Source organism: Barbus barbus, assembly GCF_936440315.1.
Source record: "Barbus barbus genome assembly, chromosome: 50".
NCBI lineage: Eukaryota > Metazoa > Chordata > Actinopteri > Cypriniformes > Cyprinidae > Barbus > Barbus barbus.
Genome location: NC_136728.1, coordinates 2,031,047 through 2,175,225, shown reverse-complemented (window position 1 = coordinate 2,175,225; position 144,179 = coordinate 2,031,047). Strand labels below are relative to the sequence as shown.

The 144,179-nt window shown below is 38.3% G+C and overlaps 14 protein-coding genes across 16 annotated transcripts in view; 7 read left to right on the top strand and 7 right to left on the bottom strand.

Annotated features, from left to right (window-relative positions):
* The window catches only part of LOC306868214 (vesicular glutamate transporter 2.2), a gene marked incomplete at both ends in the record, with an annotated part of 12,233 nt that extends 6,064 nt beyond the window's left edge, over nt 1–6,169 (bottom strand). The window contains 7 exons of the mRNA XM_079414294.1: nt 390–532; nt 624–710; nt 788–875; nt 2,390–2,504; nt 4,199–4,317; nt 4,519–4,774; nt 6,084–6,169. Of these exons, the coding sequence (XP_079270420.1) occupies nt 390–532; nt 624–710; nt 788–875; nt 2,390–2,504; nt 4,199–4,317; nt 4,519–4,774; nt 6,084–6,169 (894 nt within the window). The remainder of the gene's footprint in view (nt 1–389; nt 533–623; nt 711–787; nt 876–2,389; nt 2,505–4,198; nt 4,318–4,518; nt 4,775–6,083) is intronic.
* Nucleotides 6,170–12,369: 6,200 nt separating this feature from the next.
* Nucleotides 12,370–53,650, bottom strand: LOC306867940 (anoctamin-5-like). 3 transcript variants are annotated; one of them, XM_079413893.1, is made up of 21 exons: nt 53,421–53,630; nt 48,026–48,087; nt 45,882–46,013; nt 38,593–38,700; nt 37,121–37,189; nt 34,642–34,926; nt 34,410–34,520; nt 34,169–34,284; nt 31,956–32,090; nt 31,657–31,762; nt 31,477–31,537; nt 29,361–29,512; nt 27,117–27,191; nt 25,773–26,001; nt 25,091–25,260; nt 24,795–24,892; nt 20,805–20,935; nt 17,658–17,863; nt 16,484–16,686; nt 16,284–16,389; nt 12,370–14,665 (listed from the first exon to the last, which is right to left on the bottom strand). In XM_079413893.1, the coding sequence occupies exons 1-21, from the start codon at nt 53,485–53,487 to the stop codon at nt 14,429–14,431; spliced, it is 2,859 nt and encodes a 952-aa protein (XP_079270019.1). In that variant the 5' UTR covers nt 53,488–53,630; the 3' UTR covers nt 12,370–14,428. The 3 variants fall into 3 exon arrangements, with proteins under 3 accessions (XP_079270019.1, XP_079270020.1, XP_079270021.1); XM_079413894.1 differs by lacking the exon at nt 45,882–46,013 and having other exon boundaries at nt 53,421–53,650; XM_079413895.1 differs by lacking the exons at nt 45,882–46,013; nt 48,026–48,087; nt 53,421–53,630 and adding an exon at nt 42,002–42,124.
* Nucleotides 53,651–69,580: 15,930 nt separating this feature from the next.
* LOC306868586 (anoctamin-9-like) lies at nt 69,581–87,747 on the top strand. Its single transcript, XM_079414840.1, has 24 exons — nt 69,581–69,748; nt 71,049–71,123; nt 71,308–71,430; nt 71,897–72,039; nt 72,563–72,612; nt 72,711–72,778; nt 73,838–73,917; nt 74,027–74,161; nt 74,324–74,417; nt 76,302–76,362; nt 76,432–76,514; nt 77,462–77,566; nt 77,676–77,843; nt 78,038–78,074; nt 78,167–78,278; nt 78,422–78,479; nt 78,589–78,686; nt 79,845–80,041; nt 80,330–80,482; nt 82,185–82,332; nt 82,431–82,553; nt 86,336–86,429; nt 86,524–86,636; nt 86,773–87,747. The coding sequence occupies exons 1-24, from the start codon at nt 69,728–69,730 to the stop codon at nt 86,873–86,875; spliced, it is 2,442 nt and encodes an 813-aa protein (XP_079270966.1). The 5' UTR covers nt 69,581–69,727; the 3' UTR covers nt 86,876–87,747.
* A 4,798-nt stretch (nt 87,748–92,545) lies between these two features.
* LOC306867983 (histone H3.2-like) lies at nt 92,546–92,956 on the bottom strand (the record flags this gene model as incomplete). The annotated part of the gene is made up of 1 exon (XM_079413954.1): nt 92,546–92,956. One exon carries the CDS (start codon nt 92,954–92,956, stop codon nt 92,546–92,548), a length of 411 nt encoding a protein of 136 aa, XP_079270080.1.
* An 842-nt stretch (nt 92,957–93,798) lies between these two features.
* LOC306867977 (histone H2A-like) lies at nt 93,799–94,185 on the bottom strand (the record flags this gene model as incomplete). Its single annotated transcript, XM_079413947.1, has 1 exon — nt 93,799–94,185. One exon carries the CDS (start codon nt 94,183–94,185, stop codon nt 93,799–93,801), a length of 387 nt encoding a protein of 128 aa, XP_079270073.1.
* A 3,585-nt stretch (nt 94,186–97,770) lies between these two features.
* On the top strand, nt 97,771–98,153 carry LOC306868071 (histone H2B-like; the record flags this gene model as incomplete). The annotated part of the gene is made up of 1 exon (XM_079414064.1): nt 97,771–98,153. The coding sequence occupies one exon, from the start codon at nt 97,771–97,773 to the stop codon at nt 98,143–98,145; it is 375 nt and encodes a 124-aa protein (XP_079270190.1). The 3' UTR covers nt 98,146–98,153.
* Nucleotides 98,154–106,428: 8,275 nt separating this feature from the next.
* Nucleotides 106,429–107,067, top strand: LOC306868565 (histone H1-like; the record flags this gene model as incomplete). The annotated part of the gene is made up of 1 exon (XM_079414812.1): nt 106,429–107,067. The coding sequence occupies one exon, from the start codon at nt 106,429–106,431 to the stop codon at nt 107,065–107,067; it is 639 nt and encodes a 212-aa protein (XP_079270938.1).
* A 511-nt stretch (nt 107,068–107,578) lies between these two features.
* Nucleotides 107,579–107,965, top strand: LOC306868376 (histone H2A-like; the record flags this gene model as incomplete). Its single annotated transcript, XM_079414480.1, has 1 exon — nt 107,579–107,965. One exon carries the CDS (start codon nt 107,579–107,581, stop codon nt 107,963–107,965), a length of 387 nt encoding a protein of 128 aa, XP_079270606.1.
* Nucleotides 107,966–111,374: 3,409 nt separating this feature from the next.
* LOC306868073 (histone H3.2) lies at nt 111,375–111,785 on the top strand (the record flags this gene model as incomplete). Its single annotated transcript, XM_079414066.1, has 1 exon — nt 111,375–111,785. The coding sequence occupies one exon, from the start codon at nt 111,375–111,377 to the stop codon at nt 111,783–111,785; it is 411 nt and encodes a 136-aa protein (XP_079270192.1).
* Nucleotides 111,786–113,130: 1,345 nt separating this feature from the next.
* Nucleotides 113,131–113,442, top strand: LOC306868018 (histone H4; the record flags this gene model as incomplete). The annotated part of the gene is made up of 1 exon (XM_079413988.1): nt 113,131–113,442. One exon carries the CDS (start codon nt 113,131–113,133, stop codon nt 113,440–113,442), a length of 312 nt encoding a protein of 103 aa, XP_079270114.1.
* Nucleotides 113,443–120,787: 7,345 nt separating this feature from the next.
* On the bottom strand, nt 120,788–122,641 carry LOC306868017 (histone H4). Its single transcript, XM_079413987.1, has one exon. The coding sequence runs from the start codon at nt 122,605–122,607 to the stop codon at nt 122,296–122,298; it is 312 nt and encodes a 103-aa protein (XP_079270113.1). The 5' UTR covers nt 122,608–122,641; the 3' UTR covers nt 120,788–122,295.
* Nucleotides 122,642–123,981: 1,340 nt separating this feature from the next.
* LOC306868012 (histone H3.2) lies at nt 123,982–124,392 on the bottom strand (the record flags this gene model as incomplete). The annotated part of the gene is made up of 1 exon (XM_079413983.1): nt 123,982–124,392. One exon carries the CDS (start codon nt 124,390–124,392, stop codon nt 123,982–123,984), a length of 411 nt encoding a protein of 136 aa, XP_079270109.1.
* A 407-nt stretch (nt 124,393–124,799) lies between these two features.
* On the bottom strand, nt 124,800–125,186 carry LOC306868013 (histone H2A-like; the record flags this gene model as incomplete). The annotated part of the gene is made up of 1 exon (XM_079413984.1): nt 124,800–125,186. One exon carries the CDS (start codon nt 125,184–125,186, stop codon nt 124,800–124,802), a length of 387 nt encoding a protein of 128 aa, XP_079270110.1.
* Nucleotides 125,187–133,677: 8,491 nt separating this feature from the next.
* LOC306868015 (histone H2B-like) lies at nt 133,678–134,095 on the top strand (the record flags this gene model as incomplete). The annotated part of the gene is made up of 1 exon (XM_079413985.1): nt 133,678–134,095. The coding sequence occupies one exon, from the start codon at nt 133,678–133,680 to the stop codon at nt 134,050–134,052; it is 375 nt and encodes a 124-aa protein (XP_079270111.1). The 3' UTR covers nt 134,053–134,095.
* Nucleotides 134,096–144,179: the final 10,084 nt, after the last annotated feature.

Sequence of the window (144,179 nt, the reverse complement as noted above, 5' to 3'; positions counted from 1 at the left end):
TCAAATGAACAGAATTATAAATATCTTTACTATAACGTTTGATCGATGCAATGCATCCTTGCTGAGCATAATAAATTAAAATCTTTTCAAAAACGGCCTTAAGGCTAATCATTTTAATTTCCAGTGATACTGTCGACTTGACTGCACACTATTTGAACCAAACTGAGCTGGATGATGACATCCCTAAATGAATGATGACTTTAACTGAGTGTTTACTATTGTCCTTTAGCATCATCAGCACACTCTTTCCCTGTTTAATACTAAAGCTGCTCTGACACAATCTGTATTGTTAAAAGTGCTGTATAAATAAAGGTGACTTGACTAACACCCAGAAAACCCCACATGTGTTTTCATGGGACCTTCAGATGTGTCCACACTAGGGAACGTACCTCAGTCGCCCCCATTAGACTGGCACTTTCTCCAATACTCTCCTCTATGTAAGTCCTCTCTTCATCTGTAATGGTGGGATGATCTGCTGGGCTCTCATATGAAACCAGAATCCAAAACATGTACCAGACAATCCCAAAACAGCCTGCAGCCCAACGGAGAAAAAACAAGAACAGTCAAGAAATCAAACACCCAAAAAAGAAAAGTCTGTTATCATTTCCAGATCATAAGCCTACCATATATGTAGAAGACAGAAGACCAGCCTGAGTACTGCACTAATATCCCAGCCAACGGCATGGCCACCACAGCACCCGCGTATGAACCTGAAACACGGTGTTTTCACAGCTTTTATTCTGGGAATTCTGTGAGGTGGACTTTTAAAAAGGGAAATTGTATTTACCACAAAAAGAGGTGGTGGCTAAACGACTTCTCTCGAGGGGCGGAGCCCACTTGCTCCAGATCCCATGGCATGCTGGGTAGGTCACACCCTGGACACACACAGAAACATGTCAAACGGTCAGTAATTGCTTTTATTTGATTTGATATTTTTTGCACCCTGGAGCACACAAGCAGTCTTAAGTCGCTGGGGTATATTTGTATATTGCATGGATCAAAATGATTGATTTTTCTTTTATGCCAAAAATCATTATGATATTAAAGATCATGTTCCATGAAGATATTTAGTAAATTTATTACCGTACTAAATATATCAAAACTTCATTTTTGATTAGTAATATGCATAAAGACTTTATTTGGGCAACTTTAAAGGCGATTTTCTCAATATGTCGATTTTTTTGCTCCCTCAGATTCCAGATTTTTAAATAGTTGTATCTCAGACAAATATTGTCCGATCATAACAAACCATACATCAATGGAAAGCGTACTTATTCAGCTTTCAGATTATGTATAAAACTTAATTTTTTAAAAATGGACACTTAAGACTAGTTTTGTGGTCCAGGGTCACATATAACTATATTTGAATTTACATTTAGTATGTAATAAAATATTGAAAATCTTACATGAAATCCCTTACATGGGTCAAAACAGACAGCAGTCTAACCTTTAACAAATGAACACTAACACATACAATCAAAGAAGGATTAATGATCCATGCGGACTTGCACAAACACAGTCTGATCAGATCTGATTCACCACAAACACACTAATTAGCAGCTAATTGTCACACAATCAGTCACTGATAGAGAGCACATCCACAGAGCTAATGTCAATACACACAACACAAGCTACTGTGCTTAATATACAACCTCAAATGGCTTTTAAGTCATGTACAGTCGACACTCATTGTGAGCGATAGTACAGATGAGCAGCACACAAAGGCAGCAAGCAGCTGCTAAAACGCTTTCAGTGACTTTAGTTTGAATACAAGGGTTTCGTTTTCCATGATTTGTTTGTTGTCTTCTAATCTGTCTCTCCTGTGTTGTCAGTGTTTCTTGTGCTCATGTACAATCAGTGGGATAGCTAATACACCTGAACTTGATGTGATGGCCTGTTATATGTCTGTTTTTTATTTTTTTTCATTTATTTATGTGTTGTTGTTTTTTTGCATAAGAGGAGACAGATTGAGAAACTACACTGGCTGTAAGAAGTGTTGGGATTACTGTCAGACTTTCACAATCCTTCATCACTTGAATTAAGATTATAATAATTTCATTTTAAAGCACAGCCCCCGCAAAATCAGACTTTAGCACCTCTTTTTACGTTGAGAGGCTAAATACAGATTCTTCATACAGATACTTTCATAATCTATTGTTCCCTAGACTTTCACTGTAAGTTAATTATAAACACAGGTTTTGTGTAAGAGTTGAAATTACTGTCTATGCTATGAATGCTGTCAAACTAAACTTGCCCCGATGATAATATTCCAACATCTGGCTGCTCTGGTGGGGCTGAACCTAATATGATTAGTGTAAAACATCTGTTAAATGACTAATCAGCAAATGAATAAATGCTGTATGTAGTTAAAGAGAGGAGAGCGTCTCACTTCGACGAGGCCCTGCAGTATCCTGACGAAGATGACACAGCCGTAGTGTGCACGCGCAGCAGAGGGGATGAACATGTTGAGAGTCGACGTGAGCAGGATAGCAGCACCAAACACCCTGCAGATCAAAGGGTGCACAGAAAAAGATTTACTAATGGCTTCTAATGGTTTGAAATCATAGATTGGCCAGTTTAACTGGATCCGATCGGCAGCAACCTTACACTGACTGAAGGCACATCTGTAGAGCAGATGCAAAAAAACAACAAAAAAACCCTGAGCAAGAAATAAATGGCAACAGTGATAGTGAATAACATTAACTGAGTAGACAATAGTAGCCGAGGGCACCAGTGTCTAGTAGAGAAATCATTATATCAATACTGAAAGGCAGGAAAACACATATTTTGTTTATCGTTTGTGAGATCTAATTTGCATAGACTGCAGCCATCTGTTTTAATGTGTGAAATCTGAAATCAAATTCATCTCAACCTTCTCGAAGCTAAGATGTAAGAACAATGAAATGTAAAAACTACATTTAACAGGCACTCAGACAGACGTGGTCCTTTTATGTACAGTCTACTTTCTAAGTATTAAGTACAGCTTTCCTGTAGCTCAAATAGTAGAGCATGGTGCTAGCAACGCCAAGGTCATGGGTTCGATTCCCAGGGAAAGCAAGAGCTGTAAAATGTAAAAACTGTAACTTGAATGCAATGTAAGTCGCAAGCGTCTGCTAAATGCATAAATGTCTACTGTCTTTCCTATAGTATTTGCATTTACTATATTGCATAAGGCAATTATTCTGTCCTCTGTAGAGCTGCTTTACAGCCAAATTTGGATTCATCTCACATTTGAAGAAGTCTCCTGTTATTTTCCTGTTTTTTACCGTGAAGCTGCTTTCAAACAATCTGTATTGTATAAAGAACTATACAGGCGAAATGAAGGTTACTTAACAGAATACATCAAGCTACAATTTTGTTCAATATTGCACCATTTACAATATTTTAGAATGCAATTTACATAAGTTGATTCATTCATATATATATTTATACATAGTGCTGTCAAATGATTAATCGCATCCAAAATAAAAGTTTTTGTTTGCATAATGTGTGTGTTTTGGGTATATTTATTATGCATATATAAGTACACACGCATTCAGTATATATTTTGACAATATTTACATGCACATGTCTATATTAATATATTTATTTATTAATTAATTATATAATAATACAATTAATAATTTATATTATTAATACAGATATTTAATATATAAACATAACATATATTCTGAAATATATGCATGCATGTGTATGTATTTATATATATAGCCTACATAATAAATATACACAGTACACATACATATATGTAAACAAAAATTTTATTTTGGATGCGATTAATCGCGATTAATCGTTTGACAGCACTTTATATATATATATATATATATATATATATATATATATATATATATAACATTTTAGGTGTCAATGAATAATAATTTACTAGGTATCTAAAAATACGAGTCTATTTCAGTCAAAGGTGTTTTGTTGAATCAGGATGTGTCTCACAGTGAACACACAGAGCATGTGAGTCTGTCTGCTGGTTAATGAGGAAAGCGCGTCTGCTCTTCTGCATTCAGGGTTCATGGCAACCAAATAAAGCACAGAAAATACATGATTTACCCTTTAAAAAAGCATTTATACCGTTGCCAGATATAAACCACCGTGTAAAACAATATAAAACATAAATAAACAAATATTTGTTATAATTAGTAAGAAATTAAATGTAGCCTGGAGATCAATGCGCATTGTGGATTACCTGTTGGCAGCGAGTCGTGAGCATATATATCCTCCAGGGATCTGTGTCACTATATAGCCCCAGAAAAACGAGCCGTGGATCATTCCCACAGTCTCCGGGTCCCAGTTAAACTTTGCTTTCTTATGGAAAGAAAAAATGCGCACGGTTAATCCATCTATTCATTCATAAACATGCGTTAAACGCTTTGAAAGAAACACTTTGCATTCATTTTATTTGTATTTTGTGTAACAGTGAATGTCGGACTGTTATATAAATGACTGAGATGCTGAGATGCTCTGACTCTCAGGAGGCTCTCGAGGAGCTCTGGCCCTCACTCGCACCTCTGTGATGATGATCTTGCCGCCCCGGTGAATGGTGCTGTTATTGACCATGCCGACGATGGCGACTCCGAGGTTGCAGCGGATCCCGAACGAGATGCAGAAGCCGAGGCCGCTCATGATGGCGATGATATAGCGGCGCGGGAGCCCGAAACACGTGCAGTCGCACAGCGGCGCTTTCTTCTGCTGCAGCGGCGCGGGCCGCCCTTCCTCCGTCAGCTCGATCACCTCACCCGGTTTCTGCTTCTTCTCCATCACCCTAAGAGGACAAACCTCCTCAAACAAACCTCTCAAGGGCAGCAGCTCCTTTCTTTCTTTCTTTCTTTCTTTCTTTCTTTCTTTCTTTCTTTCTTTCTTTCTTTCTTTCTTTCTTTCTTTTCTGGAGCATTACAAATAACCAGAACATTTGACTATTCGATCATCACACAAAACACATCCCTGTATAGCGTTGACAAAAACAATATAAAGTTCGTAGAGCGTTGAATTTAATTGATTTAAGGCTACAAAAAAAAGAAGAAGAAAAAAGACGGAATAGATATAGATATAAGCGATATAATAGAAAACATTGAGTTTATGATTTATTTAATAATTAGGCTAAATTCCTCAATCATTCGGCAGAATTCTATTGTACATCTCTTTTCTGATCTATTTGGTCATGACTTGGCAAACTGAGTTATTTCAACCGCATTGCAGCATTTTTATCGAAACGCATTGCTATAGCTCATAGAAGCAGACGGAACATATCTTGGTTAAATAATATCTTTGTTTTCGTAAATAACGCATTTTTGTGGCTGCTTCAAGATATTATTATACAGATTAAAATGAAAAAAATCGAAATAAGATATTACACGAAACGAAAAATAAGAAATATAATTTTAAATGACGTTGTGGCTTATTATTAAGCGTTGTGCATCGGATCAAAGTGAAGATTTATTTATTTATTTATTAATTTTGTCTGTGATATAAACCATTCACTGTTCCTTCTGACTCCGAGCGTTTCATAATCTCTGGCCTAAATGCAATATACAAAAATGCACAAAACGCTGTTTTCATAACACACAACCAATTTAGACGATTTTGACAAGGTACACAATATATTCAAATCTGAAATCGGCTTGTGAGCTAAATCATTACAGTTTTTATTATTATTTTACTGTTCACAAATAAATACAAAAATATATCAATATCAATAATAGTAATAATAATTGAATTCAAGGGACTTGTTCTTAACTCTTCACGTCACGACTATCTTTTGATGAATTATTAATAGAGTCAGGAGCAGCATCCTCCGAGGAATTCTTTCATCTCTAGATCCATACACGATCTTTAACGCCTGTAGTCCTTTCTGTCGTATTTTCTCGAAACGAAAAATGTCGAAAAGAACGTGCTGCATCACAGATTGATGAATGGTTATGAATTATGTGATATATAGCCATCCTTTATGGAAGGAAGGGAAATCATTTGAACCTCAGTAGACATGTAGTCTAAATTGTACTTGGACATCAAGATAATAAACGAGTAATGTTAATGTTTTTTTGTCTAATTTATTGAATGAAAGGGTTTGATACCTGTGCATGTGTCCCAGGGTTTTCCCGGCCAGATTCCTCAGTCTTTCCTTACCGGGGGCCAGAACTCGTTCCTTCACCGTATCCATCTCCAAAAATATATATTCCACTCGATATTAATAAGAAATTTTAATTTGAATTGGCTGTAAGATATTTCAGCATATTCCTTGCGTGTGGAAACCTGAGCAGTATTTTTAGACCCAGTAAAAAATGCTGTTTTATTCCTCGCAGACGACCTATAAACCACCAAGATTATCAATCAGTTACAAGCTTGATTCACAGTCACTGAAATGTCCTTTGAAACTCCCTTTCCTTCGACTTCTGTAATTCTTCGGTTTTCCATTTTGCCGACCTATTTTCAACTATAAAAGAGAATATTCCACCAGAATTCACCTCCGAAAGCAGGAAAATGACAAAGAAACAGCGCGAAGAGGACTCTGGCGAGAGAGAAGGCGCGCGTCCGTCCAGCGAGTGATCTGCGCGCTCCACACCTGCGCGCTCCCCTCTTTCACTCATCAGCTGCTAAAATACATGTACTGACATCGAGCTATTAACAAAGAGCCACTGGCAAACATATGGATGAGTCATGTTATATTAGTATTCTTAGATGAGTGTTTTTTTTTACAACATACACACCTTCAAATAATCAGTTTTCACTGGCATCATGGGCGAGACTATAGAGTAGGATATCGGTGCGGGTCAAATATTTATTTATTTATTTTTTAATTTATTTATTTTTAATTTAATTTATTCAGGAATATTAATCGTAGAAGATCACACCGAATCCAGTTGGTTTAATAATTTAGGGCAGGGCAGTGGTTCTCAGACCTGCCCTCATGGAGTACCCCCAGCCCTGCACATTTGGTATGTGTCCCTCATCTATCACACCTGATTCAACTCATCAGTTCGTCAGTGGAGACCGCAAGACACTACAAATGGTGTCAGATATAGGGAGACATACAAAATGTGCAGTGCTGGCGTACTTCATGGAGAGCTTTGAGAACCACTGGGGTAGGGTATAAAAAAAAAGTGATTTGTAATAAGAATAATGACCACAAGCGGGCGCTCAAAGACAGGTCGACACGTACTGGAGGCAATGCCGTTTTTTTTTTTTTTTGCCAGGATCAGTTAAATTATTCATAAATATATAAACATTGCAATTCGTGCAAAAACGTCTTATGTCATTAAAAAAAAAAAAAAAAAAAAAAAAACATATATATATATATATTTGCAGACACAAACATTCACACAAAGTAAAAAAGATTATTTACCATATTTATTCAGTACATTTTTTTTTAGGCACACAAGCCACAATTTTACTTAATGTAGGTCAATATAAGATAAATTTTTGGCTTTTTACAACTTTATGTCACCACAAACAAAAACTAAATTAGTTTTAAATGGAAGTTTTACAATTTGTAAAACATTTTGTTAATCAATGTTTAGTTTACATATTACAGTCTTTCACAATTATTTTGTAATTTTTCAAAACTCTAGAAAAATAATTCTCATGATCAAAATGCACTTTTTCCAAATGCTTGGACATGACACACAAACCTAAGATCATTCGTTTATTGAACTAAAATCACTAGTTCTAAATAACGCAACATAACATCAAAGTATTGCTATTTCAAAATTCAGCTCACACATTACATCTTTATGTCTATTATATCTTGAGTGTCTATTCATTTCATTATAATGATCTAACTATTAATTAATACATCTGCTCAAATTGCTAAATAGCTGTTGCATTACTCTTGATGCATAGTTTTTATGGAAAATGGTGAAAAAAATACATGTTTAGATTATGGAAGTAACGCTGAGTATGAGGACTGAGCATGAATTCAAGTATGATCAGTTTCAATTGGTGACAAAATTATTGTAAAAAACGGTATAAGTATAGACATGAATGTTTACTTAAGACCCTAATGTTCATTGTGATTTTTTTTTTTTTTTTTTGAAGTATACAGCCAGTTTTATACACAACAACACTCATCAACTGATGTAAACTGACAAAATATTATTTATTGACTTTTTTGTACTTTTTCTTTAGGGAGTATTATTTGTGGATGAGTATTATTTGTGGATAAGCTGTATCAACAAATCAAAATCAGTGGCATAACCTACATGCAGGAAGCTATACTGTTGTTATGTGACAAGAAAATCATAAAACAAACCTTGTAACGCCTCATGTGTGTTACAGTCAAGTTTTTTAAAAATCTGAAGTTGTTCAGGTGAAACTCAGCAACTCAAAGAAAACTTCACACCACTTTCTTTAAACACTGATGAGCCACAATACATTAAAACAAATGAAGTGAATCACATGGCTTATTGATGCACATGGGGAGTAAAGACTAGCCCATCTGCTATGATCACACAGAAGAGCTACTGGAGCTCAAACTGCTAAAAAGCCTAAGGTAGTGGCTGACCGGTCGGAGAGACCACCTACCAAGTGGTGTTCCCTGATAGCAATGGCCTCTTTCAGTAGGATAAATTGTTCAGGAATGGTTTGAGGAACGTGCCTTGTCCTCCAAATCACAGAATTATCAATCTGACTGAATCTCGGTTACGTACATAACCCTCGTTCTCTGATGAATCTGTCGGTCACTACAAGTTATGTCGTGATGACATTAGGGGTCTATGGAAAACAGCAAAACCTGAACACCATCACAACCCTGTGGCACTACAAATGTTGACAAGCCGCAGCGTGTCAGACAAATTCTACACAAGGCCGTAATGTTCCCAATGCCCGAGAGCAAATTCGCTAACCTTGGTGCCTGCAGGGACCAAAGGTGTGTACATCGCTGCTGGAGATGGCCATGCTGCTGTTAAGTCCACAAAAATTTCTTAACAGAAGGGATTTCGACCTTCAGTGAAAGATTTGCTTCAGCTCTTTCCTATTTGTTGTTATCAGCTTGGCGGTAACAATGAGGAAGCGAACCTTCCGAGGGAAGGGTGCTACGGAGGCCATATCCTACCCATAGGGAGGTGTCATGTTGACACACTGATATGGACTGACCAAGGGGGCAGTACTACATATGGAATGGGTCTCTGAGCTAGGTCCTACCTGAGAGTAGGGATGGAACAACTGCCAGAAGAGACTGACAGAGCAAGCCTGTCAAGGGAAGGCACAAGTAGAAAAATACACACATGGGATTGCCCACAGGGAATCAAGCCATATGGACACTTAGCCCAGTAAAGGGACTGAACGGGACTCCGGGCATGCTAACACAAGTACTGGGCCTGCCATCAGATTGCTCCGAAAGTCTGACTGCCAGGGGTGCTGGAGGATGCTCACCCAGGGTTTGCCATCTGGGAAACTCACTGGGAGAGGAAAAAGGCGCTCGCATTCAAGTGTGAGGAGGAATGGCACAGAAAGCATGACACTGAGCAAAATCTTCCCGCAAATTACCTGTTACCCAACATACGGGAAGAAATAGGCTCAAAGAGGAGGCTGTAAAACCTTGCGAAAGTATTAGGTGTTGTGCAGCCCGCAGTTCTACAAATGTCTGCCAGAGAGGTGACATGTGCCAACGTATACGAGATGGCAACACTCCGGGTGGAGGGAGCTAGCTCTCACCCCCAGGGGGCACGGCTCGCCTTGTAACTGGTACGTCAAGGCAATGGCATTCACTATCCAGTGGGCCAACCTCTTCTTAGAGATAGCCTTCCCTTTCTGCTGACCTCCGTAGCAGACAAAGAGCTGCTCAGAGCTTCACAACTCTCTTAAGGGACACAGCAACGCCCAGGCTGGATCTGCTTCCTCAGAAGGCAGTGCTTGCAGGTTTACCACCTGATCTGTGAGAGGAGTGGTTTGAGAGTAGGATTTTTTGGGCACAATAAAGTAAGGGCTGTAAAACCCCTGCCTCATCTCGACTGGAGGGACAGGATCAATTACATCCTTCGCCAGCAGGACAGCAATTTTCTTGCACGTGTCTTGGACTGGCACCAAAGTCACTGACCCTGGGGGTGGGGGTCGCCTGGCAAACTGAATTGTGTAGCCAAGTCGAACTCTCCGTAGCGCATGCCACACCCCATGCGAGTGGCACCAAAGGGACAATCGACATACCTGCAGTGATGCAGCGGTGAGGAGTCATGCTGGATAGCCCAGAAGGCATCACGTTCTGGCTCATCATGGCAGAACTTGCAGGACTCATCATGGCAGAACGTTGCATCCCCTAGCTGTGATCTCTTGGCCAATGGCCATAGGGGGCGTCACGGGTGAGAGTGAGGAGGCAGCACATTGCTCAGTGTCAACTCACAAGCCTGGTAACCTGGAGGAAAAGGAAACTACTCTCTTTTTTTTAACAGAATGAAAGATTCTCTGCCCGGCCCTCCCTCTGGGGCAGGAATGGCGCTGTCCTCGCCATCTCCTGAGAAAGAGCAGCTTCCCACATCTCTGGGTTGCCGGTGTCAGGGCCACTTTGTTGCAGACTTAGGGGCTGGCTGGGACACAGGGGTGCTGCTCTCCTGTGAGAGGCTTGACGCGTCGGCCATGAGTTTGTCTCAGCAAAGAGTGGAGAAGCTCTGGAGGACACAGGAGGATGCCCACAGCGATGAGCAGACTGAGGCATGGCCCACGACGAAACGGTGGCAGCTGGAAGATCACATCAGGGCAAGATGTGCTGGATAGCCTCAGTCTGCTTCTGTACTGCCGAGAATTGCTGGGCAAAAGTCCTCGACAGTGTCGCTGAACAGGCCAGCCTGGGAGATGGGAGCATCAAGAAAGTGCACTTTGTTAACAACTCCCATAGAGCGAAGTCAGTTGCCGCGCGCAGCTCCTGCATCAACCTCGGGTCAGTACTATCCTCGTGCTTTTATTTTAGTGCTTTGGCTTGGTGGACCTGCAGGATCGCCATGGCATGCAGGGCAGAGGCGGCCTGGCCCGCAGCGAGAGCCACCAACAGTTTACAGGCTTTGGAAGGGAGACGAGGATTTCACGGCCTGCACTGAGAAAACAATCATCCAGCCACCAGGACTTCAGACTACACACCTCCAGCCCCACACTCACGGTTCCCCGGGCAAGCATGGTCGTCAACTGTGGGTCTGATTCGGCAGTGGCAACAACACCCGAGGGGGGCAGCCCCACTGAATTCTCATATTCGGATGACGGTAGCCCATCCCCCGATGCTGCTATTGACATCTGATCCTCAGGCAGTGCACTGAATGAAACACTGGGGCCACTGTGAAGTGGGCCAACAGAATCATCCGGGAGCAGCACAGAACAAGTGCTGCGGGATGAGTAAGAGGTCCGTGGGGACTGGCCCAGCAGACAGGCTCTTGCTGTAACCCTCAATCTCCCAGAACATTAGCTGGCAGTCTCGTGGCAGTGAAAGCAGAATGGGTAGTGACAGAGCAGTCTTGTACTTTCCTTTTAAGAAAGCAGAGATGTGCACGCAGTGTAGGACATGAGCCATCCACAAATGCGTCTTCAGCATGTTGGATGAACAGACACAAAAGACAACGCTTGTGGCCGTCATCTGAGGACAGGAAACGACCACAACCAAGAGGACATAGTTGGAGCAGTATCTTTAAAAAGACGTGAGCCGTCCATGATTTGCTGCTCTTTTAGTTGAAGCGTGGAGGGGAATCACTTGATTAACAGGGGCACTGCTGTTTGTACCGTAATGCCAACAGCATTACAGAACAGCCTCTTCTCTTTCCAGCTCTTAGAGAAGATTGACTTTGTGGAGATGAACCTCATTGACCCACTCAACTCCAAAGCAAAAATCTGAATGAGTGGATGCACCTGTCACCTTATATACCCGTATGCACAGGGAGTGGCTCAGCATGCAAAATCCACTAGTCAAACTTCATTGGCATTTTCTCTTCAAATCAGAGATGATTGGGGTTCCCAAGTAAACCCCTAATGTCATCACAACATAACACGTAGTGACCAACAAATAGCGAACTGTGGGATCTGCTGGACCAACAAACCTGATCCATAGAGGTCCAACTTGCAGGACTTTTTGGGTGTCAACGTTTGAAAGTTTTGGGTGCCAAGACCACAGGACACATTCAGAGGTCTTGTGGAGTTAATGATTCAATGAATCAGAGCTGTTCTAGCAGCATGAGGGAAACCTACACAATATTCGGAAGGTGGTTTTAATGCTGTGCCTGATCAATGTAGAAAGTGTCATAAATCACATGTGCAGTACTGACCCATCTGTCTTAAGAAGCAACTATGAAGCAAACATTATCATGTATTTGAAATATTACCTTCTCTCAAAACCCCTGAAATTGACATAGGAATCAAAGCAATGTCCACAACAATTAAACACGCGTGTCTCTGGTGTATTTAATAGTTTATTTGGTTGACAACAGTTTGAACAAACTGAGTACATTTCTGGTACTTTAGCAGTACAGTAAAACACACTTGGATCCATATCCACATCCAAAATAACCATGCATAAAAACAGGCACAAAATTAACTTAATTATAAAGAAAAACACAGATAAAGGTTAAGGCATAATCATTGATCATTTGATCACCCAGAACAGCTCTAGAACTAAAATGTCAAAAAGGACAGATGTTTTACTGATAAATGGCTTTTCTCCTCATAGCACAGCTTGCAGATTGTCAGCTACATAAACCAACAGTGAAATATTCAAACAACATACATTTCTTTATGAATAACACTTCTGATTACGAGAAACAGTGACTAATTTCTTCATATTTGAACCAGAGACTGAAAACCAAACGTTTACACAAAATATGCTTTCCAACTTAAATATTCAAGTTACAAATAACAGCAAACTCGTATGTTCTTTTCTTCATCATTAGAATTATATACATGTCACACTGCCAGCTGTTCATGGTCCTCATTATAACGTTTTGGTTTGAAGTTTGATTTGAAGTAGTCCAATGCCAAATGAATGATCAGACTGGCATATTAGAAATGAAATTTTGCAGATTCAAAGGGTTGCTAGTCACACTTCTTCCTTCAATAACACTGAGATAAATTACTCCTCATTAAGTGCTTTGTGCAAAACATAAACTGAACGTGACACTGGCATTCTGACCAGGACAACACAGTAAATCAATTGAAAAGGAAGCACAAATAAACACTCAGCATGGAGTTTGTATTTCGATAAAGGCACAAATATTAGCTTTGCCATTCAAATGACCAGAGCAACTTTTGCTTTAAGATATTGTTTCCTGTTCAGCAATGTAAAGCTTTAAAGTGTAGATTATCTTTAACTATGAGTGATAACTGCTTTATAAATAGTGCGAGTGAAGATTCAGTACCTCCATCACCCGAACAGCCCAGCAAGAGATCACTGCAAGAGTGTAGTTAGTGTGCATATTTATATACGCATCTACTCGTGTTTGGCATAGAATCTCATTTTTTGCATACAATTTCCAGAAAATAAAATAAATCTAGCATTATAGGATGCTTTAAAAATCAGTATCGGTGCTGCATCAAGCTATGAAATAATACTGCAAAATAACAGTGCCAATTTGTCTTAAATATTGTAGAATTTTGATCAAAAATAAAATACAGTAAATTTACTAAAAAAAGAAACACGCTAGTATGTAATTGAAAAAAATCTATTTTTCCTGAAAACCCTTTTTAGAATTTCTTTACACATGAATTCAGAACATACAGCAAATAGAAGCGTTTAATATTTGTGTGTCATTTTAAATAACAAAGGATCCATGCATACGTCTATGGTGTTAAGGCTTTTTATCTTTGGTAGCTTAAAGGCATTCTTAATAAAGTTTGTCACAGAGTACTTGCATTTTGACTCTGTGTGAAAGAGGTAAATCACACAAAACCTGAAACTTCCAGTTTATATTTCACCCAGTTTAGTTTTGAGCTGAAATCTAAGCTTGACGTTTTGACTGACATTTCAGCTGCCAGACTTTCACACAGTGTTTCATACAGATCATAAACAGCCTGTACTTATGTTTGTAGTGTCTTACAGACATCGGCAACACCAACAGAGAACAATAATATGGGAAGCGTGAGAAAATCCTAACTGTTCTTGAAGACTGCAAGTGTCATTCTGTATTGACTGAAATGGAGTAACAGCTCATGTGGCTTTAGGCAGATCTAAATACATTTAAATGTTATTATACTTCATATCTCTTCGACTATACAAACTTCCTTTATGTAGGCATATCTCAGAGGTCACATGACTGAAAATGAGTGCTCTGGGAAACATATCATGGTCGAGGAAAATCCCAAAAGAGAGGATGAGGTGTGAAAAGATTATCCAACATAAACTGTGAGATATTAGGAAGCAGTGGCGTGTGATTGTGTTAAAATAGCGAGGACTGGTTTGGGCTGACTGAATGCTTTCATGTGCTAGTGTCAAGGTCAGGAGAGGTCAGGCAGGCCGGTGTTAGGTCAGACAGTCTGATAACACCTCCATCTTCACTGGCGTGGCGGCTGTGGTGGGACACGTGCACTGCTCGATGTTCGGGCCGTTCTGGCTGAGCTGGATTTTGAGTTTTTCCAGCTCGTAGTTGTGCAGGTAATCCTGGATGAGGTAGCGCTCACGCTTTATACGGGATTTCACGTCTGACGGCACATCGGGGATCAACCACGCCACAAAGAACTTCACCACAAACACCACATGCTGGAGAGAAGAAGAGTATTAGGACAAGTGTAGTACTTATTTCAGCACTGATGACATAAATGTATCGGAGATCAAAGTGTGATAAACCGATACATTTACAGAATTAGTGTAACAATTAGTCAGGGTGTAACTTCTTTATCATATTGTTCTTACCATTTTAAATAGGTCGACCGATGTGTCAGTTTTGCTGATTAATCGGCATCGATAGTTGATTGCTGGATTTATCGGCTATCGGCAAAACTCTATAGGTTTCTTCCATTGCTGGAATGGCTGAGAAGGGTCTGCTGTTATTATATATTACGAGGCGGATATGAACACCATGTGCTGTTTGTTTTGACACGAGGCTGCGCGCTGACTTCAGACATGGGTTTAAATTCAGCCGACAGAAAATCCTGCTGCACCACATTTATATAGTTTTACATTAAATTACATTATATTTGACCCAAAACATTGTTAATGTACATAATGACTTCACTCTGGGCTGTACAATTGTGTATTGTGCATTTTCTCAGCAAAACGTTCGTCTTTCCGTGGCTCTAATAAACTCTGAACGCTTCATATAGACAGCTATAATATAGATTATGTTTCTCTTTCCGTTTGCTCTGGGGTTTTTAAACACTGAACTTCAAACTCATCTATGTCACATTGCTCATTCTTGAAGTAAACGTTTCCTGTTTGGTGATTAAATCAACTGCTTTAGACCGCCGCTCGAGCTGAACGCGACAGGTCTGGTGTTTGTGATATTTATATAAAATTTCAACATTTACTATTACAAATACAAATATTTTACATTCTAAAGTTTATTCTGTTAACATTAATTAAACTGAACTAACTGCACTTGTATTTCAATTCTTAAACGCAAAACTACTTTAAAACAACTACTTAAGTTAATATAAGATAATATATTAATGAAATAAAAGACCACTTAAGCGTACTTAACTATGACTGTTTCTATGTTTCTTAACATGAATACAATTTTGAAAAGATCACGTTGTAATGTCAAATTAATTGTTTTACAATTAATCCATTATTTTACAGATTTTTTTAAAAGATTTTTATTTTTGTCATATTTTCACTTTATTATCATAGGACAGTGTAGACCTGTCAGAAGTGACGTCGGAGAAGAGAGGGGGCGTGATTGAGAAAGTCCTAGAGCCAGGATTCGAACTTCGTAACCGCGCTATATGCTGGAGTGGTCCCATGAGGCTATTGATATTTTATCATGCTTTAAAGGGCACTTATTTTGCAATGTTTACTAATATCCTAAAGCATGTGTAAACTTTAATAATTTTAACTGTAGTGTATTTAATATTACATTTGAAGGAATCACATTCTAAATGTACTAAATTAAAACTGCATCATTTCAATTTCAAAATTTAAATGCATGGCAAAAACCATATTTCAAATTATGCAATTACATAAAGTATTTCAGCCCTACTTAAGAGGTTCAAGTTAAGTTAACTGCATAGATTTTAAATTTAAACTAAAATACATTTTCATTTTATAATACAAACTTATTTGAAAATGTATTAGAAATGCAAGTATGTATATTCTTTTAAAGCATGCTATAGTGTAGTTATTTTTGACACAGGAATGAAGAGAATTTAAGAGCTCATACCTCCATAATGATGATAAAGGCAAATTTGGCAGCGAGAATGTGCCAGAACTGCATGGTATGTTTGTACTGTTCCTCGTGTCCTGGAGGGTAGCGGTAGTCACGGTACCTATAGCATCCACACAGCATTCATGTTTATTACACATTTACCAGTGTCACAATAAATCAATTAAAAGATACAGTGCAAACAAACACAACAGTACCTGCAGGTGGTAATGTTGGAGCCATAAAACCAATCTGGGTTTTCCCCATCGTCTGGACGGTTATCCGGTCGGAACTGAGAGATGTTGAAGACTGAAAGGCTGTTGTTGATGTATCCTTCCATAGCGTCCCCAGCACTTGTTTGATGCGTGTACTTATGCACCAGCCGAGGGATCATGTCAGATGTGAATGAGACAATGAAAGCCTGAAATACAAATACATGACATTTAATGCTGTTATTTCTATTCAGTATTACCCATTTATAAGCAAATTATAGGCTATAAAGTGACAGTGACGTGACATGTGGCCAAGTATGGTGATATATATATAGTGGTAATAAAAATAGACTTAAGTGAACAATAGCTTTTAAGATTACTTAAATACATATATAATAGTAATGAAGCAATAATCAGTTCAAATGAAGGATTAAAAGCAAGTAATCATAAGGTTTTATTGAACAAAAACATTTAATTCAAATGTCCTCTTAATCTTTAATAGTTGGCCATGTCTTTAGGACAGAAATGCTACAGCCACTGTAATTACTTGAATAACCCAGAGTGACGGTTAAACTTTTATTTTGAAATCGCGACCAACAGTTAGCATCTTGAGAAAGGTACTGATGTATTCTTCTGGGTTTGCGTGGATTTATAAAAGATTTACCTTGCGAATATGAGGAGGAGATGGCACATTGTGTCCCCAGTCAAACATTATAATAAATCCAAACTCACAACAATATGCAGAGATGGAGTTTGAGACGCTCCACACATGTATATGATAACAGTTCCGAGCTGCTCTGAGACGCACGTACGTAAACCTGCGTCGCATATATTTAAAGGAATCAGTGTTTGTGAATCCACAATAGCATTATGCTTTTTAAATGCGTTTAATATATCATGCAGCCTTAGAAAATGGTCTAATGAAGCATTTGATGGATTCTCGTGCCACGTCCGGTATTTTGCGGATTACGACACAGGCAAAATGCAATCAAGGATTTTTTCAAATCGAGTACTCGATTGAATCGAGGAATTGTGACAGCCCTAGATGTACAGTAGGTGAACTAAAATTTCATATAAGCTGGTTCTTGTTAACAAATCAGTCCAAAAGACTCACTGAACTATCAGTTTGAATTGTTCAATTAACGTCGAAGTGGTTCCTGACTCATTACTACAGACTCACATTGGTGACCACTGAGAAAACGGCAATCATGTTGAGGATCTCATCCCATGCGCCGATGCCGTGCGCTTTGGCTGCCACGGGCCGACGGAACTGAGTGGTGAATTTCCAGGCGTCCACGCGCACTTCCAAGATATTATTCATCAGAGCCAGCAAAGGAGCCAGCGGGAAAGAGGCCACAAACAGGGTGATGAAGCCAAACTGGATAACTGCAAACAAAGACGAGATGAAATTAAATGTTTCTCCACATAAAGACCTAAAACAGCACCATCTGTGAGTAAGAGTTACTGCGGGATGAAAGTTAGTTCATAATAGAAGCTGATGGTGTATGGAGCCCCAGATATGGCATGCGGGAGGAAAAATATTTATATAGGAATTAAAGGGATAGTTCACCCAAAAATGAAAATTCTGTCATTTACTCATCCTCAAGTAGTTCCAAACCTGTATGAATGTGTTTGTTCTGCTGAACACAAAGGAAGATACTTTGAAGAAAGTTTGTAACCAGACTGTTTTGGGGCACCATTGACTTCCATAGTAGTTAAAAAAAAAATACTATGGAACTCAATGGTGCCCCAGAACTGCTCTGTTTCCCACATTCTTCAGCAGAACAAACACATTCATACAGGTTTGGAACTACTTGAGGGTGAGTAAATGATGACAGAATTTTCATTTTTGGGTGAACTATCCCTTTAAGAATTAGTTCCCATGACTTACTAATAGTCAGCATGTTTCACCAATTCATGTTACCTCTTTTTAGTGAATTCATGTGTATGTTTTACTAACTCCTGTCGGCAGATTCATTAACCCCGTCCTTGTTTTGCATAGTGAGAAAAGACTGCTATTGCTGCTGTTATGAAGAAAGTATGCCAGGAATGTAACAGGGATGCAGCCTATTATCAAAGAGGGTGCATTCGGATATTCCCAAATCATTCAACGAACAGAACGGATTACATTGTGTGCATTAGGTACTTCAAGGGGTCATCGGATGTCCATTTTCCACAAGTTGATATGATTCTTTACGGTCTTAATGAAACGTCTGTAACATAGTTTGGTTCAAATTTCTCAATGGTAGTGTAAAAAACACTTTTTTAAACCTGTCAAAAACAGCTCGTCAGAGCTTACTTTAGCCGCATTCACCGTAAAACTAGCACATTATTAGAAAAGGCCATTTGCAAAGATTCATTAAAAACCCTTACACTCATTTCTTCTGTAGATGAAGCTGGATCACGAATGATTCACGCAAACAGACACATTTAGGTAGATCAGGGGGCACATTCCCTTCAAAAACAAATGTTAATCCTCTGCATCTTCAGCGGCTCAGATGTCGGGAGTAACTGACGACTGCTATATTCATTTTTACATTCAACAACAAAACACCTCAATCGCTTAATCTGAGATATCTCGTCTTCCCCTGCACCGGAGTCGACACAATAGCGGACAGCTCTCAGCTCACTCAGGGCGGGTCGAAGGTAAGACAGTCGTCAATCAACTATCGTTGGAGGGGTCTGTACAGAACTACGTCATTCTGACAGGAGTCTCAGAACAGCCTGATTTGAGAAAGGGGATTTTAAAATAGGGATTTTAGAAGAAAAAACACTGGGTGGATTTTTATGATTATAGGATGGATGTGTACACACTTCCAACACACATTTATGTTCAAACAACTTGTAAAGTGAATTTTGCATCCAATGACCCCTTTATTGATTATCATCAATTTGATTTCACAGATACTATTTAAACTAAACTGAGCTAGACAATGACATCTCTGAATTCAATAATGAAATGCCTTTAACTGAAAATTGAGTGTTTGATCTTATTTTTATACATTACTGACACTCTATCCTCCAGTTTGATACTGTTAAGTGCTTTGACACAATCTGTATTGTTAAAAGCACTATATAAATAAAGGTGACTTGACTTAAAACAAGGTGACCAATTAGTAAGTCGTGGGAAATAATTGTAAATATACACATACATATATATATATATATATATATATATATATATATATATATATAATTTTTTTTTCTGCATGTCATGTCTGGGGCTGTGTGTTGGTGAGTTAAAGTTAATCAGTATTAGTTAAGCTACACTGAATATACTTACCTTTAAATGTACTTTTTATAAGGTAATTAGCAACACAAAGTTTTACAAGACTAACAACAAGAAAACAGGAAATATTTTTACCATTTACAAATGATAGTTGGGGTAGATTAAAGTTTGAACCAGGGCTTTCCATTGAGTTAATTTTTTAATTAAAATTTACATTTTTAATTGCACAGTATTTGCTGAGAAACGCCCTTAAATGAAAAATGAAAAAGGTTTGTACAATCAGCCATTTTTATTGCAAAATAATGAGCACTGACAGTGATCGGGACCCCAGCGCATGTTTCGACCTGAAATTATTAACGTTCTTGTAGAAACCACAAAAAGATCAAGTATGTGTCTGGCTACTGATCTCATCCACTTCCAGCTATTTTTAGCTATACAAAACAGCTCGTTTTGCTGCGTGATACTACAAATTGGTGTGTCTTACCATATTATTTTATAGTGCAAACTGTTTTATAGTTTATTGCACTTTATTTCCCTATGGCAGCTAATGAACCGGAAGTCTTGCACATTCACAGAAAATGGCTTTCTTCCACATTGAAAAATAAGGTGGACACTTTATGAATTGTTATATATCATGTAATATGTGACCCTGGACCACAAAAGCAGTCTTAAGTCGCTGGGGTATATTTGTAGCAATAGCCAACAATATATTGTATTGGTCAAAATGATCCATTTTTCTTTTATGCCAAAAATCATTAGGATATTAAGTAAAGATCATGTTCCATGAAGATATTTAGTGAACTTCCTACCGTAAATATATAAAAACGTAATTTTTGATTAGTATTATGCATTGCTAAGAACTTCATTTGAACAAATTTAAATATTTAAAATTTTTTGCATCCTCAGATTCCAGATTTTCAAATAGTTGTATCTCAGCCAAATATTGTCTTATTTATTCAGCTTTCAGATTATGTAGAAATCTCAATTTCGAAAAATCGACACTTATGACTGGTTTTGTGGTGCAAGGTCACATGTGTTATATGATAATGTAGTTAAACATTTCTCAGCACTGTTGTACTGTAGCTGCCGGATACTCACCCATCTCCAGGTACTCGTAGAAGAGGCCGAGCTGACTGAAGCTCTGCAGGTCATGGTCCTGCTCCCAGCGGCTGTACAGACTCTCCGGATGATTCCGGGCATTTCTGCTCACCCACCAGTTACGCAGCCAGCTACACACAGAGAAAGATATACAGTGCCCTCCATAAGTATTGGAACAGTAAAGACAAAATTGCTCTGTTGGCTGTGGAGTCAAGACATTTACAAATATGATTAAAAGATGAATATGAGACAAAACTACAGAATGTTACATTTTATTATTAGCCGTTTCAACACATACATGTTTTACCAAATAAAAAGAACAGCACTTTTAAAAGATTAAAAGCTATTATTTAGTTGCAGATCCCTTGCACACAATCACAGCAGTGAGTCTGTGACCCATAGACATCACCAGACTCTTGCTCTCATCCTTTGAAATACTTTTCCCAGCCTTTAATGCAGCCAATCCCAATTGTTGCTTGTTTTGGGGAGTTTCTGCCTTTCCTCTCCTCTTCAGCTGGTGAAATTCATGTTCAATCAGATTTAAATCTGGAGATTGACTTGGGCAATCTAACACTTTCCATTTCTTTGCTCTTATAAACTCCTTGACTGAACTGGCAGGGTGTTGTGGGTCATTGTCCTGATGCAATATGAAGCACTTCCCAATGAATCTGGTGGCATTTCCTTGAATATTGGTAGGCAAGATGGTTTTGTATCCTTCCAAATTCATTCTGCTACTGTCATCATACATTAAGTCATCAGTAAAGTTGAGAGGGCCTGTTCCAGAGACAGCCATGCATGCCCATGCCATGACACCACCTCCACCATGCTTTACAGATGAGGCTGTATGCTTGGGATCATTGCAGTTCCCTTTGTTTCTCCACATTAGTGCTTTCCCATCATTTAGATAAAGGTTCATCTTTGTCTCATCGGTCCATAAACACAGTTCCAAAACTCTTCTGGCTCACCTTTGTGCTTTTTTGCAAACTCTAATCTTGCCTTTCTATTTTTGGTGCTGGTCAGAGGTTTGCATCTTGCTGTGTAGCATCTGTAATTCTGTGGCAAAGTCTCCTGAGGACAGTAGATTGTCAGAGCATCACCCAGCTTTCTGGAAGTTGTTGGTGATTTTACAGACACGTCTTTTAGGATTCATTTTCACAGCTTTTATGGTTTGTCTGTCATCAACTACTGTTGTTTTCTCAGCCGATCAGGTAGTTGTTGGTTGCTGGTGTCGCTGGTGGTTTCCAAACTCTTGATTTCTCCATGCCCTTTGTTTTTGCTGGAGATCTAATTGACTTCCTCTTTTCTTTTAGCATCCAAATTGCTTGCTTTTCTCTCAAAGTCAGCTCCCTCATCCAGAGGGGGAAAGCCCAGGGGCCAAAGAGTAAAAGTCCTGCCATATTTTTGTTCCACCCATGAACTCAGCAGCTGATTTCACCAGAGGAGGAAACAAGTCATTCCTTTCAAGTCACAAGCAAGTCTCAAGTCATAACCCAAGTTCTCAAAGTGTTAAACATAATGAGATAATTAAGTGACTAATTAAATGATGATTGTGCATTAGTGATGAACACCTGCTGTTATTGAGAATTACAGAAGATCAGATGTTGATGTTTTGTTGGTTAAAATGGTGTCACCATCATGGAGATCAGTGTTTGCTTTAGTTGGGCTCTTGACCCCTGACTCCTGTGTTAGATCTCTCTGTAGCAATGAATGTGGTGTTGTAAAGCAGATAGATCAGTGCTCTACAGGGATCAGATAGTCGCCATGAGCTGGTTTGATTTGATCCAAAATAACTTGTTTCCTGGTGTTACGTCCAAAGACGTATATTTTTGTGATGGCTTCATGGTTCTGTGTTTTCTTCTGTAGTTGTGCATGTTTCCTGCTCTCCTCTGGCTCCTCCCACTCTGGCAGGTAGCCTGATTGCTCCCCCAGCTGCACCTACTTGCCACCTATAGGAGAGAAGCAGCATAAAAGCAGAGCACAGCTCTCAACAGATGAGAATCCTTCTCCAGAGCATGGTCTGTGTCCTGCCCAGTCCAATTGTTGAAGCTGTGGTGCATCCTTCGAGGACCTGTATGGTTGTAGATATTCTTTGGCTTAATGTTGTAATGGTGCAGTTGCTTGTTGAATGCTCCAGTCTAGTCTGTTATTTGGTTGTGACAGAGGACCTTTTTTTCCCCTTGTTTCACCTTTAAACTGTTAACCCTTTGTTCTACTTCAATTATCATTTTGGGAACTGTAGGAAGGTGGGTGCCATTTTATTTTATACACCCCTTTTTCTCCTGTTTTGTGGCCAGACAGGGAGTGAGCGTACTTTCTGTTGTTAATTTTCATTTCTTTGAGAGACTTCGTAAGGATTTAACTTGAATTAGACTAAACCTTTTGTTTGTTATTTTGGCATTGCCCCTTCTGAAGTCTTTAGTTCCCTCTCCATATTGTACTTTTGTTTCAAAGAAACCCGGCTATGCTTTGCTAGCCTCTAATAAACCTGTTAAAACTGAGATCTTGTTGTTGTGGTGCTGTGGCAGGGCCCGGACGAATGCTCTTCAAACATGTACTTTATGTTCTGGTAAGACAACCCCTAGACACTCGTAGGACGTAACACCTGGTTTCATTTAGGTTTTGCATAATCAATCCTGTGGCACTACAGCATGCAAGCAAAGTGTTTTTTTCTAATAGTTAGTGAAATAATTTTAAATCTATGTAACGCATATAAAAAGTTGAACTCCAGTACTTTTTAGACACACACAGACATCAAGAACCATCATATGAAAATCAACTAAATTATTAACTGTCACCACTGTTGAGGATCATATGATAAATGTTCATGTCTAAAAGCCTAATCCGAAAGGTTTTTTTTCTCTCTCTCTCAATATTGAAGAATTATAGTGACATTTTACTTAACAGGACTTTTTTTTTTTTCCTGTAATAATCAAATGTAGCTAATAAACCAAAGAAATACTAAAACCAGAGAGATTTAAACCAAGAATGTTCATTCATCAAAAGCATAAACTAATCTGCTACTTCAAGGTTTCATTGCACAAATATTTGCTGTGAAACAATATTGCAAATGCTTAGAAACAGATTTCTTTGAATTACTAAAAGGCTCAAGAGCCCAAATAGAACAAACACTGACCACAATTATGGTGGCAGGCAATGTTTTTTTTGTTTTCAGTTGATTTCATTCAAGGCTGTGGCTGAAGTCAGTTGTAGTTTTTGTGTTTCTCTTTTCTTCAGTGATGTTGATTGTTAACAGCAGGTGTTCATCACTAATGCTCAATCATCATTTAATTTGTCACTTAATTATCCCAAGTCTTCAAAGAGTTCAAGTTAATGATATATGACTTGAGACTTGCTTGTGACTTGGAAAGAATTACTTGGTTCCTCCTCTGGTGAAATCAGCTGCTGAGTTCATGAGTGGAACAAAAATATGGCAGGACTTTTACTTTCTGACCCCTGGACTTTCCACCTCTGCCCTCGTCTTCATCCTGGTTTGTGTGTGTCATCATCGAATGCAGGATTCAGAATACAGAAGTAATGGATATAACTGATACGACACATTCCCTGCTTTTAATATCTGAAGAATTAATGCAACAGGACACAGCTGATCACTTAGAAAGACCTGAGAGGCAACTGCTCCAATACTTATGCTCACATCAGATAGAGGGATGAAACTCTAAAAGTGCTGAACTTCTTAGCTGCTAAAACATCTGTGTGTTGAATCACCCAATAATAAAATGTGACATTCTGTAGTTTTATATTCATCTTTTAATCATATTTGTACATGTCTGGACTCCACAGCCAACAGAGCAATTTTGTCTTTACTGTTACAATACTTATGGAGGGCACTGTATAAAACAATACGTGGATCTGAATCATTCACTTTCTTGGTTAATCATCATCAAATAGACACTACATTCATTTTATACCCTGGTCATGCAACAGATTATGACAGCTATGAATGTGTGATTATGTCATGTGATGTGGACTTACGGGACGAGAGCTTCCTGTATGTTCCCCCACACCTGTTTACCCACCATCACGATCACTAACTGAGTGGTTAACTCGATCAAACAGCCGCCTGGCTCGCACTGGAAACAGTTATAATCAAACAATTAAACCGATCTACTAATAAGTATAATATTAAACGATAATATGCATCTTCATGAATGTATTTACTAAAACTTAAACTTAGAGATCCATTAGCAAATGCATGATGATTTAATAAATCAAATTATGTCACGAAAAAAAAAACCTATAAAACTTTAAAAACAGGATCTCAGGTCTACCTCTTCATTTCTCCACTTGCCGAACATGTAGGCATAGTCTCCAGGGTAACCGACAAATTTGCCCTTGAAAAAGGCGACGTAGAAGCAAGAGGAGTAGTAGTTGACAAACTGGAAGAGGAACATCTTCACCGTTAGCTTGTTCTCATACTCCACATGCGTTTTGGGAACCTCTGTGGACAGAAGAATAAAAATCACTGCCCAAAAATCTTTACATTAAAGGAAATACTTTATTAACTGAATATACGATTGTTAAGGCCATTGCACACTGCCCCCAAAACTTTCGTCTGTCATAAAAAAAAACGGATCAGGTTCGATTTTCTGCGTTTTCGCATCTGTAACAAGCATTTTGACAGGAAAGGATGACAAAACATACAAAAATTTCAGATTCGGTGTGTGTATGACCTTTACTCTTATTGTTTATTACAAGATACAGAACACACAATTAATTGACTGGAATAAATCAGAACGATCCGTTCGCAAATCACAAATTCAGCGCAAATTGGAAGGTCAAATAAATGCAATAAATAAAAAATAGTTTTAAAACAAAAAAAACAACAATAACCTAAAATATTTTTTAGTTACTGTATTTATTGAAACGTTACATTTTAAATGTTTTAAAGATTTTAGATGGGGAAAAAAAAAAAAGACTGGGAGTCCACATATACGCTTGCTAAAGACTCACCCATATCAGTGATCTTTATGGCTACACGCTCATACAGGAAGTTCAGAAACATGATGATGACAAAGTTGATGCAGGACGCAGTTACGGATGTGGCGAACTGCGGCGTGATGAGGCTTCCAACCACTTCCAGCTTACTGGTGGGGCTGTCCTTCATGATGCTGGCAAACGCCGCAAACACCGCCAGACGGTACGCAATCACACCGATTATACAGGCGATAATCAGAGAGATCTGGGTTTGGGAGTGAGAGAGGTACACGTCACATACACACAAAACTCACTCGCTGAAGTTACTATTACTACTCAATCCATTCAAAACTAGAGTTAAAAAAGAAAAACTCAATTATGAACATGCAGTGCTGACTAGGACATGTCAAAACACATTGTTCTACAGAAAAGATGTAACTTACTGATGTGTGATTGTGTGTCCATACAGTCCAGCGACTTCAATATTGAGTCTTACCCATATATGATGCAGTAACCCATCTGCTATACAGTACAGTGTTTGTATATATTAGCTCTGCTCCAAAACTATACGTCTGTCCAAATTCACATACTTTTACACTATTCTATGCCGGGTTTTTTAATGTATAGTGTTTACGTTAAATTCTCAAAAAGAAAAAGTGCATTTCAAAAGCCTGGAATATACACTTTACAAGAAAGAAAAATAAATATTTTAATCACTACCAATATAGGTAGCATCCTTGCTACAGGGGAACCTTTTAAAATCCTAATTTGGACCACTGCACAATGAAAGACAATCAATACAATATAATATATCATTTAATACTCAGCATTATATAAAAAGCACTGCTCACGCAAACTTTACAGGAGATTTGATTCACATTTGATATTAGCATGTTGCTAAGCTAACAACTCTAATGAGCATGAAAGTAAACAATCTACTGCTACATCCTTTTCTAGATACATTTAGTTATTAATAACATACTCATATTTGATGTCCTAAACTGTCGTATGCAAGCAGCTCACAAACCATTGGAACAGAGCTAATATATTCAGCGGGGTTCAAAAATCTGAGACCACAAGTCAAAATACTTCTGTATATATAAAAATAAATAACAGAATTTCTTGTATTTGGTGTGCCTCCTTTTTGCTTTAATGGCTAAAGCTAAACAGAACCTCAAGTTTGTCGTCTCGAACTTTTAGACCACACTGTATGTTTGTACATTGCTGGCATTATGTGCTAAAATAAAAAGGGGCTAATAACAATTTGAGAATTTATTCTTCACTATGTATTTGTTTGTGTGTGTGTGTGTGTGTGTGTGTGGTGTGTTTGTGTGTAATGATATTATTATACTAAAAGTAGCAGACGGTTTTGATGCTCACCCAGAAGAGGACGGTGGCCCCGGACAGTATTGAACGAGCACACTTGCTTTTTAGAGGTAAATAAGGCTCCATGTCCTACACAGCAAGCAAGCAAAGCAGGGATTATGAGCAACCACCACCACACACCTGGCACAGGAGCCCTAATCTAGCACGGTCCACACGGCTGTCTGCGAGGACTCTTCCTGTTCCTAATGAGTCGTTATTCATTTCAAATCACACTGCAAGCAGGCTGCTAATGCTACACACTCTCACACACACAGCAATCCAATCTACAGTATCGTCGTCCTGTGCCTGCCTTACCCACAAGACAACTGTGGCCCAGCACAGGATAAACCTGCCTGCTTTATCAGCTGGGGTCTGTTCTAGAACCCACTCCAGTTCCTACACAATACGAACAAAGCCAAACAAACACGCAGATTATCTAGTTTCTCGGTTGGTTGCTGGATAAACTAATCTTGACTACCGACCCAACCTCCATTTGTGACATGAAAACACCTAAAGAATATGTAGCTTCATATTCTGCCCCTTGCCTGTCAAATTATACTATTAGGACCTCAGAGTTTTACAAACATAATACACTCAAACCTAATATATGTGACCCTGGACCTCAAAACGGTCAAAAGGTTGTTAGCATTGTTAGCGATATTTCGCCGAAATACAACTATTTGAAAATCTGGAATCTGAGGGTGCAAAAAATAATCTAAATATTGAGAAAAATCTCCTTTAAAGTTGTCCAAATGAAGTTCTTAGCAAAGCATATTACTAATCAAAAATTAAGTTTTGATATATTTACAGTAGGAAATCTATCTTCATGGAACATGATCTTAATATCCTAATGATTTTTGGCATAAAATAACAAAAAAAAAATGTATAATTTTGACCCATACAATGTATTGTTGGCTATTGCTCCAAATATCCCTGTGCTATGACTGCTTTTGTACTCCAGGGTCACTTATATGGTTTGAAATCAGATTGAATATGACTTTTGGAAATGAACACTACAATGCAAAAATGATTTTCTTACTTAGCATTTTTGTCTTGTTTTCTAGTATTAGTAGTATCTACAAATTATTGCATCAATATGCATTTAAAAGTAAAATTTACTCAAGTAAAATGAGTTCCAGTATTATGTCTTTTCTGAAGAAATGACCAAAATTCTGTTAGTTTTTGCTTAAAACAAGCAAACGAGGTAAGAAAAATAATCTTAATTCAAAGGCTAAACAAGATTATTTTCCATGTTTCTGGCAATATTTGTGCTTGTTTTAAGCAAAAAAATTAATACAATTTTAATAATTTCTTCAGAAAACAATACATCAACTAATTTTTACTTGTCAAGTAAATGCATCTTGATACAAGAATTTTTTGAATTTATACTAGAAAAGAAAAATAGTAAGAAAACTTTTTTTTTGCAGTGTACAGATTTGTTCACACAGAATGCATCTTTGCATCTAAAAACAACGCTCAGGAATGTTTTTTTTTTAAAGCGCAGCGTATAATGCCTCTGCCATGTTTCTGTCAAATAAAAAGTTGCAATGGCAACTTGCTAGTTTAAAACAAAAACTTCAGCACGCCTCAGCAGTCTTCTGATTGGTCCACTACTTTGGAGCTGACATTGATGAGCGGCACTGCATGAGATGCAAGACATGAGCGCAATGGTCATACATTCATCTAGTGAAAAACAACGGAAAAGTAGCACACTGGAATGGAAAAACGCATTGTGTGTGAACGTCCCCTCACTCTTTCCCCATTTAATGGACTATTGTATGTGGCATTCACTATGTTCAGCTAATAAATACTGAACTTGCATCTTTCCAGATGCTTTCTTGAGGATGAAAAGCTTTATAAAACGGGAGCTGTGTACCAAGACCTTGTTATGTCCATCAATCACAGCCTTATCTTCATTTTGTCAAATTAAATATGCCATCTAAACTGACTAATGGGTCTAATATGAGCCAATCACCGCCCAGTCTATATAAACGTTTTCTGACTAGCCGGGTAATCTTTTTGACTTGCCTCACTTTAAATACTGTCTAGTCGAAAAGTAAGAAAAAATTAACATTTTAAAATCAGCTGAAGGAACAGTTAAAAATCAGCGAAGAATGGCTGCAATATAAGTTTAACAAACAGTTAAATATGTGAATGAAGAACCTAGCTCTATATGATCAAAACTATTATTTGCTTTACTGGTGAAAATACACACTGAAGAATCTCTGGGTCAAAAGGTCATTAGATATGAATGCATACTTGCGTGACGGGGTTGCGTCGGCGGTGGGTGCACTTGGTCTCGTATTCGGGCCTGAGCTGCAGCTGTTGCTGCTCTTCCTCCATGTCCACCAGATCCCACTCGTACTCCAGCCGAGCCTGCCGCCGCTTCCAGAACTCCAGGAACAGAGTCACTGACGGCGGAGAACAATTACAACAAACTCAAGCACTGTGTCTGTTTCCTGGCGGCACAGAGCGCTGCAAGGATGATACATGTATGTAGATTCTACCTAGATTCAGCATTTTAGCAATTCTGATCCCATCGTCCTCAAGTTAATGTTTTGTTTGTTAAATGTCTGTGTTTGACAAGCTCAATATATTTTCATGTTAATTCTACACCGTAAAATACATCAATAATACCCTCTTTTTTAAAGCGTTCACTTAAAAAGGCAGTGTCTGAATGAGTCTACAGAGGTTGTCAGTGGTCGTCACAGCTAACATACAAACAGCTAAACTCATTTCCTCACTAGTTACTGATTATTACTAACCATTCCAACTCAAACCTTCACAGACAAAAGTATTTTTAAATAAAGACTACAGAGATGTCTGAAGGTTATGGTCATTGAAGTCATGTGACTGCAGTTTGTTTATAGCCTTGTATTTAGGCTTCAAAATTAAAGTTGTGTTCATGTTGAACGAAACGTGTAAGAATCGTAAACTTTCGTTGGTCACAGAGCTTATTTTCTGCATATTTCAAAGTCTAATGTTTTGATCACTGCAGCTCTTTATCGAAATATGCCCCACTTTTGCATCATCTGCATATTACGATCGTTTATAAAATGTACTAAATATATGTATCATTTAAAAGATGTTTTTATGCAAGCAGATGTCACAATAGTCTAAATACAACACTTGCTGTAAATGACTGACTGACAACAGGAGTATTTTACTAAATGCTTACGAACAAGTTTCATATTTTACCATTAGGGGAGTCAGAGTAAAAGAAAATATTAAAGGGGTCATATGATGCGATTAAGTTTATTTCTTTTTGGAGTGTTACAAGCTGTTTGAGCATAGCTAAGATGCCTATAGTCTCAAACCCAAAGAGATTTTTTTATAAAACACCACCCAAATGTTTACGCAACGAAAGAGGGCAGAACTATTATTCTCGCTGTAGTGTTGCTGCTGCCGCCGGCTTCCAAAAGAGGACACAACTAGAAATCAGTGGTTAAGTTGTATTTACAACACTGTTCCAGAACAGTTCAACCCAAATATTAGAGTGTGTGCAGCGCATTTTACAGAGGACTGTTTCCTGAACCTGGGAGAGTAGCCTACAATGCCAGCTGTACACAAAGGCGGTTTCTATAAAGTGAGGCAATTCCAACTTTGCAAGAACAGTCTGGCTTTTCTGACTCTCAGCCTGCAAGTATATTTTCATATTTAATGAATTTGCCACTGACGATTCAAACGCTTTGAGCAGTGTAGGGTAGTGCTTGTTGTTTGTCGTTTCTCCGATCACAAACGCAGGCATGGTAATGTTTACACGGGGCGATGCAACGCGACGCGTAAAAAGACAGTATGTCATTATAATCAGTAATTATGTCCCCACTGGATGCAACAAATCCCTCATTTATAATTGGTTTTGTGTCATCGCGCCGGGACACGGCATCAAGATACAGTGAGGGGCGTAACATTTCCATCTCACGCTTGAGGTACTTGGCCAATCACAACGCACCGGACAGCTGGCCAATCAGAGCACACCTTGCTTCTCAGAAGGATGAGCTTTGTAAATATCGGCGTGTTTCAGAAAGGCGGGGCATAGGGGAGCAACAATAATGTACAGTATGTGGAAAATAATGTGTTTTTAGAACCACGAAAACACATTGCATTACACCAAATAATGTTCTTTTTATCAACATCATACGACCCCTTTAAATATTTACCAACTTTATGCAGCGTATGTGCCATTTTCATTATGATCATAACAATTAAAACTACATCCAAATATTAATACATTCACTTATATTATGGCTCTTTCCTATTTTCATTGGCTGATCAACTGACATAAAACTGTATAAGGTATGATAAGCAAAGAAGGTGTAGGCAGTGGTTTCATGTAACAAATGGGAACAACAGATACAATAGAGGCTCTACTCACCCCATATTCCCATGAATATCGCGAAAAACACCGTCGCTGTGTTGTCAAACAGATACGATTGCTAAAAGGCAATCAGATGAAGGTTTAACTTTACATGAATAAATACACAAAAGCATGCTCCATAAGTAAATGTGTAAATAAAAGATTTTGAATGAATAAGAGTTATTTTTTCCCACTCACCCATGAGGAGCTACAGGTTGTGCTGAGCTTCCAGTAGCCACATTTCTTGTCACAGAGAGGACACATGACAATCTGTCCACCAATGCTGTCATTACAGATCTCTTTACTGCACAAGACAACAAAGCGCTCTCAGAAACGGTTTCTGTGAACCCAGACTCAAAGTTGCTACACTTGACTTGTGTTGTAGGCCTCAAGCCTTACATGCCATTGCTTTCTGAAAAGCTAATACATTCTTAGCAGTGCCACAAGGGGCGCTATAACACTGTCTTCTCTGCTCAGTTTTCTTGTCTTATCCTCACCTCCAGACGTTTTCGTCGAAGCTGGCCACACCATAGATGAAACAGAGCAGACCAACAACTGCGGCATAGGACAGCATCTCTGTGTAGAAACCCAGCCAAGCGAAGTAGATGCCGATCTTCTCTCCATAGTACTTCCTGTGGTACAGGAAACTCATTCAAGGAAACGTCCATGTTCTTGCTCAGTGTCAGCAACACCTCACAGTCTCTAGATTTCATCCATTTAGTAATAATTTATTTAAAAAGGGACCTTGAGTTAATTTCTTGCATCAACCTATTTGCGTAATGATAAAAAAATGGCAGTGTTTTCAAAATGCTTTTAAGTTCCTTATACATCATTAGTAGTGCTGTCAAACGATTAATCGCATAGTGTTTACATAATAAAAATACACAGCACATTTATTATGTATATATAAAATACACACATGCATGTATACATTTCAGAAAAATATGCTGTTTATATATGAAATATATTTATTTATAAAATAAATTATATGAAATACAAATGTAAATATTTTCAAAATATATAATGTATGTGTGTATTATATATATATATATATATATATAAATAAATAAATAAATATACACAGAATACATATTTTGCAAACAAACTTTTATTTTGTTTGCGATTAATCGTTTGACAGCACTAATCATTAGACTAGATGTGATTTTGATGATTGATAGAAGCACTTTTAAAAAGTGCAATTATTTTGATAACTAACATACTAAAACACATGGGGGGAAACATGATTGCAATTTTACCTGCAGTCTGTTATTTGATAATGCTAATATATTTTAAATATGCTAAATTGCAACTCCATCATTAATTATAATGTGCAATTACAAACACATGACATACAAGTTTTAATAGACCAAAACTAACTCATGCAACTACCTTTGTGGAAAATGTATCTTCCAATGATAAATTTATCTAGCATGCCTTCTATTTTAGTATGAGACTGTTAAGAAAAACAGTGTTAATAAACTTAAAATTAAAAAAAAGTTTTAATTGCCAAGTTTTTAACTTCATTTTCACTTTTAATTCATTGCATTGCATTGCATACATTTCTGCAACCTATTATCACTGGATGAACAGCTTTAATGATCACTGGCCCATCTGTAGTACAACAAGCAGACAGTCCCACCCTCAAACTCACTCCATTGGTCAAATCAACTTATTAATGGTTAGTAGTTTAAGATGGGAGAGGATAACAATTTGGAATCTAATTGCTTATAAAGGCTGCTTAAAATATTATATAGATATATACACATATACACACATATATATATATATATATATATATATATATGAGAGAGAGAGAGAGAGAGAGCGCGAGAGAGCGCGAGAGAACGAGAACATTTTCAAGTGGCCTTTTATTGTGGCCAGCCTAAGGCACGCCTGTGCAATAATCATGCTATGCCACACCTGTGAGGTGGAGGGATTATATCGGCAGAGGAGAAGTGCTCACTAACACAGATTTACACAGATTTGTGAACAATATTTGAGAGAAATAGGCCTTTTGTGTACATAGAAAAAGTCTGAGTTCAGCTCATGAAAAATTGGGGCAAAAACAAACAAAAAAAGTTACGTTTATAATTTTGTTCAATATAAAATACATATATACACACACTAGGGGTTGAACGATTTTTTAAAGTCGACTTTTATGTGTTGAAAGTCGAGTTGAAGTCGACTAGTCGCTGATGACGTCATTAATGAACAAATAGCTCCTATAACAGCTTATTTTGATCAGTTCTTTCGTCTTTGGTTCATTATATTTCTCACAGATTTCTGCTCGTTCTAAATCAGATACAGATAAGTAGCACAGTAAAGATTACACTCGTATGAATGAATGCATTAGTTAGAATGATTGCGTGTGTGAATTAATTCTACCTGGCAGCGTCTCTCTACTATTAGTGAAGCTGTGGGAATCATTTATTAAGAAATATATGCTTGAACTGTTCAGTTTCTAAGCTATTTTATTGAGAAATCACAGAACAGTGTTGACAATACATTTCCGCACTGAATGATTCTGTGCGCGCGATCTGCGCGTGATGTATTGTACTGTCTGTAGCCTGTGTGTGTGTGTGTGTGTGTGTGTGTGTGTGAACATTTAAGACATTTTAGGGCAAATACAACATTATGATAAAGAATATTTTCTAAAGATTGAAAATGTCCATTTTTGTGTGCGTGTTTTTGAATGAAGGAATGGTCTCACCGTATGAGGTTGAGCGGCTGCTCCTTGTAAAAGCGGCTGAAACCAGCCCAGTGTTTATACAAGGAATAGCGTTCGCTGTCACAGTTAGCATCACGAGACCTGGTCCAGTACCTACACTACAGAAAACACACAATGCTATTGTTATTATCGTTCTTAAACCTTCTGAATCGTAAGTCTCTAGAGAAACATCTAATAGTCACTAGGTTTGTGCGCCACTGGATGCACTCGGTTAAAGACTCACGTCATGCAGGGGGAAGGCAGCTGCGTAGGTCCCGTTGTTCAGAAGCCTCTTGATGCCCTTCTTATCCTTGTCTTCTTTACTGTACCGACATCGGGAAAGGATGTAATATACCTACATGGAGAAGAAAATAAACCAAGCATTTGGTTACAGGGCAGTACAAGTTTGCTGCAGTGGAGGTAGATATATTTTAATATTTGTACACTATTCTTGGCATTTTGACTGGTTTTCTTACAATCCTGTTCCGTGTGGATGGAGGAAAGAAAGTGTCTTTATCCTCGATGAGGAAGAAGTCAGTCTTGCTCTTGTCAAAGGTGGCAGTGAAGTAGTCGGGCTCAGGTTGCATCACACGTTCGGGCAGACGGTAGGGCGTACAGAGCCAGCTCATGGGCACGGCTTTTTTATCTGGAATATCGTTGGTTTTAAAAGGCACTTTGATTTTCAGAACGTCTGCATATGTTGCCAGCACTTCCCAGGGAGCGTGGATCTTCAGGAAGTACGTCCTCCCATCTTCAGACTCCTGGAAAGATAACCGTGTGCAACTGGTGTTACTAATGCGGTTTCTAATACAGTTTCCTTTAAATGAACAGTAACAGGTAAACAAGAAAGAATGATGTTATACAGTGGTGTGAAAAAGTGTTCGCCCCCTTTCTGATTTTTAATTTTTTTGCATGTTTGTCACACTTTAATATTTAAATTTGTTTGATGATCTGAAACAAAGATAACACAAGTGAACACAACTTGCAGTTTTTAAATGAAGGGTTTTTTTTTTTATGAAGGGAAAACAAAATCCAAACACACATGGCCCCCCTGTTAAAACATAAGTGTGGTTTATCACACCTGAGTTCAGTTTCTCTAGCCACACTCAGGCCTGATTACTGCCACACCTGTTCACAATCAAGAAATCACTTAAATAGGACCTGCCTGACAAAGTGAAGTAGACCAAAAGATCCTCAAAAGCTACACATCATGTTGAGATCCAAAGAAATTCAGGAACAAATGAGAAAGAAAGTAATTGAGATCTATCAGTCTGGAAAAGGTTATAAAGCTATTTCTAAAGCTTTGGGACTCCAGTGAACCACAGTGAAAGCCATTATCCACAAATGGAGAAAACATGGAACAGTGGTGAACCTTCCCAGGAGTGGCCGGCCGACCAAAATTACCCCAAGAGCGCAGCGACGACTCATCCAAGAGGTCACAAAAGACCCCACAACAACATCTAAAGAACTGCAGGCCTCACTTGCCTCAGTTAAGGTCAGTGTTCATGACTCCACCATAAGAAAGAGACTGGGCAAAAATGGCCTGCATGGCAGAGCTCCAAGACGAAAACCGCTGCGGAGCAAAAAGAACAAAGACTCGTCTCAGTTTTGCCAGAAAACATCTTGATGATCCCCAAGACTTTTGGGAAAATACTCTGTGGACCGATGAGACAAAAGTTGAACTTTTTGGAAGGTGTGTGTCCCATTACATCTGGTGTAAAAGTAACACAGCATTTCAGAAAAAGAACGTCATACCAACAGTAAAATATGGTGGTGGTAGTGTGATGGTCTGGGGCTGTTTTGCTGCTTCAGGACCTGAAGACTTGCTGTGATAAATGAACCATGAATTCAGCTGTCTACCAAAAAATCCTGAAGGACAATGTCCGGCCATCTGTTGGTGACCTCAAGCTGAAGCGAACTTGGGTTCTGCAGCAGGACAATGATCCAAAACACACCAGCAAATCCACCTCTGAATGGCTGAAGAAAAACAAAATGAAGACTTTGGAGTGGCCTAGTCAAAGTCCTGACCTGAATCCTATTGAGATGCTGTGGCATGACCTTAAAAAGATGATTCATGCTCGAAAACCCTCCAATGTGGCTGAATTACAATAATCCTGCCAAGATGAGTGGACCAAACCTCCTCCACAGCGCTGTAACAGACTCATTGCAAGTTATCGCAAACGCTTGATTGCAGCTGTTGCTGCTAAGGGTGGCCCAACCAGTTATTAGGTTTAGGGGGCAAGCACTTTTTCACACAGGGACATGTGGGTTTGGATTTTGTTTTCCCTTCATAATAAACTTTATTCAAAACTGCATGTTGTGTTTACTTGTGTTATCTTTGATTAATATTTGAATTTGTTTGATGATCTGAAACATTAAAGTGTGACAAGCATGCAAAAAAAATCAGGAAGGGGGCCAACACTTTTTCACACCACTGTATATGTGACCCTAGACCACAAAAACCAAGTGTCCTTTAAACCCAGTTTAAGTGTCAATTTTTCGAAATTTAGACTTATCCATCATCTGAAAGCCGAATAAATAATCTTTCCATTGATGTATGGTTTGTTATGATAGGACAATATTTGTCTGAGATACAACTATTTGAAAATCTGGAATCTGAGGGTGCAAAAAAAAAAAAAAAAAAATCAAAATATTGAGAAAATCCCCTTTAAAGATGTCCAAATGAAGTCCTTAGCAATGTATATAACTAATCAAAAATTAAGTTTTGATATATTTATGGTAGGAAATTTACAAAATATATTCATGGAACATGACCTTTACTTAATATCCTAATGATTTTTGGCATAAAAGAAAAATAGACCCATACAATGCATTTTTGTCTATTGCTATAAATATACCCCAGTGACTTAAGACTGGTTTTGTGGTCCAGGGTCACATATCACATGTCCCGATGGGGTTTCTGGAGTCATTTGTGATGTCATATGTTTCACTCACAGATTTGTCCTCCGTCTCCAGCTCAAGTCCAGCTTTCTCCAAGTTAGCCTCAAACTCCTTCCTTCGATCCTACATGAAAGATTAGTAACACATCTGACTGATTTGTACTTCTGCTGCAGTGCATACTGTGCTCAGGACAAGAAGGGTTTATGGCAACCATTTATGACAGACAAACAGACTGTAAAGCATTTGGAGATCAATATTTGTGTCTGCAGAGCTGCATGTGTGTGTGACTTCCTGCCCTGGCACATGCTTTGTGAGTGACAAGAACGTGAAAATGCACACAGACTCTCACCTCTGAGACACACACACACACACACACACACTACACAGCAGTGTGAGACTTGTCAGGGCACAATGCCCATCTAGTGGCCAGGGTCAAAGGTGTTTTATCATGCTCTACTATTCAGTCTGCTCTTATTTTCACTCATTGTCTTACACTTTGCTGTTGTTTCGCTACAACTTTTGATCATGTGATACGCAATTGTCAACAACTGTGGTTTCTGTGTGCATTAAATGTGCGTTAAATATGCTTACATTGTTAAACGTGTAAAAGTGCCCTTCATGCTTCACATTTTAAAGTACTTTCAAAAAGTGCAATTTGTAATAATGTCAAATTAAAAGTTTTACTTTAAAGTACATTTACATATTTTGTTATGATTTAAAGCAGCACTTTTAAAAGGGCACTTATTTTGATGTGTTAGCGAACATACTGCAGCACAACAATTAATCGCATCCAAAATAACAGCTTTTGTTTACATAACATGTGTGTGTATTGTATTTATGTATATAAAAATACACAAACAGTAAAAAATATTTACGTTTTAACTTTTTTATTTTTAATATACACAGTACACACACACACACGCACATATTATGTAAACAAAAACCTTTATTTTGGATGTGATTAAGCGTTTGACAGGACTCATTTTAAATGTGCTAAATTGCAACTTTCATTAATTATAATGTGTAATTATGAATACATGACATACAAGTTTTAATAGACCAAATCTAACTCATGCAACAACATCAACTACCTTTGTGCAAAATTCACCACTGGAAGATAAACATATCTAGGATGCCTTCAGTTTTATGACAGCTAGTGTTATTATCAGCAGTGTGTGAAGGGATGAACAATCAGATCAACTTTCAACAGATCTATCCAGAGATTACACCACACAGCAACTCATGTGACCCGTGATAAGTTACATTTGCTCACAAGTTCTAACACAAGCGGCTGACTCCATGCAAATGTTCATTTCTAAGGGATAGGAAAAAAGCGTTTTGAATAATGGCTATTAGTCTATGAAAGTAATTTGTTTAGGCAAATTATTATTACTTTCTTCCAATTAGGCCAATCTCACAACTCACAGAAGGATGGCAAAAGTTATCATATGAATATAAACCTGTAAAATACAAATTGTTATCATATGAATATAAAATGATAAAACGTAACTGAATGGATGACACACCTGTTTCTTTTCTCCGTCCTTGTCGTCGATGTAAGACAGAACGAAATCTATCCTCCGCACGCCATCTCTGAAGTACACCGAGTCCTTACTCTGCTGCTGCTTATCCACCTGCACACACACACACACACACACACACACAATTTTGCACAAAGTCAAGCTTTTAAGCCAAGTGCTGAGGTTTCATAATGTTTTTTAACTCTTGAAAGTCTTGAAAAGGTAATAAAGCCAATTCATACATAAGATACCGTATAAAATATCATCACCTTAATGGATATTTGGAAACACAGCTGGATGCATGTTCAGACAGTGATCTTGTGTATGTTATGAGGGCTCATTCAGTATTAAACATGGCCGTCTTAATGCAGTTTCAACGTTTCAAACCAGTTCATAACAGTCTGTTGTCTAACATCCACAAAAACAATACAAGCATCCTGCCACACACACACACACTTGTTTTTGTGAATGGTGGGGACTCTCCAGTAGGCGTAATGTTTTTATGCTGTGCAAACCATATTTTCTATCGCCCTACACCAACCTTACAGGAAACGTTCTGCATTTTTACTTTCTCAAAAAAACTCATTCTGTATGATTTATAAGCCTTTTGAAATATGGGGACATTGGGAAATTTCCTCATAATTCACCTTCTCCTTGTAATACCCATGTCATTCCCCTGTCATTATACACATTTGTGTCCTCATGTCACAAAAACGCACCCCCCCCCATGCTTCATGCATGTATAGAACTTGAACAAATACTTCAGCACAAGCTGCATGTTAAAAGAAGCCAGACTTAGTGCGGTCACATTTACCGATGTTCAGCAATATTTTGTCATTTCAATTGAATTGCATGCAAATGAGAATTCTGCGTGGAAAAATTTGCAGCTTCTGCAATAGGTTTAAGTGGATGACGTAATTTTGACTTCTATATGAGCTGTGCTTCATGCATGGACATTTTTTACCTGTCAAATTCCCCTAATCTGACCGCACCTTTATTAAATTAATGAAGCATTTGTGTCTGAAGAGCTTTCAATGTCCAATAGAGGTTGTGCATTTACTAAGAACTAAACATATATTACTAGGTGTGAATAGACATATATAAAAAGAATAACTGTATTAGTGTCTACATCCACTGACAATAGCATTCTGTTTTGAGCTGCGGTTACTGCGTCTGTCGCTTTAAATGTCAGGTCCATTCTGATTGGCTGTCAATGTTTTTAGCAGCGATTTCTTTATTAAGATAATTTATATAAGATATTTTGAAGAATGTGGGTTGACATTGGAAATCTCTTATTTTGTGTTCCGCAGAAGAAAGAAACTCAGCCCCATTTACTGAACCACACATATACTTACTCTATATGTAAACACAGAAGTATCTGGCTATTACTACAGGTTTGGAACAACTTGAGGGTGAGGAAATAACAATATTATTTTTTTGGGTGAATGCAAATTTAAAACTAGCCCAAACCTGATTAAAAACTCTACATTTTTTACCTTTTTTTATTGAATGTATTTTTCCAATAGGAGGGATCTACTGACGTTAGTCCATAAACTACAGCCAAAATGTACATACTTTCACTAAACCTTGACAAATCAACCCTAATTTGAATCCTAGCTGTTGGCTCTTTCCAATCCCATTCCCCTCTTTCTCTCCCACTTTGCTTCCTGTTTAGTCTCCATTATACTGTGGCAAAAATGACATTTTTTTATGTGATGCTGAAGAATTGGGTTGAATCAGTGGTTCTCAAAGTGTGGGGCGCACAGCAGAAATATTCAATACCGTATCCAACGACTACCAAATTATCCCCAACATTAACAGTAATCGGGGAAAGCAATAACTATGCCCAGTAAGGTAGTCGCACACCGGACGAAAAGCACAGCGCTGAGTTTAGAACAACTCACAGGTATTGCTCCAAGTTCAACACAGCAGTCCAAAACAGTTCATAGACAAGAACACGTCAGGAATTAAAGTTTCGATGAGTTTGAAATACAGTGTTTGACAAAACAGATGCATGGCTATTATTAGCTCTCTAGGCTATATAAAGCGTTGCCTGCGAAATGTTTTGCTGAAATATGCATACACAAACTTCCAGCCTACAGGTTGAAGTCATTATGTACATTAACAATAATCTGGGACAAATATTGTGATATTATGGGAAACTATATGCGAGTAGCAGGATTTTAAACAGCGATCTAAGTGACCATGAACAGTCTTACATTTTACTTTGTTAAATTAAAGGTAGGCCTTCAAAGCAAACTGTTAGCTGAAATATCCACAACATTAAAAACTAGTGCGGTCAAATAATTAAATCGCAGCCAAAATAAGTTTTATTATTATTATATTACACCTATATATATATAGATGTGTACTGTGCATATGTATTGTGTATAAATTCACTCACACGAATGTATATTTTTATGATATAATTTATATGAATACACACATGTAAATATTTTCTAGATATATACTGTATGTGTGTCATATACACACACAATAAATATACACAATACACACACACTTATGTAAACAAAAACTTTTATTTTGGATGCGATTAATGGTTTGACAGCACTATTAAACACAAGACTGAAATAAGAGGGTGTGTAGTTCTGCTGTCATGCCCCCACCGATGTCAAAAGCAAATATACGCCCTTGACAGAGACAATAAATGATCAAAAAAAAGTTTGAGAACCACTGGCATCATGAAAAGACACAGCCTTCAACTCAAAACTGCCTTCCTCTTCTACAGTTCAAAGTAGTGAGTTATACAGTTTGCTGCCACCCAGTGTTCAGGACCGTCTGACTGGATCAGTAAACACACTCAGGAAAGCCTCTGCAGAGATGCACATATTTAACCCCAGACAAGAGTCTTGAACATCTTTCTTAAACCGTACGTTAATCACAGTCTACAGTCTGGGTGCATGACAGCACTGACCTCAGATCAGCCCTGAGAGAGACTAGCAACGACACTGGCCAAAGCTACACAAGCCGGAGCCAGGAAAATACGTCCAGGCCTGTCAGTCTGCAGCTGTTCACCAGCAGCTAAAAATAACTGATACACAATGCATAACAAACAAATGCAGCCGGTGGCCACAAAGCCAGCCCGGCGTGAAACACCTCTACATTCTCTCACGGCCACTTCCAGAGATGTGACCAAGCCAAACAACCTTCTCTGAGGCTTGACCGGCAAACACCGCTGATTTTCTTAGGCCTCTCCTACAAACAAAACCTCCAGATGACTACCAGCAGTCTACGGCTGGCGCTTCCCTGCTAAAGTAACACACACCAACATCCATTAGTAAATCCATAGTAATGTCAGGACCACTGAGTATCAAATTCCCCAGAGATTATTCCACAAACAGCAGACGGGAGATGGAAGGAACAGAGAGAAATGGAGATGAGAGGAAGACTTTACCTCCAATCCGTCTATCAAGTGCTGCATCTTTCAGGATTCTGGTAGTCTCCAGAGGCGGAGACCACCTCCCTTCCTCCAGCAGCCCAGCTAATCACACACACACACACACACACACACACACACGGTCTTTAACAGAGCGGATGGAGCGACACAGAGAGCAGGGGGCTCACAGAGAGGACTTCATCATCGTGCCAGCAGGGCGGGTGCAGTCCTGCTGATGTAAACTAGAGCTGGGCGATATATATTTATATATAATCATGCGCATCTCGTCAGTAAAGCCGGTTCCGTGATTAGCGGTAAATATCCATCAGCTGTTTTCAAATGGAGCGCATTTAATACACGGAGCCGTTCACTGACAAGATATCGCGTTCATTAGCGCTGATACATCACCTTCGATCATTAACGCGATATGTAGCTTGTCAGTGAACGGCTCCGTGTATTAAATGCGCTCCTTTAGAAAACAGCTGAAATGCTTTTACTTCCGCAATCATTCACTTATTGTGTTCTTTAAAACGAGACCAATCTTAGGTCTGTATTTCAAATCGTTCATGAACTTGAAGTTCAGTGCATTTTCACATCTATGTTCAAAAGGGGGGTCAGTTAAATCACGTTGAATTACTATTGTGTATAGTGTACTATATGAATACACATGCCCTGCCTTCTTTGTGGATGCAGGAGTGGTTGTTAGGGCGTTGCTATGTGGTTGCTAAGGTGTTTTGAGCAATGCAATACATTGTTTTGTGGTTACTATGCTAAAGAGCCCACCTTCAAAGCAATGTTATACCAAATGTAAATCTGGGGGATTCATTCTTTCTTTTTCCAATTTACATGATAGATTAAGTAAAACAGACAGAACAGTGAAATCTAGGCGGACAAACCTATTAAGCTGAGCTATGAAAGCTAAGCAATACAATTTTCCACAGTAATGCTATCTCTACTGTCATTTGCATGTGAAACATAAAACCCATTTACAGATCGTGACATCTCCAAAAGCACTAAAGCTCGGTATCGCAGTCACAGCAGCATGCAAATAATAAGGCCTGATCTCATTCACTCAGCCTTCCTCACATCTGTACTTTTCCAAGGTTTTTTTTTCTCCAAATCCTGGCATTATTTATGCACTTGCATTATGTTGTTCACAATCTGTATGAATTTCTTCCTGCCGTGGTGAAACAAATGATGACAGAAATGCATTATTTGGGTGAACTGCCCCTTTAAGAGCAACGTAGCCTGATATCTTTGTAATCAAATCTCACTGACACACACAGAAATACTCTTCTGCGCAAACATCTTCCAAATTAACATCCCGCTGTCTCTATATGACCTGGCAGAGCGGCTGCTGTTCTTTCACTACAGGTCTCTCCCTCTTTCATTTCCTGTAATTACAAGCTGGAGATGATACACATGAACATATGTTAGAAAGAGCAGGCAATAATAGCCATACACTTCAGTGTTTGCATATAGAGTAAGCATATGTGTGGTTCAGTAAATGGGCTGCACAGCCTTCATCCACAAAAAAACTGCATCTCCCACACAGATATATAATTATGTAACATGACACAATTAGAGACTCTGACTATAAAAAACACAGCTAATGAACATGATGATGCTTTTATGTTCATGCAGGGAAAGAAGCATGGTCTTTATTTAGACACTTGTGTTTCTCATGTGGCCACGAATCTTTCATGTTAAGGAAGTTTCACAAATCAAGGTAAAATAAACCAATTTAAGCTCTCAGCTATTTTCAATAATGGGAAAGAATATATTAAGATGCTTCAATATCAGACGGTTTGCTCTGACAACTCTTAATAGGTTAGCCTGATCAGACTTTGGGATAAAATCATGGGTTTAAAATGTTTAAAGGGGTCATGACATTGATTTTTTTTATATATATGTTCCTTGAGGTTTACTTATAATGTTAATAAAGTTTTTTTGCACAATAAATAAACAAACAAACAAAAAAATGAATAAATTCGGACCTCTCTGAAACAACCCGTTTTAAGGGACAGGTCCTTTAAGGCTTCTCAGGAATCAGCCACTGTTATGACTGGCTAACGTCACTGCATAGGAAACAGTATCAACACCTCCATGCTATTGCATGCAAGTAATTTGACAACATGATAAAAAAAAGGTCATTTCCAGATAAAGCATTGTGTATTCATTTACTTAGGGTTTGTGATGCAGCTGCAGTCAGATCTGGTACCACTTCATCTTTCAACAAATGATTCTTTGTGAACAAAAGATCAAGGCCAATCAGATTTCTCATGTCATGACCCTTTAATTTTACTAAAATCATAGCGCACTTCTTCCTCAAATCATAGTCATTGCATTCTTCTTAAAGCTACACAAATTCATGTATTCATGCCTGTAGCACAAATGACGCAGAACAACCTGAAGTGTAATACTTATGGTTAGTTATTTAAACAAGCCTCTAATCTTAAGTATTAGCAATAGCAATAGTAAACACCACTTCAACCCAATACATACAGATGGATAAAATGAGGTCCCACCCTAGTCACCTGTATTCATTTATCCCACATCATTTTTCACAGTCGTCAGTCACATTACAGAGACCAGTCGTGTTGCCATGCGTTTCATGTTGCCCATCATGACACAATAAAATCTTAAATGATCATATGCACGATGCACACTCAAAGCAAGCACACACACGGACACAGTTCAGCCCTCTTTACCGTGGCGTACCCTGGAGCGGTACTTCAGAAATAAAGCTCTCTTTCTCCAGATCTGTGGATGAATTGAGCAAGCTGTGAGGATAAAGACACGGCTATATACACACAACTGTCAAAGACAGGTCTATGGCATCTGCTCACACTACACAATAATCCGTCCAGGAGAAAGTCCATTTGATATTCAACTGTTACTAACTTATTTCAGAATGCTTTATTGTAATAATGAATCCAGATGAACTCTCTCTATATAAAAATAATAATCTTCTAAGCATGTTATCAGCAGCAATATAATGATATTACTACAGTTTCATGCATTAAGTTTCAAGGACACAGATTATCTTAGTTGCATGACACTTATGGTTTCACAAGTCATCAACAAAAGCAGCGGCGAGTGAACGCCCATCACTTTGAGCATCTAAAGTAACAGGACATGCAAACACTCTCGTGTGAGTAGAGAAAAACACGTTAATCATTGCAAAATCTGCAAGTCCACTTAAAATGTTACTAAAGGTTTCTTCTGGGTGAACTATTCCTAAGACTTCTATATGTAAATGGCATATGTAGTAAAATGTATGCTGAAAACATTTTTATTTAAACCTGCAGTCCGTACATTTTTTTAACCGGCTGAGTCTGGTTTCTCCCAAGGTTTTTTCTCCATTCTGTCACAGAGGGAGTTTTGGTTCCTTGCCGCTGTCGCCTCTGTCGCGCTCAGTTGGGGACACTTGATTTCTAGCGATTATCGTCAATTTGATTTAGCAGATACTATTTAAACTAAACTGAGCTAGTGACATCTCTGAACTCAATAATGAAATGCCTTTAACTGAAAATTGAGTGTTTAATCTTATTTTTATACATTACTGACACTCTATCCTCCAATGTGATACTGTTAAGTGCTTTGACACAATCTGTATTGTTAAAAGCAGTATATAATAAAGATGACTTGACCAACTCTCAGCTACGAGTGAAACGCGATCGAGGCCGCGGTCTAAAGTTCAGTTACCCTGTGAACAGCAGCCTTTGTTTCATGTTTCGTTGACACGGCACGGAAATTAGTTCTATTTCTGTAAAAAACGATTAGAGAGAACGGTTGAACACACTTACATTAAACTTGCACACTGACATCAGCATGCTATGGCCCCTTTAAGACACACTTCAAACTGACACACAACACAAACACACTCCCTTCTTACCCCTTTAAAGCTGGTGAGGTGCTGCTGTGGTTCAGTGTGTTCTCTCTCACACTGTTCACAAACAGTCACTGAAGAATGACTTGAGCAAACAGACACAGCGCTTGTGCATTCAGACACAACACTCAGCATGGACTACACAGAGAGTACAGAGACAGGGAGAAGAGAAATTGTGACAGTCACAGATGAGAACCAGGGTGTGCTTATCTTGATTCTGTGTGTTTTGATGTCATTACAACTGATGGGAGCCTAAGAAGGTTCAATCATAAAAATATAAAGGCCAAGAAAAGGCTTGAGATGGGTGTTGGAGTCGGAAAGATAACAAGCAATGTGAAATGAACTTCAGTCTTTCTTGTTGACATCAGCAAAACCCAAACCATTTCATCAGAGGAGGCTGAGAGGAATTTGAGAAGGGGCAACAGCTAACAGAATAGTTCGGCCAAAAATACTTATTTCTGCACCTTAATGTATTATTTTATTATCATTTCTGTGAAACACAAAGGGAGAAAGTTTGAAGAATGTTCACTCTGCTCTTTTCCATACAACGGAAGTGAATGTATAAACGTGAATGGTGGTTTTTTAACCTCCAAAAGGGGCAAAAAATTAGTCAATTCAACTCATATTCCAAGTCTTCTAAGATAACTTTAACATTTTGAACAATGACTGAGGCTTGGTGTTACGAGCACTTCCTCTGTCTGATTGCCTCTTTAAGACGAATCGCTTCTTGTATTCCCCAATTGTAAGTTGCTTTGGATAAAAGCGTCTGCCAAATGACTAAATGTAAATGTAAATAACTTTACAAGAAAAGTGATCAAAATTTAAATATTTATTCAGGTCGCTATGAAAATCCTCCGCTCTGCCGCAACTCTAAAATCCCCTTCAAGCATGCATGCATTCAAACTCAACAAGTCATGATCCGTTATGAGACCAGACGTGACTGGTAGGCTATCGTGTCATGCCAAGTCTGAATATGTGAAAGTATGAATGAGATTAGAGAGCAGTGGAAGAGGGGACTTTGTATGACATCAGTCATGCTCACTATGTATACTTTATTTTGCCATTCTGTCCTTTTCAGAGCCACAATCACTTTCAATCCCTGCAAAACAGCAGCATGACACATCATACGGTTCTGTGAAGTTTCACAGCACGTGGATGAGCAAACAAATGCTGATTTTTGGATGAACTAAACCATCTAAAGTAGATCTGAAAGAAAGTTTCTGAAAGCAAACTGTAAACCAAAACAATGATTAACACAACTGCAGGGACGATGGACGCTCTAACAGGTACACCTTATCTGTCATATGCAAATGAATGGGCATGCATGTGGAAAGCTGAGCTGATTTGAATGAATGTGTCATGATGGTACAGCAGTTGTCTTGACAAACTCAATCTGACCACCGAGCATCAATATGAGCTCATAAACTATATGTGGATATTTATGAAATTCCATGCACTGTTTGTCTGCCTGTGTCATGTGCATATAATGAACATAAACAGCTCTTTATTAGCGCATTGTCCTTTGGTAATACACACTTCGTTCACAGGACATATATAACAGCATTTCTTTGAAAGCCACTCTATTAAGTCACATTATGTCTGTTTATCTATTCATCTCAACAATGCTGGATTTTTTTTAATAATGCACAGACTTGTGTAATAAACACATAACCTGCTATATGACTCCGGCTTCTGCTTTCTATTGATTGGGATGTACAATAAAAGATTAGACTACAAGCAATGCCAGTGTGTTGTGGGTGGTTACCTGGGGCATTGCTTTGCTGTTGCTGAGGTTTTCTGGGTTTGGAGTTTTTAACATCTTAATGAGATGGTTACAGGAACATTTACCTGCTAAAAACACCAGCATTGCTGGTTGTGTTGTGTTTTTTTAAGCTGGTATTCCCAGCAGGCTTCTTAACCAGTGAGAGTTCCTTGCTGATTCAAGTTAAGACCATAAAGACCATGAAGGCTGACCAGATTATCTGGCGGTAAATAGCAACCACTAGCTAGACCTGCATGAAACCACCACTAACCGGCATAAATCAGCCATGGAAAGTCATACTGTGGTTGTGACGGTAGAGACTATATCAGCACTATCAAATTATTCAAGAAACTGAGGTACAGCAGGGTTGAATGTGTAAGAGTTTTACCTCTGCATTTTCAAGTTGAAGAATCTCCTTATCCGAACTGGTATGGAAGCCATTGTTTTCTTCTGGAACAGAAAAAATGACAATATATAGGGTGTTAACCGATATTCACTTGACTTCAGCAAAAACTCTTCCCTTTTCTAGTTGTGTTTTCAAAAACAAAAGAGCTGTTGTGAAATCAGTGTAAATTCCTTCTGATAAAACTAAGACAAAATGAACTGTTCCGCAGCCATTTGCCATTTTGTCACACTTTCGGGGATAAAATAAATCAGGTGACGGTCTCAGTGGTCCAAACAGACATGCTGACTTATCTCATACAACAAACCGCTGTTCCTCACACTAAACCAAATACATGTATCATCAAATGAACACGTAAGGAGCCAGATTTACTAAACAGGGTGAATTAGTGCAACAGCATCCCATAAAAGTGCCGATGGGAGCGGAAAGCTCTGCAGATGATCTACTGACAACGAGCAAATGAAAAAACCCAGATACAGCCAGATATTTTCCATAATGACCAACACATCTGAATAGTTTATTATTTTTGCTGTTATCATAGATTATTGTTTTATACTGCATCATAAGAGTTTAAGACCATATACAGAAGAGGATTAACCCAGTGGGAGCATCTTCAAGTGTTAGGAATTACAAAAGCTAATCCTTGAAGAAGCAATGCAAATCTTGATGCTTTGGTTATGTGTCCATTAAGCAAAAAAAGGTGTACTAATGTCTGTTGTTCACACCTAATAGTAAATACAGATGTCAGTATGTAGCCACACAGTCTGAAAACAGCTCTAAATACAGTTGCAATACTAGAAGATTTCTCTAAATTTACTGCAGGCCCAGCTCGTGTATAAGACGGGTTTCCTGTAAACCACGGTCAACTCCCTACAGTCTTGAACACCAGAGCTAATAACATGCTGGACTTTCTAAACAGAGACATCTGAGGAGATATTATAGCAGCATATTTGCTTTGCGTATGCAAAACCTACATGAACATTTTTCAGTATATCTTGAAACAGAGCAGTACATTGAACCTTTAGACAAAATAATAATACATGAGGCTTTTATTGCTCATATAGTAGTATATATTTATTTAATGCCATGTCAGCATCATAGGCTATTTGAACACAGAAGCAGTCTTAAGTCGCTGGGGTATATTTGTAGCAATAGCCAACAATACATTGTATGAGTCAAAATTATCGATTGTTCTTTTATGCCAAAAATCATTAGGATATTAAGTAAAGATCATGCTCCAATTAATATATTTTGTAAATTTTCTACTGTAAATATATCAAAAACTTATTTTTTGATTAGTAATATGCATTACTAAGAACTTCATTTGGACAACTTTAAAGGTGATTTTCTCAATATTTAGATGTTTTTGCACCCTCAGATTCCAGATTTTCAAATAGTTGTATCTCAGCCAAATATTTTCCTATCATAACTAACCATACATCAATGGAGAGATGATTTATTCAGCTTGATGTATAAATCTCAATATAAAAAAATGACCCTTATGACTGGTTTTGTGGTCCAGGGTCACATATGATAAAAATGTTAAACTTTTACTGGAAAAACAATTGTACTAAATACCTCTTTAAGTGAGTTCACTTCATAAAAGAGTTTTCTACACATATTAAAAGCTGGACAGTCCAGTAAAATATGTTTGATAGAAAGGGGAACCTTGCAAAACATGCATTGAGTAAGGTCTTCACCTTTAGAGTCAGTCTTGTATGACCTATGCAGTATCTGGTGAATACCACTTGATCAAATCTAGTTTTAAAAGAGATTACAAACCTGTTTGAAATTTCCAGATGCATTTCATATTATATAGTAGAATACGTACCTCAGGACAAACATTTTATTCAGAAGCATGAAGAGAAGTTTTACAATTATAATTAAAGGCCTTTAACTTGCTAAAATTATTACTATCAATCAGACAACCGAAGGCATGTAGAAGCTTTGATCATTTAAAGACCTAATTCGATGCGCAATACAGCAGACCTTATAATATTAATACTTTCATAACTTCCTTCACTGCTCAAATTAATCTCAAACACAAAAGACGTGATTCACTGAATAATACGAGAGTTGTGTCAGTAATCTTCTTTGTGTATCTCCTCAAGCCAGGATTCATTTAAAATGAAGCTGCCAATTAATATTTATTTGCAAGACAATAAAGATGACTTGCTTTTGATTGACATTCAGAATTGCATTACATCTACCCAAATTGACTTGCATAGTTTTGAAGGTATAGTGTTTTATGTTCTGAACTGAACCCAGGACCTTTGTTGCTAGCACCATGCTCTATTGTCTGAGCAACAGAAATCCTACATATCGTACTCTTTCTACGGATCCACCTTCCTACATTTGAACCAGCTGATCTTTTTCTCTTGACCGCTGCAACAAAACAAGTCACCTAAAGACAATTTTAGGTACAGCAGGATGTGAAACTGGAAGTGAGTATGCGTGCTGACAGAGGAAGCTATGAACACGAAGCACATGCGACACGTTTTGTGGTTAGCGCCAAAAAAACAGAAAAGAAAACATCCCAAAATTTTAAAATGGTTTTAACATTACACTGTAAACAAAAAAATGCTGTAGTTATTACAAAATAATTTTGTCAGCTGTGGTTGCCAGAATAATTTTGTAAAAAATACAGAAAAACTGTAAAATTTACAGTATAAAACTGTAATTTACAAACAAGGAAATTTGAATGTAAACCACTAAATTCAACAACACTGCTATTAAAATCTGTTTTGTACCTTTAGCATACTGACAACCACCATAATAATGCAGGTGGTAAAAGAGAAAGCCCATCACAGGTAGCTTCGCCACAAGCAGAAGTATATACTAATATACAGAAGGTGCATACATGCAAACACTAAACACCATCATGGTAACACACATTATTTATGTGTATTATTGATTGATTATTTAAATAAAATACTTTCAAATGTGGAGTGTCATGCAGGGAATTCTGGGAATATCAGTTTACAGCTTTTGACTGTAAAATATACATTGATTTTAGGGCTGGGCGATATTGCCTGAAAAAAAAACGATTTAAATCGATTTTTTTCCCCCTACTTAAAATCAGTCTGCAGATGACAAAGAAATTGTTCAAAACAAGTTCTAGCTTTACCGAGTGTCTATTTACACTAAGTGCAAATATCCCGCCTTGTTGGCAAAGGCTATTTACACTAACTCTGCCCACCAATGTGCGATTGAGTTAGTCAACAAAAAGACGCCCATATAGCGTCAATTTCAGGGTTGTAGATGGTAAGGCGTAGTATTAAGTAAATAAAATGTATTTATATAGCACCTTTCACAGACAAGGAGTCACAAAGTGCTTTACAACACTACCAGTAAAACAAATATTCAGTATTCAGAAAGGCACAGGAAACAAATAGCGATTGCTAACGGTTGCCTGTTACATTACCAGTGTTTCCCACAGACTTGGACTTTATTTGTGGCTGCATGTATGCAAATTAATTATCTGCCAGCAGGAGGCGCTTGTAGAGCAGGAGAAATAGCGGTTTCCCCGGTAACGCTGCACACAAATTAGCTCTGCTCACAAACGCTGCTTTATCAGACATTATACAAGATGAAATTAAAATGACATCCAAAATTTTCTGAAGACAGTCGGTTTCCTTCAGAAATGCAGATATAAAGACACCCGCACCGTGATTCGATTCTGAAACATGCAGCGCTTGCTTATTCAACGAAGTCAAAACTTTTTGAAAAAATAATAATAATCTATTTGTGGCGGTCAGTTTTGATATTGTGGCAGGCCGCCACAAATAAATCAATGTATGGGAAACACTGCATTACAGAACATAAAATTTCACTTAGCCTACCACATAGAGTAAGGAGAGCTGACCGATGACGATGGCGAATGATTTGCAGATCATGAGCACCATGACAAACATCTAATCTTGTAAAATGTGTGGCAAGTAAGCTACTGGCGCTCCATAGTAAAAACAGAGTACGTGCGATCGCCAATCGTGAAACTAAAAAGCCATCAAAAGCAGTTTCAATGCCATGCATAATAGCGGCTCCATGATGCCCGCAATTATGATCACCTAATGATATAACTGCGAGAGAAAGTATTGATATTTATCTCCTATCTCGTATTTATTGGAGTTCTGTAGTACACGTCTTTTTTTTTTTTTTTTAGAAAAAATGATTTTCATTCAAACAAGTCGACATAAACTACATATTAGAGTTAATCGATAAAATCAATTTTTACTGTAAAATTACATGAAATGTCTGGTTAGGTCTTTTACAGTTTTTCCTGTATATAGTACAGGAACTTACTGTTAACCTATTAACAGTTTTTTTCTTTTCAGTAGCGTTTTTACCAAATTGTACAGTTAAAATCACACTTATTTTTTACAGTGTCGTTACAAAAGTTCTTTTGAGCGGAAAGCTTTCACGGGTCAAATGGCAGTGCATGTTAACTAACGTGGAAAGCATAAAAGTAGCAGCAGAGATAATAGAGTTGCACCGTTGGAGAAGACAAGCTGAAGTCAGCTACATTCAGACGGGTCTGACAGGCTGGGATATTCATATCGTGCCTTGATTCATATTTCTAGTCATATTTGGATTCACTATCAATCATACTATGATTTTTTACACACTTGATCTGTTCAAAGTCATTATCAAGCTACTGTTTAAAATCTATTATACATCAGTGTTTTAAGCGTATAGGTCTGCTGCCCACAGACCAGCTTCAGAGGAGTGTAGAGTAATTCAGAGTCTTCCCTGACGCTGCAATGAGTCAAAACAACTGCTTTGGCTTTGACAGAGTGAAGGGAAAGGACATGACCATTTTAAAGCAAACTTCAAATCAAGGATTTTAAAGGGGAAGTTGATAAGTATCTCAGTCTACAACAGCTGTGTAAGAGAGTTTATCTCTGTACATCTGTCCACTGTGTTACAACTCATATATTATTAATTAATGATGAATCTTCATACTATAACAGAGTCATTTTTATATCAACGTGTAGCCTATATTTTCTTTCTGTTTACAGGAAGAACAGTGCTAGAAACATATTTTGAAGTTCTTTGTGTACATGTATTATATTCCACTAACTGTAATGCAATGCAAACGTAAGAAACTAATACAGTACTAGTTTAAAACTATTACTATTCAGAAATTCTAGCGTCACATAAAAATAAAGTAAATTGTCGCATCGTAAGTCGTGTCCACTTCGGACGCAACGGATGTGCGCATTTGTCAAATATTCTTCAGGCCATTAACTCTTGAAAGACAACGTGAATAAGAGAAATGACAAACAAAAGTGGTGCTAACTTTTGAATGAAACACAAAGCTGAGCATTAGTGCGTATTTTTAAGACACTAGCCATGTGTGAAGCGCGTAAAGGCGTGTTACCTCCTCCGGACCAAGCAGTTCGGTCCATTTCTATAAGCGTCTCATCACTCGACTTTCCACGATTCATTCTAATCAAGTATATTAAAGTGAGCTATATTAAATGTGAATTTGTTGTTTTTGTAGCTCTCCCACGCCCCGTGATCCGTCTCTGCCCTGCCCGTTCAGCGGATCAGATTTGCCCACTCGGGTTTGTCTTGGGTCTCCGCCGGAGAAATTACGATCCCTACTATGGCTATGAGAATAACTCCTCATTAATATGTAGGAGCAGGAACTTCACTATTGGACGGCTAAACAAGCAACGTCACCGGGATCTATTTAATATTCATGAGCCTTCACGTGTTTGGATTCCGCTGCGCTCTCTCTCGCTTTAAAGGGGAGTGATATAAAATGACCGCAATTTTGTCGGCAAACTACAGAGAGATGCCCATAATTCTTAACCTTCTCTTAATTTCACTTAAGATTGAACAACAGCTTAACATAAGTAACTGCTTTAGCCTTTTTAAAATCGTTTTATTATCTTATGGTGCATTTGTGGAAATTAATTTATGGTGAGTTTATGGAAATTCACAAGAATATTACAATAGGCCTACATGTGTTAAATTTTAAAAGCTCAAAAGCTGACAGCAATGTAAAAATACAATAACGAGTTGCGTAGCTCAAATATATATATACACACACTATACATTAACATTTATTCATTTAGCTGACGCTTTTATCCAAAGCGACTTACAATTGCTATATATGTCAGAGGTCGCACGCCTCTGGAGCAACTAGGGGGTTAAGTGTCTTGCTCAGGGACACATTGGTGTCTCACAGTGGATTCGAACCTGGGTCTCTCACACCAAAGGCATGTGTCTTATCCACTGCGCCATCACCACCCACTATATTGCCAAAAGTATTGGCACCCCCTTCTAATGAACATGTTTGACTACTTTAGTAATTTCTATGAGTACAAATCTTAATGTTTAAGCATATAATGATATTCTAGGGAATTGTGTGCTTCTAATTTTATAGCAACAGTTTGGACAGGACCCTTTTCTATTCTAACATGACAGTGTCTCTGTGTATAAGACACGGCTCAAAAAGACATGATTGATTGAGTCAGTGTGGAAGAACTTGACTGGTCTGCAGAAAGACAAGTCCTGATCCCAGCTGAACTCCTCTGGTGTGACTTTATATGCAGACCTTGAGCCAAAAACTCATCACCAAACACCAATGACTTGTACATGAGGGTACTGTTATTTTAGACACGTCCAAAACTGTTGCAACAGAGATGGAAATACAGTTTTTAAATACATAAATGATGTTTCCATCTTTGTTGCCACAGATTTGTTAGTGCCTTCTTAAAGAAGGGGGTGTCAACACTTCTGTCCTTATAGTGTCTATACAAGTCATTGGTGTTTGGTGATGAGTTTTTGGCTCAAGGTCTGCATTTAAAGTCTTATGTAGATTAGGTAATCTGCAACTATGCAACTGTATGGTTTCTAGTTAGCCTATTTATATGAAAAACAGCAGTCTACATAGATTTATAATAAATGCACAAACGCTAGCCTATAGCTTAATCACAAATATACTGTAATTACATTCCATTACTCCTTTAATACATTTAATACACGTCTACATTAATATAATAAATTTGATATAAATACCCCACATTTCTGTCACAATAGCATGGTGCAGTTAGTGTTACTACAGTAAATCCATGGTAAAGGATGGCGATTTGTAGATTGAAAAGCCTTCTGACTGTATCGTTGCACACAGTATTTTTCTTCTGCTGTTTGTCAGCACTGTTTTATCTGGATTTAAACTGGTTTATACCAGTTGACTGATGTCGACTGATAGTTTATACCAGTCATTTGTGTTCTTCGCTGAATTCCAGCGCTTCTCAGTGGATGGACTATTGGCACTATTGCCATCATATACAGCAAAGTTCCTTGCAGTGCACGTTCTGGAGGCTCTTCATGAAGGAATTCAGCTGTTTAAGATGAGACGACGATAAGCGCCGTCTTCCTGCCCTTTCAATGACTGAAAAATAAGAATGTGTTGATAGTCTCTGACATTACAGAACTGCTAAACAACAAAAATACAATCCCCCCCTCCCCCCTAAAAAAATCACAAAATTGCATAATAAAGCATTTTTCTAACAATCATTTACTCAAAATTAACTGAACAAAAGTATGATAACAGAAAATGTGCAGGGGTCATTAACAAAGTTGTCAGTGGATTTTAGACATACGTTAAATGACTTGTTTATCAGCTGGCTTTTGTTGCACAATGACTAGCCGACATATCAGTTAATCATCTGAATGTCATAAAAATTACACTCTCACACACACAGCTTTTCAGGAGAAAATGCTGTTACTGAAGCCGCTTGCTAAGAATCCTCCACATCTGTTGGTTTGTTCCAGCCCCACCAGGAGCCCGTGTAGCCCAATATAGACTCTTCTGGCCTGGGCCACCCCCACAGCCCTTCACTCTAGCAATTACACATGCACTTCTGTCCGGGTGTGGCAGTGGGACAGAAACATAGCTGCCTATTTCCCAAACCTTAACTTCTACAATCTGGGATTCATCATTCGTCAGCCGTATGTGAAGGTGGCAGCCGCATGTGTTTTTATACATAAAAACACATATTTGAAGAATATTAATATCATAAACAGTAAGAACCTGAAGTTTATGAAATAAAGAAAATCCACTAAAAATGATAAAACTTGATTTCATTATATTTAACGATAATTTGTTTAAATTAAACCAATTTGCATAAGCAAGTAAACCATTATTTGCATGGTTAATTAATGAATTAAAATTTGAGCGAGAGAGAACTAAGGTTGTATCATCCGCAAACATTACTGGAGTAAGAATATTTGAAACATTTGACAGGTCATTTATATAAATAAGAAATACTAACGGTCCAAGTATTGACCCCTGAGGAACCCCACAGAGTAGACTTGCTTTGCTAGAATAGCAACCCTTATAACAAACAAACTGTCTTCTATTAAAAATATAATTCATCAACCATTTATATGTAAAATTATGAAAACAATATTTATACAATTTATCCAATAAAATATAATGATTAACTGTATCAAAAGCTTTTGACAAGTCTAAAAAAATACTACAAGTAAATTCTTGATATTCCAGTGCAAGGGTAGCCTTGTCAATGAGGTGAAGCAAAGCCGTATGAGTGTTTTTTTCGGAATCCATATTGATGCTTATAAAGAATAGAATTTGAGTCCAAGTGAGAAAGAATCCGCTTATATACTATTTTTTCTAAAGTTTTTGAGAAACATGGCAAAATAGATATAGGTCTATAGTTGTTAAAACATTGTGGATCATCTGCTTTAAACAAAGGAATAATTTGAGCTATTTTTAAATCATCTGGTACAATGCCTGTTTTCAAAGAAAGAGAAAAAATGTGAACACGTGGCTGCAATATTGAACATTTCCCCTGTTTGACAAGAAATACAGAAATATTATCATGACCAGCTGAAGATAATTTTAATTCATCAATAATTTCACTTATTTCCTGAATTGCAGGTGGCTTAGAAATAGAGATAATAGGAAAGTTTCCTGATATATAGTCCAGGGGTACACCAATAGGGATATTATTAGCTAATTTATGACCAACATTGACAAAATATTCATACAATTTTTGAGCTATGTCAAATGGATCATTAAAATAATTTTTTCCATCCACAAAGTCTGAAGGTAATTCCGAGTTGGTCTTTTCTCTTTGCAGCAACTGATTTATTGCTTTGGATTGTGGATTTAATATCATTTGAACATTTCTTACATTTTTCACCAAAGCATGTCTTTTTTGCTGATCTAATAGAATGGTTATATTTATTTCTGTAAGATTTATAAACACCATAGGTTTTCAAATATATTTTCTATAGAGTTTGTTCTTTGTCTTCAACATTTTCCGTAAACTAACTGTGAACCAAGACTTATTAAGGTCCTGACTGAATTTCTTTTGATAGTTTAACCCTAATTTCAAAATAGTGAAACATAGGAAAATGATCAGACAAGTCTGAACATAACACACCAGATTTAATTCCTTGACTTAGAGAATTTGTTCAAATGTTATCAATTAAAGTTGCTGAATTTTCTTTATCTCTTGTAGGTTTACGAATAAGAGGAAAATAATAACTAGAGTAAATAATATTTAGGAAATCTGCTGTAGGGGTATCAAATTTCAGTCATGGCTGTAAAGTTCTTTATGATGTTTGTGAATTTGTTGATGTATATGTCTCTGATTGGTTTAAATTGGTAGGAAGTGTGTCTCTGTCTGGATCTCTCCTGTCTCACAGTGAACACACACTCTTTGCTCTCTGGGTAACCAGCTCTTTCTGTGTCTGCCGGTCTCGATGGCTAGTCTGTGCTCGCTGAGCCTGTACTTGCTCAGGATCTGTCTCTGCTTTGTGTCTTTCACACTCTGGAGATATTCATATTTTAATTTTATAGTTCGATAGAGTTGTAATTTACTTTGTGTTTTGGTCTCTTGATCCCAATGTTCCAGATATATATGTTTAGATTGTTTGATAATTAGATTTATTTTGATGTTTGGGTGAGAAGCAGTGCTGGTCTGAGACTGGTTAGTGTTAGTAGAGTTAGTCAGGTTAGTAAGTCTCAGAACCAGACTCATTTCAGGGTTCAGTTCTTGGGTTTGTAGTGCTTTAAAATGTAGCGATTCTCTGGGACTTGATTTTAGATGCATCCAGAATTTGAGCGATCTTTTTTGTATATTTATAATCAATGGGAATCGGCCTAATTCTGCCCTACATGCATTATTGGGTATTCTCCTTTGTAATTTTAGGATCATTTTGCATAATTCTGTGTGTAGGGCTTCTGTTGGATGCCTGTCCTCTGATCACTGAGTGGACCCCAAACCTCAGTGCTATGGGCAGAATTACACTATTAAAGATTTTACACCAAATTGGAAGCGGTATTTCAATATTTTGGAATTTTCTCTTGATTGCGTATCGAGCTCTTGGAGCTTTATCTTTGAGAGCATTCACTGCCGTACTGAACCTCCCCGATGCAGTGATGATCAGGCCGAGGTAAGTGTACTGCATCGTGTGTTCTAGACTGAACTGGTATCTGTGTTCCTGGCTTTTTCTGAAAGACCATAATGTTGGTCTTTTTGAGGTTTACTGCCAGGACCCAGTGCAATTCACATTGCACATTTGTTGCTTCAATACATTGATTTAATGATGTCATAAACTTTACCCCCTACACCACTTTGTAAAAGTTTGTAATATAATCCATCGTGCCAAATTGAATCAAATGCTTTTTTTTAAATCGACAAAGCATGCAAATATTTTTCCGTGTTTAGTCTGTTGTCCGTGTTTATTGATTAGGGTGTGTAGGGTGTAAATGTGGTCAGTAGTTCTATAATTAGGAAGAAAGCCAATCTGGCTAGGACTCAGGACACTGTGTTCGTTAAGCAAGTTTACAGTTTAAAATACTGCTAAATAACTTCCCCAGATTACTGCTCACACAAATGCCTCTGAAATTATTAGGGTCTCCACTCTTGTGAATAGGGGTAATAAGTCCCTGGCTCCAGATGTCAGGAGAACAGCCTGAACTAATACAAGGTTGAATAATTTGAGCACAGCTGTCTGAAGCTCAGGTGTGCTGTGTTTCAGCATTTCACCCAGAATGCTGTCAGGGCCACAAGATTTCTTATATTTTTGGCTTTTGAGTTTTTTCATCAGTTCTTCATGTGTAATTGGGAAGTCAGAGGGTTTTGATTATTTTTAATTATGTTTTCATAAGTTTGTAGACTTTGTAATGAGTTGTTTTGGAGGGATTTCTTTATATACATTTTCTAAATGTTTTGTCTGAACGTTTCCGTCTTGTATTGGTAGGTCTTGTGGTTTTGTTGTGCTCAGATTATTCCTCATATCCCAGAACTGATTATGATTTATTGAATGTTCTATTTCTTGTAAACTTTTGGTCAGATGGTGTTTCTTGTTTGCTCTGATTGTGTCTTTGTATTGTTTTAATCTTGAACAGTATTCAGTTCTTATGTCAGCGTTGTTTGGTTCTTTATGTTTCAGATTTGATCATTTTCTAAGTTGTTTTCTTAATGTTTTGCAGTCTGAGTCAAACCATTTTTCATCTTTTGATGTATTTTTACTATTTTGTTTACTTTTTCAACAGTTTTACAAGCAGTTTTTTTATATATGTAATTTATTTCATTTATAGCCAAAGTAACACCATCTTTAGTTGTTTCAAATTTTTTGTTAATAAATGTAATTAGATTTTTCATTTCTTCAGAATTGAGGGCTTGAATAAATTTGCCTGTGCTGTCTGAAGCCCATCTGTATCCTGGTTGGATTTGATACATTTTACATGTTTCGGGTATGTTTTGTGTTAGTGAGTGATGTTTTTTAATATAAATGTTCATTTGGTTATTGTCAGTCTGTGTCTGGTGTTTCCCTGCCTCTCGTGTCCATATTTGGCCTTCCTGTTCCTGTCCTCGTTCCATGTTCATTAGTTGATTAGTCCCTAGCCCTGTGTTTAATTGCCCTGCACCTGTTTCCGTTCTTCCCTGTTGATTTCCCAGTGTTCTTTAGCCCTGTGTCTCCCTGTCTCGTCAATTCCCCAAGCTCCTCGTTCCGTGTGTCTGGACTTTAAATAAAGCTCCGTATTGGGAATCTCTGTGTCTCCTCGCTCCTTGCTCCAGTACAGCGTGACAGTTATGGTCAGAAAGTGGAGTTTGTTGTTTGACAGTGAATGCACTGAAGGAGGAGGGGTCCATGTCAGTGATGGTATAATCAACTACTCTAGCTCCAAGACCTGAACAACCTCCCTAAAGAGTCCCCTCTGATCCTGCCATTAAGTATGTACAGGCCTGAGGCTCGGCACATTACCCCCTGGCTTTATTAGCACCCCTCCCTTAACAATATCATCTCCGCTATAATATATCACCCTTGACCCCTCCCAAGCATCTATAACATATTACACCTACGTCTCGCTGCACTATATAACTATGCACCCCAGTCGCCTATGTTTTGCTTTTCAAACTCTGTGTTGTTTTTTGTTTTATTGCGTATTTTGTTGTAAATGCCTATAGGTTTGTTTAGTGTTACTATGTCTTACTGTTCTGTATTTGATGTTTAGCATTCATTCATACATGCATATCAGTATAGAAATATTAGCTCAACATGCAACCCAAATTCATAACCTGGAACATCCGTGGCGTTAGCTCTCAGATTAAAAAAAATTAAGTTTTCAACTATTTGGATAATCTACAGGCAGATATATGTTTACTACAAGAAACACACCTTCCAGACTCAAAACTAAATACCCTAAGATCAGCACAATTCACTCATTTTCAGCCACTTATAATTCAAAACAAAGAGGAGTATGCATCTTGATAAGCAAAAAAATCAAATTTGTCCATAATACAACTATTTCAGACCCCGAAGGACGCTTAATTATCATAAACATATCAATTAACAATAACCCGGTAACAATTGCCAACATTTACGGCCCAAATTTAGACAACCCTTCCTTTTTTCACACTTTTTTTCCCTCTATTTCAAATTTCTCCAATTGCCAATTATAGGAGGCGATTTTAACACCATAATTGACCCATCACTTGACAGATCCACAAGAAATAAACGACACTGGCAATCCACTGACACAATTGTACAGTTCATGAGAGATTTTGGCCTTGGCGATGGTTGGAGACTGCAGCATCCAACTGACAGGGAATACACATATTACTCACCGGTTCATCATAGCTACTCCCGCATCGACTTTTTCCTTCTAGTAACTCGATCATACCAAGTATCTCTGAATACAAGATCCACCCCATCAGCATCAGTGACCACGCTCCAGTAACACTCATATGGAATCCAACTAATTTACGTAAACACACGGCGCTTTAACATATCTCTCCTTAAAGATCCAGAGTTTGACAGTTATCTTAAAAGAGAGTGGTCATCCTTCCTAGAGATAAAGGACTCTCCAAATTCGTCGGCCTCATTGCTTTGGGAAACAAGTAAAGCAGTACTACGAGGTAAAATCATATCATTCTCCGTCCATAAAAAGAAAATAGAAAAACAAGAAGAAAACAAACTAGAAGAAAAAATTTAAAAACTTGAAATATTACATGCAAATAACCCAACAGATGCAATTTATAATGAACTAAGAAAACACAAATTCCTGCTCGAAATCATCAATAAAAGAACTCAATTTCTAATTCATAGACTCCGTCAGGAAAACTACCACCACAGTAACAAATCCAGTAAATATTTAGCCAATCAAATTAAAAGAAACAAAAAAAGTAACAATTGCAACTATTAATAAAGCACCAGGACCCGATGGCTTCCCTGCTGAGTTCTATAAACACTTTTGGTCCATTTTATCTCCATTATTCATCAGAGCAATAACAGAAATAAAAGAAAACTCAAGATTACCAGTGCACATGAACACAGCCACTATTTCACTCATTCCCAAATCTAATAAAGATCCGGTAGTCAAACTACCGTCCTATTTCTCTCATCAACGTAGACATGAACATAATCAGTAAAGTTCTTGCACATAGAATTGAAAACATTATCCCATGTATAATTCACCCAGACCGGCTTCATCAAACAGGCATCCAACAACATACGCAGATTATACGATTTAATCCATTATTCATCACTACAACAGGAAAACACCATTATAGTCACTTTAGATGCAGAAAAAGCTTTCAACAGCCAACTGGAACTTTTTATTCACCACATTAAATAAATTTGGCTTTGGGGAGTCATTTATTCATTGGATCAAGATTTTATACACAATCTTTAGACTCCATCATCACCCGATTCTACTGGAAAAATAAACCACCACGGATAAAACTAAGCACTTTACAAAAACCAAAATCTTTAGGAGGCTTAGAAGCCCCACATTTTTACCATTACTCACTAGCAAACCAACTTCAATACATTTATAAATGGACCCACCCCACTCAGTCAGACATCATATGGTTAGATATAGAACAATCACTCTGCGAAAACTTACGAATATCAGATATCCCATTTATCAGTCAGTCCATTAAACACCACCCATGCTTCAAAGCCTTGACAATAGCTTCGGCTCTGACAGCCTGGTGGAAATATCTCCAAATCACAAACACCAATCAGGTTCCATCTAACCTCACCCCGCTCTGGAACAACCCTGGCTTTACAAGCAATAAAAAATCACTCAATTTCCATAAATGGGCAGAAAAGGGTATCACACACATTAATCACATCTTTCAGTCTAACAACCTGGTTTCATTTTCCTACTTAGTCCAGGAGTACGGTATCGAGAGCAATCAATTCTTGAATTATTTACAGCTCAAATCAGCCGTTTCATCTAAAATCAACACCAGAACCTTCAATCCTCACCTTCCTTCCGCAGTAGCAGATTTAGTTAATATATCCTCCCCGAAAAAATTACTTTCCAAAATATATAAAATTAGAACTAATTCAAATAAAACCATAACTTTACCAACAATCAAATGGGAAAAAGACCTTTCTATTGCTCCCGATGCCGATTTCTGGACTCAAATCTGTACAAATATTTATTCCATGACTAAAAATGCCAACCTTCAGCTAATACAGTATAAAACTCTTCACAGAACACACTATACTGGGGAAAGGCTGTCTAAAATGGGATCCACATCAGAAACTTGCTCGCACTGCTCACAAAATTGTCCGGACACATATATCCACGCCACATGGCATTGCCCACCCATTAAACGCTTTTGGAAAGATGCCACTGAATCCCTATCTTGCCTCCTGGGCTGCCGCATCCCATTATCCCCATTACTCTGTCTACTGGGTGATTTATCAACTCTCAATCAGGAAATAACAAACAAAAGGACACTCCTTGTAGCTTTAGCCATCGCCAAGAAAACTATCTTCTTGAACTGGAAATCCCGAAACACTGTTCACATATCACACTGGAAAAATCTGCTCACAGAATACATCTCCCTAGAATATTTCTCACCTCCTTACAATACTTCAGAACCACAACACTCCAGATCAGACCTCTTCCAACTCTTACAAATGTGACACGCTGATTCTGATTATTTATTTACCCGCATATTATTATACATATTTATACAAGGTTTTAGTAATACTACGAGTATTTTCATTACTACTATTATTTTTATTATTATTATTAATATCTTAGAAACATTGAGCTGTTGATGGAATGATGTTTTGTATGAGGACGGTAACGCTTTAATGAAGATCATAACACTAAATATACTTAAAATATATAAATATAACTAAATCAGATTTGCCCCCAACATATACCATACGTTTTTAATGCACCGCATGCTGATTTTAATGCACCACACCCCTTCTTTTAATGCACCACCTCAGCTTAGACATATATACAGAGTTATCTCATCGTGAATGGGAGGAGAGAAGGAGGAAAAAAAAAAAAAAATATATATATATATATATATATATAAAAAAAAAAAAAAAAAAAAATACACTGACACAGAAGTTAGAATAGGTGTGGTATGTGTTGGGTATATGCCATTATTACATTATTGTTACTATTGTTACTATTATTATTACTTTTATCTCTATTGATATTACTGTTGCCGCCATCACAGAATATTGTTATCATCACCATCTTTAGTATTTTCATTATTATTATTATTATTTTTATGCATGTTAATATTACTTAAATACTACTACTATTATTCAGATTGTCATGACTGTTTGCTTTCATCGCTGTTATTGTCATTGCTGTTTTTTTTTTTGTAGTTTTTTTTTTGTGTTCACCATATGTTGTATGTTTTGCACTCCTACTAATAAAAAAAAAAAAAAAAAAAAAGAGCACAGCCGAGAGCACAGAGCTATGCTGAAGCTGCAGCCCGGCCCCCTGCTCCACCCAGCTTTAGGTTTAGGTCTATATCTAGATCTTTTATTAAACTGGATAAATTATTACACGTTGTTGCTGTGTCGCAAAGCCAATGATGGATTTCTTCAATGTGGTCAATGAAGCTTGAGAAGCAGAGTTCCAGACGTCAAAATATGACTTTATTAAACAAAGTGACAAAGCCGAGATAACGGTCACCGTATCTGAAGTCTCTGTCCGCCGGGGCATCCATTTTATACCTATCTTTCTTACCGTAATTGGTAGTTCCGGTTTTTAATTGGCTATGCTTGTCCGGTTTGCCACAATTTATTACCAACCCACCTGGTCCATTTTTTAATGGTGGAATTTGGCCAGATCCGCCATTTTTCTATTGGTTGGAGGTGGTCACCTTCCTATTCTTCCTATAGGCAGTCATCTTCCTATTTGTTGGAGGTGGTCACATGAGACACATATCAAAGTTGTTTACTTGTACCTGTCATATCCTGGAAATCACCCAAAGTTCATTGGGTTATTTAAGTTCACTGGTACAATCTAATGAAGACACCAGTACTGTCCACTGATGGCCCCTTAAGACTCACAATCTATATTAAGAGATCCAGTATTGTAACGATCAGCATATTGATCAGTCTATTGATTACTTTTATAACCTTACATAATATTTTAAGTAAGATAATACTTTATTGAGTAAATAACATACAGTATTATATAGTAAAATTGAACAATATATTCATAATTTGATCAAAACAAAGGTTTATTATTGTATGTTCTTTTGGCATTTCATTTATTGTATACATTTTAAATTCGATTATTGAAAGAACAACAGCAGCAGCAGCAGTGTGGTGTAACATTTATTTGAAACACATGTATTTGGTACTTGCTACCTTATATCTTTACTCTTTCATTTCATTATTTTCATGGCTTTGGAAATCTTCCATCTGATGTTTCTCTACGTTGCTTTTTGAATAACTCGGATCGTCAACATCATGTTTCGTTGCAATTGTTTTCTAGGAATTTAACGCTTTCTCTGAATCTTTAAAGTCTCTCCACGAGCGATCGTACAGGTGCGGATATTCGAGGTGCGGACGAGTTCTTTTGTCGTTTTGAACGATCACCCCACACCCGCCCAGAACACCCTTCCACACAACCATTCACACCTCCAGCAACCCCTCTCTCCCCCACATGTACAATTCAAATCAGTGAAGAAGATGTGTGCCAGGTCTTCAGGAAGAACAAAAGAAGGAAAGCACCTGGTCCAGATGGTGTTTCACCAGCCTGCCTAAAAATCTGTGCTGATCAGCTGGCTCCCATCTTCACACAGATCTTCAACAGATAACTGGAGCTGTGTGAAGTCCCCTCATGCTTCAAACGCTCCACCATCATCCCCGTCCCAAAGAAACACAAAATTACTGGACTTAATGACTACAGACCTGTGGCACTAACGTCTGTAGCCATGAAATCATTTGAAAGACTGGTTTTGGCTTATCTGAAGGACATCACTGGACCCTTACTGGACCCCCTGCAGTTTGCCTACAGAGCAAACAGGTCTGTGGATGATGCAGTCAACATGGGACTGCACTTCATCCTGCAGCATCTGGACAGACCAGGGACTTATGTGAGGATCATGTTTGTGGACTTCAGCTCTGCTTTTAACACCATTATCATGGAAACCCTTCAGAATAAACTGTCTCAGCTCTCCATCCCCACCTCTGTCCGTCAGAGGATCAACAGCTTCCTGACAGACAGACAGCAGTTAGTAAAGCTTGGCAAATTCACATCCAGCACTCGAACCATCAGCACTGGAGCTCCTCAGGGCTGCGTACTCTCCCCACTGCTCTTCTCCCTCTACACCAACGACTGCACATCTAAAGACCCCTCTGTCAAGCTCCTGAAGTTCGCAGACGACACCACACTTATCGGCCTCATCCAGGACGGTGACGAGCCTGCTTACAGACAGGAGGTTAAGGAGCTGGCTGTATGGTGCAGTCTCAACAACCTGGAGCTTAACACGCTCAAAACTGTGGAGATGATAGTGGACTTCAGGAGAAACCCCCCTGCTCTCCCCCCACTCACCATCATGAACAGCACCGTGACTGCAGTGGAGTCATTCAGATTCCTGGGCACCACCATCTCTCAGGACCTGAAGTGGGATATTCACATTGACTCCATTGTCAGGAAGGCCCAGCAGAGGTTGTACTTTCTTCGCCAGCTGAGGAAGTTCAACCTGTCACAGGACTTACTGAAACAGTTCTACTCTGCCATCATTGAATCCATCCTCTGCACCTCAATAACTGTTTGGTTCAGCTCAGCTACCAAATCTGACCTCAGAAGACTACGGAGGGTAGTCCGGACTGCTGAGCGAATCATTGCTACAACCCTCCCCACTCTCCAAGAACTGTACTTATCCAGAGTGAGCAAAAGGGCTGGCAAAATCACTCTGGACCCCTCACATCCAGCACACTCCCTCTTTGAACTGTTACCGTCTGGTCGACGCTACAGAGCTCTGAGCACCAGAACGACCAGACACAGGAACAGTTTCTTCCCTCAGTCAATACATCTCATGAACACTCAATAAATAAACGTGGAACACACAACTAATTCATTATCCATTCACCACACTCACTTATTTTATTTTTATCATTTCTAATTTGCACATACTTGAACTGTACATACATAGTCGCCTATATTATATATTGTGTATTTTTTATTTTTTTGCTGCTTTGTACACTGGTTATTGGCTATTTGTTGTTATTTTGTTTTATTACCTGTGTCCTGTCCTGTTGCTGTCTTTCTGTTGCACTGTGGAGCTTCTGTCACTACAACAAATTCCTTGTATGTGTAAATATACTTGGCCAATAAAGCTCATTCTGATTCTGATATATTTGTGGCAGCTCAGCTATTCGACATAGTGTATTTATGTTGAAAGTGACTTGGAGATGTTGTTCTCCTGCCTGACCTTCGTTGAATGAGAAACAAACCGGGAAAAATAAATTGCGGGTTGCGGAGTTCCCGAACCCACCCACTGATTGCGTAATCGTCACGGACCAATGGTAGCTCGAAAGTGTTTAGGAGCCAAAACAAACTCCCCCAGAAAGTTTGCTTTGGTCAGCTGTTTAGAACTGCCAAAATGAACTTCGCTTCGGCCTGATTTTGTTTGAAATTATGTCATATCAGTTAGTTCTTCGATTTCGTTTGAAGTACATCGGGCCTTTAGAGAGGCAGAGTCTCTCAGAAGTAAAGATGGGCAATCTGTGAAAGAGTGCGTAAAAAGATTGTGGAATACTTTAAAAACAACAGTCCTCAACGTCAAAGTGCAAAGGCTTTGCAAATCTCATCATCTACAGTGCACAACATCATCAAAAGATTCAGAGAAACTGGAGAAATCTCTGTGCGTAAGGGACAAGGCCGAAGACTATTGTTGGATGCCCGTGGTCTTCGGGCCCTCAGACGACACTGCATCACTCATCGGCATGATTCTGTCATTGACATTACTAAATGGGCCCAGGAATACTTCCAGAAACCACTGACGGTAAACACAATCCGCAGTGCCATCTGCAGATGCCAACTAAAACTCTATCGTGCAAAAAGGAAGCCATATGTGAACATGGTCCAGAAGTGCCGTCATGTCCTGTGGGCCAAGGCTCATTTAAAATGGACTGTTTCAAAGTAGAAAAGTGTTCTATGGTCAAACGAGTCCAAATTTGACATTCTTGTTGGAAATCACAGACACTGTGTCCTCCAGGCTAAAGAGGAAGAAGACCTTCCAGCGTGTTATCAGCGTTCAGTTCAAAAGCCAGCATCTCTGATGGTATGGGGGTGCATAAGTGCATACGGTATGGGCAGCTTGCATGATTTGGAAGGCACTATGAATGCTGAAAAGTATATAAAGGTTTTAGAGCAACATATGATCCCCTCCAGATGATGTGTATTTCAGCAGGTCAATGCAAAACCACATACTGCAGCTATTACAACAGCATGGCTTCATAGTAGAAGAGTCCGGGTGCTGAATCGGCCTGCCTGCAGTCCAGCTCTTTCAGAGAACATTTGGCGCATCATTTAAACAAAAAAGAAATTGATTGAAAAAGATAGATAGATAGATAGATATAAAACAATCAATCTAGCAAACAAACAAAGCCAAGCTAAATAAACAAACAAATAATAATTAAATGATAAATAAATAATAAAAAATAAATAAATAAATAAATGAAAACTGAACATAATTCATTATTGTGTGTTGAAAGGGGAAGTGCTTTAGTAGTTATGTAAAATGCTTTTGTAAAGTTTCAATAGGTAAGAATCTAGCTAACTAACTAAAATTCAAACAAACAAAGAACTATGAATGAATGAAGGAACACACAAACTCTCCCACACACACACATACACACACACACACACACACACACACTCATGTTGGGTTTCCATGTTTTATGGGGACATCCCATAGGCGTAATGGTTTTTATACTGTACAATCTGTGTGTGCTATTGCCCTACACCAACCCTACACCTAAACTTAGCCCTCACAGGAAACATGCTGCATTTTTAGATTTTCAAAAAACTTTATGCTGTATGATTTATAAGCTTGTTTCCTCATGGGGACCAAAAAATGTCCCCACAAGATTAAGATTTACTGGTATTACTATCCTTGTGGGGACATTTGGTCCCCAGGACGTGATGAATACCAGGTGCACACACACACACACACACACACACACACAAACTCACACACACACACACACACACACACACACACAAACTCACACACACACACACACACACAAACTCACACACACACACACACACACACACACACACACACACACACACTTAACTTTTTGTATAACTTCAGGCTGAAGTGCCGTACAGCTCCTGCAGCGGCTGCACAATCTTTCATAGAGCTCTTATAGAGCTCGTGCTTCCACCTGTTGGCAAAACCTCGAACTGCACGCAGATTCAGAAAGAGACCTGGGTTATGATTTTAATTTACAACAAACTGATACAAATCTGTCAGTTAGGGCCACCACAGGATGAACATGCCTCATATACTAATTCTTAAGTGTAAATTAACTAAACTTTCTAAATAGAAAGTGAGTATATAATATTGCAAATGAATAACATGTAGCCTACATATTGTTGTTGTTTTAATATAAAAGATAAAAGGGAACTCCACTAGACGTATCTGTTTGGGTTATTGCGCTCGCGATTAGTTTTATTATCATAAACGCACGTTGTGTGACGTCACGACTGAGAATAATCCGTCCGCATTCCTCAGGTTAGGTGTCAGTGAAGCCAACAATAGCTGTTTAGTTCCTTGTCGCGGCACGGAAGTCTGTTTGAGTTTCGCATTCATCTTCTGTGTGAACGCTTTGGTTTGTAATGGCGAATGATGAACGATTCCTCTAAAGTGCGTGACTCACACACCTGGACCGAAGATGAAGCGCCACCGGAGACAGGTGAGGTCAACTTCAGCCACCTGTCCTAACATCGCTCGTACCTCTCTTACTCGTTAATGTTTCTTAGTGCTTCACTGAAGGCATGGGAGCTGAGAGCCAACACACTTTGTGTGTCTGATAAAAGATGAAGTTCCTGTAGGAATTAAGGACCAAGAAGGATAGGTCTGCCAGTTGACTTTTATATATAGGCTAGTTTAAACCTGTGGTTGCTTGATAACATTGATTCACTAGACAAAGGAATGACCTCAAGTTTTCTGTTTTGCTTTTGTGACAAGAATGAAAAGATGACAGAAATCAATGTAAGCAAGGCAGTCTTAAGATCATGCAACATTGTGTTGCTTACGAGTCCTGCTCATTGTGGTGTTTCAGAGGAACATATAGAGTTTAATATAGATGAAGATAAAGCAAACTGCACTCGGATTGAGGATCTAGTGTGTTGTAAGGGAAGTAACTCTATATGAAACCAAACCCAGAGAGACTTCCACTAACCTGTGAAAAGGTGAAGATCACACAGATAATGGTTTGATTGACGGCGTGAAGCTGTCAGATAATTCATGGAGAAGCAGTATCTATAGACATAGTATCTGTGTTTAGGTCACGCCGAGTAACACAAAACGTTCTGTCGTCCTCCAATCAAAGCATTTGCTGTGGTTGCAGCACCTGCTTGTGTTGCTGTGGGACGTTTACACCTCTGATTTTTTTTTTTTTCTAAGGGTTGCTTTAAGAAAACTAGCTTTGATAGCTGCAAGGTGGCTATCTAGAATCAGATTGCATCTATGTATGTGAACTACAACAGCTAACCAGAAACAATGTACACCCTCATGACTTCATAACTTTAGTCAGCATGAAGGTATTTCTGGCATTCGCCGGCATGCTCTCAGAATCATAAGAAAGGTTACTTGGCCAGTCTTGGTTTCACAACCAACTTTAAGAGTATGGTCAGGAGAATGAAAGTAGAACTTGGCGGTTAGTCACAGCCTTCCAGAACTTTCCCAAATGTGTTATTTTTTTATTTCAGTTTTCAGTATGGAGCTGCATCTGTGTCATTATTTAGCATTAGAGTAAGAACGCAAGGTCAAAACTGATTGAAATGTAAACGGACGAGTTTGATACTGATCTAAAGGGCATTTCTGTGCCAAAAATAGCTCAAATCCCTTGTCTGTGATCTCTTATCTTACATCATGCATGCTTTTTGTTGTTTTACAATATTCTTTTTTCACTCTTACTGTGTTGAGAACACCTTCTTATCTTCTTGTAAATGAGGTTATTGCTCTGAACTGTATATATTGTGTTGTTGTAGGGGAGCATTGAGCTTTTAGAAACCATCGGAGTTGTAAATGAGAATGGCATTGAAATCCCATCTATGCCACCAGTGGTAAGGCCTAGAGCACATCACCTCAGTGAGACCACTAGTGTAAATGCATCTCGTGTTAACTGAATACATTTTTATATTTATATTGTCAGTGTAATTGTCAGTGGAACAAATAATTGATATATAATTTAGATTATCTAACAACAGATCATTTATTAACACTGTTTTTTTTTCTTCTGGACATCAGTACCCTCCTCTGACCTTCGATTATGTTCTTGTGGCAAAAATCTCAGAGGATGAGAACAACCACATCTTCAAAAAACAGACAGCTTTCATTGAAGCTTTAAAGAAGAAGAAATTAATTGTATATGTGAGTTTTTCCATTTTTGAGTTCTTGGTTTAGGTACTTTTAAATGTAATATGCAATGTCTTGACATAAGAAGGGGATATTTGACTTTTTTGATATGAAAGTGTAAGTAATTGTTGTTTCCCTATGTTGAAAAGTTGTGTAATTGCTGACACAACAATTGAGCATAAAACTGCGGTTGTCTTTTACACAGACATTGTCTTTTGCTCAAACATTGGTCTTGTCTTTGCTTCTGAATGCGTGGAAGTCATTGATACAGTTTGAAGTTCAGTTAGCAAGACTTGGCAGTGCTTATCACAAATATACCACTAGAACTATTAATATTATTAGAAAAATGATCCAAAACGATGTAATGGCACTGATTTATTATATTGTTTGGGGATTGGTACTAATAATTAAGCTCCAGAACTATTGTCAAATACGTGTGCTTTACTCTTTGCATTTGGTGATTTTATTTATTTTTTTTAAGAAATTTGGAGATGAGGATGATAAGGTGTTTTATTGCATCCGAGCACCAGAACATATTTTCGAGACTTACCGGTATCTCTTAAAAGTGTCTGATGCCTGTAACTGGAGTTGTGAGCAGCAGGGTACCATACCTCAGTCAACCAGGTAATACATTTACACCAACACACGCTGAAAAACACTTCCAGGACATCACATAAACAGCTCTCTGACTGTGTTTGAAGACCTCAAGAGGCAAAAAAGATTGAGTTGACATTTTTAACAAATGCAATTTGTGATTTGCAGAACTTTGTAGATTCTGGTTCAGTGTATATCAACTAACTGACAGATTCCTGGCCAACACTTTAAATCATTTAATATGTATTTAAAAAAATGTATTTAGTCACCACTTGTAATACACTTGAGTGTACTAGTGTATGAAAGATGGTTCAAGTGCACTACAAGAATAACTAAATATATATTTTCTAAATACAGAGATAGTATGATAGAAGCTGGTTGCCTTAAAATTTTAAGTTGGCTCAACTTTTTATTTTTTTACGGTGTAGCAACAGCACAGCAATCCCCTATTCTCTGTTTATGTGATGCAGAGAAGAAAGGTGCCATAGTCACGGTTTGCATTGTGTACCCAAATAAAGAAGAAGCTTTGATCTGTGCTGTGGCTCTATTTCAGGATTCGTATTGTTGATTTCATGCTGCATCACACATGCATTGAATCAGAAGGTGAGTAACAGGTTGATTGCTCATTCATTGCATATTACATGACATTACTGTATTATGCTATGCTAGTAACGCCTTGTCTTGCTTTACCTCTCTCTTAGGTGTTTCAGAATATCTGCCAGATCTCATGAAGAAAAATGTTTTTGAGACTCACTTTTGTTTACATGAGGTTTGATTTGATTTGATGTCCTCTCAATGACAGAGTCCACGCTCCAGATTAATTACGTATATGCAAATGTATTTAACTATATCTCAGGGCGATAATTGTACATGTGTCAGTATTTTATACTCAAAGCACTACAGGAAAAGTATCTGGTCACCAGAATTGGGTAAAACATAGTAATGAGCTAAGATGGGAAAGACACATTGCGTTGGTTTCATATGGATTATTTTATCCGAGAATATTTGTCGACTTACGTCATTTAAAAAAACACACTTCAAGCTTTCTTCAGATATATTTCTCATGTCTGTGTCTCAAGTATTTGCTGAGTTTTTGTTCTTTTTTGTGACACATTTCAGAAAGAAGTTCAAGTGAGACACACACACTCTGTTTGCTTTCTTAATTTTACAAAAGCACAATGTTTTGTTGACATTGTGAGTGTATACAAATGGAATGAGACCTTTTACAGTTTTAAGTTATGTATTACTCTTATCTGTACGATCAAAATTGATCGTACAGATAAGCGAATTACATTTTTGCTGTTATCAGGAAAAAAAATGCAAGCAATAGTTCAAGTTGCTGTGTTTATTCCAGCAAAATTACATGTACTTAATATAATAATAAAATAAACCCTAACCCTTACCATATAGTAAGCACATGTAGTTAATTACTCAGTACTTATATGTATAATTACACTGTAACAAATACACCTTAAAATAAAGTGTATTCTCATATTTTATATGTCATTTTTCAGTCAATATTAAATTACTGAAAGAATTATGACTTTCACTTTGCAGTTTATGTTTTAGGTTTCATAACTTGAAAAGTAAAGTAAACATGAAGGGAACTTGAAAGTAAAGTAATTAGTAATCTGATTACTTTTTAAATGCAGTAATGAGTAATGTTATCAAATGGCCATTTTAAAGATGTAATTAGCGATTTCTAGTGGATTACTTTTTTGAGTATCTTACCCAACACTGCTGGTCGCAGTGAATATCTGATCGCAAACATATTTGTATCCTTTTGTTAAAAAAACAAAAACATTAATTTGTGCCCTTTAATTTGTAGAAAAGGGAGCAAAAGGATTTGAAGCAGAGCTGGGCTCGATGGTCTGCTTGTTTCAGAGGGCAACCCATAACTAACGTCAGGTTCTCTGATTATACTCAGCTCTCTTTTTCTTATGACTTACTCCCAATCTGGTGTAAATTGAAAGTATATTTGAAGTTTTCTTGATGAATTTATTGTTTGTGTTTGCAGAAACTACCTCGGCGAGAAGGTGGCTCTGTATTTCCTATGGCTGGGTTGGTACACATTTCTCTTGATTCCTACTTCTGTAATTGGTCTCATAGTGTTTCTGTACGGCGTGGCCTTCTACAACACAAGTCCTCTCATGTGAGTAACTTAATATTAATAAACTTCAGTGTTTGATGTTAAGGGCATCTTTGTTGTCTTTTGTTCAATATGTGAAAAGCTTTTGATTGCCATTTAATATCTTATGTAAATTATGGGTCCTAAGTAAAACCAGCTGGTGTGTGTGTGTGTGTGTGTACGCAGAAAGGAGGTGTGCGAGTCAAACGTAATTATGTGCCCTCTGTGCGATAAGACATGCAGAGTGTGGGAGCTTTCTGACACCTGCCTGTATGCAAAGGTACTGTACTTTTTATTCAGTTTACTGTGCACTGATAAAGTTACATATTTACATATCCACACATATGCAATATACCGTGACGCCCACTTATTAGAAGCACTCAAGGCCCTTTCACATAATTCACATCAGGGCTTTAACACATTGCTACATATTAGCGTGTATTGCTACATAGGGGTGTGCGATATGACGATTTTTGATCGTGGACGATAAAAATGTCTCCACGATCTGCTTTTTAAGAAATATCGTAGTATCGCGCTACCGCGCACATTGTCAAATACAGTTCTGGCGCCGCCGTCTCTATATACTGTACAACACGACATACAGCAGTAGAGTTACTCTGACAGGACACTGCACTTATTCGCTATCGCAAAAGTACATTATTTACACACAAGCCTTGCTGGTTAAATGTTTAATTCGCGCGCTGGTCTGACGTGCGCTTGTTCTGAGCGCATACACCTGAAGCACGCGCACTAAAACGCCTGTCTAACAGCGCCTGATTACTCAACTAAGTTATATTTTGCGCTAATCCTGTCAAAACACACAAGGTTTACATACAGACTGAGTTGGTTATCTCTAAAATGAAAGTAAATAGTTAAGAGAGAAACGGATGCGTGCCTGTACTGTATATTAGATGCGTGCAGCTCTTAAAGGGACAGGACACTAAACATGCTGTCGACTGTCATTAAAGGGATAGTTCACCTAAAATTTAATTTCTGTCATTATTTACTCAGTGGAAAACCAAACAGTTGCTGGTCCACATTGACTTTGATAGTAGGAAAGAAAAATCCTATGGAAGTCACTGAGGACCAGCAACTGTTTGGTTTTCCACCTTCTTCAAAATAGCATTTATGTTCAGCAGAAGAAAGAAACTCATTCCGGTTTAAAACAACTTTTGAGTAAATGATGATATAAAAATACAACATTATGACAGAATTGACAGACAGATGACAGAATATTAATTTGTGGGGAACTATTCATTTAACGTTAACAAAACAACAAAACGCAAAAGAGAAAAATCACTCACTATTCTTGACTGAAAAACTTTAATACAGTTATAATAATCAGTCTATCTAGTGTTTTATTTTTATATTTGTTCATTCAATTTCATTGAATGCTCTGCTAAATACACCTATTGTACCTGGAAATAAAGCACTGTTTGTTTTATTTGTATATTATGTGTATTTGTAATATGTATCTTTGTTCTTATTTTTTAATAAGAAAAATAAAATAATGACAAAGATTTTTTATCTTCGCCCACTTTGGCCTAAATATCTGCCATGCATCTTTGTCTTTCTAGTTTGGCTGTAATGCTCAGACAACTTGTAAAACCAAAATAGTAAAACTAACAAAGAATCGTGATAAAAATCGTGAATCGTGATATTTCTATAAAAAATCGTGATATGATATTTTTCCCATATCGCCCACCCCTATTGCTACATAACATATATGAAATAACTCTGCATATAGCATATATGAAATCACCCCTTAGCAGATCTATACAGGTGGAACTGGGGAGGTGGAGGGTTTCTGAGCACAACTGCTGCATCGAGCACTATCCAATTATTTGAAAATTGAGCAGCAAGCTCGTTGGCTGTTGATGCAACTAAAACCAATGGGCTGCACCGTGTGAACAATGCGTGTAGATTAGCACAAGCTCTGAGACATGTAGAAAATAGTAATGTTTGACAAATGTGTAAATGGCTTTTGTGCTAATGTTTTTAGATTACTTTGCTTTGAAAGATCTATTAGTGTTAGTGGAAGAATGTTTATTCAAAACTTGCAAAAAAAAGTTCCTTGCTAGCTGCATGCATGGGCCCTTTTTAAAATAAAGGTTAGACTATTGTAATATGTGCTGACACTGTGTCTTTTGGGTCACATTTGCAGGTGAGCCTTCTGTTTGATAATGAGGGAACAGTGGCATTCGCCATGTTCATGGCAGTGTGGGGTAAGTTCAACAGCTCTAACCACATTTGAGTTGAAGTGAGTATGTCAGATGTTAATGTCTTCTGTGCAGCTACTGTGTTTCTGGAGTTCTGGAAGCGTCACAGATCATCTTACGTGTGTGCATGGAAGGTCTTTGACTGGTGTGAGGAAGAGGTACGAGCAAGCAACAGTCTCTATAACAACCAACACTAACTACATTTATGCTTTTTAAGTGGGCGATAGCACCTATTAAAGGGTTAGTTCACCCAAAAATGAAAATTCTGTCATTAATTACTCGTTAATTATGTCGTTCCAAACCCGTAAGACCTTCGTTCATCTTCGGAACACAAATTAAGATTTGTAATTTTTTTTTGGTCTGATCCTGCATAGACAGCAATACAACTGAAATGTTCACAAGTCCAGAAACGTAGCAAGGAGATCGGTAAAATAATCCATGTGACATCAGTTCAACCATAATTTTACGAAGCTACGAGAATACTGTTTGTGCACAAAATAAAAAAAAAAGACTTTATTCAACAATTCGTCTCCAGCGCACCCTATAGCACCATTTTGGAGAGTACCCGCTGGACGTAAACAACGTATGCTGTTCTGTGTCACGGCGGATATGCTTCCTACGTTGTTGTGATTTGATCTGAACGAACGTATCCTCGTGCCGCAGCTGACACAGAACAGCATACAATTATTTTACCGATCTCCTTGCCACGTTTCTGGACCTGTGAACATTTCAGTTGCATTGCTGTCTATGGAGGGCCAGAGAGCTCTCAGATTCCATCAAAAAGATCTTAATTTGTGTTCTGTAGGTCTTACAGGTTTCTTTGGAACGACATGCGGGACATAGGTGCTCAAACACATCTATGGAAGTATAAATATATTATAATCATTTCTAAATATAATTTTCAAATGCATGCAAAGAATTAAATGCATCTTGATCTGATGCATAAGGCAAACAACTGAAAGTAATGAAGTTCCCCTTCGAGGGAACTCCTGATGCTCTGTTGATTTGATGATGCAGCGTCTCGTTCTCTTCTCAGGAACTACAAATATTAAGCGTTTAGGGTGGTTTTATAACATGTGATTGTGAATGTGGTTGTATCACGCAGGAGGAGTTGATTCTGGAGATTGTAAATAATGCACACTGCGAACCCAAGATGCAAAAGCACTCTTATCTGCGCTCCACTATAGTACTGGTTTTAGTCACTCTCATGGTAAGAAACGGAAGGCAGTGGAAGCTACTTTACTCTCATGAAAAGATTTAATTAATATATATGCATGGTTTAACTGGCTTTGATGGCTTCTGTGGTGGTGTGTCATCAGTTGCTGATCATCATTGGTTTGACCCATGTCCTGGTTGTGTGTCGAGTGATCGCTACTGTGCTGCTGGCTGAAAACAGTCCTTGGAAGGTCATTACTGAGAATTCGCAAACGGTTGCTGTGATGCTCGGAGCCGTGCTTCACTACATCACCATCACCGTCATGACTCGGGTAAAAGCTCCACAAACCTCCCACTATCTGTCAGAGAACAGATGGTTGTCTTCATTTTGTTTTAATAAAGTCTTGTGTTGGTGTATTTCCTATTGGATCAAGTTTGGACAGAGCCATGATTGTGGAATATTGGAACATTTGTCTCTTTTCATATGATGACAATACTTGTAACCATGTACAATTATTTTATGCAGGTCAATTGTACAGTAGCTATGAAGCTGAGTGAAATAGGTCAGTGGAACAGGGTTTGTGGCTTTAACTATCAAACATTTTGACTGTAAACCATATTTGTTCATCATATACTGCTTTGTTCCTGCTTACAGAGAATAAGCACTCCTATGCTGCCATTGAAAGGAGTTTCACAGTCAAGATGTTCATATTCCAGTTCTTTACAGTGTTCTCCTCTCTCATATACACAGCTTTCTTTCTGGGAAGGTAGCCTGGAAAATTAAAAGTTATATTATATTGTATTATATTTTACAAAACAGAAAATACCTTAATTTCTCTTAATTTATTACAGTTTTACTGGAATAAAATATGTAATCAAAGAGCAAAGTGAACTTTAATTTGTGTTTTAGGATTAATGGTCATCCTGGAGGATATGTGAGGATATCTGGCATATGGAGACTAGAAGAGGTGTGGCTTTTATCATTTTCTCTACAGAGACAAACAAACACATATATATGTTCTGCGTTTCACTTTTTCATGCTATCTTTAATGCAATATTATATCCTTTTCAATTCAGTGTCACCCAAGTGGCTGTCTCACAGATTTGTTCATTCAGATGTCTGTTATCATGGTACTTAAACAGACCTTCAACAATATATTTGAATATTCTGGTCCGTAAGTATCACTTTTTTATTTGCTTTTCATGATTTAACACTGCGGCTGAGAAACAATAACTTATTCAAAACTGAAGCCATATATTGCATAATACTGAAAACTATGTTCCAAATGTGCATCTTTAACTACACATTGTTATATGAACAGCTAGTTAAACTGATTTAAGCCTCACTTAAAAACAGCAATGGGTATAAAACAGTAATGGTTTGGTTTACTGGTTTACTAAACTTAGAGGGTGTTTCTTTTTTCATTGATAACAGCTGTCTTAATAATGTCACTTCTGACTACACTGGTTATACAAAGGAATGCACGTTTACTAGCGCAACCAAGAGAGAAAAAAAAAACTATTAGGGGTCATATGATGCGATTTCAAGATTTCCTTTCTCTTTGGAGTGTTACAAGCTGTTCGTGCATAGATGAGATCCCTAAAGTCTCAAACCCAAAGAGATATTCTTTATAAAAGTTAAGACTCTGCCATGCCCCCCTAAAACGGCTCATTCAAACACACCCCCACATCTACGTCACGATGTGGAAATATTTGCGTAATGCCGCCCAAATGTTCACACAAAGAAAGAAGGAGTGGTTTCAGTAACCGCAGTAGTGTTGATGCAGCCGTGTCAGGGAGACGCTGTGTGTTTCTAGGTGAAAGCAAAAGCACTTTATTTGGCCTTTCCAAAGTAGATGCAATTAGGAATCGTTGATTAAGATTTGTTTACAACACAACACCACAACCCAATTGTTCGAATTTGTGCAACACATTTTATGGACGACAGTTTGTGAACCTAGGAGAGTACAAGGCAGGCTAAGCACAAAGGCTATTTCTAAAAAAAACACCGTGCTTGCGGTGTTCGGCCAATCACAATACACTGTGCCAGTTGGCCAATCAGAGCAGACTGCACTTGTTGGAAGGAGGGGCGGGGCATAGAGGAACTACAATAATGTACAGTTTTTGAAAAATAATGTGTTTTTTGAACATTAAAGCATGTCAACATATTCTGTTACACCAAATGCACAAAATAGTGATCTTTAAAATAGCATCATGTGACCTCTTTAAGGAACTTTTATCAAAATCAAGCAGATTCTCTTTATGAACTTTGTATAATGTTCAGTAAATGTATAACAGATAAAAAAAACCCTCTTTGTACCCTCTTTCTGCAGCTGGTTTAGTCGATGGTTGAAGAGGAAAAAGACCAAGAAGTTTAGGAAAAGGTGTTTCAAATGCTATAAGAAGGAGTTTATGAATGCCAAGGAAGGATCCGAACTCTGTGAGATCTGCAAACTTGAAGAAATCCACAGAAACTACAGCCTGATTAAAACGGATCGCTTCAGCCTCTTCAATGAGTTCTTGGAAATGGGTACAGATCTTGAACATACACTTAAAGATACAATTGTAATTGTTTTGGACTTGGAGGTGGGCTCTTTTGATGTGGGCCAGCAATAACCACCCCTCCAACTAACATAAAGTTGTATGCTAACATCCCCTCAAAGCACCTTAGCAATTGAACTGTAACCACTTGGCAACCACACACAATAGCCTAGCATTGTTGCAGAGATTTGCATGAAATCTTTTATCACAAAGCTTTTGTTTTCTTTGAAACACACACATATCTGATTTTTGCATTGTGCTTTTCTCCCCTCCCCAGTGATCCAGTTCAGTTTTACTACTATCTTTGTAGCTGCATTTCCTTTGGCTCCATTGTTGGCTCTTCTAAACAACATCATTGAGATCCGATTGGATGCCATTAAGATGGTCAGCCTTGAGCGCAGACTAGTACCAACAAAGGCCAATGATATTGGTAAGAGAATATTCTGTGAAAAACAATTCTCGCTCTGATCTCACTGTCAGAGAGTTGTAGTTACTGCTGTTCCTAAAGACCAAAAGGACCATTGATAAGGGTAAAATGAGGTTGTGTTTAGCACATTTATTTTTTTCAAGTGTCCTTCTGTTGCAGCTGAAGTTTATTTTTAATAGGATCCCTCATCATTAGGGACCAGGCATCTATGACGTAATTTTCTGCCATAATTTGTTTTACTGTAAATTTGAATTTTTCCTCCTTCTAGATCGTTTGTCTGATTTTTGTGACAATCAAACCGTATCATCTTCAGATCATGTCGACTACAGCCTCCTTCAGACTGTCAACCCAAATCCGATTTTTATGCAATTCTGATTGAAATCTGATCGTACTTCGATAGTCTGACCAACAATGAACTTCGTGAAATCCGATTTTTGCAAATCTGTTTGAGCTACATTCATATTTGGTGGTTTGGAATCCTATTCAAATCGCATTCCTGAAAATCAGTTTCAGTCAGATCGGATTTAGTGTAGATTTTTCATGTTCTCACACCACGTAAAATGTAAACACGTCAGACGATTTTGTACTGAATGTCTTTGCAGAAACAAGCTTGTGTTGTTGTAAAGTGCAAGTCAAGGGGAACAATACTGCTACTGACAGTATACTGCTTGTATATGCACCTCTTTGAGTTTTGAAACCAGTGGAGACGTCAGCATGGAATAAAGTTGCACATTCCAGCTTAATGCGTTTCTGCCGTTGCCTCATAGGATGAAATAAAATCCAGCGTGACGGCAACATGTTGTCATGTTGTAAGGCTGATGATACATAGGGCAACTTTTTGAGCAATGTTGTCGGGCAACTTTGGGCAATGTTGCTGTCAATGGGCAACAGATGAGACAGAGGGCCCACAAAAGATCTAAAGTATCCAGATAGAAATTTGTTACCCATTATTAATGGGAAAGTGCCCAAGAAACATTGCTGAAAAACATTGTCCTGTGTATCATCAGCCTGAGACATCTGTTTTGCAAACTGCATTGCTCTTCTGTTCAAACGCAGTGGCATTGCCATAGAAACCAACGTATATTCCGTAAGACGAAAGAGCGCTTCTGGACACACAAATCGGATATGAACAGTTGCGATACCTTGTATGGACAGTCAGTCATCTAAATCGGATTCCAATCAGTCATATGCAGAAAATTGGATTTGGGTTGACAGTCTGAATGATGAGGCTTAGGAAACCATATTGATCAGTCAAGCCATTTCCAAATAATGCACAAATTAATTTGTCGAAGAACTCGCCAAAGTGGACATGAGGCTATAGGCATCAACACTTTGAGCAACACGTGATCTGAGTTTAACTGCACCGTTTCAGCACAGTGCCACATAGTGATCAGGATATGTGAAAAATGGTTCTGTTTGCTTATAACTTCTGAACTTCTGAACTGTTTGGCCAGAAATCACAAGACTGGTCTCTTTACATTCAGAGCATTTTGTGGTTGAGCACTCAATTGCTGCTTGCAATTACATTTTAAGGAGGTTTTATCAGTTGGAACAGTTATTTTATGAATCTGTCACAGTATAATGAAACTTGGCAAAGAGAATTGAAAATGAAAGAAGAAGAGAGGATGGAAAATGGTTATGGAAAAGATGTGTGTGTGTGTGCATATATGTATGTATGTGTTTGTGACTCTTTTTATGACTTCAGGTGTTTGGACGGATGTGCTTGAGGTGATTGGTGTGCTTGCAGTCATTGCTAATGGACTGGTCATTGGTATATCCTCTGATTTCATTCCACGACTGGTTTACCAGTACTTCTATGGACCTTGTGCCAGTGGCGGTGCTAATGGCATTCAGTGAGTTGGACCTGATTTTTCACAACTGCGTGATCAGTATATTTGCAGCAGCAAAAGTGTACAAGTGTGTCTTTTAATCTTCTTTGTGTGTTTCTCAGTTGCATGGCTGGATACATAAACAACACTCTGTCCATTGCTAATATAAGTGATGAGAGAGTCAGGGATGATTTCACAGGTGTTCAAATGGTCACTTACAGTGGCATAAATGTGACACACTGCAGGTAATGTTACTAACCCTTCTATCCATCCATCCATCCATCCATGTATCCATCTATGTATCCGTCCGTTTGTCCATCCATCCATTTTTTAACTAATACTTAAATGTTTAAGGGGTTAAGACTATTCAATAGAGAACCAGTAGGGTACAACGGGGCTAAAGGCCCACCTTAAGAAAAAAATGTGCTATTTACTGCGCCTAAAATGTATAATTGCAGAAAAACATTAATGCAGCAACAGATTTTGTGTGAAAATAAATAATTCAAGTTGTTTTTGTTTAAAAATCTCATAAATGTATGAGGTGGCAAGATGGGCCTTATACCCAACACACAGTATTGAAACAAATACTTCACCTAAAATAACGTTTTTTAAAATAATACTTAACTCAAGTTAATACTTGTTCAAAACAATCACTTTAGCAAAGTTTGTACTATAGTCTGCTTATTTTGAAAAATAAAATGATTAATTTTTAAATATGGTTTCATTCTAAACATGGTGATTATCTATAATATGGACACCCAACATAATATATGATATTTACCATCTGAAACCATGTCATGTCAACAAATGGAAAAGTCAGCAATCTATTAATTATCATGTTAATTACTGTGCACCTTTAGCCCCAACAGTGGGGGCATTTTTTACCCCAAATACCATACTTTTTCATATTTTTTCGTTATTTAAAACTGTTGCTTTAATTATATTAAACAAAACTGAAAATCATAAAGAAGACCTTTGTTTCAAAATTCATTCATTTTAGCGATTCTCATTTGCTACTTCAATCTACATTTGAAAAAAACATAAAATATTAGATCAAGTAAGCACAGTATCAACTTTGCGCACGATCGCGTCAAAGATCAGATAAATATACACGTGCATCTTGAAAAGCAAATATTTTGGAAAGTGCCAAGCCATATTTTTGTGCCATCTAGTGATTTAGATGAAAATAATATCAAAGGTGCCTTTTACCCCGGGGCGCCTTTAGCCCCGTTGTACCCTATTATATATAGACATGACTTTAGCATTTGATAATTGGAAACAGCAGGCAAATCCAAAGTTCTGTCATGAAACTCTAGATGGCACAGTTTGATAGGTCAAACACAATCTGATATAATGAAGTCATTATCAGATGGCACAGCTGATTGGTTCTATGGCCACGTATACACTACAGCTAAATTTGGTTGTCAGTTCACCTTTTACTCCTTAATCGCGTTCTGTATACATATAATTCACTAAAATACGGGAGTGACAAGCGCATTCGACAACTGCATTAACTCCCAAAAAATACAGGTAGTGACAACCGCACTTACAGAAATTCTACACAGTGTATATGGAACTGAACTGAACAACTAGTTGTTAATGACATATTTGAACGTGCATCAGAAATGTGCCTTCGTCTGTATGTGAGATGCAAGAAAATAACAGTGAAAGAAGTCTTAACTTAGCACGGGGCTAGCAGCACTCATGAGCCATGCGGTAAAGTGTCAGTGTTGCCAGATCTTCACAGAAAGAAAAACAACGAACAAGGACAAGCACAAAAACACCCAAATTATAACACCAAAAAATATATATATATCTCATATCTGCAACAGACCACTTTACTAACTCCATAAAGTTTTATGAGCTAAGACCAAACAACATGCCTAAAAGCGCTTGTAATTATGAGGGCATGGCAACACTGCAAGACAGCGCTCTCTAAAGCAGCCTCCCGAGCAGAAACAAAACACAGCACGTCTATCAGCGGTAGTTCAGTTAAAATCGACAGAGAAAAAGAGTCTTTAGCCAAAAAATGGCAGATACCAAGCAGCTAAACTTTTATTCACTCCTGCAAGAAGCCAAAATGTTGCTATGGTAACAAATGCGGGAGTGACTCCTGTTCCGTACACACATGGAACAATAATTTACGGCACTCACTCCCGCATTTAAATGCGGTTGTCACTCCTGAAACTTGCAGTGTGTACGTGGCCTATTTGTATCAGCAGAGTAACATTTTCATAGTTCCTAGAAATTTTAGCGGAAGTTCCCGCTTTTTGGCATGTTCACACTGCAGGAACTAGGAACGTATTTAGCTCTAGGAACTCTGTTTGGGGGAACTACAGAAGAGTAGGGTCTAAAACAGTATATGATGATTGGCCAGACACATACAGTACGATACACCAACTACCCAGCATATTTAAAAAGCCTTGTACAAGTATTTACTCCACGAACATGGAAAAGAGTGATAACAACATCCATCTCTTGTCTGCAGCATTGTGTTCTTTTCTCATGATATGTAACACAGTTGTCTTTGGAGATTCAGTCAGATTTAGTCAGTGCTCTTTTAATCGTGTAAATTGATCATTCCATCTCTGTTATCACAAAACCCACGACACACAACAAAAACACACAGTGTCCTCCTCCATTCACCGGTTGTTTGTGAATGCCGTGAATAAAGACGCCACTATCGGCAGCTTCAGAGTTCCTGCTTCCGGTGCGAATACAACCAGGAAAATGGCCCGAGGGGGAAATTGGTTCTCTAGGAACCACCCTGCTGGCTAGTTCTTAGAACTATGCGGGACGAAAGCTTTGTTGGAAACTCAGAAGTGAAGACCAAAAGACTCTTGGGTATCTTCAGCAGAGTTCTTTGTTGAGAATGGGCTGTGTGGCGCTGCAGTCATCAAAAGCCTAACTAAGGCAGTGATACATTGTAATTTATATACATTTACGGGGCAGTGCTTAAACAGAGACAAAGCGCCTGGGTGACGACCTTAAACAAAGCATGCAAATTAAGTATTCGGGTATAGTAACCTGCCCCATTTCACTAGTCCTAATCCAATCATCATAACTATACTCAAAGACTGGCTCATAATTACAAACAAAAGGTGAGAGTTTTAGTAATCTGGTTCATTTGACTTGCAATAAGAGAACAGGAACTGGGAGGAACCTCTGCTACAAACTTTGTTCAACAGAAGCGTTCATCTGATGTCATCATCTTTACAATAAATGCTAAATGCAATGTATTTCACCTTAGTTTTTTCAGGTGATTGTATGTCAGGACATAGAATCAGTGGATCTAAGACAGATCCTTAAATTTGTAATCCCACAGCGCCTAATGAGCTGTCCGCTCAACATTCAAATTCTTGGGTAGTGCTTTGCTGTAGCAGTTGCAGTGCACTCAGAAACCCTCCTCCATCCCCAGCTCCACCTGTATAGATCTGCTACAGGGTATTCATGTATGCTACGGGGGTTATTTCTTATATGTTATATGTGCAGCAGCAGTATTTCTTACATGCTTACAGCAGCATGTTGTGGATGTGTTGGCAGAAGCAAGTCTCATTACTACAGCAGCAGTGTAGCATATCTATTCTGCCAAGACCAAACACATTAACAATGTCATGTACGTTACCATCCCAAACCCTCCAATAGTTGTCATGATAGAACTGTACATAATCAGTTGCGTAAATGGACCAAACTTTGCACATAAAAGCAATGAGAAAATGCTTTTATGTGCTTAAGTGACTAGATGATGTGGATGTTGAAGTATTTTTGAGAATTTCAATTATGATCTGAGAATTATATCAAAAGCGACTGAGAATTTTTTTTATCTGTTTAATTTTATGGTTGTTAGCTAGAATAAGCTATCAATATTCTGGCTTACCCAGTCTTAACAGCACCTCAAAACACAAAATTACATGATTTTTTCCCCTTATTAATTAGTATGTTTTTTGTACATTTTAGCTTCTAGTTCAACTAAAAAAACATAAATACAAAAAATCAAAGCTTTGACTTTGTATGGTTTTCGTTTCAGTTACAGAGACTACAGAAGTCATGAAGACTTTAGTTTAACTAATCAGTTTTGGGTCATTCTGGCAGCACGATTAGTCTTCATCATTCTATTTGAGGTAATCTGACATACACAAGAACATGATTCAAGACAGAATAATACATTAAGATAATGAATAATGAATTCAATTCATTATCTCTCTCTTTGTCCAGCATGTAGTGGTGACATTTAAGTGTGTAGCAAGCTGGTTTGTCCCTGCCTCACCACTGGATGTGAGAAATGAAAGACTGTATGATAAACTCAGGAGGCTTAAGGAAGAATTGAGGTCAGTAGCAAGAGTTACCGGTAATAAAAAAACAGAATAAAACAAACAGAATGTAAATAGAGAGAGAGTGAATATTTCATGAATTGACAAGTTCTTTTAATGAGTGCTTATTCATGTTGTTGTTGTTGTTTTTCAGAGCTCAGAGAGCACAACAGAACACTTTGACCAAACTAAATGAGAACGGTAATGCAAAAACAACATCTAAACAGAAAAAAGCACATAAGTTAAATAGTATGTGAGAAAAATGAGCTAAAACGAGATTATCCTGCATACAATTATTAGGTCTTTTGATTGTTGCTAATTACCTTAGTTTGATAAAAAAAGAAAGAAAAAAGAAAAAGTTTTTACATTTTAAAAGATGGTAATTTTTTTATTGTTTATTGCATCTCACAGTTTGTGGATTAATGACTGCTTGATAAATCAGTTGTCTTTATCATGTATAAATATGTTTACACTACTGTTCATAAGTTTTGGATCTCTGTAAGTTTTTTTTTTTTTTTTAAGACATATATATTGCTCACCAAGGCTGCATTTATTTGATCAAGTGATGTACAATTGCCACTAAAATATAGTAAAATTAAAATAGAAAAATTTGAATTAAAGTTTTTTTTTTTTTTTTTTTTGAACAAGTTTCTTCTATTTTAATACATTTTAAAATGTACTTTATTCCTGTGATGGCAAGCTGGATTTTCAGGATCATTACTCCAGTCTTCAGTGTCAATGTAATAATCTAAAAGTCTTTACAGTCACTTTTGATCAATTTAATGCATCCTTGCTGAATAAAGTATTAATTTCTTTCAAATCAATCAGTCTTATTGACCCCAAGCTTTAAGTAGTTAAATATGGAAATGTGAATATTTTGACAAACTTTGTTAGTTGCACACATTGTATATATATATATATATTTTTTTTAGCAAGTGAACTCATTTGTTGCTTTTTATAAGATGTATATACATTATAAAATAAATATGTATTATTCTCATCATATATCGCCTGAATATAAAATTCAATAATATTGTTTAAGAAAAACAAATAAATAAATGTATGATGTAATGAAAGTTCTGTGGTTTCTGTTCTGTCAGAATGTAATTGAATAAAATCAGTGAAATTGACGTCTTGACCTCTAAGTCAATTTCACCACCTTTTTTACATAAATCGATCAGAAATCAAAGAAAGCAATGGCAATGTTATAGCAATATGCCTTTGACATTTTATAAGCAGTGCAATACTGTATATGAAACATATGAAAGAATACGAAAAGTTATATTTAGAAAAGTGACCAGGGTTGATCAGCCAGTGATTTTGTATAGAGAAAAAAGCAGAATTATACATTTTCTCAATGCAAGTTGTGCCTCTTTTTGCTAGATTTGTAGAATCTCCATAGTGTTAGTTTCTGTTATATTTCTGTTCTATCTCCCAGCATTCACGTGTTGATGTTCATTCTTACATCTATTATAGTCTTTGATGCCATATTTAATACATACAAGATATCACTGTTTTTATGACTACTCCATCATTCCTTAAAACAAACAAACCAACATATTAGATAGATTTTGTGCACCTAAAGATTGCATTTCCATACATGGAAGTTTGAATCCTCTAGTCTAGGGTACAGCTACTCTTAACATGAATCGTTTTACATTTAGCTACATTTAATCAGAGAATCCAAAGTTTAATTCGAAAATACTTCTGCTTAATGTTACACTGTTAGATATGCAAAAGAAATCTCTCCTGTCTCTTGCTCTGGCTACTGTGTATAGACCGCCAGGGCCATATACAGATTTCCTAAAATAATTTGCAGATTTCCTCTCAGATCTACTAGTTAATGTTGATAAACTGCTAATTGTCGGAGATTTTAACGTTCACGTTGATAATACAAATGATGCGTTAGGACTTGCGTTTACTGACCTAATAAACTCTTTTGGAGTCAAGCAAAACGTCACCGGGCCCACTCATCATTTTAATCATACACTAGATTTAATTATATCGCATGGAATTGATCTTACCGATATATATATCGTACGTCAAAGTGATGATGTTACTGATCATTTCCTTGTATCGTGCATGCTGCGTATTACTGATATTAGAATCAGAATCAGAATGAGCTTTATTGGCCAAGTATGTTTACACATACAAGGAATTTGTTGTAGTGACAGAAGCTCCACAGCGCAACAGAAAGACAGTAACAGGACAGGACACAGGTAATAAAACAAAATAACAAGAAATAGCCAATAACCAATGTACAAAGCAGCAAAAAAATAAAAATACACAATATATAATATATAATATAGGCGATATATAATATATAATATATAATACACAATATATAATATATAATATTAGTTATATGGCTCCGCGTTATCGTCTGGGCAGAACTATTGTTCCAGCCACCAAAGACAGATTCACAAATAACCTGCCTGATTTATCTCAACTGCTCTGTGTACCCATAAATACACATGAACTAGACCAAATGACTAGCAACATGGGCACTATCTTCTCTAACACAATAGAAGCTGTTGCCCCCCTGAAATTGAAAAAGGTTAGAGAAAACCGTACTGCGCCATGGTACAACAGTTATACCCATTCTCTCAAGAAAGAAACTCGTAATCTTGAGCGCAAATGGAGAAAAACTAACTTGGACGTTTTTAGAATTGCGTGGAAAAACAGTATGTCCAGCTATAGACAGGCTCTAAAAGCTGCCAGGGTAGAGCATATCCGCAAACTCATAGATAATAACCAAAACAATCCAAGGTTCTTATTTAGCACAGTGGCTAGATTAACAAATAAACAGACGCCACCCGATCTAAACATTCCCTCACAGTTTAATAGTAATGACTTTATGAATTTCTTTACTGATAAAATAGATAATGTCAGAAATACAATATCAAATGTAGATTCTACTGCGTCTAGTATTTCAGCTTCACTCATCGCACCCAAAGAAAAACTGCAGTGCTTTACAACTATAGGACAGGAAGAGCTAAATAAACTTATCAGTGCATCTAAACCAACAACGTGTTTATTAGATCCTGTACCCACTAAACTACTGAAAGAGTTGTTACCTGTAGCAGAAGAACCGCTTCTCAATATTATTAACTCTTCGTTATCTTTAGGTCACGTCCCAAAACCATTCAAGCTGGCGGTTATTAATCCTCTTATTAAGAAACCACAACTAGATCCTAGTGAACTGGCAAATTACAGACCCATTTCAAATCTTCCGTTTATGTCTAAAATTCTAGAAAAAGTTGTGTCTGCTCAATTGTGCTCCTTCTTGCAAAAAAAATATCTCTATGAAGAATTTCAGTCAGGTTTCAGGCCTCACCATAGTACAGAAACTGCACTTGTTAAAATTACAAATGACTTGCTTCTTGCTTCAGATCAAGGCTGCATCTCATTGCTAGTATTACTTGATCTTAGTGCTGCGTTCGACACTATAGACCATGACACACTCATAGATCGATTGCAAAACTATACTGCAAAAACAGTATGGGCAGGCTTTAAGATGGTTTAGATCCTACCTGTCCGATCGCTACCACTTTGTTCATTTAAATGGGGAGTCATCTCAATTATCACCAGTAAAGTATGGAGTACCACAAGGATCTGTCCTAGGTCCTCTTCTATTTTCAATATACATGTTGCCCCTTGGTAATATTATTAGAAAATACGGGATTAGTTTTCATTGTTATGCTGATGTGCTCTGCATTTAACCCATCCAAGTGTACACACAGTAGTGAGCATACACCTGGAGAAGTGGGCAGCGAAAAAAATGATGCAGAAAAGCTAGCTATGCATTCATGACCTCTAGACTGGACTATTGTAATGCACTGCTAGGTGCTTGTCCTGCATCTTCAATAAACAAGCTACAGATAGTCCAAAATGCAGTGGCTAGAGTTCTTATCAGGTCAAGAAAATATGATCATATTACCCCAATTTTACAGTCTCTGCACTGGCTACCTATTCAGTTCTGTATCATTTACAAAATATTATTACTTGCCTATAAGGCCCTAAATGGTTTAGCTCCTCTGTACCTAACTAGTCTTCTACCACGCTATAATCCAACCCGCTCCCTAAGGTCGCAAAACTCTGGACTTTTGGTAGTACCTAGGATAGCAAAGTCCACTAAAGGAGGTAGAGCTTTTTCACATTTGGCTCCCAAACTCTGGAATAGCCTTCCTGATAACGTTCAGGGTTCAGACACACTCTCTCTGTTTAAGTCTAGATTAAAGACACATCTCTTTAGCCAAGCATTCACATAATGCATCTTATAATCTTGTACTGCAGTTATATCTGATCAAATGTACATTATTATTATTCTTTAGCTTGGGTTGAACAAATCATTTTTGCTTCGATGGAACAGCAGCTACGCTAATTATGTCTCTATTTGTTTCTCTGTTGATTAGCATCCCGTGGTAACTAGGAATGACAGAAGCTTCAGTCTGGATCCAACCCTTAAATGATCTGAGATGACCGAACACCTGAGAAAAGATGATGCCAACCCCTCAGAGGACCAACGCTCAGACAACATATTACCAACTTTTCCCATAAGTTAAATATATATAAAAAATAAAACGTAGATAGAAAACAGTGCTAGTGTTAGAAGGTCAAAGTATCATTATTTTCAAAATGTAAAAAACAAATGTTGACAAAATAGAATTTAGGGATTATTTAGAGATAATTTGTAGATTTCTAAACAAACTACTTTAATTTACAACAAATGTACCCAGCAAACCATCAATTTAACCAATATTAAATAAACATGTTCTTATTAGGCTTTTTCTGACGTCTGGCTTCTAGATGCAGCAGTTGATCAGAGCAGTCTCGTTATCAGAATGATCCGATTCAAGCTTTTTATAACGTTTTGCTCGTTTAAATACTAATTGAGCAGATTCTCACACAAACACCTTTGAAGTGAGAACCTTTGAGAAACACCTTAGACATGACTGACCGATGTAATATTCTCTGAATTAGCTTTTCTCACCAAGCCATTGTCCAAACAAAGGACAAAGCAGTAACTGACATAAAATAACTTTGAAATAAAAGAAGAGGCCATAAATAAATTTAGCCAAGTTACAGGAAATACAAGTAACTTGTTAACCTCTTCAGACCCTGCATCCTCATATGAGGGCATTATATTTTACTGAATTTCTCTGAGGCTTAGTTTTAGCTTAGTTTTTGAGTTTGGCCAGCGGTTATTGAAAACATGAATGATCATTTCTTTTAATGCGGTGCGCTGTCACCCTCTCCACATAAAAAAGAAATCAGTCAAATCATGTAACGTGAATGTCGTACAGTCTCTTGCTCGGGACTAAAAAACCGTGTTGAAAGCCGCACGGAGCCGCAGAAGAGATGCTGTTTCTCGAGAAACACGGACCAATGCGTTACATCCACTCTTTCATCCCAAACACACACACACACACACACACACACACACAATCTATTTAAATCTGTCTCATTGTTTTAATTGTGTGGCACAAATCAACATTTCAGGAAAATGTTATGGGGTTTCCAAATCAAAATATGACTTTCGGTTACGAAACAGGACGTTGATTTCATACATGTTCTTATATGAGGACACCAGGACTAAAAGCATGTTTATTACGCATTTTGGGAGACATGACAAATGAATAGGGAAAGAAATTACATTTCAATATTCTATGAAATACTTATATATAGAGAGAGAATGAAAATCTGGTCAATTATTACTCTCATTACTACACTTTTTCATTACATTTTGCTCCAAAAACACTATCATGCAAATTAATTTAGTTTATAGATACATGGCCATTATACACACGTTTTGCATAAAGAAAAAAAGATATCGAATCATGGTTATAACCGTTGAGAATTTTAAGCTCTTAAAGTGAAAACGTGAGTGGCTCTTAAAAGAGCCTTTGTGTTTGTGACGGTTGAGTTTAAGCGCGCTCTCCACGGATGCGGCGGGCCAGCTGGATGTCTTTGGGCATGATGGTGACTCTCTTGGCGTGGATGGCGCACAGGTTGGTGTCCTCAAACAGACCGACCAAATAAGCCTCGCTGGACTCCTGCAGGGCCATGACAGCGGAGCTCTGGAAGCGCAGGTCCGTCTTGAAGTCCTGAGCGATTTCTCGCACCAGACGCTGGAAGGGCAGCTTGCGGATCAGCAGCTCGGTGGACTTCTGATAGCGACGGATCTCTCGCAGAGCCACGGTGCCGGGCCTGTAGCGATGAGGCTTCTTGACGCCGCCGGTGGCCGGAGCGCTCTTACGGGCGGCTTTGGTAGCGAGCTGCTTCCTCGGGGCTTTGCCGCCGGTGGATTTACGAGCGGTCTGCTTGGTTCTGGCCATTTTCTCTAGTTTTCGGTTTAGTTCACCTGAACAGAATGACTATGTTCTCGTGCAGGGGCTTTTTAAGCTCTCCTGCCGCATTGGCGGTGCGTAACCAGCAGCATTTGATTGGCTGTTGTGTTTACGTCGCAGCGTGAGGCGGCCAATCACAGTCCGTTTCCTGTTTTCGAAAAAGCAGCGGTGGTCTGCGTTTCCCGCTCAAATGGTTTCTGTTCAGTGTCCCATTTTTGGTTCCCTTTATATATATGTTCACCAGAAGACTGCTGTTAAAATATAGAGCTAAAACAAATATATATATATATACACACACTACACGTGACAGTGGGATGGAGAATGTTACTGTAAATGTTTTAAAATGTGTCTCTCTCTTCCTGCTGCAGTGAAACGTTTCTTTTTTTTCTTCATTTAAGGATCATTTTCTGCTGTTCACTCACACTAATTGTGTACATATCACTCATAAGAAATCGCGTTTGGTCTCATACTGTATCGCGTATCTTGTCAGTGTGTGCATTTGCTTGGCCATTTTTAGTGATTAATAGGAAAGTGAGTTCAGCTGACCTCATTCTAGCAGTGCTGTTAGATAACGTTAGGTATAAAAAAAAAAAAAAAGGTTATTTATACAGCGGAAGCGCTCTTAGTGTGAAGACCATCGACTCCACCGGGCTAGGACAGCGGCAAAGGATATTAGTATCGCTTTTTATTATTTTTTTGCTTTTGTTTACTATTGAAATGTTACATGCATTTGTCAATTTTATAAAAACTGCAAAAAATTAAAACTGTTCTTATAGAGAAAGTGGGTGGCTCTTAAAAGAGCCTTTGGAGTTTACTGAAACCGGTTTAATTTATTTGCTCTTGGCGGGTTTCTCGGTCTTCTTGGGCAGCAGCACGGCCTGGATGTTGGGCAGCACGCCGCCCTGAGCGATGGTCACTCGGCCCAGGAGTTTGTTCAGCTCCTCGTCGTTGCGCACCGCCAGCTGCAGGTGACGGGGGATGATACGGGTCTTCTTGTTGTCCCGAGCGGCGTTTCCAGCCAGCTCCAGGATCTCAGCCGTCAGATACTCGAGCACAGCGGCCAGATAAACCGGAGCACCGGCACCGACGCGCTCGGCGTAGTTACCTTTGCGGAGAAGCCTGTGAACACGACCGACGGGGAACTGCAGCCCTGCTCTGGAGGAGCGAGTCTTAGCCTTTGCTCTGGCCTTACCGCCGGTTTTACCTCTTCCACTCATTGTTGAAGATTGTGATGTGGTTCTTTCTACAGATAGATGCAGAAATAATAGCGCTGCAGCTTCACATTCAGTATTTAAGAGAGCGTGCTCCTCTTCTATTGGTTGGAGTCGATCACAGATGAAAACCAATCACGGCTCGTCCCTCCAAATCCCAAACTCCTCCTCTTTCTGCTTCTCTTTGTTGCAGTCATTCATTGTTCATGTGAGGAAATGTTTAGTTATTTATGTTTGTTTATTTTTAACTATAACAATTTAAAACCTAGCTTCTGAATAAACTGAATGTGTATAAAATTAATGTGTTCATCTGTATTTAGTAAACGCTGTACCTTCTGCCACAGTCACCACCAATGGACTAACATCACAAAGTTTCACACTGCACAGGGGGACCAGGCAAGGATGCCCACTCTCTCCCTCTTTATGCACCATCTTCACTGAACCCTTAGCAGCAGCCATCCGCCAGAACCCACTCATCAGAGGAATCCACACACCCCAAGCACAACATAAGATTAGTTTATATGCTGATGACATTTTACTCTTTTTGCAAAATCCTCAATCATCTATGCAAGAAATAAAACCATTGATTTATACTCTACAATCTCAGATTATGCAATAAACTGGAATAAATCCTCAATTCTTCCACTACATCAAACCAAATGGGATGTGGCCGCCCAGATATCACCCATCCCTCTATGCACCGGTCACATCACCTATTTAGGCGTTAAGGTTTCCTCCAGGCTGTCAGAGCTGACTGGACTCAACTTCACTCCTTTACTGAAAACATCGACCTTCAACGCTGGCTCAATTTACCACTTTCCATCCAGGGAAGAATAGCTATAAATAAAATGACAGTACTCCCAAAAATAAACTACCTATTCTCAATGATCCCAACCCAACCTACTCTCACTTGGTTCAAATCTTTAGACTCCATCATCACCCGATTCTACTGGAAAAATAAACCACCACGGATAAATATATCTGTATATCCTGTACCTCTGCTTATTGCACTTCTGGTTAGATGCTAACTGCATTTCGTTGCCCTGTACCTTACATGTGCAAAGACAATAAAGTTGAATCTAATCTAATCTAATCTAATAAAACTAAGCACTTTACAAAAACCAAAATCGTTAGGAGGCTTAGAAGCCCCACATTTTTACCATTACTCACTAGCAAACTAACTTCAATACATTTATAAATGGACCCACCCCACTCAGTCAGACATCATATGGTTAGATATAGAGCAATCACTCTGCGAAAACTTACGAATAACAGATATCCCATTTATCAGTCAGTCCATTAAACACCACCCATGCTTCAAAGCCTTGCCAATAGCTTCGGCTCTGACAGCCTGGTGGAAATATCTCCAAATCACAAACACCAATCAGGTTCCATCTAACCTCACCCCGCTCTGGAACAACCCTGACTTTACAAGCAATAAAAAATCACTCAATTTCCATAAATGGGCAGAAAAGGGTATCACACACATTAATCACATCTTTCAGTCTAACAACCTGGTTCCATTTTCCTACTTAGTCCAGGAGTACGGTATCGAGAGCAATCAATTCTTGAATTATTTACAGCTCAAATCAGCCGTTTCATCTAAAATCAACACCAGAACCTTCAATCCTCACCTTCCTTCCGCAGTAGCAGATTTAGTTAATATATCCTCCCCGAAAAAATTACTTTCCAAAATATATAAAATTAGAACTAATTCAAATAAAACCATAACTTTACCAACAATCAAATGGGAAAAAGACCTTTCTATTGCTCCCGATGCCGATTTCTGGACTCAAATCTGTACAAATATTTATTCCATGACTAAAAATGCCAACCTTCAGCTAATACAGTATAAAACTCTTCACAGAACACACTATACTGGGGAAAGGCTGTCTAAAATGGGATTCACATCAGAAACTTGCTCGCACTGCTCACAAAATTGTCCGGACACATATATCCACGCCACATGGCATTGCCCACCCATTAAACGCTTTTGGAAAGATGTCACTGAATCCCTATCCTGCCTCCTGGGCTGCCGCATCCCATTATCCCCATTACTCTGTCTACTGGGTGATTTATCAACTCTCAATCAGGAAATAACAAACAAAAGGACACTCCTTTGTAGCTTTAGCCATCGCCAAGAAAACTATCTTCTTGAACTGGAAATCCCGAAACACTATTCACATATCACACTGGAAAAATCTGCTCACAGAATACATCTCCCTAGAATATTTCTCACCTCCTTACAATACTTCAGAACCACAACACTCCAGATCAGACCTCTTTCAACTCTTACAAATGTGACACGCTGATTCTGATTATTTATTTACCCGCATATTATTATACATATTTATACAAGGTTTTAGTAATACTACGAGTATTTTCATTACTACTATTATTTTTATTATTATTATTAATATCTTAGAAACATTGAGCTGTTGATGGAATGATGTTTTGTATGAGGACGGTATCGGTTTAATGAAGATCATAACACTAAATATACTTAAAATATATAAATATAACTAAATCAGATTTGCCCCCAACATATACCATACGTTTTTAATGCACCGCATGCTGATTTTAATGCACCACACCCCTTCTTTTAATGCACCACCTCAGCTTAGACATATATACATAGAGTTATCTCATCGTGAATGGGAGGAGAGAAGGAGGAAAAATAAAATATATATATATATAAAATAAAAATACACTGACACAGAGGTTAGAATAGGTGTGGTATGTGTTGGGTATATGCCATTATTACATTATTGTTACTATTGTTACTATTATTATTACTTTTATCTCTATTGATATTACTGTTGCCGTCATCACAGAATATTGTTATCATCACCATCTTTAGTATTTTCATTATTATTATTATTTTTATGCATGTTAATATTACTTAAATACTACTACTATTATTCAGATTGTCATGACTGTTTGCTTTCATTGCTGTTATTGTCATTGCTGTTTTTTTTTTTTTTTGTAGTTTTTTTTTTGTGTTCACCATATGTTGTATGTTTTGCACTCCTACTAATAAAAAAAAAAAAAAAGAAAAAAAGATGCACAGAATGAGAGCATGTTTATTTTTCTCTTGCATGGCATTTTCACTTGTTCAGCGTTTTCTTTAAACTGAAGTGATTTAAAAAAGAGAAAACCCACTAGTCGTCATGATCTGATAGAGCAGAAATGAAACTGGCAGGACAGCAGAGGAAAAATAAAGTGACTAATCATCATTGCTCTCCTTTCTACAAATTCTCTGAATGGGTTTCTTAAGGGGTATAAAAATACACTGGTATTTGAGACCCAAAAAACACAAAAAGAGCGGGAATTGAAATAAAGGAAACTATCAGCTGATGTTGTTCAAACACAGAGCGGTGGGTGGGGCTATCTATTTACCGCCTGTGATTGGCCCTCGTTCCGCTCGTGATACTTCGAGTTGTCCAATCACGTTCGAGTTTATGGGTGTGGTCTATGGAAACACGCAATCAGAAGACTCCGTAGTATCTTCTTGAAAATTAGCATAGGCGAGTCAATAAATGCGTCTGTGCGGCTCACTATAATCATCGATTCGTCTGCATCATCTTCATCATGCCTGAACCAGCAAAGTCCGCGTCTAAGAAGGGCTCGAAGAAGGCCGTCACTAAGACCGCCGCTAAAGGAGGAAAGAAGCGCAGAAAGTCCAGGAAGGAGAGCTACGCTATCTACGTGTATAAAGTGCTGAAGCAGGTTCATCCTGACACCGGGATCTCTTCTAAGGCGATGGGGATCATGAACTCTTTCGTCAACGACATCTTCGAGCGCATCGCCGGTGAATCGTCTCGTCTCGCTCACTACAACAAGCGCTCCACCATCACATCGAGAGAGATCCAGACCGCCGTGCGTCTGCTGCTGCCCGGAGAGCTGGCCAAACACGCCGTGTCTGAGGGCACCAAGGCCGTCACCAAGTACACCAGCTCCAAGTAGAGCTCCGCTCCGACACAAAGGCTCTTTTAAGAGCCACCCATCTCATCACTGCAAGAGCATTTGTAATTTTCACCTGTCCTAGTAGTGCAACATTAGTATTTACATTAAACAATATTTGTTTCAAGATCACAATTCAAAAGACTTATTTTTTTCCCTCCTTGTTCTGGCGGTGACATAAGTTCAATCGTGTTTGTTTTCTAAAAGTAATAATAGTTGCAGTCTGGCTGACAACCGAATTAAATCAGTCTGCAGAAGTTTTAATCATAGTATAGGTACAATCTGTAAATGGTGATTAGATTTTAGTGCAAACAACACAATGATATAATTTCTGCTCATTTGCTATTATAAAAATAATTAAAAGCGCAGACCATAAGGTAGACAATGAACACTAGAAGTGCTCCAGAAATTGCCCTATTAACCTCATTTCCAAATATCTCTTCTCGTTTTTTTTTTTTCAGCATCTTTAGGTACATTTTGTTAAGTATTTCACTTTGCTTGTTAACCCATTTGTGCCCAAATTTTGATGAATGGTTTCATGCATACAGTTATGTTAAAAGTGTGTTATGTGAACATGTTCTTCATTTATTTTCCCCAAATAAATCGCTCAACTCTCTGTAGAGCTTTGCAGTCCTGATTGGAGCTGTTTCCATACCACACTGAGATGCACTGAGTCAATACACTTTCTATGGTCCCTGAATAGAAAGTTTTCAGGATTGCTGGTGAGATGCTGAATACAGCAATATTTAATATTTTACAGAAAGGCCAATAGGAAGAGTGCAGAGTTAGCTCTTCCATGTGATACGACTGAGGATGAGTTACGAATGATAGGGATCTTATTTTTGTTTGCATGAGTTGTGAGTATAATAATCTATATTTCTAAAAGAAATGTGCATTTAAATAGAAAAAAAATATATAATGATTTTATGGAAAAACTCATTTTTTTTTAGCATTTTCCATTGTGGTACAGCTTTGCCATATAGCAATGTTTCCCTAAGTAACACCTCCATGTTTTGATTTTATGATTGAATCTATTTAATATCATAAATAATAAAAAAAATGGTTAGAACATTAAGCATACTGTTTAAAATGCTTAAAACTACTATAAAACATACAATGTCAGTACTTACAACTTTTATTTTTCTGAGATGCATATAATATGAGCTTTAATGTGGTGCTTAAAAAATAAAAATAAAAAGTCATAAGCATATTTTATCCAGAAACTGGTCTTATGGAAGTTTTTTTCTTTCTTTTTTCCCTCAGAAATATAGTACAGTATAAATTCAGTTTAACGTGGAACATGATGATTTTATTATGAGGATGTTGTTTTCACACAGTATGCAGTCAGTTATCATGTTTCTAAAATACTTACATTTAATTTTCATACAAGCTTACACAAAACCAAAATCATGGATCTTTCTTATCTTTTTTACAAATGCTTAAACACAGCATGTCAGAAACAAAGACCAAATGTCCCAAACCTTAAATATAGTATAAAGCTTCTACTTCTGCATCAGGGTCATTCTTCATTTGAGGTGGCAAGTGGTGTCCCTCTATTTTACAACAGTTCAAATTAACTTTAAATACCAATAAATCATAAAATGTTTGTATTCTGTAGGGTAAACACAATTTGTGCACTGCTAATAGTTAATTTTTGTTTGTTTTGTTTTAAAATACATATTTAATTGAGTTTTAGAGATTGCATTTGTAACAAAAAATGGATGTTCCCGCCATAACTTAGAGAGGTATAAACCACAAAAACATACACTTACCTCGGCCTGAAAATAACCCCAACCGGTAATTTTGCTTTGGCTGTGAATGAACTCAAAGAGAAAGCTCAAAGGGCTTTCTATGCCATAAAAAGATCCATTAAAATTGACATCCCAATCCAAATCTGGCTCAAACTTTTCAAATCTATAATTGAACCAATTGTTTTATATGGCAGTGAAGTGTGGGGTCCTTCTATAAAATTTGACTTCTTAAATTGGGAAAAACACCCGATCGAAACTCTACATTTAGATTTTTGTAAAAGAATACTTAAAGTTCAAAGAAAAACTCCAAACAACGGATGCAGAGCAGAATTAGGCCAATACCCTCTGCTTCTAAACATCCAAAAAAGAGCCCTGAAATTCTGGAAACACCTAAAAACAAGCGACCCCAACACATACCATTACAAAGCCCTAAAACACCAAGAGCTGAGCGTAAGTAAGAGTCCCCTCCTTCAGCTGGTGCTGAGACTGACTGAGCTCACACACACAGAGATCAGCCAGCCTCAGGACACACACACACTCACACACATTCGGCCCACACACATTATAAACACAGAAAAAGACAAGTACATCACCCATTGGACAAACACCATTAAAAACCAGCACAAACTGGAATGTTATTCGGCCCTAAATCGAAAATACACTGTTGCGATCTACCTGAGCGCCGTGAGTGATGTGAGACTCAGGAAAACACTGACGATGTACAGACTCAGTGAACACAGTCTGGCCGTAGAGACGGGCCGCAGACAGACCTGGCTCTCTCGTGAGGACAGACTCTGCTCGCACTGCATCCTGGGAGTGACGGAGACGGAGCTGCACTTCCTCACAGAATGCACAAAATAGCTATCAGAGACCAATACTACCCCAAAATTAATAAAATATTCCCCCAATTTAGCACATATAATCCAACCCAAAAACTCGGTTTCATTCTTGGCGAAGAAGCCAAATGTTGTTATATAGCTGCAAGATTTGTAGCATCTTGTCATCTCCTGAGGGACAGCCAGAGAGAAACAAACAGCCAATAAACACTCACTCACTCACAGCACAAACACACACACATTACAGCTACACACATCTATACAATGTTCAGTTTTCTAAATTCAGTTGTTACATGATGTCTGTAGTATAATCTTTTATTTATTATTATAATTCATTATTTATTTTATTAACAGTTAGCATTGTTTTGTTTTTGTTATATCTAGCCATGTGTTTATGTAATAATGCTTTTATTTAGTTTCATTATTACTATTATTTTCTATAAGCTTTACTAAATTTTCTATGTTGTTTTAATGCTTTGGCAATACAGAATGTATGTTTTTGTCATGCCAATAAAGCTTTCTGAATTGAATTGAATTGAGAGAGAGAGAGAGAGAAAGAGAGGGAGAGAGAGAGAGAAAGAGAGGGAGAGAGAGAGAGAGAGAGGGAGAGAGGGAGGGAGGGAGAGAGAGAGAGAGAGAGGGAGAGAGAGAGAGAGAGAGAGAGAGAGAGGGAGAGAGAGAGGGAGAGAGGGAGAGAGAGAGAGAGAGAGAGAGAGAGAGAGAGAGAGAGAGAGGGAGAGAGGGAGAGAGAGAGAGAGAGAGAGGGAGAGAGGGAGAGAGAGAGAGAGAGAGAGAGAGAGAGGGAGAGAGAGAGAGAGAGAGAGAGAGAGAGAGAGAGAGAGAGAGAGAGAGAGAGAGAGAGAGAGAGAGAGAGAGAGAGAAAAGTGATGCCCTCTGGGGGCATTTGGCCAGGGATGTTTTTACACCACAGACAAGGTTTGAGAAGAAAAGAAAATCATTATGAAAATATAATTATATTTTCCTTTAAATGTTCTTCCTAACTTCAGGCCTTATTCTCGTGTCATATGTGACATTCTGCAAAACAACAAGCTTTAAAACATTTTTTTCTGACTGGTGAAAATTAGATGATCAGATCAGTTTTCTCTCAGGTTCATTACGATGTAAGCTTCACAGTGAACATTACTACATCACTCTCGTCAACATAGGCCATGTCAACAACAAAATATATATCTTGACTCCATATAGTGGTTATTTTGGGAAAATCCCAGGTATTTTGAGCAGTAGTATTATACAAATATGCGTTAATATAAAACTAAATCAAGTAGTCTATATAAAATTGCAAAATAAATCTATCAGTACTTTTTTACTTAAGTACATAAAAAATTTAGTACTTTTGTACTTTCATTTGAGTAAAATTGAAAAAGCAGTACTTTTATTGGAGTAATATTTTATAATACGTATCTGTACTTTTACTCAAGTGCTTGATTTGTGTACTTCGTCCACCACTGGTTAAAGGATTGTTAGGCTGCATTAATTAGGTCAACCGGAACCGGGAACACTTCCTATAACACCCGATGTAGTTGTTACATCATAAGAAGAATGGCATCTACGCTAATATTAGTCTGTTTCTTTCTCATTCTGAGATCACCGTAGCCACCTGATCCAGTCCGTATCCAGATCAGATGGTGGATCAGCACCTAGAGATGACCTCTACAGCCCTGAATGTCAGCGGAGACCAGGGGCCGGATGCACGAAACATTCTTAAGAAGAAATTTCTTGTGCGTGCTTACTATGATTATTAGGGTAATCTGCAGGAAGCGCAAAAAGACAATAAAGAGTTTAGACTGTCATTTTCTTCTTAAGAAAAAAATTAAGATGTTCTTAAGAATATATTTGAGAACTTAATAAGATTTTTTCAAGAATTGCACTTAAGAACATTCTTACGAACTTCGTATAATTTATCTTAAGAAATTTCTTAACTTATTTCTTAAGAAGATTTTCGTGAAGCCGGCCCCAGGACACCTAGATGAGCCCCAGAGACCGATCCCCAGTGAAGACCTTGTCACCTAAATGGCCATCGGGACAAGACCTCAGGAACCAAATGAGTGCTCAGCACAAACTGCTGGTTCGTCTGGCCAGAGGAGAAGTGGCTCTCCGACTGAGTCTGGTTTCTCCCAAGGTTTTTTCTCCATTCTGTCACCGATGGAGTTCTGGTTCCTTGCCGCTGTCGCCTCTGGCTTGCTTAGTTGGGGACACTTGATTTCCAGCGATATCGTCGACTTGATTGCACAGATACTGTTTAAACCGAACTGAGCTGGACGATGACATCATTGAATTCAATAATGAAATGCCTTTAACTGAAAATTGAGTGTTTAAGCTTTCCATTTTACATTATTGACACACAACTTTCCTATTTTGATATTGGAAAGTTGCTTTGACACGATCTGTATTGTTAAAAGTGCTATATATATAAATAAAGGGGACTTGACTTGACTTGACCTTGATTAGCTTGTTCAGGTTTGATTAGGGAGCCAGGGGGTGCTGGGCAATTAATAGTAAATATGGCCAAAACATGTTATTATTATTATTTTTTTATAGGACTGATTACTGTTTTTTTTTTCAATTGCTAACATCCCTTTGTCCAATCTGTAGTCATATTTTCAAAACTCTAAACACAAATACCACATCAGTCTGTTGTGACCATACTATTACCATTAACATAACTCATGTTGTTTTCACACAATATTCAGTCAATTTCTAAAAAGATGAAATTATCTTTTCACACAAGCTTACCCCATACCAAAAATCATGGATCTTTCTTATCTTTTTTACAAATGCTTAAACACAGCATGACAGAAATTAAGATCTAATGTTCCTAACTTTAAATATAGTGTAAAGCCTCAACTTCTGCAACAAAAGCAGCTTAAAAGAGCTGCTAAGAATTATTTTAAATACTAATAATTGAGAAATAGCTGATTCCAATCTTAATGAATAATTCAAAATCTTTCCATATATGGCCGTACATGATAAAAAGGCAGTCTTTTGATTGGTTTTGTTCAAAACAATACAGAACAACACAGAGAAGCATAAAAAGAAAGAAAATATTTGGAGGAGGGAGAGGAATAGCTGAGACGAGGAAAAGGACTGTTTGGACCAGGGAGAGGAGTAGTTGGACCAGGACTTTCTGGTTTGGTTCAGCTACCAAATCAGACATCAAGAGACTACAGCAGACAGTCAGGACTGCTGAGAGGAATATTTGTTCCCCCCAGAGTGAGAAAAAGGGTTAAGAAAATCACTTTGGACCCCACACACCCTGCCCACTCTCTCTTTGAACTGTTGCCTTCTGGTCAGCGAGAACCAACCAGAACAGCCAGGCACAAGAACAGTTTCTGAACGCAGGCTATATTCAGCCTGAACAATTGTAAAACATTCATAACAATACATTGTCCATCATAACTGAAACATTTATACAGAAAAAAGCGAAAATTGTTCATTTGTGAACTGCACACTTCTAAATATCATATCTGTACAATGTACATTCAAAGTTTTTTTTTTTTTTTTTATCACTGACAGCTATTTAATTTGGCCAGTAAAGCCTTTACTGCTACAATTCTGTCACTGTTCTTTTACATTCCATAAAGTACTGATGATCCTTCACTATGCTGTACACATACTATCTAAAATTAATCCACTCACACGCACAAAATTGAACTTCCTGGCTGAATTATTATTATTACTATTATTGTTGTTATATTTTTTTAATGGATCTCATATTGTATGTTCTATACAGATCGAACTGCGACATAAGTAATGCAGTTTTTGTAATTGTTAGCATTTTGACAGTCTATGCACTATAATTGACTACATGTTCCTGCTGGATAGAAAACCAGTGCTAATGTTTTGACCAAATGACTCAATTTTGAAAGATATTCAGCATTTTGAAATGTAGAGTTTCTATTTATTAAGCAAAAAATGGTTTTGGTACGAAAATTTATTATTTGGCTAATTGTGTGATGTAGATGTGTTGCTGTGTTAAGAGTTTAGGAAAAGTACTTTAAGCATTGGTAAATGCTTCTTAGCAATTGGAAAAAAAAAAAAAAAAAAAATCTTGGTTTATAGAAGAAAACCTGCCCCTGACCGGGAGCCATACCATGAAGACGGATTAGCTGGCTAGCCGGGTAATTTTCAGTTTAGTTTGCACCAATCCTGGGTTTTAGGTACCATGAAAGTGGCTTGGCTTTTAGCCATAGTAACTTACACTCCATGGCTAACCTGATCTGGGGCAGGTTATGCTCTAGGTTAGAGATCTCAAACTGAAATTGGACCAATCAGATGTGAGCAAAGTGACATGTCTGAATCAGTTTGTCTTGCTCCACATTAAAGGTCACTTGTACTAAAAAAAAAAAATCTGGCTTTAATTATAATTACTTAGAGTTATTTTATATGATTTATATTATTATTAATCCATTACACACAAGCATTTTTAGTTTAACAGTTGTTATAATTAATTTATTTTAAATTAATGTTAATAAATACAGATTGTATGTAATATAAATAAGCTGTAGAATCAGATACTGCTTTAAAAATGACTACGTGACTACATTTGAATCTCTATCGCTATATATTTCCAACTATATGAACTAATTTAACAAGTTTAACTTGTGACTGCACTGATAAAGCAATATAATTAATTGTATTTGTCCTCTTTCATGAACAAGTATTTGTTTTTTTCATTGTAAATTTTAATTATAAAAAAATCATTTAAATTCATCATATTTTTCAATCCTTTAACCTTTAGCAAAACCTTGTGATTGGCTGTTTGGCAGTGAAGTCTCACATTCATGTGCACATGCTCCACAAACACAGGATCAAAGCCTGAGTTGACAAAGAAAGTTGATGAGCAGCATCATGGTCCCAACAAAGCCAGATTGGAGTGGTTTGGTTTGGTTTTGTCAACTCAAAACTAATCCTGTAACTCTAAATTTGTTTATCTACCATCATGGTACAGGCCCCAGGTTAGGTTCACAGAGTAAGTTACCACGATAACTGACTCTGAGTAGTTACCTCTCTTTCAGAAACGGGCTTGACTTACCCTGCTTTCTGGGATTTAACAAACCTCCCATTCTGAAACGGAAAACCCAGTCTCCTCCATTTCAGGGTTAAGATACTCAGAGTTTTCCCTTAACCTCCTTTTCTGAAACTGGCCTCTGACATGAGTCACAAACAGACTTGAAGCCTCAGGGTGTTTGTGCTTCAAGCTGCCCAAAACAACAGCTGTATGAAACACTGCACACGGCCTTCACTGATGCTCATTACATTATATTGACTTTCAAACTGTTTCTGAAACACACAGAGAACGATTTTAATATTTGATCAACCTTTCCACTTAAACAAGGCATTAGATTTAGACGCGGCTTTGTTCCGTGGCTGATGCTCGCCTTGAGTTTGATCTGACCGGGGCACAACAAACATTTCCTCGTCGCGTGTTTTAGTCTCCAAAGAAAGCCAAGAGCCTCTGCTTGGTGTTCGCTTGGTTTTTACTGCGTCAAACTGCTTTACCACTCGAGTTTTGCCCTTCAATGTAGGAGAAGAAAACACAAGCGCGAGGAGCTCGCAGAGGCGCGCAGGCACCGAGCGGCGCGGTTGAGTCTATAAGGTTCTCATGTGTTGTATAAGAGCACAGCGCTGCTCGAGCGACACTCATCGTTGTTTGAGCGACTGAATATCAGCTCGTATAAATGGCAGAAACCGCTCCAGCCCCGGCTGCTGCCGCCCCGCCGGCCAAAGCGCCCAAGAAGAAGACCGCTGCCAAAGCCAAGAAAGCAGGTCCAGGCGTCGGTGAGCTGGTCGTCAAAGCCGTGTCCGCGTCCAAGGAGAGGAGCGGCGTGTCCCTCGCCGCGCTGAAGAAAGCTCTCGCAGCCGGCGGCTACGACGTGGAGAAGAACAACTCCCGCGTCAAGATCGCCATCAAGAGCTTGGTGACTAAAGGCACCCTGGTGCAGGTCAAAGGGACCGGCGCCTCCGGCTCCTTCAAGCTCAACAAGAATCAAACCGAGACCAAGAAGAAGCCGGCCAAGAAAGCGGCTCCTAAAGCGAAGAAGCCCGCGGCCAAGAAACCCGCTGCTGCCAAGAAGCCCAAGAGCGCAGCGGCAAAGAAGCCCGCAGCTAAGAAATCGCCCAAGAAGGCCAAGAAGCCCGCCGCTGCAGCCGCTAAGAAGGCGACGAAGAGCCCCAAGAAGGCAAAGAAGCCGGCAACTCCCAAGAAAGCAGCCAAGAGCCCCAAAAAAGCCAAGACTGCCAAACCCAAGACAGCAAAGCCTAAAGCGGCCAAGCCTAAAGCTGCAAAGCCTAAAAAGGCAGCTCCCAAGAAGAAATAAGTAACTTTATCTAACGTTACTGTTTCATTCCCCAACGGCTCTTTTCAGAGCCACCCACTCACTCTAAAGAAAGAGCAAAAGTGCAGTTTGATTCAATTATTGTAAGACTTGAGTTTACCTCCACTCAGTGTTTTACATGTTTTCTGACTTTATAAAAGCCACAAAGTTATTCACGTTTATTAATATGAACAGCTTTAATGGATCACCGATCTAAGTTTAATTAGGTTAAAAATAATATCGCCTTTTGCATTAACTTTTTTTTTTTTTTATTCAACAATTGACAATTTCTTTAATGTTTTCTGTCACGTGTTTAGTCTGAAATGCAGCACAATCATAAAGCCAGTTGTGGAGGCGTGGCTTTAGCGGTGTGTGTTGGAGGGAAGTTCAGTGATTGGTTTAAAATCTTACAATCTCTAAACCAATGGGTGACTGGCAGATTCCTTTAAAACTGTATAGCAGTTCTCACGGATTTATCATTTCTATTTACGCACTTAGACGCTTATAATCAACAATGAGTGGAAGAGGTAAAACCGGCGGTAAGGCCAGAGCGAAGGCTAAGACTCGCTCCTCCAGAGCAGGGCTGCAGTTTCCCGTCGGTCGTGTTCACAGGCTTCTCCGCAAAGGTAACTACGCCGAGCGCGTCGGTGCCGGTGCTCCGGTTTATCTGGCCGCTGTGCTCGAGTATCTGACGGCTGAGATCCTGGAGTTGGCTGGAAACGCCGCTCGGGACAACAAGAAGACCCGTATCATCCCCCGTCACCTGCAGCTGGCGGTGCGCAACGACGAGGAGCTGAACAAACTCCTGGGCCGAGTGACCATCGCTCAGGGCGGCGTGCTGCCCAACATCCAGGCCGTGCTGCTGCCCAAGAAGACCGAGAAACCCGCCAAGAGCAAATAAATTAAACCGGTTTCAGTAAACTCCAAAGGCTCTTTTCAGAGCCACCCATTTTCTCTATAAGAGAGCGCTTTTCTGTTAGTTTGCTTTATCAATAGCGACACACCATACAGTTTTAAAGAATGAATAGCTATGGATTAACCCAGAGAGTAAATAGTATTTCGTAATGAATAACAGAAAGTAGTATGAAATCTGGGGGGTATTCCAGAAAGCAGGTTATGTGACATACCCGGGTAAGTTTAAGGGTAAGTTAGTGGATAACCTCAACTTTCGGTTCCAAAAACGGAGGTAACTTTCTGGGTATGTATGTAACCATAGGAACTTACTCTCTGAAGATAACCTGCTCGGTAGCAGGTTATGTTCCAGGGCTAGTTTGTTTCAGAAGGTTACTGAGCATGGCGTGCCCTTTTGATGACGATCCTGTGGACTTGGAGGCACAAATTATACGAGGTTTTTTTCACCGGGAGAGAGTTATAAGACGGCGAATTGATATATTTTCATTTCCTAATGATTATTTGAAAGAACGTTATCGATTTTCAAAAGATTTCGTTAATTTATTTAACACATCTCTTGAGACCACATAGGCCTATTGCAAATGTCACAAACCGCGGGTCTGCGCTTAGAACAGAGAACATTCTGTGCATATCACTTCGGTTTTTCGCGTCAGGGCATTTTTTGTACAATGTGTACAAAAAAAAAATTTGTACGTTACTTTTTCCCACTAACTATAGGTAATATGTGAGGCAACCCACATCATTACTAATGTGGAGGCAAAATGGCCAGGATCTGTGCATGATGCCAATTTTCCGCGAGTCATCATGTCAGTAATTTCAGGAGGGTATGTTTTGCTGTATACAATTTTTTTTTTTTCTTTTTTTTACTATATTTGTATTGTACACTTGAATCATTACAGGACAGTACAATGGTTACTTGCTGGGGGACAGAGGATACCCTTGTCTGCCCTATTTAATGACACCCTACCCTGAACCTGATCCCGGACCACAGACCCGCTTTAACCTGGCTCACAGCCAAACACGGGCCAAGGTGGAGATGACCATAGGGATCCTGAAGTCTAGGTTTCAGTGTCTGCATGGGCTCCGGGTCAGTCCAGAGAGGGTATGCGACATCATAGTGGCTTGTGTTGTGCTTCACAACATTGCCATTATAAGAGGAGAGAGCCACCCTCCTTGGATTGAGGAAGATGGCCCAGAGGAACCCCAACAGGGTTTTGCACACAACAGAGATGGAAGACTATTGAGAGACAGGATTTGTCAAAATTACTTTTATTAAAATGTTTGCACTGGTCTGCTCTGCAGTTCATTTCTTGATTTCCTGCAAAACAATGAAAGTAAAAATGAAATAAAGTGTTTTTGTTTTTTGTTTTTTTATTACAATGCTTTATATACACAACATTTTTAACATGCAACAGATTAATCAGAAGTTCTCACCTTAAGGCGATGCTCCAGTAATTCAATTTCAAGTTTTGCTTTTTTAATTTGAAGCTGTATAAGGTCCATCTCCATGTCACTTTTTCTTATTTGTTTTTGAAGATGGACCTTATACAGCTCCTTTACTGGCAACTAGGAAGGCAAAAAAAGTTAAATAAATTAGATTCTGTCAGACAATAAAAGTAAAATATGGACAACTGCACTCAAATTCTTACTCCGGTTAGATTGTGCGTTGAGGTTGAAGGACCTTCATCTGTGGGCAAATCCCCAGGTATGTACTGTGAAAGGACAATGACAGTTTGTTACTCTAATGTAAAAAGGGGGCATGCATTATAATGGTGTGCATCATACCTCAGTGGATCTACCAGCATTGTCCACTTCTGTCACAGCAGATGTGGTCTCTTCATCGTCATCTTCATCCTTCAGTGGAAATATGCAAGTATACATTATCTGGCAAAAATAAACATAAAAAAAATATCTAAAAGCAACTAAAGGTACCTGACAACAAAACACTTACAGCTGTGACAGACTGTGTTCTTTCTGTAGGGTCCAATAATACAATCCCTCTGTCAGTATCTATAAGAAAATACAACCCATACAATTCTCAATATTATCAAAGAGAAACCAATAATGCAGGAAAAAATATCAAAGCACTATAACTAAGACCACAGTAGCCTATACATCATATGTAGTTAAATAAAGTAAGCCTGCATAAAAACGTTAAGCATGTTCAAAAAGCCTTTATAAGTGACAGAGAGTAATTTAATAAGTCATAATGAGAACAAATCACAGTGGCAAACTTACATTTCACCATGTTACTTGTGGTGCATGGTGTGTGTGATGAAGTGCCCCTGGAATGCCAGCAACCACTGGTCGCCCTTTATTAAGGGACAGAGCCAGCTCCTCAGATGGGGTGAGGGGAGGTGGTGGTGGGCCCCCCCAGTTAGACGGGCTTCAGCCTTCTTTCTATTAGCTACATGACAGAAAGAATATACTAAATCGTGTTTAATAAATAGTTCAGTAATTGTGTAATCAAATATTACCTTTTTGCAGAATGTTTTTGTGTTTCATTTTGACTTGGCTCAAAGTTCTTCTGGCTCCAGAAGGATTACACCTTATTAAATAAGAAACCATATATTCCTAGTCAATATACACTGGTATTTTAATCTAAAGAAATGAATGGCAGGAAAAGTAAATGCTTTCATAGTGATTTAACAGTCAAAAGGATGCGGAAGGGGTGTTTCATTATTGTGCACTATAATAAAAGGGGAGGCAATATCAAATTTGCAATTTAATACACTCACGCATTTACTCTGTCCGTTATTTTTTGCCAAGCCAACTCTCTTTCTTTAGCCCATTCAGCCGTATTGCTTTTTTTCTTTATTATTGGCTTGAATTCTTCGTATGCGTGCATTAAAACCTCCAACTCCGCCTCAGTAAAGTATGCCGCTCTCTTTTTTTCGTTGTCTACTTGGTGAAATCGGCGATCCATTGAAAACGCCTTCATGCACGCGCATTAACTCTGGGTAACCAGTAGGAGGTTGATTAAACTAACTCTTCTCAGGTGTTTTGGAACCGACATACTCATGGTATGCGGGTTTGGGGTAAATCAACCCAGAGGTTATGATTTACCAAATGGTAAGTTAACCAAGCTTTCTGGAATACCCCTCTGTAAAGAGTGTTACTGTAGTGTGTGCACGATGCGTAAATATAGACTAATAAATCCTTGAAAGGGACTTTGGCCGCGAGAAGAAGCGGGAAACACAAACAGCCCCGTTTGAAAACAGAAACTGCGCAGTCATTGGCTAGCAGTCATGCACAGACGTCACACATCAGCCAATCACAAGCCTCTGCCCCTTTCTGACGCCATAAGCTCGTGGCCGTATGATGTCTTAAAAGCAGACGTGTAAGATAGCGTGGCATTTTCTACGTACGCTGAACGGAAGAAGAAGTTTATTGCAGCGATGGCTAGAACTAAGCAGACCGCTCGTAAATCCACCGGCGGCAAAGCCCCGAGGAAGCAGCTCGCTACCAAAGCCGCCCGTAAGAGCGCTCCGGCCACCGGCGGCGTCAAGAAGCCTCATCGCTACAGGCCCGGCACCGTGGCTCTGCGAGAGATCCGTCGCTATCAGAAGTCCACCGAGCTGCTGATCCGCAAGCTGCCCTTCCAGCGTCTGGTGCGAGAAATCGCTCAGGACTTCAAGACGGACCTGCGCTTCCAGAGCTCCGCTGTCATGGCCCTGCAGGAGGCCAGCGAGGCTTATTTGGTCGGTCTGTTTGAGGACACCAACCTGTGTGCCATCCACGCCAAGAGAGTCACCATCATGCCCAAAGACATCCAGCTGGCCCGCCGCATCCGTGGAGAGCGCGCTTAAACCCGCCGCCGCTGCTGCAAACCCGCATTAAACCCCAAAGGCTCTTTTAAGAGCCACCAAAATCACTCTGGACGAGAGAATTTCCGCTTTCATGCTGAATATAGCGAGTAGAAAGTAACCGTGCCTTAATCCATTAAGTATTTATGAGTTTTAGTAAAAGGTACACACACCGAGGCAAAGAGTAGCTGATGTTAAATAGCTGTTTCACAATGGCATAACGTTACTTCTCTAAAGAAATGAGACAGGGGGGAGGGGGGTTCTATAGTGTATAATTCAGTGCAATTTCACATGTTAAATTAATAATTCATAAATTGTCAAAATCACGTCTTAAATGCCTCATGCTCTGTTTAAGCCTGAAAAGGGCAAAGCCGTACAGAGACATCAGAAAATACATTCATTTCTATTTTCAATCTTATTGGGACACCGATAATACAACGTGATCTCCAAAACATGACTTCATTTTCATTTTAATGTTTATATACCACAGGATAATGGTAGTTTGGGGGTATAAACGAATTGAAGACCGAACACTGGTTTATCAATGCAATAGTCTATGTATATGTTCTTATATCTTCATTTATACCCCTAAAAGGACGACATATCCCCTGAGATATTTAGAGACAGATTACAAAAATTTAAGCGTTTAAATTTCAATGTAAACCTAATAAGTTAATGCTGAATAACAGCTTTTTAAATAGGCAAGTCCCATCCAAAAATATGAAAAGAAGAAATAAAATAAACTAAAATCACGTCATCTAAATATTCACAACAAACACCCTTTCAAAATGAAACCAAGAAATAAGACCTACACTTTTCACTGCTTCTCTCCACCACAGCCTCTCAAATGTTTGTATCCCACAGGATACGTTGCCAGTTTTAGGGTTAATGTGTGAGTCCAGGTAATTTCATTATAAATGGTGTTTATTTACGGGGGAATTGAGAACCACTGATTTAATATTTGCTCTCCGTTTATTTCGGTGCTCCTTCCTGCAGCTCAAATGATGAAGAGCGGCTCCAGACAACCATAATGATGATGATGATGATGATATGAAAGTCAAAGCGTCTGCCAAATGCATTCATGTAAAATATTATGTAGATATGATTTTAAAAATCATCTTTGTCAAATTAACATTTTAAAACGAATTTTAATTAACAGGACAGACATTGTTAGATCAAGGTTGGGGCTTTAAACCATATTCTTTCCTGCTCAAACTAGAGGGGGTGGGGCACACGTCATGTGACGCGGGGTGGGTTTCAGTTAGGTCCTGTAAGCAAATGTAAAAGGCCTCCCGTGAAACGCAGAGTCACACATTCGTCTTAGTAGCTTACAAGTAGCATCTCAGATATGTCTGGAAGAGGTAAAGGAGGTAAAGGACTCGGGAAAGGAGGCGCTAAGCGGCACCGGAAGGTTCTGCGGGATAACATCCAGGGCATCACCAAACCCGCCATCCGTCGTCTCGCTCGCCGCGGCGGAGTCAAGCGTATCTCCGGTCTGATCTACGAGGAGACCCGCGGTGTGCTGAAGGTGTTCCTGGAGAACGTGATCCGCGATGCCGTTACCTACACCGAGCACGCCAAGAGAAAGACCGTCACCGCCATGGACGTCGTGTACGCTCTGAAACGACAGGGACGCACTCTGTACGGCTTCGGAGGATAAACACGTCCGTATTATCAGAAACCCACAAAGGCTCTTTTAAGAGCCACCCACATCCTCAAAAGGAGTAACTTCATTTTTTCTTTTCTTTTTTTTTATCGTTTTGGATGTATTTATTGCAATGCACTTTTTTCTCCACAGAATATAGTACGAAATGTGCATTATGAAAAAATAGTTTGTAAAACTACTTTTATTTCAAACTTGTAATTCAAGGGTTATTTGACGCGGTTATTCACAAATGCTTCACAAGTGCCCATTCTATGTGGGTTTCTTGGAAACCGTTTATCTAGAGAATGTGAGCGGAATGTAAAGACAACTACATGGTGGTGTATCAGTAAGTTTTATGAATTTTGGGTACAGTATGTAAAAAAATTTATTGGGTCATTCAATGCAGATAGTTGTACTCCGCTTTGGTTTAGCCTTGATCCACATTAGAAAATGGGTGTGCATAGCGATACACTAATGGTCATGGAATAGTTTGGAAAAATGTCAGCAGAGGTGTTGCATAATTCTTTAGAAGTGAGCCACATGTCAATTCAGGACTCACAGGACAGAGTTATTAGTCCATGTAAACATCTTTAGAGAGGGATGAGACCCCTTTACGTGGACATTTTCAAATATACAGTGGCTTGCGAAAGTATTCATACGCCTTAATGTTTTTCACGTTTTATGTTGCTGCCTTATGTTAAACTGCTTTAAATGACTTTTTTCCCACATCAATCTACACTCCATACACCATAATGGTGAAGCAAAAAAAAGGTTTTTAACATCTTTGCAAATGTATTACAAATAAAAAAACTTAAATGATTCCATTGCATAAGTACTCATACCCTTATCTGGGACAGTTTGGGATTTAGCTCAGGAGCATTCAGAGAAAGAAAAGTCTGTAGAGCTCAGAAACAGGTTTGCGTCAAGCCACACATCTGGGGAAGAGTTCAGAAAAAAAATCTGCTGCATTGAAGGTTCACAGAAGCATGTAGTCTCTGTTACCCTTAATGGAAGAAGTTTGAAACAACTGGGATTCTTCTTAGAGCTGGCCTCCTGGACAAACTGAGCAATTGATGGAGAAGGGCTTTGGTTAGAGTGGTGACCAAGAACCTGATGGTCACTCGTTGAGCTCCATGATCGTATATGCAGATGGGAGAAACCTACAGAAGGACAAACATCACTGCAACACTCCACCGATCTGGGCTTTATGGCGGTGTGGCCAAACTCAATCCTCTCCTCAGTGAAGACACATGAAAACACACTTGGAATTTACAAAAGTCTCAAGATTCACACGATTCTCTGGTCTCATGAACCTCAATTCTAAGCATCATGTTTGAAGGAAACCAGTTCTGCTCATCACCTGGAGAATACCATCCCAGAAGTAAAGTGTGTTGTATCAGCCTCATGCTGTGGGGCTGTTTTTCAGCAGCAGGGACTGAGGGACTCATCAGAGTAGAAGAAAAGCTCAATGCACCAAAATATAGAGATCGCCTTAATGAAAACCCAGTCCAGAGCATTCAGAAGCTCAGACTGGGCAGAAGGTTCACCTTCCAACAGGACAATGACCCTAAGCACACAGCAAGAGTGGCTTATGCACAACGCTGTGAATGTCTTTGAGTGGCCCAGCCACAGCCTGGACTTGAACCTAATCAAATATTTCTGGAGAAACCTGAAAATATGCTTCTTCCCCCATCCAACCTGACAGCTTGAGAGGTGAAGAGATGAGGAGACAAATGGCAGATAATTGCCAAATGTTGATGGGCAAAGCTTGTCGCATAAAAAAAACTTGAGGCTGTAAAGGTACTTCAGCTAAATATTTTGTTAAGGGTATGAATACTTATGCAATGTACTTCTTAGATTTTTTTATTTTTAATACATTTGCGAAGTTGTGACAATTCTGTTTTTGGTTTGTCAATATGGTGTATGGAGTGTAGATTCATGTGGGGGAAAAGGTAATTTAAAGCAGTTTAACATAAGGCAGCAACATAATAAAACATCAATAAAAAAAATGAAGGGGTATGAATACATTCGCAAGGCACTGTAAACTAGTATTCGTAGAAGGGTTTTGAGATATTAATTGCCATCCTCCCAAGATTTCAAAAAAGGCTTTAATGGTTGTGATACATGTTCCCATAATCGACTAATTAAGGCTTCATTTTCTTTACACTAGTTGCAACTATAAACGCCCCCCCCCCACCCCACACACACACACACACACACACACAGGAAGGCTAAGTGTTAAGTGTCTTACACTACAAATGTGAGGTGCCGCCAAATGGTAAGTCATATATCTTGAGAAGATCTGTAAACTGATAGGCCATAACATTAAAAACTGCCAACCTGCAAAGAATATGAAACAACAGTAAAGTCAAGAAAGCATGAGAATAAATAAATGACAGCACACCGATGAGAGCCATACTTAGCTTAGTTGTGGAACACCATGGAATATGTTAAATTATGGAATATGTACACAGATACACTCTTAAAAAAAGGTGCCAGGAAGAACCAAAAAGGGGGTTTCGCGGCGATGCCATAGAAGAACCTTTTTTGGTTCCCTGAAGAACCTTTTATTAAATGGTTCCTTGAAGAACCTTTTTTTTCTTAGTGCCATAAAGAACCTTTTTTGGTACTGCAAAGAACCCTTTTCAAAGGTTCTTAGAAGAACCCCTTGCAGTTCTTCATGTCACTTTATTAGGTTCTTTGTGGAACCATTTATGAAAAGGTTCTTCATGGCCCCAATGTATTTAATAGACATACAAAGAAATCCAGGAACAGGAATAAATGCATGTTTATTACTTTTATCATCATCATATCAAAATCATATGAATAGGCAACCAAGATTAATAAATTAGACAAATTGCCCAAAATCAAACTGAAAACAGCATTAAATAAACCAGAAAACAGCAGAAAAAATACAATAAAAACAGTACAATATAAAACAGTACTGATACTTGTAAGATGAACAGCAGCAGCAACAAATATGCAATTTATGATTAATTATAACTACAGGGAATTTAAAAACTTCCTTCACAGAGAAACGCATTTCTTTCAAAAAGAAAGCCTTAAACTGATCCATCTTAAGACTTGAGAATTGTAACGATGAATTGCATCTACAAACAAATACAGTTTTAACATCCAAAAGTGATGGAGAGACTATGATTTTTCATGAACAATGAAAATTATCTACGGTTTAATATAAACGTGTGAGTGTATGTGTTGTGTGTGTGTGTCTGTATGTGTTGTGTGTGTGTCTTTATGTGTGTGTCTGTATGTGTGTGTCTGTATGTGTTGTGTGTGTGTCTGTATGTGTTGTGTGTGTGTGTGTCTGTATGTGTTGTGTGTGTGTGTGTGTCTGTATGTGTTGTGTGTGTGTGTGTGTCTGTATGTGTTGTGTGTGTGTGTGTGTCTGTATGTGTTGTGTGTGTGTCTGTATGTGTTGTGTGTGTGTCTGTATGTGTTGTGTGTGTGTGTGTCTGTATGTGTTGTGTGTGTGTCTGTATGTGTTGTGTGTGTGTCTGTATGTGTTGTGTGTGTGTCTGTATGTGTTGTGTGTGTGTCTGTATGTGTTGTGTGTGTGTCTGTATGTGTTGTGTGTGTGTGTCTGTATGTGTTGTGTGTGTGTCTGTATGTGTTGTGTGTAGGGGTGTAACGATACGCAACTCGCGGTTGAACGATTCATGGGCATTTTCCAAAATGGAAGGGATTATCCGTCCGCTTGTAGTGGGGAGCGATGTCATTTCCTCGTCTTCAGCTGGGATGTTCCTGTGACAATGCAGCACGATCTGTATGCATAAAAAATTGCCTATTTGATATTTAAAAAGGTTTCATACATAGTTTTTATATATTAGCATATTTAAATATAAAATGTATGGTTTATTTACAACAGTTATGCTAACAAAAAAAAAGTGATGGCATTAGAAGAATGGCTGCATTAACCATCTGGCCTAAAAACAAAGTCATAAATTTTCACAATTTGGCATAAAACAAATATTCATTGTTTCTGTCAGAGCAACACAACAAATTAAATTGACAAAAGTATTGAACATGCAAAAATTAAACGAAGAATATAGCTACAAGCAGTGCCACTCAGGAGCTTTAGGAAAACAATGCACAGTGGGGGACATGCATTTATCTCTCTGGCAGCCTGGTTGTTAGGGTTAGCACACAGCAATGAAGGGGTTACTACAGAACAACAGTGTTAAGCCACGGTCACACTAGACTTTAATGCGAATTTCCCTTGGAAGCTACAACGATCATGATATGACGTCATGCTCTGCAGCGTCTTTTAAAAAGGTTAATTTTAACACATGACAAATAATACATCTAAAATGTAAAAACAAATCTACTACACTTTTCTGCAGCGCTGCAGTTTTAAATTTGTTCTTTTAATTCAGCTACGAGGTCATGCTGTGATGTATCGATCTGCCGTTGGACCACGGTGTCACGTGATGTGAATTCGCATGGCAGAGTTCACGCTTTAACTTTGGAATGTAGCAAAATGCAAAACTTTTCGTATGGGCTTGCTTTTCCGATCTGATGCATTTGAATGGAAGTCAATGGAACGAAAAGTGCAGTGTGACCGCCCCTTAAAACAGACAGACACTACAGACACGCACACAAACAGGGACAGTTTCTACTTGTTAATGGACAACAGTATATCTTGGCATGATGAACAAGTTTAGTATAAACTGCATTAATTCCTTAAGAGTTTCAGAGCCTGCAAATTTAAAAAAAGATCCATATTCCATCCAAAAATGGGAAAAAACAAAACATAAATAGCTAATACATTTACTATAATCGCACAATTAAAACATTATTAGTGAAACAAATTCTGCTGATAAGTACACACCATTTCGCTCTACTTCAGTCTCGCATGCATCCAGTGCCAGCTTCAGCATTTGCTTCATTGCGGTGTTTGGAGCCTTCTCCAGAAGTTGGGGAGAGAGTTTTCTTAAATTTGTAATAACACACTTGTCCACGTCAACATTGGTGATGCTGCTCATTTCTTCTAGAAGCTGATGATGAATAAATAAAACAATTTAAAAAAAGAAAAAGAAAAGTGAAGATACAGAATCATAAGCTTTAAAGTAATTTCAGTGTTTTCCCAGAGAATGTGGCGGCACGCCACTGTCCCATAATGAATGGAAAATATTGGAAAAAGGATTTAAACTTCTCTATAACATAAAAGGTATTTCATGTTGTTTTGCACCATTGAATTGGATTGGAAAATTGTGTTACACTAAAATATAGCTTTGTGCTCTTAGGAAATCACAAAAGATTGATTTAAATAAGTATATGGTCTGTTTGTGCTGCATTTCAAAACAAAAGCTCACACAATCAACCTATGATCCAGTATTTTCTGTGTCTCGGTTGTTGTCCACCAAAATAACCTTTGCAAGTGTAGAAAAAAAATATTGCATATTGCAAATATTAATTATTATATTTTACATTTGTTTTACAATATATGGCCATTACTGTCATAAGAATAATAATAGCATTTAGTAATTAATAATAATAGTAATTGTACAAAGTTTTCTTATGGTACATCCCTCCGCAGTCTCACAAAATGCTGTGGGAAACACTGAATTTGTAATGTTTCTGATTCTTTCATAGCATGGTGTTTTATTATCAGGCAAAATATTTTATTGTTTTAAAGAAATTAAGTTTACCCAAAAATGAAAATTTCTTGATTAGGTCATCCAAGTTGTATGTGATGTTCATTCTTTTTGACTACAATTGTTTACCTTGGTCCACCTACATGAAGTGTGATCTTTCAAAGATCAGAGGTTGTAAACTAAGGAAATCATGGACATTGCAGAGCTGGACCAAGCTGAACATTTGATGTAAAAAAATAAATAAAAAATTACTACATTTATTTATCAGCTGTGCTCATGTCAATTATTGAATGTTTTCTTTAAAAAATATATATATATATATTTTCAGCTAAAATGAGTCATATACAACTTGGATGGCCTGGTGGTGCAAGTGTGGGTATCTGCAAGTTGGAGTAATGGCCATGACAAAAAGTAGATGCATGCTAAAAGGTAGGGGCATAGAGAAAGGCCTGGGGTTGGGTAAGGGGTTTTCTGTTGTAGTAAAGCCCCCTTTCGACACACCCATTACTCTGATCTGCAGCTATCACTGTCAATGAGGAAAATTCATTTTGGTGAAGTACTCAAAGCAAGAACTTTGTCTTGCTTTGAACACACTACCCTTTCCACAAACTTAACACTTATCCTAAATTGTTAAACTTCTTAATGCTTGAAAAATTAAAGCGTGTCTGCCTAAAAAACAAACAAAAGTACCATCAATACTTGCAAAGACTGGTCGACGAAGGCAGGGGAACTGACAAAGAACCTCTTTGGTTGAATGGTGAGAAATGTACTCAGCCCTGTATTTTTTTGTTCTTTTAAGCCTCTGCCTTATGTGGTCCAGATTTGGTCTCAGCTTTCTTGACTCCATCTGCATGTATTTAACATGTTGAGCAATGCTGTGCTCATCTTCCCCATCATCAACATTGTCTGAATCCTTGCAGAAAAATAAGTTGATGCAAGTATCAGTACAGTGGCATCTGTATAGATTCGGTGTGCACAGTATTACAAAGCAGGGCTGCACAATATCAATCACTCACAAATACACATATTGCAATATGCATAATTCTGATCTAACTGGTGATTTTAAAAGGGATCATGACCTGCATGTTAAACTTTCATAGTGTTCTCTAAAGTTCACTTATGTTACGTCAAAATTATATTGTTTTTGATCTATGAGAACACTATTTTGATATGCGTGTTGCATCCAAGACAAGTAAACATCCCTTTGCACATTTTCCCACCATTATGCGTAACGGTTTTAAAACCTGTGATGCTGAAAAAGGTCTCGTTACATAGTTAAATATTCAATATTTAACCTGTCTCCGGCAACATGCTTTTGCTGCTGCTCAATTTTTTGAGGCAACTCAGAGCATGTTTCATACTTTTTATCCTGATTGAAGCACATTTGTTTCAATCTATGAGAATAATCAGCCTACACTACGAGTCAAAGGTTTGAGCAGTAAGATTTTCATTTTTTTTAAGAATTTTAAAATATTTTCAAATAGAAGACACACACACACATACACATATATATATATATATATATATATATGTGTGTGTGTGTGTGTGTGTATAAATAAATATTTCAAAACGTTAGTTTTTGCTATATTTTGGATTAAATAAATGCAGGTTTTGTGAGCAGAAGAGAATTCTTCAAAAAAAAGTTTTTTTTTTAAAGTCTTACTGTTCAAAAACGTTTGACTGGTTGTGTATGGTAGCTTATAAATGGAAGTTTAAGATATTTATATTAATATTAATAAAGTGAGTCTGAGATGTTTATTTGACAGTGATTTCACATTTCTTGTTTGTATGAAGGCTAAATAACAAGTGTATTCTAGTCATCTCGTTAACAGGATAATCACCGTTTTATATGTGAATTAGCTTACACATTTGCTAATCATATTGTCATCAGCACTGTCGAAGCTGGTTTCTCTTTGCTAGAGAGGAGCAGATGTTTTTGAAATTGCATACAACACGAGACACTTTTTTAAAGTACAGGTGTTTTGCTTCGAATCTCATGCACCAATGTGCTCTGGGAGGACCAAAGTCTTCAATCAAACGCGGATAGTGAAGAAGATAATGAAGCTTTGGGGTAAAGGAGTCAGGAAAGAGACTTTTGAAAATGGTTAAAAATGAAGTTATTAGCTCAGCTAAAGGACTGATCCAATGTACACTTATTGTGGGTGCCAATATTACTTCTGCAATGTGCCTTAGACAAAGAATAAGCTGCCAGTTCTTGTCACTTTTGCTTATTCTGTTCCCAATGATTAAAGGGATTGTCCGAAGCAATGTCCACTTTTCCACAGCTTTTCCAATTATTTGTCCATCAGAAAGAAGTCTCTCAGATATTGGTCCTGGTTTATGAGACGAGTCATTCTGTCCAAATGGAAAGTGTGCTAAAGCATCGCTGACCTCCTGAACACTCGCAACTTTTTCGTTATGCAAGGATCTTAAAACCAATTTCAAGACATGAGGAACAACTCCCTCCAAAAAATCGTGCATAACATCAGGAGGGAATGCATTGGTCACACTGCCAAGTTTGGCAAGTCACTAAAAACACAAGGACCTGTTACTCCATACAAAGATTTTGTGGTAGGATCTTCTGCCACACACTGGAGATGATAGTTGTGAGTCTCTGGTGTCCGTAGAACACAATCTTCCTCTTTTGTTTAGAGAGAAAGATCTTTATAATGGTACAAGCAATACCTGCAGACCCGTCCGCTACTGAATGAACAGCTAAACCTAAAATACAATCATTTTCACCATTGCTTTACAATAGGATTTGGTAACTTCATTGGAAATTGCTATTAATTTTCCTTGTTAATCACCGTTACAACTTGATTTATGTTGTGTTGTTCACACACACACAACGGAAATAAAACAGTAATGGAATTATAAATAGTTGAGTAATAAAGTAACTTCTAATACTTTTAGCTTTTAAGGTTTACATTTAGAGAAAAATTGCATGCAGGTAGGAGAGAATATTATAAAATATAATACACACTCACAGGCTATTATATACAAGATCTGTATCTTATAACATAAGAACGGGAAATTTGGTTTATGAAAGAATTCCATATTAAAGATCTCGCAGTAGTTTAATGTAACTTCTTTTTTTAAGAAAATAGGTACTGTAGCCTGTGTTTTATACACATTCGGTCGCGATATCGACATAGTAGTAAAGATATGGACATTATAGGTATAAGTTACTCCTTTTGAAGATGTGGGCGGCTCTTAAAAGAGCCTTTGTGGGTTTCTGATAACACGGACGTGTTTATCCTCCGAAGCCGTACAAAGTGCGTCCCTGTCGTTTCAGAGCGTACACGACGTCCATGGCGGTGACGGTCTTTCTCTTGGCGTGCTCGGTGTAGGTAACGGCATCGCGGATCACGTTCTCCAGGAACACCTTCAGCACACCGCGGGTCTCCTCGTAGATCAGACCGGAGATACGCTTGACTCCGCCGCGGCGAGCGAGACGACGGATGGCGGGTTTGGTGATACCCTGGATGTTATCCCGCAGAACCTTCCGGTGCCGCTTAGCGCCTCCTTTCCCGAGTCCTTTACCTCCTTTACCTCTTCCAGACATGTCTGAGATGCTACTTGTAAGCTACTAAGACGAATGTGTGACTCTGAGTTTCACGGGAGGCCTTTTACATTTGCTTACAGGACCTAACTGAAACCCACCTCGCGTCACATGACGTGTGCCCCACCCCCTCTAGTTTGAGCAGGAAAGAATATGGTTTAAAGCCCCAACCTTGATCTAACAATGTCTGTCCTATTAATTAAAATTCGTTATAAAATGTTAATTTGACAAAGATGATTTTTAAAATCATATCTACATAATATTTTACATGAATGCATTTGGCAGACGCTTTGACTTTCATATCAATCAAGATATAAGAACATATACATAGACTATATGATTTTGTGGCTTTTGTTTTAGAAAATCAGATCTTTTTGTAATCTTGACAAAACGCGTATTGTTGGAAAGGTCTGACAGTCAAGTTCTATATTTGGAAACTGTTTTGTAATTGAAGTGATATTGTGACAGAAAAAAAACAATCAATAGAGTTTGGGTACAACACAGTGGATATTTTAGGTATAGTGCCTAAACAAAATCTTACAGGAACCACAATCGTTGTGATATCAACTTCAAATTTGGAACAACTTGGTTAGACATATGGCTTTGATTTCATAGAAATTTTAGAGTTCAACATTTTATAAAACGTTGAACTCTAAAATTTATAAATAATAAACTTTATTAATAAAATTTTCTAAATATTAAACTTCAGTAACTTTTTTGTACTTTAATTTTTTGCAATGCTTTCACTTCAGCAATAATGTGCTGTGTTTTCTTCAAAAAGCCAACTTTAGGTCTGTATCCCACAGCATTCAGGAACTACAAACATGTTGTAACAAGCATTGATAAACTAGTGTTCAGTCTTCAATTCGTTTATACCCCCAAACTACCATTATCCTGTGGTATATAAACATTAAAATGAAAATGAAGTCATGTTTTGGAGATCAAGTTGTATTATCGGTGTCCCAATAAGATTGAAAATAGAAATGAAGGTATTTTCTGATGTCTCTGTACGGCTTTGCCCTTTTCAGGCTTAAACAGAGCATGAGGCATTTATGACGTGATTTTGACAATTTATGAATCATTAATTTAACATGTGAAATTGCACTGAATTATACACTAGAAAGTTTTTTTCCCCCTTTTGTCTCATTTCTTTAGAGAAGTATGCCATTGCGAAACAGTTATTTAGCATCAGCTACTCTTTGCCTCGGTGTGTGTGCCTTTTACTAAAACTCATAAATACTTAATGGATTAAGGCACGGTTACTTTCTACTCGCTATATTCAGCATGAAAGCGGAAATTCTCTCGTCCAGAGTGATTTTGGTGGCTCTTAAAAGAGCCTTTGGGGTTTAATGCGGGTTTGCAGCAGCGGCGGCGGGTTTAAGCGCGCTCTCCACGGATGCGGCGGGCCAGCTGGATGTCTTTGGGCATGATGGTGACTCTCTTGGCGTGGATGGCACACAGGTTGGTGTCCTCAAACAGACCGACCAAATAAGCCTCGCTGGCCTCCTGCAGGGCCATGACAGCGGAGCTCTGGAAGCGCAGGTCCGTCTTGAAGTCCTGAGCGATTTCTCGCACCAGACGCTGGAAGGGCAGCTTGCGGATCAGCAGCTCGGTGGACTTCTGATAGCGACGGATCTCTCGCAGAGCCACGGTGCCGGGCCTGTAGCGATGAGGCTTCTTGACGCCGCCGGTGGCCGGAGCGCTCTTACGGGCGGCTTTGGTAGCGAGCTGCTTCCTCGGGGCTTTGCCGCCGGTGGATTTACGGGCGGTCTGCTTGGTTCTGGCCATCGCTGAAATGCACTTCTTCTTCCGTTCAGGGTACGAAGAAAATGCCACGCTTTCTTACACGCCTGCTTTTAAAGCATCATACGGCCACGAGTTTATGGCGTCAGAAAGGGGCAGAGGCTTGTGATTGGCTGATGTGTGACGTCTGCGCATGACTGTCCCTTTCAAGGATTTATTAGTCTATATTTACGTGCACACACTACAGTAACACTCTTTACAGATTCCCTAATAACTTTCAGTTATTCATTATGAAATACTATTTACTCTCTGGGTTAATCCTTAGCTATTAATTCTTTAAAACTTTATGGTGTGTCGCTATTGATAAAGCAAACTAACAGAAAAGCGCGCTCTTATAGAGAAAGTGGGTGGCTCTTAAAAGAGCCTTTGGAGTTTATTGAAACCGGTTTAATTTATTTGCTCTTGGCGGGTTTCTCGGTCTTCTTGGGCAGCAGCACGGCCTGGATGTTGGGCAGCACGCCGCCCTGAGCGATGGTCACTCGACCCAGGAGTTTGTTCAGCTCCTCGTCGTTGCGCACCGCCAGCTGCAGGTGACGGGGGATGATACGGGTCTTCTTGTTGTCCCGAGCGGCGTTTCCAGCCAACTCCAGGATCTCAGCCGTCAGATACTCGAGCACAGCGGCCAGATAAACCGGAGCACCGGCACCGACGCGCTCGGCGTAGTTACCTTTGCGGAGAAGCCTGTGAACACGACCGACGGGAAACTGCAGCCCTGCTCTGGAGGAGCGAGTCTTAGCCTTCGCTCTGGCCTTACCACCGGTTTTACCTCTTCCACTCATTGTTGAAGATTGTGGTGTGTTTCTTTCTACAGATAGATGCAGAAGTAAGCGCTGCAGCTTCACATTCAGTATTTAAGAGAGCGTGCTCCTCTTCTATTGGTTGGAGTCGATCACAGATGAAAACCAATCACTGCTCGTCCCTCCAAATCCCAAACTCCTCCTCTTTCTGCTTCTCTTTGTTGCAGTCATTCATTGTTCATGTGAGGAAATGTTTATTTTTTTTATAAAATGATAATTTAAACTTCTGGAAAAAAAACTGAATTTGTATAAGGATGAATGTGTTTAGTTGTATTTAGTAAATGCTTTACACACCAATGAAACTGATATATTATATTTTGTTCCGTTTTCACAGTTGAAAATAGTAGATCACTTGACAGATCATAAACAAAATCAAATCTGGAGCTGGTGTTTTCTTCAAAGGCGCACATGCCCTTGTCAAAAAAATCCTATTGTAATTTCCGTTTATCCTTTAGGATCTTACTGGATTCTCAAAATTTTAAAATTTTTCCTATAGGATATTTTATTGATTTGTATGAAAATTGGACATTGTGATTTTTAAATAGAAATTCACTCCTGTAAGATCTTACAGTGCCTTGCAAATGTATTCATACCCCTTCATTTTGTTTTCACGTTTTATGTTGCTGCCTTATGTTAAATTGCTTTAAATTACTTTTTTCCACATCAATCTACACTCCATACACTATAATGGTAAAGCCATTCCATTGCATAAGTACTCATACCCTTATCTGGGACAACTGAAATTTATCTCAGGAGCATTCATATTGCTTGTAGGTGTTACTAGACTTTGAGTGAAGGTAACCTGTGGCAAATTCAATTGAATGGGTATGATTTGGAAAGGCACACACATATTAATAAAAGGTCCAACAGCTGAAAATGCATATCAGAGCAAAAACCAAGCCCTGGGGTCAAAAGAAAAGTCTGTAGAGCTCAGAAACAGGTTTGCGTCAAGCCACATATCTGGGGAAGAGTTCAGAAAAAAAAATCTGCTGCATTGAAGGTTCACAGAAGCATGTAGTCTCTGTTACCCTTAATGGAAGAAGTTTGAAACAACCGGGATTCTTCTTAGAGCTGGCCTCCTGGCCAAACTGAGCAATTGATGGAGAAGGGCTTTGGTTAGAGTGGTGACCAAGAACCTGATGGTCACTCATTGAGCTCCATGATCGTATATGCAGATGGGAGAAACCTACAGAAGGACAAACATCACTGCAACACTCCACCGATCTGGGCTTTATGGCGGTGTGGCCACACTCAATCCTCTCCTCAATGAAGACACATGAAAAAAAGCACCTAAAGGACCCTAAGACTGTGAGAAATAATAGTATCTGGTCTGATGAACCTCAATTCTAAGCGTCATGTTTGAAGGAAAGCAGGTAGTGCTCATCACCTGCAGAGTACCACCCCAAAAGTAAAGTGTGTTGTATCAGCCTCATCTTTTGGGGCTGTTTTTCAGCAGCAGGGACTCTACAGAATAGAAGAAAAGCTCAATGCACCAGAATATACACTGTAAAACCCAACAAGTTAAACTCTAACCGTTTGAGTAAACTGATTGCCTTAAAACCCAGACAAGATAAGCTAACTCAAACCGTTTGAGGAAAATATTGCCTTAAACCATTTAAGTTTTTATAACTAACAGTTATGAGTCCTCTGAACTTGTTTCAGTTGAGTTCACTAAGTAATTAAGTGATTAATTAAGTGCTGATTGAGCATTACTGATGAACACCTGCTGTTAACGAACAGAATCACTGACAGAAAGAGAAACAAACACAACAACAACTAACTGAAATAAACTGAAAAAAAACAAACATTAAATCAAGATTTAAACAACCAACATCACCAGCTCCACCTATTAATAACCAGACTGACTTTATTTCTGTCAGACATCTACAGAAGATCTTATTGACAATAATTAACTAAGGTTTAGATGTTGATTTGTTTCATTTGAAGTAACCATATTAGAGATCAGTGTCTGCTTTAGTTGGGCTCTTGACCCTTGACCTTTGTGTTATTATTTTTCTTTCTTCTTTTTATCTGGCTGTTGTAAGCATGTATTCCTAGAACATATTTATTACGACTCAAAAGCCCAGAGAAAGTTATCAGTAGTTGGTTGATATATATTTATAATGACAATCATCTGTTAGTGAACTGGGGCTCGTTCTTCGTACGTCGCTAACTCAGTTAGCTGGATTTGATTGTTGACGATTTGGCATGATCTTGGATTGTTTGGTTCTTCGACGCTCATCCTGGACTTGCTGTCATAGCAACAGGTGCGCAAGCTTAAACCTGCTCGGGAGCAGGCTTATTTCATGTAAACAGGATTAGATCGCGGCTTTATAAGCGGAGGAGATAGGGAAGTCTGTCGCAGCCATGTCTTGCCCGTTTTTACGAGAGCAACCTGTTGCGGAAGGTGCGAGGATAATTCCCAGAGCTTTTAGAATTAATCGCGTTTTGCGACACAGACAGGATCCATTAGCACAGCGCGATAGTGTACTTTTTGAAAGATATCGTTTTTCACGTGAGGGTGTCATTTACATAATAAACTTGTTAGAACCTCATATTAAAAGTTCTACTCGTCGGAGTCGGGCTTTAACCACAGCACAAACTGTGTGCATCGCGTTGAGATCCTTTGCGAGTGGCACTTTCCTGCACACTATTGGGGATGCGGAGAACTTGGCCAAAAGTGCTGTCTGTCGTGCCATTCGTAAAGTTTACCTGGCGCTAAAGCAGTTTTTAGGTGTTTTTGTAGTCTTTCCAAGCCACTTAAGACCCCAAGTTGTAAAACAGAGCTATTTCGCAATTGCAGGTACATTCTACTTGTTAATGAAGATCGTATGAATATGACCACACTAGTAAATATAAATCGATTGTCCCCCAGGCTTCCCTAATGTGATTGGTGCCATAGACTGCACACACATTCATATCAAGGCCCCAAATGAAGGGGATTTTGTGAACCGAAAGGGGGTTCACAGTATAAATGTGCAGGTGAGTTAAGTATCACTATTCTTAATGTTTTATATTGGTAATATATACAATGTATTCCATAAGTATGCAGTTGATTGACTACAATGTCTTAGATGGTGTGTGACTCTATGTGTCATATCACAAATGTGGAAGCCAAATGGCCGGGATCTGTGCATGACTCAAGAATTTTCAGAGTCACAGTTATGCACATTATTTGAACGTGGTAAGGATATTAATGTCATGCTCACTGTATTACACACACACACACACACTTATTGTGGGCCTAACAGAACTGCATTTTACCATTGTACAGGTGATTACGATGGGATCCTGGTTGGAGACAGGGGCTATGCCTGTAGGCAGTATTTTATGACTCAATTCCCTGACCCCAACCCTGGACCACAAACCAGTTACAATGCAGCTCTAGCCAGGACAAGGGCACGCATTGAAATGACCTTTGGGCAACTAAAGGGAAGACTTCAGTGTCTGAAAAGTCTGAGGGTTGCACCTGACAGGGCATGCGACATTGTCGCATGTGCTGTATTACACAACATTGCCACCATTAGAAAGGAGAGGACCCCTGTGGTGGAAGTGCAGCCTGATGATGACCTCCAGCCAGTGCACTTGGATCAACCTAGTGGCAGAGCTGCACGGGACAGGATTGTGGAACACCATTTTTTAGAATAATTTAATAAAAATTAAGACAAAAAAAAAAAAAAAACCAGAGAAGGCAAATATGGATTCAATGACTTTTATTAGTTGTTCTTTGAGAAAAAAAAAAATTAGGGTCATCTTTTGCCTGCAAAGAGATATTGTTATGCAAGGTCAACAGTAGTGCTCTGAAATGTGAAATGTTTTAGTACTTACTCTGAAGTTCCTTTTGCAGCAACTCTATTTCTAGAGCAATTTTCTTCATTAGCTCTTGGAGCTCCATTTCTCCCCTCAGTTTTTGTTTTTTTAAATGCAAATATTCAACCTTATGCTGTAGGCTACGTTTATAGAGGGAACGGATGTCACCCTGTGCCATTTGCAGAGAAAATAAATTAGACTCAACGCATACAAAAAAACAATGCAACGCTGTCCACCTCTGTATCAGTTCTCTGTGCAGACTCCCTCTCTGCAGGCCTCTGTGCAGACTCCTGCAACTCATATTGCGGTCAAAAATATAAAGGACATTAGTTGATAAGTTTATAGGGTATATTATATAGTGCATTTTTATGTGTAGTTATGCACTTACAGGTACTTCCTCCAAAGGACACTCATCCGAGAGGGTCTCTTCACTGTCCTGTGCAATGAAAATAAATGGTATGACAAAGTGATACGGTGTCTCCACTATTGATATTGATTTCACTATTGAGAAAAACAAAAAAAAAAGGACAAGTCCACTTACTGCACATGCTTCAGCCACCACTTGCATGGGAACAGGTAAAAGTGTGGGCGTGTTATATAAAACTGCACAGAAATAAATTAGTCCCCCCCATTTACTCAAAGTAGGTTTAACTGCCTTCCTTTCATGTCAATGCAATTCAGCACTACTCAAGATTTACCAGTTGAAGGGTGTAGCTGACATTTGGATTACACCAAATGCAAGGTAGCTACCAATTATTTTACAGTAGCCTATACAAAGTGAATTAAAAACCTCTTTACCAGTAATGAAGGTGCTGCTGCTACTGCTTCCTGGCTGTGGGTCTAAGGAAGAGCTGCTCCCAGGGATGCCCTGAACATTGGGTCGGTTCACATTTAACTCAAGGGCCAGCTCTTCTGCCGGGGTGTGACGTGGGGGTGCAGGACCACCGCCTGTTTTTTTTTGCTCTGCCTTTTTCCTAGTTGCTGATATAAACAAGCACATCATTTCACAGTCGTTTAAAACAAAAACAAACAAAAAAAAGACTAAGAACAACATATGTAGTTAATTATTACCATTTTGTAGAATATTCTTGTATTTCACCTTTACTTGTTCCCAATTTCTAGTGGGTCCTGTGGAGGCTCTAATATGAAAGATTAAAGTATGAAATTGTTTAATGTACATATACTGTCATAACTGATTGAAAACCTCTAACACAATCACTACTTACGCATTTAATTTGTCTGCAACTTTTTGCCAGCCCTCTCTCCTGGCTTTTGCAGCCTTTGAGGTGTTCCCTGTCGTTTTTATTAAATTTTGGAACTCCCCATAGCCCTCCATCAAGAGTTCTTGTTCTGCCGCAGAGAAAAAGTGGGCGCGCTCTTTGGCCATTGTGGGCAACCAATAACAGCGTTGCTGATCAGTGTTTCTACTATCGATACATATCCCCTTTTAAACCAGCGCATGAACGCGCAGTTATCTCAGATAACTCAATCCAGCGATACTAATCATCAACAACAGGTGTGTTCGAAGAACCCAATTAGCCGGATCATGATTAGCACGATGAAATCATCTCGGATGTCTCATTTGATCTCGGATGTTTTAAGCAACGTACGAAGAACGAGCCCCTGATCTCATTGAGAGTAAACAGATATTCATTGTGTGTCTAATCTCTGATTAAATGGATGTTGTATTGATTATAGTAAAAGTGATTCTAAGAACCAATAATTCTGGGACTGTCAGTAAATATAAACTTTATAATCGATTTGTCTAGGAAAAAACGTTTAACAAACAGTAGCAATTCGTCTCACAGTGTTTTTCTGGATTGTGCTATAACTCTCAAGACTTTTTGCATAAGATGTTTTTAAATTCTATCATAGATTGTCAATTATCTTGTATAGTAATATTACTACCACAAATATGAAAATCAAGTACAAATCAATCATACTGTCTTGATTCAAACTGAGATCAGTGATTTAATTGATGATGATCATCCACAGTTTATCAAATTTGTTTAATAAATTCCCTTTGCTTTTCTTGTCATTACAAACATGCATCACAAACACAGTTATAACAGTCAAAGACACACTACTATACGAGTGAAGGGCCAAGAGCCCAACTAAAGCAAACACTGATCACCAAAATGGTGAGGTCAAACAAAACATTTGAAATAAAATATAAACCTCTGTTAATTTGTAGATATATGACAGAAATGAAGTCAAACTGGTTAGTAATAAGTGGAGCTGGTGATGCTGTTTGTGGAGTTGTTTAATCATCCTCTGTTGTTTTATTTCAGTTGATTTCATTTAAGGCTGTGACTGAAGACTGTTCCTTCAGTGATTGTGTTTGTTAACAGCAGCTGTTCATCAGTGCTGAATTCACTCATATGTTCTCAATCACTCTGTCTAGTGGACTATATAGTGAACTAATGTAGGGACTAGTGAATGAGGGTTTAGGAGGTGGTTTCAGACACAGTCTACGAGTGTCCACTCTGAGGCTACTTTCTCGAGAATAAAGGTTAGATCTATTACAGTTATTCACCGTATATAGTAAGGAAACTTACTGTTAATCATTTACTGTGGCATTTTTAAAGTCTTTTACCGTTAAAATCACGATCATTTTTTACTCGAGATCCTTAAAGAAACCTCTCCTGCCTCGTTCTTGTCAGACATCGAGGAAAAAATAATAATTGCAACATGGTAAATAATGATAGCCTAATAATAATGATAGATGATGACTTTAACTTTAGGTAGCTAGAGAGGCTATCTCCCAAATGACATCATAATGGTATTAGTGATAATCAATAACTTACCTTCATAGTCATGAACACATTTTAAACACTTATAATATTTGCCTTCTCAACTCTATGGCTGTGCAGTAAAATTCACTTTATAGATATACTTTTGTATGCATTGGGCGATGCAAGTGCTACATACTGTATGTGTGTACTGTGTGTGTGTGTGTGTGTGTGTGTGTGTGTGTGTGTGAAAAGTGAGGTAAACCTGACAAAATCTCCAAAAACCTCCCTTTGGGGACGTCCTCATTTGTAAAACGGGTTTAAAAATAAACTAAACAAAGTTGTTTAGTTTATTTAGTTTCAAATTTATTTTGAAATTGTAAAACTGCACAAAGTCTCCTGTGAGGGCTAAGTTTAGGTGTAGGGAAATAGCACACACAGTTTGTTCAGTATAAAAACCATTACACCTATGGAGAGTCCCCATTTAGATAGCCAAGAAAACAATGTGTGTGTGTGTGTGTGTGTGTGTGTGTGTGTGTGTGTCATCAATCAATTATCAGTGCCTTAGAAATTGTTTGGCACTAATGCTGTGCTGCACAAATCACCTCCCATGTTGTTTACAATGTTACTGCAGGCTTTGCAACATACAATGAACAATGTCTACATCAGGGTGAATTTAAGCAAACTGCAAGTACTATTTGTTAGTAAAACAAATACAGCGGAAAAGTGCACCTTTAGAATAATACTAATTTAAAAAAAAATCCTATAGGTTTAAAATCCCATTAAAATGGAAAAAAAGGACATCTGCGCATCTGGTAAGCGCTTCCGTAGCCTGATGGCAAAAACTGAGAGACTTAGGAGGAGCTTCTTCCCCCAGGCCATCAGGCTCCTAAACTCTAACTCTGTGTCATAATATCACTTGACTCCATGTAAATATCACCATATCAATAAGCTATTCATAATTTTTCTCTACCTCATATTGCTGCTATTTAAATACCCTGGACAACTTTTTGCACATTCTTTTGTACATTCCTCTTTATTACTATTTAAGTCAACAACATACTGACCTGTACTGACCTGCACATTTATATTTTTTTATCTTTTATTTTATTTTATTCATCTTATTTTTTTTCTACTTTTCTTTTTCTTAATATTTGTCCACTTTATAATTGCACTTTCCTTGGAGTGGACCTGACCTACATTTCACTGCTGGTTATACCCTGTATAATTGTGTATGTGACAAATAAAAATAAAATCTTGAAAGGACTATTTCTATCGGAATCCTATAGGAATGGTTCCAAAATACGATAGAAATTCCAATTAGAATCCTGTACAATTTTCCTATTGGAATCCTTTAAGATTTTTTGACAAGGGCCAGAATGAGAGCATATTTATTTTTGCCGTACATGGCGTTTTCATTAGGCTGTTTAACATTTTCTTTGAACTGAAGTGATTTACAAAATAAAGAGAAACATAATCAGACGGTAATGGTATTTAAGAGCAGAAGTGAAATTGGTAGAACAGAGACAAATATAGTGTCTAATCGTCATGCTCTCCTTTCTCTAAATCATTTCAATGGGTTTATTAAGGGGTTCAAAAGTTACACTGTATGATATTTGAGACTCATTTGTTTTCTTGTATGAAACAAACAACAAAAAGAGCAAAATTTAAACAAAGGAAACATTCATATCAGCTGATGTTGTTCAAACACAGAGCGGTGGGTGGGGCTATCTATTCACCACCTGTGATTGGCCCTCGTTCCGCTCGTGATACTTCGAGCTGTCCAATCACGTTCGAGTTTATGGGTGTGGTCTATGGAAACACGCAATCAGAAGACTCCGTAAAATCTCCTTGAAAATTAGCATAGGCGAGTCAATAAATGCGTCTGTGCGGCTCATTATAATCATCGATTCGTCTGTATCATCTTAATCATGCCTGAACCAGCAAAGTCCGCTCCTAAGAAGGGCTCGAAGAAGGCCGTCACTAAGACCGCCGCTAAAGGAGGAAAGAAGCGCAGAAAGTCCAGGAAGGAGAGCTACGCTATCTACGTGTATAAAGTGCTGAAGCAGGTTCATCCTGACACCGGGATCTCTTCTAAGGCGATGGGGATCATGAACTCTTTCGTCAACGACATCTTCGAGCGCATCGCCGGTGAATCGTCTCGTCTCGCTCACTACAACAAGCGCTCCACCATCACATCGAGAGAGATCCAGACCGCCGTGCGTCTGCTGCTGCCCGGAGAGCTGGCCAAACACGCCGTGTCTGAGGGCACCAAGGCCGTCACCAAGTACACCAGCTCCAAGTAGAGCTCCGCTCCGACACACAAAGGCTCTTTTAAGAGCCACCCATCTCATCACTGTAAGAGCATTTGTAACTTTCACCTGTCCTAGTAGTGCAACATTAGTATTTACATTAAACAATATTTCAAGATTACAATTCAAAAGACTTATTATTTTTGCTCCTTGTTCTGGCGGTGAACCATAGTGTTGGCTTTCTGAAAATAGTTAACGTTACAGTCTGGCTGACAACTGAATTAAATCAGTCTGCAGAAGTTTTAATCATAGTATAGGTACAATCTGTAAATGGTAATTAGATTTTAGTGCAAACAACACATGGAAATAATTTCTGCTCATTTCCTTGTAATTCTTAAAAATAATTAAAAAAATATGTATGTGTGTATATATATATATATATATATATATATATATATATATATATATATAATATTCAGTTTTTAAGTCAGATGATATATGAATGTCCATCCCAGCACTTGAAATGGTCCAGAAATTGCCCTATTAACTTAATTTCCAAACATCTCTTCTCAAGTTTTTTTTTATTAAGCATTTAAGTATTAAATTGAAGTATTTAACTTTGCTTGTTATTTTTGCTTAAGTAAATACTTTAAGTATTTTTATTCACAATTTAAAAATGTAACACTTCTACTGTAAATTGAGAAAATACCAACGTTTCCAATGGCAACGCTGTACCACAGTGGAATTGCAGTAATGTATTTCTTTTTTGGGACTTTTTTTTTTATAGTGTATAAATGCAATAAAAAAATGCAATCATATGATTGCTTTTATTTATTTGAAACGTTTATTTCAGTATAGTTGTATTTATATATTTCTTCTTTTCAGAAAATGAATACAGCAATATTTAATATTTTACGAAAAGGCCAATAGGAAGAGTGCAGAGTTAGGCTCTTCCATGTGATAAGACTGAGGATGAGTATTTAGACATATACATAAGTATATACTATATATACTATACTATATAACATACTATTTTGGTAGTATATGTTTGGTACATCTATATATATATATATATATTAACAGTTGAAATGTTGTGTTTTGAGTTGGGTATTAACAGTGCTATGAAATAATATGTATGATTTAGTGCTGTATAAATAAAACTGAATTGAATTAACCATAAATGCAGATCTGCTTGATTGTGATTTTATTTTTTATTGATTGTCAACAAAATGGGGCCATTCAAAACCTTTATAAAGTCCTCCTTCCTCTGTGAACTATCTTCTAATGTCTGACACAACACATGCACCATAGGCCCAGCGGACAACTTGTCTGTATGCTGTCATTATTGATTGTGTTATACCAATGGCATCAACATGTGTTACTTATAGGTAGTCATGACCTAAATAGAGTTAACTTGTAATTGAGATTCAAAATTATTCAGACTGTTTTAATATTAAAATCTTTAACAATGTTTTCTATTACTGGTAAGTATCAATACTAGCATTGCTATTAGCTTACGTGTGTATATCTGTAAGCTAACACTGATCTCTCACCAAACACCTGCCCTGTTCTCCTCACATTAACTCAGTTTGTCTTCTCTGACCGTTGTTCTGTCTAATCCTGGCCTGTCCTGCTCTCTTGGCTGCATAGCAGGCTCATCATTTTATCTGTGGTCCATCATACGAGTGTAAATACACATTTAACATTTCCTCAGCGTCCGAACTGTCTGCGATCCATTGTTTTCCTGTGGTTTAAATGGACCGCTCTCCCTTTTGATGCGTCACTTCCGGTTTTGGCACGTTTCAGATGCGGAAGTAAAATTATCTCACAAAAATGACTCCAGAAGCCTTAATAGCATATTTTAAAGTAAATTTTAAAGAAAATCTAGTTCCTACAGTATTTTTCTATACATTGACTCACTGGAGTCTCTAACCTGCAATATGCCCTTTAAGCCAATGTCATATTGATGTCAAATACTGACATTTAGTCATCAAGTATGGCGACCAAAACCCAACGTCTCCTAGACGTCATATTGGTAACGTCCACACAACGTCAATTATAGCATCTTTAGACGTTGATCTTTTGTTAGTTTTAGGTTGTGGCATTAACTAACCAAAATCCAGAGTCAGCGTCTCAAGCCAATGTCATATTCATGCCAGTTACTGACATTCAGTATGGCAACCAAAAACCAACGTCTTGTAGACGTCATGATGGTAACGTACACTCAACGTCAATCTCTAACATCATTAGACATTGAACTTTGGTTAATTGTAGGTTGTGGCATTAACTAACCAAAATCCAATGTTGAGCCAACGTCTTAACCCCACGTCATATTGATGTCAAATACTGACATTTAGTCATGAGGTAAAACAAGAGAACTGTACATTTAATACTGTTTTTACAGTATTTTTCTGTTATTTTAAATTATTAGCAAAATTCTGTAGAATAACTTCTATAAATTAACAACTGTTATTTTAAGTAGCTATTATATTATTAATCACAAATTATAGTAGTTCTCATTTTTTAACAGGCAAATGGTTGTATTATTTATACGTTTTTTTTTTTTTTGTCTTAAATTGCATATAAATTAATAGAAATTCACACAAATAATCTGTAATGTGTAGCTCATTAAAGGTGTATGTCCATACTGTTTAGCATTTATCTTTGTAATTTTAAAGTACATCATATCAGTTTTATGTTTAGGTGTTTTTACATTTAAACTCTGCAATTCTGAACACAAATATAGCTGACTTATTTCATTACATCAAAATATGCATAGTCTGTTTTTTAAAGCTGCACTACTCTCCAGGTTGAAACTTTCATGCCTCTGCCCACACACCAGCTGATCCAAATTGCTTTGCAATGGAAATTGCGAACAGAGAAAAGTATGCATAATCTTTAAAAGCTCAAACTCTCCAAAAAAACCACAAAAAAAAAAAAAACACCATTGACTTCACAAACACGTCATACAGCCATCGTAAAGTATTGGTATGTTATCTGATCAGAGTATGCATTGGTTATTTGTGTGAGAGAAACCCTACTGAGAAATTTGAAATGAGAAAAAACAGAGCATAGAGAAAAGTGTCTGAGAGGACTGGAATGCATATTCCATGCAATGTGTAGAAAACATACATTCAAATATGGAAAATTTAGAATCCTCAATTTGTCAAATTGTCTGCGTTATGGAAACACCTTGCTGTGAGGTGACTGCATACAGAAATGTAATATATGTGCATATACGAAATACCCATATATCCAATACATGTTTTATATATGCCCTATTCATATGAATCCAATTAGAAAATGGGACAATTTCATATATTGACATAAGTCTACCTCATACAAAAATATATGTTTATGTATGTATAATACATTTATTGCCATATATGGAATGTATATAATTATTAATATATGTGAGATATGTGTCTTTTTAAATTATATTATATACAAATTAGACATAGGTATAGCAAATTATTTACATATATGTGACGTCTTTTAATATATGTCTTTTAATATATGACAATCTTTTAATTATTTAATATATGGTTTTATATAGCTATCTGATCTTTTAATATGTGATCTTTGATCTTTAAAATTATCTTTTAATACAGGTTGCATGGATCTACAAAGTTGCAGTGCATTGCACATGTCATGCCTTAAGCCTAAAATGTTAAATGGTGCAATAAGCTACAAAAAGTAACATCTATTTTAAACAATCTTTATTTAAATAGAAAAAAAAAAAAAAATCTTATCGAGCTGCACAATCAAAAAGAAAAAAAAAACAATTATATATATAACTGATCAAAACACTGAACAGGCATAAGAAACAGAACATCAACCAATCGTAGTGGTTCAGCTAAATGTCTAGAGTTTAGTATTCCCACAGCTTGGGTAGTTTTTGGTTTATTGCCATCCCCAAGAGGCCCACGGTGAAGAAACTTCTGGATCACTGCATCTGTAAGAAATTAGTAAAAGTTAGGTTTTTTATAATATAATTACAATAAATTGATTTACTGGGCCCAGAATAACGTTTACACTTACATGTATCATATTAAAAATTTAATTGTCTGAACCCTATGTATTTCAGGAAGTGCTCAACATTTAAAAGCAATTTTTAACTTTGGTAGTGTTAGTGTTTGGGTGGTACAGTAAAATAAACTTGGTTTTAGTCAATATGGTGTTAAAATATATACATTTAATCTGCTCAAGTCTTGCAATCCAACACTGTACCAACGTTTAATTTTCCTTTTAAGTTAGAACTGTATGTCTTAAAGTGTTTAGCATATAAGATGACAAATACACTACTCACAAAAAGTTAGGGATATCTGACTTTCAGCTGAAATTTATGAAAAGTGTAAAAAAGTTCATGCTACAGTGATATAATATAAAAGTAGGGCATTTAAGAAGAAGCATGCAGTTGTAATTTCTTTATCTAAAACTATTTATTGAAACAAAAGCTAACAACAGGGGTGGGTATACCACAACAAAAAATGTGGCATGAGGCATGGCATCCTACTCTTCTTGAAGGGCTGCCCTCAGGTCACTGAAGTTCTGGGGTGCAGGGTTACGACCCTCTACTCGACGACTCAGCTGATCCTATAGGTTTTCTATGGGATTCAGGTCTGGAGAAAGTGCAGGCCACTCCATTTGAGGTACCCCAGCCTCCAGCAGCCGTTCCCTGATGATGTGACCTCGATGAGCTGGGGCATTGATGAAATCAGGCCTGTGTTGCTCATGCAGAGGTACAGTGACTGGATTAATGATGTTATTCAGGTAGTATTGGCTTGTCACAGTATTCACAAGGTGTAGCCCAGTTCTGTATTGACTAAACACACCTACCCAGACTGTAATGGCCAGAAAGACGTGCATGGTCCAGGGAGCATTTGAGCTGGATAAGGAACCAGTGTTGTTCTCTGATGAGACTCCCATTGAGCAGAAATGATGGCCACCAATGCTGTTGGAGACATCAAGGAGAATGCAATGCATCAGCCACTGTTGTCAACAGATGAGCCTTTGAAGGTGGTGGTGTTAGGGTTAGTGCGGACCACTTTCTCCAGACCTGAATCCCATTGAAAACCTATGGGATCACCTGAGTTGTTGTGCAGAGGGTCGAACCTCAGTGACCTGAGGGCAGCCCTTCAAGAAGAGTGGGATGCCATGCCTCAGCAGACAATAAGTCAACTTGTGAACAGCATGAGACATTGTTGTCAAACTGTAATTGATGCTCAAGGACACATGACAAGTTATTGAGACATTGATATTTTTGTTGTGGTATAGCCACCACCGCTTGTTTGAAATGAAGAAATTACCACTGCTTAAATGCCCTAGTTTCATGATTTCATGAGTTCACACTTACATATATTTAGCACGAGTTATGCAGTGCGTATTTGGCGAGTATGGTAATAAGTAGTTGGCGTGCTGTCCTGGGGAAGGGCTCTGAGCTCGGGAATGGCCCGAACCCAGAGTATCCCCCATAGTATGGTGAGAACTTAGTGATATTGGTGGAGGGATGCTGATAGACCGTCAAATGAGTGGAGGTATGTCAGCCCGATCTCACGGCAATTCGTACATATTTTACGAGGTGGCTAATTCGTACGAATTCGTACAACCTCACTCGTACAAATTCATATTATTTTTGCTTAATCATACATATTTTACGAGTTGCCAATTTGTATGAATTTGTACGAATGACCAACACCTAACCCCGCCCCTAAACCTACCCGTCATCGTACGAGTGAGGTCATATGAATTCGTACGAATTAGCCACCTCGTAAAATACGTACGAATTGCCGTGAGATAGCGTTGGGTATTTTGTCAACTGTATTTATATCCGTGAGTTGATTGACTTGATTGCATGCCACTTGTGTTTAATTAGGCTAAGTATCTGACGTGCTCCTCCCAAACTTTGTTAATAAAACATCATTTAATTTCACTGTAGCGTGAACTTTTTACATTTTCCATAAATAACTTTTTGTGAGTAGTGTATATTGAGTATTAAAACACAGTTGGTAAAGATTATTTAAAAGACTGTAGAATACTAATTATCTATGCAATAATTATAAGTTATAAGTAGTTGTAAAATATCCCCATACCATTTGATCTGAGCTCCACCTTCTTAAGGACAAGGCAGAACAACAACAAACCACAGCCTTCAGCCTCCATTTCTATTTTCTGAGAATTTCTGGACTTGTCTTTCTGGACTCGTTACCTTTTCAAGGGACACAAACAGGAAAAGCACAATTATCAGCAAAGATTTGAACAAAATTGACTACCATAGGTTAACCATATTTTCAAAACCCCAAAGTCACATCTATTAGTTTAATTAATTTTCAAATGTTGCATTGCTTATCCAGTGAAAACAACGAGCTTACAGTATCTCTATAAAGATTATGCTAACCAGTAGTAAATGGTTCAAATTAACTTGCAAAACACATGAATGCAGCTGTAATCAACATAAACACTGACAGGGAATATTTGAAACAGATCTGTATATAGGGACAGAGGCTCTTGCAGTCCAAAACAATCATATAACACTTAGTATGTAATATTAGCATATTAATTTTAATAAAGCGTTAAGTGCATTAAATTAGTGTAAATTACCTGCACCGCTTCAGCTCATTCAAGGGCGTTTCGTGCTCCACTCAGTGATGTTGTTGGTCTGTCTTCGTGCCCGTCAATAAAATCATTGTCGTTTAAACTTCATGTAAAGTTGCTAGCACATTTGTTATCCTTCCACTTGCTAAGAAAAACATCTTAACACAGATGACTGTTTGACTCTGCCGTTGGCGCAGTTGTGTTTGAATTTCGCATGTAAGTTAGTATAATGAATTGCGTTTTAGTACAATCACGATAATCGCAATTATGAGAGCGCATATGGACAAACAGTTAAATTAAGTGCCCCCCCCCCCCCCCCCCATAACTCTATACATTCCTTTTTCTACAACAAATAGGCTACCTAATCCAATCATTGACATTTAGGCTTATTGGCCATTTTTTTAACGTTACACATTCATCTCTACTTTTTCCCCAGAAAACTGAACTGAAGCAATGAAAAATTTAAGCAAATAGTAATTGTTATATGATTTACAATGAGCAGTATAATTTAGGCATATATGGCTAATAAACTTGCATATACATTTGGGCAAAAAAGTATTTAGTCAGCCACCAATTGTGCAAGTTCTCCCACTTAAAAAGATGAGAGAGGCCTGTAATTATACATTTCAACTATTAGAGACAGAATGGGGGGAAAGAATCCAGGAAACCACATTGTAGGATTTTTAAAGAATTTATTTGCAAATTATGGTGGAAAATAAGTATTTGGTCAATAACAAAAGTTCATCTCAATACTTTGTTATATATTCTTTGTTGGCAATGACAGAGGTCAAACATTTTCTGTAAGTCTTCACACACTGTTGCTGGTATTTTGGCCCATTCCTCCATGCAGATCTCCTCTAGAGCAGTGATGTTTTGGGGCTATCGCTGGGCTACACGGACTTTCAACTCCCTCCAAAGATTTTCTATGGGGTTGAGATCTGGAGACTGGCTAGGCCACTCCAGGACCTTGAAATGCTTCTTATGAAGCCACTCCTTCGTTGCCCGGGCGGTGTGTTTGGGATCATTGTCATGCTGAAAGACCCAGCCACGTTTCATCTTCAATGCCCTTGCTGATGGAAGGTGGTTTTCACTCAAAATCTCACGATACATGGCCCCATTCATTCTTTCCTTTACACGGATCAGTCGTCCTGGTCCCTTTGCAGGAAAACAGCCCCAAAGCATGATGTTTGCATGAAGCATGATGTTTAGGGGTGGTGATGGCGCAGTGGATAAGACACATGCCTTTGGTGTGGGAGACCCGGGTTCGAATCCACTGTGAGACACCAATGTGTCCCTGAGCAAGACACTTAACCCCTAAGTTGCTCCAGAGGCGTGCGACTTCTGACATATATAGCAATTGTAAGTCGCTTTGGATAAAAGCGTCAGCTAAATGAATAAATGTAAATGTTTCCACCCCCATGCTTCACAGTAGGTATGGTGTTCTTTGGATGCAACTCGGCATTATTTCTCCTCCAAACACGACGAGTTAAGTTTTTACCAAAAAGTTCTATTTTGGTTTCATCTGACCATATGACATTCTCCCAATCGTCTTCTGGATCATCCAAATGCTCTCTAGCAAACTTCAGACGGCCCGGACATGTACTGGCTTAAGCAGGGGGACGCGTCTGGCACTGCAGGACCCTGGCGGCGTAGTGTGTTACTGATGGTAGCCTTTGTTTCTTTGGTCCCAGCTCTCTGCAGGTCATTCCCCCCGTGTGGTTCTGGGATTTTTGCTCACCGTTCTTGTGATCATTTTGACCCCACGGGGTGAGATCTTGCGTGGAGCCCCAGATCGAGGGAGATTATCAGTGGTCTTGTATGTCTTCCATTTTCTAATAATTGCTCCCACAGTTGATTTCTTCACACCAAGCTGCTTGTCTATTGCAGATTCAGTCTTGCCAGCCTGGTGCAGGTCTACAATTTTGTTTCTGCTGTCCTTCGACAGCTCTTTGGTCTTGGCCATAGTGGAGTTTGGAGTGTGACTGTTTGAGGTTGTGGACAGGTGTCTTTTATACTGATAACGAGTTCAAACAGGTGCCATTAATACAGGTAACGAGTGGAGGACAGAGGAGCCTCTTAAAGAAGTTGTTACAGGTCTGTGAGAGCCAGAAATCTTGCTTGTTTGTAGGTGACCAAATACTTATTTTACAGAGGAATTTACCAATTAATTCATTAAAAATCCTACAATGTGATTTCCTGGATTCTTTTCCCCCATTCTATCTCTCATAGTTGAGGTATACCTATGATGAAAATTACAGGCCTCTCTCATCTTTTTAAGTGGAAGAACTTGCACAATTGGTGGCTGACTAAATACTTTTTTACCCAACTGTATAAATTCAATATATATTGTTAACAAATGGTCAAAACATATAGTACCATATAAAATGTTGATATATATTGTTAACATATATGGTCATATCATATAATACTGTAACCCGGTTCGTGTGGAAGCAGGACAAGGAAGTCAGGTTTGGTGCGTGAAATAAGGCCTTTTATTAGGCTTTCAACAGAAAAAACTCCAAACAATCTCTAGGTGAGGCTCCCTGCCATTCACCGTCTCTCAACCAGCCTTCTCCGCGTCAAGCACCCCTCCCAGATGTGCAGGCTGATATATATATCCGTCTCCCCCACCAATCACTGGAATTAAAGACAGGTGTTAATCATCATCCACTTGGCCTCCTTATCACCGCTCGTCTCCGCACCTGCTCTCCCACTGCAGACTCCGCTCTACCCCGCCCCCCTCTCCACATACCCCCACCGCCCAACTCAGACCGGGGAGTCGTCCGGCCTGCAGCCCCCCCCCCCCCATTCCTGGAGAGGAAGTCGGCTACCGCCATCTGCACCCCCGGTCTGTGGACCACCTGGAATTTAAAAGGCTGTAAAGCTAGATACCAACGGGTGATCCGTGCGTTGGTATCCTTCATGCGGTGGAGCCACTGGAGGGGCGCATGGTCCGAACAGAGGGTGAACTCCCGTCCCAGGAGGTAATAATGGAGGGTGAGGACGGCCCAACGAATGGCTAAACATTCCTTCTCAATGGTGCTGTATCTAGTCTCTCTATTTGAGAGCTTCCGACTAAGATACAGCACCGGTCGCTCCTCTCCTCCGACCCCCTGGGACAGGACCGCCCCCAGCCCCCTGTCCAATGCGTCAGTCTGCAATAAGAAAGGGAGATCAAAGTTAGGAGAGTGTAGGAGCGGCCCGCCGCACAGGGCAGCCTTTACCTTGGTTAGAGCCTGTTGGCACGGCTCCGTCCACTGGACCGGATCTGGCGCTTCCTTTTTAGTAAGATCAGTCAGCGGGCTGGTGAGCTCCGAATAATTGGGTATGAACCTCCTATAATATCCCGCCAGCCCCAGGAACTGTCTCACCTCCTTTTTGGTCTTGGGACTTGGGCAGGCCGCAATCGCCGCAGTCTTGTCAATTTGGGGACGCACCTGCCCCTGTCCCAAGTGGAAGCTCAGATACCGGACCTCCACTCGCCCAATTGCACACTTCCGTGGGTTCGCCGTGAGTCCCGCAACCCTCAGCGATCTCAGGACCGCACGCACATGCTCGAGGTGCCGCTGCCAATCCTTACTATAGAT

What these genes read in the sequence shown, in the direction of transcription:
- LOC306867940 (XM_079413893.1), bottom strand. Translation starts at nt 53,487, where the DNA reads ATGAATCGTGGAAAGTCGAGTGATGAGACGCTTATAGAAATGGACCGA. An exon ending in TTTTCTCAGTGGTCACCAAT is followed by an intron (nt 16,687 to 17,657) that starts GTGAGTCTGTAG and finishes TTTGTATTTCAG; the next exon opens with GCTTTCATTGTCTCATTCAC. An exon ending in TCCAACATTACCACCTGCAG is followed by an intron (nt 16,390 to 16,483) that starts GTACTGTTGTGT and finishes TGGATGCTATAG; the next exon opens with GTACCGTGACTACCGCTACC.
- LOC306868586 (XM_079414840.1), top strand. Translation starts at nt 69,728, where the DNA reads ATGAAGCGCCACCGGAGACAG. An exon ending in ACCATACCTCAGTCAACCAG is followed by an intron (nt 72,040 to 72,562) that starts GTAATACATTTA and finishes GCTCTATTTCAG; the next exon opens with GATTCGTATTGTTGATTTCA. An exon ending in CCATCACCGTCATGACTCGG is followed by an intron (nt 77,844 to 78,037) that starts GTAAAAGCTCCA and finishes TATTTTATGCAG; the next exon opens with GTCAATTGTACAGTAGCTAT.
- LOC306868017 (XM_079413987.1), bottom strand. Translation starts at nt 122,607, where the DNA reads ATGTCTGGAAGAGGTAAAGGAGGTAAAGGACTCGGGAAAGGAGGCGCT.